Source organism: Nicotiana tomentosiformis, chromosome 1 (genome assembly GCF_000390325.3).
Source record: "Nicotiana tomentosiformis chromosome 1, ASM39032v3, whole genome shotgun sequence".
NCBI classification, from domain to species: domain Eukaryota; kingdom Viridiplantae; phylum Streptophyta; class Magnoliopsida; order Solanales; family Solanaceae; genus Nicotiana; species Nicotiana tomentosiformis.
In genome coordinates, this window is record NC_090812.1 from 81514358 (window position 1) to 81658536 (window position 144179).

At 36.8% G+C, this 144179-nt stretch overlaps 9 protein-coding genes, 2 long non-coding RNA genes and 1 pseudogene across 18 annotated transcripts; 7 read left to right on the forward strand and 5 right to left on the reverse strand.

Moving 5' to 3' along the window:
- Positions 1–13074: 13074 nt before the first annotated feature.
- On the forward strand, positions 13075–13473 carry LOC138907038 (uncharacterized). Its single transcript, XM_070197014.1, has one exon. It carries the CDS (start codon positions 13075–13077, stop codon positions 13471–13473), a length of 399 nt encoding a protein of 132 aa, XP_070053115.1.
- Positions 13474–19859: 6386 nt separating this feature from the next.
- LOC104121684 (uncharacterized) lies at positions 19860–21475 on the reverse strand. Its single transcript, XM_009588271.2, has 2 exons — positions 20580–21475; positions 19860–20217 (listed from the first exon to the last, which is right to left on the reverse strand). The coding sequence occupies exons 1-2, from the start codon at positions 21473–21475 to the stop codon at positions 19860–19862; spliced, it is 1254 nt and encodes a 417-aa protein (XP_009586566.2).
- Positions 21476–38098: 16623 nt separating this feature from the next.
- LOC104121446 (rac-like GTP-binding protein 5) lies at positions 38099–42601 on the forward strand. Of its 3 annotated transcripts, none has more exons than XM_009633482.4 (8): positions 38099–38313; positions 38481–38674; positions 39528–39615; positions 39709–39818; positions 40122–40185; positions 41808–41872; positions 41993–42058; positions 42139–42601. In XM_009633482.4, the coding sequence occupies exons 2-8, from the start codon at positions 38576–38578 to the stop codon at positions 42241–42243; spliced, it is 597 nt and encodes a 198-aa protein (XP_009631777.1). In that variant the 5' UTR covers positions 38099–38313; positions 38481–38575; the 3' UTR covers positions 42244–42601. The 3 variants fall into 3 exon arrangements, with proteins under 3 accessions (XP_009631777.1, XP_009631837.1, XP_070042239.1); XM_009633542.4 differs by having other exon boundaries at positions 38155–38313; positions 38455–38674; XM_070186138.1 differs by having other exon boundaries at positions 38158–38374.
- Positions 42602–45875: 3274 nt separating this feature from the next.
- Positions 45876–59037, forward strand: LOC104121635 (rac-like GTP-binding protein 5; annotated as a pseudogene).
- Positions 59038–66515: 7478 nt separating this feature from the next.
- On the forward strand, positions 66516–70836 carry LOC104117397 (protein kinase STUNTED-like). 3 transcript variants are annotated; one of them, XM_009628447.4, is made up of 11 exons: positions 66516–66882; positions 67070–67405; positions 67499–67572; positions 67712–67830; positions 67955–68070; positions 68165–68719; positions 68795–69043; positions 69129–69289; positions 69498–69725; positions 69819–69968; positions 70374–70836. In XM_009628447.4, exons 2-11 carry the CDS (start codon positions 67252–67254, stop codon positions 70635–70637), a joined length of 2070 nt encoding a protein of 689 aa, XP_009626742.1. In that variant the 5' UTR covers positions 66516–66882; positions 67070–67251; the 3' UTR covers positions 70638–70836. The 3 variants fall into 3 exon arrangements, with proteins under 3 accessions (XP_009626742.1, XP_009626743.1, XP_033517494.1); XM_009628448.4 differs by having other exon boundaries at positions 66518–66882; positions 69132–69289; XM_033661603.2 differs by lacking the exon at positions 66516–66882 and adding an exon at positions 66949–66970.
- A 600-nt stretch (positions 70837–71436) lies between these two features.
- Positions 71437–72507, forward strand: LOC104117401 (putative F-box protein At1g32420). Its single transcript, XM_009628453.2, has one exon. It carries the CDS (start codon positions 71437–71439, stop codon positions 72505–72507), a length of 1071 nt encoding a protein of 356 aa, XP_009626748.2.
- A 4399-nt stretch (positions 72508–76906) lies between these two features.
- On the reverse strand, positions 76907–77911 carry LOC117281755 (uncharacterized). Its single transcript, XR_004512389.2, has 2 exons — positions 77495–77911; positions 76907–77380 (listed from the first exon to the last, which is right to left on the reverse strand). It is a non-coding gene; the product is annotated as an uncharacterized lncRNA (long non-coding RNA).
- Positions 77912–79765: 1854 nt separating this feature from the next.
- LOC138899575 (uncharacterized) lies at positions 79766–83344 on the forward strand. The gene is made up of 3 exons (XR_011411288.1): positions 79766–79940; positions 80744–82880; positions 82968–83344. It is a non-coding gene; the product is annotated as an uncharacterized lncRNA (long non-coding RNA).
- A 5489-nt stretch (positions 83345–88833) lies between these two features.
- Positions 88834–89897, reverse strand: LOC138907041 (uncharacterized). Its single transcript, XM_070197031.1, has 2 exons — positions 89677–89897; positions 88834–89569 (listed from the first exon to the last, which is right to left on the reverse strand). The coding sequence occupies exons 1-2, from the start codon at positions 89895–89897 to the stop codon at positions 88834–88836; spliced, it is 957 nt and encodes a 318-aa protein (XP_070053132.1).
- Positions 89898–93845: 3948 nt separating this feature from the next.
- LOC104117398 (basic leucine zipper 23-like) lies at positions 93846–97787 on the forward strand. Of its 4 annotated transcripts, none has more exons than XM_070186155.1 (4): positions 93846–94093; positions 94787–94837; positions 95373–96206; positions 97363–97787. In XM_070186155.1, coding segments are annotated over exons 2-4 (864 nt in total). In that variant the 5' UTR covers positions 93846–94093; positions 94787–94836; the 3' UTR covers positions 97392–97787. The 4 variants fall into 4 exon arrangements, with proteins under 4 accessions (XP_070042256.1, XP_009626745.1, XP_070042252.1 ...); XM_009628450.4 differs by having other exon boundaries at positions 94787–94833; positions 95365–96206; XM_070186151.1 differs by lacking the exon at positions 94787–94837 and having other exon boundaries at positions 93846–94097.
- Positions 97788–99161: 1374 nt separating this feature from the next.
- LOC104117399 (WD-40 repeat-containing protein MSI2-like) lies at positions 99162–103039 on the reverse strand. The gene is made up of 6 exons (XM_009628451.4): positions 102658–103039; positions 101812–102135; positions 101536–101679; positions 100427–100551; positions 99719–99814; positions 99162–99574 (listed from the first exon to the last, which is right to left on the reverse strand). The coding sequence occupies exons 1-6, from the start codon at positions 102967–102969 to the stop codon at positions 99364–99366; spliced, it is 1212 nt and encodes a 403-aa protein (XP_009626746.1). The 5' UTR covers positions 102970–103039; the 3' UTR covers positions 99162–99363.
- A 35752-nt stretch (positions 103040–138791) lies between these two features.
- Positions 138792–141638, reverse strand: LOC104100388 (heavy metal-associated isoprenylated plant protein 26-like). Its single transcript, XM_009607599.4, has 2 exons — positions 141365–141638; positions 138792–139462 (listed from the first exon to the last, which is right to left on the reverse strand). The coding sequence occupies exons 1-2, from the start codon at positions 141446–141448 to the stop codon at positions 139079–139081; spliced, it is 468 nt and encodes a 155-aa protein (XP_009605894.1). The 5' UTR covers positions 141449–141638; the 3' UTR covers positions 138792–139078.
- Positions 141639–144179: the final 2541 nt, after the last annotated feature.

Consider the following 144179-nt stretch of genomic DNA (forward strand, 5'->3'; position numbering starts at 1 on the left):
GGTGGATCCGAAGAAGATAGAGGCGGTGCAGAGTTGGCCTAGACCATCCTCAGCCATGGAGATTAGGAGCTTTCTTGGTTTGGCGGGTTATTACCGTCTCTTTGTGGAGGGATTTTCATCTATTGCATCGCCCTTGACCAAATTGACCCAAAAGGGTGCTCCGTTCAGGTGGTCGGATGAATGTGAGGAGAGCTTTCAGAAGCTCAAGACTGCTTTGGCCACAGCTCCAGTGTTAGTTCTGCCATCAGCTTCAGGTTCTTACACTATGTATTGTGATGCCTCGAGGATAGGCATTGGTTGTGTTTTGATGCAGGAGGGTAGGGTGATTGCCTATGCCTCGCGCCAGTTGAAGACCCATGAGAAGAACTATCCTATCCATGATCTTGAGTTAGCAGCCATTGTTCACGCCTTGAAGATTTGGCGTCATTATTTGTATGAGGTTCATTATGAGATCTATACAGATCACCGGAGTCTGCAGTATCTGTTAAAGCAGAAGGATCTTAATTTGCGTCAGCGGAGATGGTTGGAACTTCTTAAGGACTATGATATTACTATTTTGTACCATCCGGGGAAGGCCAATGTTGTGGCCGATGTTTTGAGTCGCCGGGTAGAGAGTTTGGGGAGTTTAGCATATCTTCCAGCAGCAGAGAGACCTTTGGCATTAGATGTTCAGGCCTTAGCGGGCCAGCTTGTCAGATTAGATATTTCGGAGCCTAGCCGGGTATTGACTTGTGTGGTCTCCAGGTCTTCTCTTTATGACCGTATCAGGGAGCGTCAGTATGATGACCCTCACTTGCTCGTTCTTCAGGACAGGGTTCGGAGAGGTGATGCTAGGGATGTGACTATTGGTGATGACGGGGTGCTGTTAATGCAAGGCCGGATATGTGTGCCTAATGTAGATGGGCTTCGAGAGCTGATTTTTGAGGAGGCCCACAGCTCGCGGTATTCCATCCATCCGGGTATCGCGAAGATGTACCAAGATTTGAGGCAGCACTATTGGTGGAGGCGGATAAAGAAGGATATAGTTGGATTTGTGGCTCGCTGTCTAAACTGTCAGCAGGTTAAGTATGAGCATCAGAGACCTGGTGGCTTGCTTCAGAGGTTAGAGATCCCAGAGTGGATGTGGGAGCGGATCACTATAGACTTTGTAGTTGGGATCCCACGGACTTCGAGGAAGTTCGACGCTATTTGGGTTATTGTGGATCGGCTGACCAAGTCCGCGCACTTCATTCCAGTTGGTACTACTTACTCTTCAGAGCGGTTGGCTGAGATATACATTCGAGAAGTCGTTCGCCTGCATGGTGTCCCAGTTTCCATCATTTCAGATAGGGGTACTCAGTTCACATCGCAGTTTTGGAGGGCCTTGCAGCGAGAGTTGGGTACTCAGGTTGAGTTAAGCACGGCTTTTCACCCTCAGACAGACGGGCAGTCCAAGCGCACTATTCAGATATTGGAGGACATGTTGCGTGCTTGTATCATTGACTTTGGGGGTTCATGGGACCAGTTTCTACCACTCGCGGAGTTTGCATATAACAACAGTTATCAGTCGAGTATTCAGATGGCTCCGTACGAGGCTTTGTACGGGAGGAGGTGTAGATCTTCGGTTGGATGGTTTGAGCCGGGTGAGGCTAGGCTCTTAGGTACAGACTTGGTTTAGAACGCATTAGATAAGGTGAAATCAATTCAGGAGCGACTTCGCACGGCGTAGTCCAGGCAGAAGAGCTTCGCGGATAGGAAGGTCCGTGATGTGTCTTTTATGGTTGGGGAGAAGGTTTTGCTGAAGGTATCACCCGTGAAGGGTGTTATGAGGTTTGGGAAGAGGGGCAAGCTGAGCCCCCAGTTTATTGGGCCTTTTGAGGTGCTTCAGCGAATAGGGGAGGTGGCTTATAAGCTTGCCTTTCCACCCAACTTGTTGAGTGTGCATCCAGTGTTTCATGTTTCAATGCTCCGAAAGTATATTGGAGATCCGTACCATGTTTTGGATTTCATCACAGTTCAGTTGGAGGGTGATATGACTTATGATGTGGAGCCGGTGGCTATTTTGGATCGGCAGGTTCGAAGGTTAAGGTCAAAGGATATAGCTTCAGTGAAGGTGCAATGGAGAGGTCAGCCTATGGAGGATGCCACCTGGGAGACCGAGCGGGAGATGAGGAGCAGATATCCACGCCTATTCGAGACTCTAGGTATGTTTCTAGACCCGTTCGAGGACGAACGGATATTTAAGAGGGGGAGGATGTAACGACCCGGCCGGTCGTTTTGAGAGTTATAGCCTCATTTTTCCCATTTCTACTTCTTTTGTGTTATTCAGCTGTATTATGTTATATCGGGTTAGTTGGTTCGGGACCGGAGTGGTTTGACCTATGTGTTGGAAACTTAAGTTAGAAAAGTCAACCAGATGTTGACCTATGTGTAAACGATCTCGGATTTGAATTTTGATGGTTTCGTTAGCTCCGTTAGGTTATTTTGGACTTAGGAGTGCGTCCGGAATGTGATTTGGAGGTCCGTGGTAGAATTAGGCTTGAATTGGCGAAATTGGAAATTGATAATTTCAGTCGGCAGTGGAAAATTTGATATCGGGGTCTGAATGGAATTACGGAAGTTGGAGTAGGTTCGTAGTGTCATTTGTGACGTGTGTGCAAAATTTGAGGTCATTCGGACGTGGTTTGGTTGGTTTTGGCATCAGTTGCCGAATTTGAAAATTTAGAAGTTCTTAGGCTTGAATCCGATGGTAATTTGATGATTTGATGTTGTTTTAAGTGATTCGAAGGTTCGACTAAGTTGGTATGTTGATATATGACTTGTTGGTATTTTTGGTTAAGGTCCCGAGGGCCTCGGGGTGATTCCGGGTGGTTAACAGATTTGTTGAAGTTGGAAATTGCAGCTGGAGCCTCTGCTTCTGCTATTTCCGCACCTGCGGAAGAAAGGGTCGCATGTGCGAGGCCGCTGGTGTGTGTGGGGAGTGCGCAGGTGCGGGAGACACTGGGCCAAGGCTGGGAACGCAGGTGCGAAGAATTGGCCGCATCTGCGAGCCCGCAGGTGCGAGGCCTTGAGCGCAGATGCTGAGATGAGGCGTTTGGACTGGTTTCGCAGATGCGCACCTGGGACCGCAGATGCGCCCCCGCAGGTGCGAGGAAGGGGTCCGCAATTGCGGAATCTGTGCGATTAAGTGAGTTGCGCAGGTGCGCACCGGTGTCCGCAGATGCGGAAGCGCAGGTGCGAGAAAATGCCTGCAGGTGCGAAAAACCTGGGCAGAAACCATAAATAGAACCCTTCGCGAATTTTGGTCATTCTTCACAATTTCAACTCGGTTTTTGGAGCTTTTGGGAGAGGTTTGAAGAGGGAATAAAGGGGATTTCGTTGAGGTAAGTTACTTGAGCCCTAATACTTGTATATATGGTAATTTCCCGTTGTTTTAATCATGGTAATTTGTGGAAATGAGGGGTTAGGGCTTGGAATTTTTGGAGAGTAATTTAAGGATTTGAAGGACTAAACGATGTCAGATTTTGATGAATTTGGTATGGTTAGACTCGTGAGTGAATGAACTTTCTAGTTTTGTAAATTTTGTCAGATTTCGAGACATGGGCCCGGGGGCCGAGTTTGAGCCAATTTCGGGTTTTGGTCTAATTTTGAAGCTTTTCTTGTGGAATTCATTCCATTATCGTATATTGATGGTATTATACTGATTGTGAATAGATTTGGAGCATTTGGAGGCCGAGTCCAGAGGCAAGATCATTGCGGGATAGAGATTTGACCGGTTTGAGGTAAGTAACGATTGTAAATCTAGTCCTGAGGGTATGAAACCCCGAATTTCGTATCATTCTACTATTTTGAAGTGACACACATGCTAGGTGATGGGCGTGTGGGCGTGCACTGTTGGGGATTTGTGACTTGGTCTGTCTCGTAGCAACTGTAAAGTTGCATACTTTGTTGAAACCATTGATACTTATATGTTTTAGAAAGATTTTCTATAAATTGGGCTGAATGCCATGTTTGGGCCTTGTGCCAATGCTGTTTGGACCCTTAGGGGCTGTTTCTTACCATCCTCTCACTGTTTTTGATAGAAAATCTATACTCAGTTTATACTTGTTTACCGCATAACGCAGTTTTATGACTCTATTTTGATGCATATAAATGTTTTGGGTCGAATGCCCTATTTTACTGAAATGTCCGAGTGGCCTGGTTTGTGAGGATGAGTGTGGATCGGGGCTGCCCGCCTGCAGCATACTTTATGAGTGAGTGAGGCCGAGGGCCTGATTTGTAAGGATGAGTGTGGATCGGGGCTGCCCGCCTACAACATACTTTATTATTATTGCACATGAATTGGTCGTGCAGATTATAGCGCTTGGGCTGAAGCAGCCCCTCCGGAGTCTCTACACACCCCCAGTGAGGGCAGGTACCTACTGAGTGTGAGTGCCGAGCGCCGAGTACTGAGTGACTGGGAGGCATGAATGATTGTGAGGTATGCCCGAGTGGCAAGAGTGATTGTGAGGTATGCTCGAGTGGCAAGAGTGATAGTGAGGTATGCCCGAGTGGCACGACTGACTGTGAGGTTTGCCCGATGGGCTGTATATGAGTGATGTTTTGCCCGAGGGGCTATTTATGATTTCATCATTTTTTCTTACCTTTGCATTGAGCCTTTGTTGGAAAAACTGTTGGAAAAATATCTTTAAATGATTTTTACTGGAACTGGGTTTAAACGAGATGTTTGATTCAAATCCTGATTTTAAAAGCATGTGGTATTTTACTGAGATTTTCTGATGAATGTTATATGCTTTATTGCTCGTCACTACTGCTCAGTCTTTATTTATTATTGTTACTTACTGAGTTGGCGTACTCACGTTACTCCCTGCACCTTGTGTGCAGATTCAGGTATAGCTGGACACGGTAGCAGTTACTGAGTGTTCTGGTTGCAGATTTTCTTGGAGATATCAAGGTAGTTGTTTGGCGATCGCAGCCCCTGCTCTTCTCCCTCTTATCTTCCTCTAGTTGTATTTAGCTATTTTCTAGGCTGAGTTAGCCTTAATATTGTTAGACAGATTGTAGCAGATGCTCATGACTAGTGACACCCCGATGTCGGGCTTTTCTTTTTTGCACTTCTATTTTTCTTTGATTTGAACTCTTTTAATGGAGATTTTATGTCAAATAACCTTAAAATTATCGTTAAAAAAATGAAATATCGGTTGTTTTGGAAATGAGTCGGCTTGCCTAGTTCCACGATAGGCGCCATCACGACAGGGGTTAGTTTTGGGTCGTGACACCTCTCCAAGGTCCCCAATATGCCTGAATGTCCACCAATAGCACCATCATGATACAATTGAAGAAGATGTTGCCTGAGAGCCTGATTCTTTCCAACCATAATCTTTCCTTTTCTATACAACATTCCATCTCTGTATAGATAACCAGGTTTACTATTAGCATTTTGCTGGAGCTCTGCAATCAGCTTAGAGAGTTTTTGATCCTCCCTGTATGAATCCTGAAGTTGTTGTACTAGTTGACTAGTCACAAATGATATTGCTTGTAGACTACCAATCACGTTAGCTACCCTGGATAAAGCGTCTGCCACAAGATTCTCCTTCCCTTTCTTATACACAATGGTGAAATCATATCCCAATAACTTGGCTATCCACCTATGTTGACTAGGGGTAGAAATTTTCTACTCCATCAAGTATTTCAGACTTTGATGATCAGTTGATAATGAAATGCCTCCCAACCAGGTAGTGTCTCAATTTCTGAACTGCAACAACTATTGCCATCATTTCCTTCTCGTATACTGATAGTTTAATGTGCTTAGATCCCAAGGCCTTACTGAAAAATGCCAGAGAATGGGCTGCCTGCATCAATACTGCTCCAATACCATCTCCACAAGCATCAAATTCAATAGTGATTTCTTCAGAAAAATTGGGTAGGGCTAACACGGGAGGGGCAGACATGATATTTTTCAGTTCACAGAATGCCTGCTCGGCTACTTTAGTCCACTGAAAGGATCCTTTCTTCAATAAATCATTTAAAGGCCTAGATAACAATCCATAGCCCTTAATGAATCTTCTATAGTACCCTGTTAGTCCCAAAAATCCTCTCAGCTCTTTGACAGATTTAGGAGCTGGCCACTTCCTCATAACTTCTAACTTCTTTAGATCTGTAGCCACCCCAGTCCCACTGATGATATGACCCAAGTATTCCACCTCTCTCTCCCCAAAAGAACATTTGCTCATCTTCACATATAAGTTGTTGCTTTTCAGAATTTGAAAAGCTATCTCCAAATGGGCCAGGTGACTGGACTAACACGGACTATAGATAAGGATATCATCAAAGAAAACTAAGATGAATTTACTCAAATGTGACTGGAAAATATGGTTCATTAAACTTTGGAATGTGGAAGGGGCATTTGTGAGACCAAAAGGCATTACAACAAACTCATAATGACCATGGTGTGATCGGAATGCATTTTTCTCAATATCGGTGGGATACATTCTAATTTGATGGTATCCGGACCTAAGATCTAGTTTAGAAAAGAATTTTGCTTCACCTAGTTTATCCAACAACTCTTCAATTACTGGGATGGGAAATTTATCTTTCACTGTCCCTTTGTTTAATTCCCTATAATCAATGCACATCCTCCAAGACCCATCTTTCTTCTTAACCATCACAATAGGAGAGGAATAGGGACTCATACTAGGTCTAATAACCCCAGAATGCAGTAACGCTTTTATCATTTTCTCTATTTCATATTTTTGGGTGGCAGGGTATCTATAGGGCCTCACATTAATGGGAGAAACCCCATATTTCAATACAATTCTGTGGTCATATCTTCTATGAGGTGGCAATTCACCAGGAACATCAAAAATAGGAGAATACTTATCAAATAATTGTTATAAATTAGATGGTAAATTCTTACTATTTACATTCAACTGCATTTCTAATAAATTCAGATTCTGAACAATTGTGTGCTTCACAAAGGTCACTGTCATCATACTTAGTTGGGCACTTTTATTCAACAATTTTTGCATCTTTTTACCATTGATCACTTTAGACTCTCCAGGTGGACTTCCCCTCAATGAAATCTTCTTCCCGCCTATTTGAAATTCCATCTTAAGCTGTTTGAAATTCCATCTGATATCCCCTAAAGTGACAAGCCATTAGATTCCTAACACCACATCAACTCCTCCCAATGGTATAACTAACATGTCAGCTATAAAATCTACCCCATGCATTCTCCATTTAACTTTTTGCTCATAAAAGAACTGTTAACCTTACTCCCATTAGCAACAACCACATAAAAGGATGGGATTGTTTCTAGCTGAATTCTTAGCCTTTTCACAACATTTACATTCATAAAATTGTGTGTTGATCCAGAATCTATTAAAACATGAACTGTTTTACCTTTGACAGATCCCTTGACTCTTATAGTTCTGTAATCCATTGTGACGTCCATTGCATGAACTGACATTTGAGGGTTCAATGCGGGTTCTTCAAGGTTATCATTCTCCACCCAATTCTCTTCAAAATTCAACTCTTGAACCTCGTCATCCACTTCGAGAATGAATAACTTATTTCCCTTCTTGCAGTTATGGTTAGGGGTGTATTTTTTATCACACCAATAACACAACCCCTTGGCCCTTTTTTTATCCATCTCTGCCGCTGTCAATCTTCTTGATGTTTTCACAGACCCTCTACTACCCTCAGGAATTTGGCTATGAAGATAACTTCTCAAATTTGAATTCCACGATGAACTTGGCGCATGAAGTAAGGGTCGAGAATTCCTTATACTTGACTGATTATATCCTCTATGTAACTTTAAAGATTGCTCAACCAATTTGGCCAAACTGTAAGCTTTCATTAAGGTTCTTGGCGCCAACATACGAACTTGAACCTCGATCTCAGGTTTTAGTCCCTTCAGAAAACAACTGATGGAATATTCCTCTGTCAAATCAACCTGGTTCAACAGCTCATCAAATTCATCTAAGAATTCCTAAACACTCCCATTGTGTTTCAACCCCACTAGTTCAGACATCAGATCTGCATGCAGAGTATGCCCAAACCTAAGATTCAAAGCTTGAACATAATCGTTCCAGTTTGGGAGTTCCCTACCAAATCTTGACTTCAATAACGTTTGGTGCCATTGAAGAGCTCTGCCTTCCATGTGAATCGAGGCCAATTTCACCTTCATATCCTCTGGGGTTCCATCAACATCAAAAAACTGGTCGCATCGATACACCCAGCCTCGCAAATCCTTACCACCAAATCTGGGAAATTCCACTCTTGAATATCGAGTATTCATATGATTATGATTTCCAGCCCCATACATATGATGACCACCGCCATTCGCTGGAATTCACCCATCCTCTATCGGAGCCGCCGGTGCTGGAGCTGCAGGTACTGCCGGAGGAACTGCCTGGGCTTGATTGTTAACAACCATAGTTGTTATCAGTTGTCGGATTTCTCCAATCACATCGTCATGTCGTTCACCCAAGATACGAACTTGCTCTCTGATTTCATCTAATTCACGGCGCACCTCGCTATTTCTCGTCGTCTCCGGCATTGTGCTTTGCCAAAAATCGCTAACTCTGATACCAAATTGTTAGTACCAAAACCGAGTCGCATGAAATAGTCGCAAATCTCTAAGGAACCAAATGAAAAGAATAGCTCCTGAATAAGAATTGCTGAAGAAAACTGAAGAGAAGAAGAATAGAGAAGGATCAAGATGATATTATTTTCGATAATCCCAATGATACAGGATTCCCCTACTTTATTGTAACGACCCGACTTGCCATTTTAAGAAATAACGCCCCGTTCAATAACTTAAAGGTACCGAAAAACTTCATAATATGTATTATGACCCCGCAGGTGTGGTCGAGTTTGATTTTAGGAAGATTTAGAATTTAATTAAAAGAGAAATTATCATTTTCAAGCTTAAATGGAAAGAGTTGTCCAAAGAGTTGACTTTTGAGAAAACGACCTCAGAAAAGAATTTTGATGATTTCAATAGCTTCGTATGGTGATTTCGGACTTAGGCGTGTGTTCGGATTTGGATTTGGAAGTCCGTAGGACAATTCGACGCATTTTGGCGAAAGTTGGAAAATAGACGATTTTCGGAAAGTTCGATCAACGGTTGAATTTTTAATAACGAGGTCGGAATCTGATTCTTGAAATTTGAATAGGTCCATTATGTCACTTATGACTTGTGTACAAAATTTGAGGTCAATTGGACATGATTCGATAGGTTTCGACATCGAATGTTGAAGTTGGAAATTTCATAATAGACTAAAGTTTCAAGTGAGTTCGCACAAGACCTAACTTCAAACGAGCATACCTCTCATGATATGAAGATTTATATGGTGTGTTACCTATCAAAAGAAATTTCTATGTATCTAGTTTCCAACCTTTCAAACCGTTTGTCATTTGGACATTCCTACAAGAAGTAATGACCAAAATACCCAAGGCTGGAAAAATGATATTTTGCGACTAATTATGCGATCGCAAAACAGTTATGCGATCGCAAAATTGCTTCTGCGACCGCAAACTGGTCACAGAATGGACCAGAAGATCCCAGTTCTGGGCACCAATTTTGCGATCAATTTTGCGGCCCTCATACCCATTCCGCGGTCCATTATGCGACCGCAGACCTGCTTTCGGAGCGTTAATTTTTTTATTTTCATAACCCGACCCCATTTTGATAAATAGGCTTTGGGGCTTATTTTGGGGTATTTTTCTAAGGGTTTTAGATAGAGGTAAGAGCATTTTAGAGATAGAAGGAGGGAACCTAACATTCTAATTATCCAATCTTCAAGAATCAAGGAAGCTAATCACAAGATTTTCATCAAAGAAGTAAGATTCAACCCTTAGTCTTCAATTTCGAGTTTGGGGTAAAAGATTGGTGATTGGAAGTATGATTCTTGCGTGTAAGAATATTATGTATATATACTTGTACCAATAAGGTTTGTGGGAAGATTATTGAGATCAAATAAGTAAAGATTGGGTTGTGGAATAAAGAAAATCTTGCAGAAGAACCTTGTAACCAAATTTGCACACCTAGTATTTGATAAAATGCTCAAATGAGCTGAAACCATGAAAATCTTCCTAATTATGGTTCACTTTTGTTATGTTTATAAATAAATTGAAGTTGCTAGGATTTACGGAACCTCGTAGTAATGTAAGGAAGGCTCAAGAAATATTGGAGCCGTCCGGAGGTCAATTCACGTGAGAAAGCTATTTTGGAATATCGACCTAACTTCAAAAAGGTAAGTGTCTTGTTTAACCTCGAGTGGGGGAATTTTCCCTTAGGTATTGAGTCTTATGTGCAATTTGTGTAATTAAAAATCATGTACGCGAGGTGACGAGTACGTACTTGGTTTATATGTGCAAATTTTATTGAGTTAAAGTCTTGAGCATATTGTGTAGTAAATTGGATAATTATTGGCATATATTTAATCATCTATTTGTCGTGCCTAAATCCTTGTTGTGGACTTTGTTGTTATATGACAAGTTGATGTGATTGTTATTTGATTATTTATGAAGTTTCGTGAATTTGCTGGTTTGATAATTATTGGAATTTAATTTCATTTTGAATTTTTCCCTCTGCAAATAATTAATTAAATGAGCTTAAGAAGAGGTGTTTATATAATTATCGAAAATTTGGAGTTAATAAAGACTTTATTTTATGTTGAGTAATTTCTATCTCTGTTGATTGATTTTGGGTGTTTTACACATTGTGTGGAGCCTTCGACTATTTGTTGTGAAATTAATTGACTTGGTTGCATCTTTGGAATTTTGGTTGTAGCCATTGGGCAAATTGTGATATGAATTGATTTTGTTATGTTGCCGTGATAATTTTCCGTGTAAATTATTGTGTTGTGTTAATTATTATTTTGAAGATATAAGGGTGGCATTTCACCGTTGATATTATATGGGTATAAGTGTGGCATTTCATTGTGGTTGTGTCTGTTGGAATATTGTCTGGGCGGAGCGATAAGGGTGGCAATAAGAGCGATAAGGGTGGCTATTGATATTGTTTGGGCTGAGCGATAAGGGTGGCTATAGGAGTGATAAGGGTGGCAATAGGAGTGATAAGGGTGGCTATTGTGAGGGACGATATGTGATGATGTGGGGTTGTTGGGTTGATGATTTTCATGTGATGTTGTGATATTCTTGTATTTATTTTTATACCTTGAGCAATATTTCTTGTTGTTGGTAAATTGATGACAATCTGATTTTGTGTTGAAATTGAGAGCATGTGGCTATTGTCAGGCGGATTATAAAATAAAATATGGGTACGAGGTGCCGTGAGCAAATGATGAGGATATTGGCACGTGAATTGTCCGTACAGTTGTGATATGAATTGTGGGCACGGGGTGCTGTGATTATATGATAATGATATTTGGCACTTGAATTGTCCGTGCAGTTGTGATATAAAATAAGGGCACGAGGTGCCGGGGGAAATATGATGATTTAATTATGGGCACGAGGTGCCGTGAAAATATGAAAAATGGGTTGAGACCCGTATTTACGAGAAATATGAAAATGGACTGAGACCCGTATTTTTATGATTATGAAACGAGGTATCACATGGTGACTTTTTAATTGAAAGGATTATAATCAAAATATTTATTTGAAAGGATTTTTATGTAGAAGGTATTATATGAAAGAATTATATTTGAAAGGTAATTATTTGAGAAAATTATATTTGAAAGAGAATTATTTGAAAGAATTATATGTGAAAGACATTTATTTGAAGGATTTGATTTATTGTGTGTAATTGTAATTGTATTTGAAAGAATTATATGAGAATTATTTGTATTTGATTTATTATATGGAAATGGATTTGATTTGATTCAAGGTAGAGCTGCTTGGTCGTCGCAGTCCCTTGGAGTCTTTTCATTTCATTGTACTGTTAATTTTTAATCAAACATTATTGTATATTCGGTCCTCGTGATCATTCTATGTGTTCAGTTAGAGTTCGTGACTTAGTACTACCAGTCTTGGGAGGTTGTACATTCATATATATTCCGCTGTTAGTTTTGGTTACTTATTTATTAAAAAAAAATGGCTCCAAAAAAATATAATTGAAATCGGCTTACCTAGTCTTAGAGACCAGGTGCCATCACGACGCTTGTGGTGAGATTTTTGGGTCGTGACAAGTTGGTATCAGAGCTCTAGGTTCATAGGTTCTACGAGTCACGTACGAGTCTAGTAGAGTCTTGCGGATCGGTACAGAAACGTATGTACTTATCTTCGAAAGGCTACAGAACTGTTAGAAAATTTCCATTTCTTTCATTCTTGTCGTGCGGAATTGGTTGAATTTGGAATTTGAACCTTTGTATCTCTATTCTCTCACAGATGGTGAGGACATGTGCTACTGGGTTAGCTGAGCAGGCATCCGCACATACTGCTAGGGCTGCAAGAGGCCGGTCCCGAGGTAGAGGTCGAAGAAGGGCATGTGCTGCGACTAGAGCACCTGTCAGAACAACAGTTGAGGAGCCACTAGTAGCTCCAGTTGGGGGACAGGTACCAGAAGCACCTGTTGTTACCCCAGGACTTCAGGAGACTTTAGCACAGTTCCTGAGTATGTTTGGTACATTAACTCAGGCGGGATTGATCTTTGTTGCACCAAATATTCCGCAGATTGGGGGAGTAGCTCAGACTCCTACCACAACTCCAGAACAGCATGTTCACGTTGGACAGGTTCAGGGTGTAGTACCGGTAAAACCTGTTATTCCGATTCGGCCTGAGATCAGGCCCGAGGCATCAGAAAAAGAACAAAAGAGACTTGAAAGGTTTAAGAAATATGATCCACCAACTTTCAGTGGCACAGCTACAAAGGATGCCCAAGGATTTCTGGAAAATTGTCACTGTATTCTCCGCACCATGGGTATTGTAGAAGTTAGCGAAGTTTCCTTTACTACATTTCAACTGTCAGGCGCAACGTATCGGTGGTGGCAAATCTATGAAGAAGATAGACCAGCCGATGCCACACCACTAACTTGGGCTCAATTTTTGGAAATATTCTTGAAAGAGTTTGTTCCCCAGACTCTCAGAGATGCGTGGCGCATAGAGTTTGAACGGTTGCGTCAAGGCACTATGACAGTATCAGAATATGCTATCAGGTTTTGTGAGTTTGCCCGTCATGCACCTATCTTAGTTCCTACAATCAGAGAACGGGTCCGCAGATTCATTGAGGGGCTCGATTATGATATTAAAATATGCATGGATCGAGAGTTGCAAATTGATTCTCCATTTCAACAAGTTGCAAGGAAGATTGAGGGTGTTTTAGGCAAGGAAATGGAGTCTAAGGAGTCCAAAAGGTCTCGAAGGTCTGGAGGATTCTGTGAGTTTTACTCTTCAACTAGAACCAATTATAGCGGAGGCTCGAGCAATCGGTCAGCTCTGTCCGCACATCAGATTACTCGGAGTGCTCCAGTTTACAGTGCACCACCGACACGAGATTCTTACAGTGGTTATTCCAGTTATCCGGCATAGACTCAGTACGAGTAGCCGTGACCTCAGAGGGGTTGATATGAGTGTGGTGATACTAGGCATATCATGAGAGATTGTCCCAGACTTGGGAGGGGTGGATTTCATCTGAATACTCCAGCCACAAGCTTTATTCCAGTTGATACTTCACGTGCACAATCAACTAGAGGTGGAGGATAGGCGGGTAGTGGGCGATTAAGAGGTGGAGGTCCGACCCGTTGATTTAATCACTATGATTTGGCTGAGGACAAAACACCAGATGGTGTTGTTACAGGTACGGTCCTGATTTTATTATAAAAGGATATTTTCCTTAATTTGATTCGGTTTTGAATATCGAGGTGAGTCCTCCTATTATGCTCCACTTATGGGTGAACTTCGTAAATTTGTGACCCACTTATATGTTTATCCCTGTTGGGAGATTTAAAGATGTGAACCCGTGTCTATTATTTTATTTTTGGTATACCATTGAGGGCTATAAGCGCAAAAGTAATTTTTATTATTCATTACAGTGGGTTTAATATATTTCGTAATAATTGATTCTAATTTTTATGAATTATATGCCCTATCGGTAGCAGGGTTCATTATATGTTGTGAAAATTATTTATGAAATATATTGAAAAGAAGAAAGAAAGCAAAATTGAAAATTTCAGTTGGCACAATGTGCTACATACTTGTGATTTGGAGTTGAGGACGATATCCTCGCATTTTTATATGATGTGAAATATTTAAACCGGGCTGCAAGCCGCGATGGAAGTTATGTAAGGACGAGGTCCTTGTGGTGAAATATTTATGAGTTTAAAATTTTTCCTTTGCGAAATTTAATTGTACAATAGTATTAATAGGGAGTCATGCCTGTTAGGCTTATTTGATAATTCTTGTATATTTTTCTGTGCATATTCAGCCATTTTCGTGCTGTAAACATTGAGTTTTAACCTATGAGATGAGTGCCCAGGTGACGTTAAATGTGACTCATTAATCCGAGTAAGCAATCATGAGGTCTTCATGCCTCACATTCTGTTGTCAGTGTTGTGAAAATTCGAAATGGGGTGGTGGTTAATATGAGATTAATTAATAATGCTAGAATTAATTATGAATAACTTTTAAGACTAGAGATGTGGTGATGAGTATACATATGATGTGCTTCATATCCTGATATCATTATAATAATGCAGTGCTTGTAATGCTGAGATTGGTGTTATTGATATACACCTTGTGGTATTTTGTTGTGTTGTGGATGTATGTTATGAGTTATTTTGGTGTTACTCTGGCAGGTGGATAGACCCAATTACAGGAGAGACTCTGCCAAAAATTTTGAAAAATTTGGGAGTTTGTAAAATTTAGAGGATTGAGATTTGCAAAGGAAGAGATAAATATGTTATGTGTTTGAGGGCGAATGATTCTAAGCGGGGAAGAATGTAGCAACCCGGAAATTTTATTATTTTTTTTAAAGTATTTCAACACTATTAAAAAAGTTGATGTGTGCGTAGGCACGAGTTACTATAGCCAGTTGAGACTAATACCGTGTGTCGAAGTAAAAATCACGCCTTTTAAAGCTTATAAGAATGGAGAAAAGAAGTAATCTCAATTGAGATGGTGTCTTCGAACCCGTGTCAAATTTCGGGAACGTAGAATCACCCACAAGTATGTTTGTACGAATACACTCAGTAATTTAAAGTCCTCAGAAAGATTCTTGGCAGGTTCGAGGACGAACGTATGGTTAAGAGGTGGAGAATGTAACGACCCGACTTGTCGTTTTAAGAATTAATGCCTCGTTCAATGACTTAAGGTCCCGAACAACTTCATAATATGTATTATGACCCACGAGTGTGGTCGAGTTTGATTTTCGGAAGATTTATAATTTAATTGAAAGAGAAATTCTCATTTTGAAGCTTAAATGGAAAGAGTTGACTAAGGAGTTGACTTTTGAGCAAACGACCTCGGAATAGAATTTTGATGATGTCAATAGCTTTGTATGGTGATTTCGAACTTAGGCGCATGTTCGGATTTGGATTTGGAAGTCCATAGGATAATTCGACGCATTTTGGCGAAAGTTGGAAAATAGACGATTTTCGGAAAGTTCGATCGAAGGTTGAATTTTTGATAACGAGGTCGGAATCTGATTCTGGAAATTTGAAATGGGTCCGTTATGTCACTTATGACTTGTGTACAAAATTTGAGGTCAATCGGACATGATTCGATAGGTTTCGGCATCGAATGTTGAAGTTGGAAATTTCATAATAGACTAAAGTTTCAAGTGAGTTCGCACAAGACCTAACTTCAAACGAGCATAGCTCTCTTGATATAAAGAGTTATATGGTGTGTTACCTATAAAAAGAAAGTTCTATGTATCTAATTTTCAACTCTTCAAACCGTTTGTCATTTGGACATTCTTACAAAAAGTTATGACCAGATTACCAAAGGCTGGAAAAATGCAATTCTGCGACCAATTATGCGATCGCAAAACAGTTATGCGATCGCAAAATTGCTTCTGCGACCGCAAACTGGTCGCAGAATGGACCAGAAGAGCCCAGTTCTGGGCACCGATTTTGTGATCAATTTTGCGGCCCTCATACCCATTATGCGGTCCATTATGCGATCGCAGACCTACTTTTAGAGGGTTAAATTTTCTATTTTCATAACCCGACCCCATTTTGATAAATAGGCTTTGGGGCTTATTTTGGGGTATTTTTCTGAGGTTTTAGAAAGAGGTAAGAGCATTTTAGATAGATAAGGAGGGAACCTAACATTCTAATCATCCAATCTTCAAGAATCAAGGAAGCTAATCACAAGATTTTCATTAAAGAGGTAAGATTCAACCTCTAGTCTTCAATTTCGAGTTTGGGGTAAAAGATTGGTGATTGGGAGTATGATTCTTGGGTGTAAAAGTATTATGTGTATATGCTTGTACCAATAAGGTTTGTGGGAAGATTGTTGAGATCAAATAAGTAAAGATTGGGTTGTGGAATGAAGGAAATCTTGCAGAAGAACCTTATAACCAAATTTGCACACCTAGTGTTTGATAAAATGCTCAAATGAGCTGAAACCATGAAAATCTTCCTAATTATGGTTCACTTTTGTTATTTTTATAAATAGATTGAAGTTGCTATGATTTTCGGAACCTCGTAGTAATGTAAGGAAGGCTCAAGAAAGATTGGAGCCGTCCGGAGGTCAATTCACATGAGAAAGCTATTTTGAAATATCGACCTAACTTCAAAAAGGTAAGTATCTTACTTAACCTCGAGTGGGGGAATTTTTCCTTAGGCATTGAGTCTTATGTGCAATTTGTGTAATTGAAAACCATGTACGCGAGGTGACGAGTACGTACTTGGTTTACATGTGCAAAGTTTATTGAGTTAAAGTCTTGAGCATATTGTGTAGTAAATTGGATAATTGTTAGTATATATTTAATCATCTATATGTCGTACCTAAATCCTTGTTGTGGACTCTGTTGTTATATGACAAGTTGATGTGATTGTTATTTGATTATTTATGAAATCCCGTGAATTTGCTGGTTTGATAATTATTGAAATTTAATTTCATTTTGGATTTTTCCCTCTGCAAATAATTAATTAAATAAGCTTAAGAAGAGGTGTTTATAAATTATCAAAAATTTGGAGTTAATAAAGACTTTGCTTTATGTTGAGTAATTTCTATCTCTGTTGATTGATTTTGGGTGTTTTACATATTGTGTGGAGCCTTCGACTATTTGTTGTGAAATTAATTAACTTGGTTGTATATTTAAAATTTTGGTTGTACCATTGGGCAAATTGTAATATGAATTAATTTTGTTATATTGTCGTGATAATTTTTTGTGTAAATTATTGTGTTGTGTTAATTATTATTTTGAAGATATAAGGGTGGCATTTCACCGTTGATATTATATGGGTATAAAGGTGGCATTTCATTGTGGTTGTGTTTGTTGGAATATTGTCTGGGCTGAGCGATAAGGGTGGCATTAGGAGCGATAAGGGTGGCAATAGGAGCGATAAGGGTGGCTATTGATATTGTCTGGGTAGAGCGATAAGGGTGGCAATATGAGTGATAAGGGTGGCTATTGTGAGGGACGATATGTGATGATGTGGGGTTGTGGGGTTGATGATTTTCATGTGATGTTGTGATATTCTTGTGTTTATTTTTATACCTTGTGCAATATTTCTTGTTGTTGGTAAATTGATGACAATCTGATTTATGTTGAAATTGAGATCCTGTGGCTATTGCCAGGTGGATTATAAAATAAAATGTGGGCACGAGGTGCCGTGAGTAAATAATGAGGATATTGGCACGTGAATTATCCGTGCAATTGTGATATGAATTGTGGGCACGGGGTGCTGTGATTAAATGAAAATGATATTTGGCACGTGAATTGTCCGTGCAGTTGTGATATGAAATGAGGGTACGAGGTGTCGGAAAAAATATGATGATTTAATTATGGGCATGAGGTGCCGTGAAAATATAAAAAATGGGTTGAGACCTATGTTTACGAAAAATATGAAAATGGGATGAGACCCGTATTTATATGATTATGAAACGAGGTGTCACGTGGTGACTTTTTAATTTAAAGGATTATATTCAAAATATTTATTTGAAAGAATTTTTATGTAGAAGGTATTATATGAAAGAATTATATTTGAAAGGTAATTATTTGAGAAAATTATATTTGAAAGAAAGTTATTTGAAAGAATTATATGTGAAAGACATTATTTGAAGGATTTGATTTATTGTGTGTAATTATATTTATTAATTGTTAAGCGATATTAATGGTATTCTTGTTGTCTGCTGTGCATATTACTGGTTGTTTTATGTTGCCCTTATTGTTATCTGCTTCCTATTATTTTGTATATTATATTGCACAGGCTATTAGACTAGTGAGTGTCTTGACTGTACCCCGTCTCTACTCCACTGAGGTTAGTCTTGATACTTACTGGATACCGACCGTGGTGTACTCATACTATACTTCTGCACATTTTTGTGCAGAGCCAGGTATTGGAGTTATTGGGCTTGAGAAGAGTTAAAGCGGGATCGTAAGGATTTAAGGTAGAGCTGCTTGGTCGTCGTAGTCCCTTGGAGTCTTTTAATTTTATTGTACTGTAATTTTTAATCAAACAATATTGTATATTCGGTTCTCGTGATCATTCCATGTATTCGGTTAGAGTTCGTGACTTATTACTACCAGTCTTGGGAGGTTGTACATTCATATTTGTTCCGCTGTTAGTTTTGGTTACTTATTTAATTAAAAAATAAATGGCTCCAAAAAAATGTAATTGAAATCGGCTTACCTAGTCTTAGAGACCAGGTGCCATCACGACGCCTGTGGTGGGATTTTTGGATCGTGACATTTATCCGCAGCAATTGAATGAATTGAAATGCCCTAACTCTCCTAACTGAAAGTGTAACAGAAACTGGTACTCCCGTAGCCCTTAACCCCTTTTCAATTAATTACATTTCATAGTAAATGACAAATATGCCCGTGCACTAACAAACTAACTTTCTGACTCTATTAATTCTCTGAATTGGCATATAACATTTCCTAAAAAGGATGGATAAAAAGCAGAGAAAAAACGAAGGAAGAAAATTGGGAAAAGAATAGATAAAGAGAGAAAGAGAGAGAGGGAGCGAGAGAGGGAGCGAGACGGAGAGAGAGTAGAGATGGAGATTTCTTATTCAATTACTAATATAAAGGGATATTCATTAATACTAATTTGTAGTATATAATTGATAAATTGTATATGCTCATGTAATTAAATTAAAACTTGATTAAAGACAGTAATAAAGTTTCATATATAATATAGGAAGGTAAAAATACCTAGCATTTATAGTGTAGGCTGAACTCTGCAACAGATGATGAAATTACTCTTTGGTAAGGGAATGTTTTATGGCTTTTAAATTTGGAAAAAGGGCCAAATTTCCCGTTTTACTCTCCGAAAAAGTTCAATTTGCCCTCCGGTCTAAAAAAGTCCTAATACTATGTTAAGTGCGGAAAAAACTTTGATAATTTTTCGACATGGATGCCACGTGGAAAATTGTGATCTCTAAATCAATTATCTTTTTCCCTCATGCAAATTTACCCATCTATTATTCAATTTGGAGCAATTTTTTCCATCTATTATTCTATTTGGAGCAATTTTCGTGATGGCTTTACTTTTTTAACTTCTCACTTTAAATAATTTTCCTCTTTAATTTGTTAGACTTGAGTTTAAAATACAATTGCCAAAACAGCAAGTTGTAGCCAGAGGCAAAGCTAGGATTTAAAGTGTATGGGTTCTAAATTATAAGAAAAGATGATGATCTAAAACTAATATACAATAACAAGCTGACTAAAGAATGAGTATCGATATCTAATATATATTAAAGGTAACGAACCACACAAACACAATATATGAATATAAACATTATCATTTCAATTGAACTCGACGACTTGTTATGTTTTGAAAACGATCAATGATCGCATCATTAGGTACACTTTCAAATACTCCATCCTCTATATAACAAACTAAACAATCATTTAAAAAGTCATCACCAATTCTGTCTCGCAAGTCATTTTTAATAAACTTCATTGAGGAAAAAGCCCTTTCGACCGTTGCAATAGCCACGGGTAATATCAAACTTAGTTTCACAAGCAAATAAACAAGTCTCCATGTCTTGTGAATATTTGTTTTAACCAATGTCTTCGAGAGATCGCCAAGCCCTTTCAAGTTAGAGAATGCATTGTCCATTTCTCGAACATAGTCAATATAGTTGTCAAGCTCAAAACTAAGATATTCAAGCTTAGAAGCAGTGAACTCATTTTAATAATATGTAGCAAGTTTCATAATCTTATTTTTATCATAATTTGCAAAAAAATATCGGGACTCAAACTAGCCATACCAAGAAGCAGATCAGTATTCACTTCACTAAAACGATTGTTAAGCTCCGAAAGTTACAAATCAATAGTGGCACAAAAAACGTCTACATGCAAATGATGAGAATATGTAACAGTTGAGCTTTTACGCTTCAACTTTCCAAGACTATACTTCTTATCCATTTTTGGGATCACAATACCATTCTTATCACAAAACGAAGAGACATCTTCTAACAAAGAATTTCATTTAGATTCCCAGATTGTTTGCAATTACCTCTTTGTGAAATGAACAAGTTTCATAGTATTAACAATATCTTGATCTTTTATTTGCAGCGCCATATTCAAATCATATGTAATTGCCATTATTTTTAACATCAAATGTAATATATATACAAACTCATAAGATCTTATATCTTCCACTAGACATTTTGCCAGTGCTTTCTCCTGATAATTTGAACCCTCATTTGCAAGAACTCCAAGTACATGAACAATTGATGAGAATAAAGATATAAAGTTGCGCAATGTCTTAAAGTGAGACCCCCAACGGGTATCACCTGGTCTTTGAAACCCAAGTTCTTGATTTAATCCACTTCCTGTATGAACTTCACCAAGCACTAATAATTTATCTAATTTTTCAGCTTGATCATCTTTAAGTATCTCCCTACGCTTATAAGATTCTCCAACAACATTCAGAACATTAGCAAGAATGTCAAAAAAATTATTTATATCATGGTGTTTCTTTGCAACAGCTACAAGAGTCAATTGCAATTGATGAGCAAAGCAATGTACACAATATGCCGGAGGATTATCTTTCAGAATCAAAGCTTTAAGACCATTAATTTCTCCTTGCATGTTACTAGCTCCATCATACCCTTGTCCCCGTATTAAAGATAAACTCAATGAATGTTGTAAAAGCAAAGAATTTATTATTTTTTGTAATGCATATGCAGTTGTATCTTTAACATGAACAAGACCAAGGAATCGCTCAATAAGTTCACCCTCTTTATTGACATAGCGCAGAATAAGAGCCATTTGTTCCTTATGAAAGACATCTTTAGACTCATCAACAAATATCCCAAAAAAATTTCCATTCAAGTCTTCAATAATTGCTTTCGCCATTTCTTCTGAACAAGAATTCACAATATCTTTTTGAATATCAGGAGAAGTCATAGTGTTATTTTTTGGAGCTTTTTCTAATACCACATTTTTCACATCTTCCTTCTTATCCAAATACTATTTTAAAAGATCTAAAAAATGGCCTCTTCTTGTAGAAGTTACACTCTCATCATGGCCTCAAAAAGGAATTCCTTCTTTCAAAAGATACCTTATCACATCAATTGAAGCATTCAAGTGAACTCGATGTTCACTTTTAATTTTCTCGGATTGCTTGTCCAAAGATGTTAGAATAGATTGTGTTGAAACATCGATTATGAACACTATTCACATGACCCACATGTGATTTAAGTCTTTCTAAACCTTTATTCCAACCTCTAAAACCATTTATTGTGAAAGCATCACCTATTTTTCCCCCATATCCTCCAATCTCATTTCTAACCATTGAGAACATGAAGTTTTAAACCATTCAGGATTAAACTGACGCATTATTCCTCTAAAATCTCTTTTTGGAAAGACAAAATCACGAGGTTGACAAGGTCCATTTTGTATATAATTTCTCCTTACTCTGTCACGTAAATTAGGTGGATATGCTGAAATTAGTTTTCTTTGAGCGGGATCGGGCTCATAATCCAACACTTTATCCGATGCTTGGGAAGGATTAATATTGTTACTAATAACTGGATATAGAGAACTTGACAAAGGAGAGCTAGAAGAAGATGCAGAAGCTTGAGCTTTGTAAAAACTCGTGATCATATCGACTTTTGCTAGAAGACCCTAAAAATTACAAAACAAAATTACACTTCAAGACCCTAAAAATTACAAAATAAAATTACACCCAAAAGTTGGTCTCACTAAGAAACTAAAAATAAGAAAGTAGGACCACATACCTTGTGTGTCGATTTGTCGGAGAATCCAAGTTTGAACTTTTGGAAAGTACAAAAGCACAAATTGACAAAGAGAATGAAGTTCAAAATGTAGGACAACCCTAGAATCAAAGATTAAAAATCAGATTTTGTATAAATTGTCAAATATAAAATATAAGAGGAAAACATGAAGAGAAAAAAATCAGGAAAGAGGAATTGAAGAAGGAAGAAGAGTCTAACTTCTAAGAGAGTAAGAGCATACACAACGAGAGTTTGAGGGCATCCGGCTCCGGCAGAGGGTTGTAGCAGCGATCAAATCATCAAAAGACTGACAGAGGCAAAGAAATCTAGCTTTTTTGATTTGGGAATTAGAAAGGCAGAAGGTGTGTTGGCTGTTTTTGTTTAAAATGAATTGTTTATTAGAAAGAGAAAATGCTTTATATTTTATGTATTAAAAAGAATAAATTTTAGTCTAAAGTAAGCCAAAAAGTGTCCTTTGGAGTTGTTTGAGAATTACATTGTCGTTAGTTTGTGCTTTCTGAAATTCTTTTTGTAGTTGTTCGAGAATTACATTGTCCTTAGTTTGTGTTTTCTGATATATTTTTTGTAAAAAACAATTGTGATTTCTGATATATTTTTTTTTGTAAAAAACAACAAAATAGCACACTGCTTCGAGCGGGATTCGAACCCACGTGTTCTCTGCGCGAACTCAGAACTCTTACCATTAAACCCAAACCTCTTTTGTTACTGGGTTCGGCATGATATATTTATATAGAAACAGTAAATTTTTTAATACAAATACAGGGTCTCAAAAAAGTCACTGGGTTCGCTCGAACCCGCACCCTCTACTGTAGCTCCGCCCCTTGTTGTAGCACCTTAAAAGTGACATTATATTGTGGTAAAAGATGACATTTAATTTTGATTTTGTTAATTACTTATCTGAAGTCTTAGTTGGATCTTAGTTCTGAGAAGCTTAACTCACTAGTGATCTTCACTAAAGATAATACATGGAAAATCCATACACCATTTTTGAATTGTGAATTTCTCTTCTAAAATTTTTAAAATATTTTCTGCTACCTAACCAAATACCAAACAATAAGTAAGAAAATCACATATTTTCCTAGAAAATATTTTCAAAACACACCCTTAAAGTAGAGTACTTTTCTTTTTACATACTTTTTGTTTGAAGTATGCACCGTCAGTTGCAGTTTGATTCATTTTATTGAACCACACATGAAAATATCTTCTTTTTTTTTAACAAAGTGACGATGAAAGTAAAATTCAAACCTTTATCAACTCTAATAACTTATTAAATTATAAATCATCTTATGTAAAATTTTAAATTGTTAATAGCATAAACTCTGCTCTTTCTTTAATCTGCAACAAACGTTGTATACGGTCAAAACAGATTTCGGCTTTCTTACGTTCGATCGAGATCGAGTGGCAAGAAGCCAGAGTAGAATTTTGGGAGTAAGCTCCGAAGGCAGTACAAACGAGCCTTGAGTCCAAAGGAAGCTCGAGGAGTCGGCTCGATAATCCTATCGAGCCCGAGGCGTTGCTTCGAGTTCTGAAATGCACCACGCCCGCCCCGAAGGTCGAGCTCAAGCCAAGACCGAAGAGCCGACCCGGTAACGGGTTCGGGCCAGTATCGAGTTCGAGCCAGTGTCAAGCACAAGAGCCGTTGTAACCGCACCAAGGAGAGAATCTTGGCGGGAATCGAGGAAGAGACAAATCATCATGAGTTCTCCACTATATGCTTTATTTTATTATTTTATTACAAATAATGTAATGACCCTCTATTATAAAAGGGAGGGTCCTTGTAAGCTAAGGGCAGGACAGATAGCAACAAAAAGATCACTTCTCATACTAAAAGACATCCCCTTGTGTTTGATTGACTTTATCTTATTCATTCTTTTTGCTCACTATTTTCATTCTCATAGTCAAGAATACACTTATTTCTATTTCTCAACACGATTTATATCAAATTGTATCGCATATCCTTAGAACCAAACACAAATCTAACGTTATTCAATTTTTCGGGTAAATAGTTTGGCGCCCATTGTGGGGTTAAGGGTAACAGTAGTTGTTTGATACAAATCTGTAATACACACCGGTTTACAACTTCAAATCGACAATTGGCAAACCCTCGATTGATGGCTTTACCTATCGACCTTGAAGCCGGCCTTAAAGATGAAACCAGCAACTTGATACCCAGGACCGGAAGGCGAATTAACGAGGCCACCGAAGCTCGAGTCGAAGCACCGCTAGATGTCAATTCACAAGTGGCTCTTGAGGCGAACCAACATTCGAAACCGGAAAAAAATATTTAGGGCGGTACTCGATCCGTAACTCGAGACACCCATAACGTGGAAGAGATCGGAGTCAGCTTACGGATGATCTTCGAGATGTTACAAGCCCAACAAATAGCGATAGCTCTATTGCAGAGCCAAACTCAGGTACAAAGCAGGCCAGAGCCCAATCCGCTTCGAGAAATCACCCACAGAACGGAACCAGCCATAGTGAAGTCAAACGAGGAGGAATCGGGGACTACTCCCGAAATTACTAAATTGCTCGAGGAACTCACAAAACGAGTCGAAACCAATGATAAAAAAGTAGAAACATATAATTCCAGGGTCGATCAGATCCCGGGAGCTCCACCAATGATAAAAGGGCTAGATTCAAAAAAATTCATTCAAAAGCCTTTTCCCTCGAGTGCAGCCCCAAAACCAATCCCCAAGAAATTCCGTATGCCCGAAACTTCCAAATATAACGGTACGACTGATCCTAACGAGCATGTCATCTCTTACACATGTGCCATCAAAGGTAACGATTTGGAGGACGATGCGATCGAATCCGTGTTGTTGAAAAAGTTCGGGGAGACCCTCTCGAAGGGAGCAATGATCTGGTATCACAATTTACCACCAAATTCCATCGATTCTTTTGCTATATTAGCATATTCATTCATAAAGGCACATGCTGGTTCCATAAAAGTTGCAACAAGGAAATCAGACCTCTTCAAAGTAAAGCAAAGGGGTAATGAAATGCTGTGGGAATTTGTATCCCGATTTCAAATGGAACGCATGGAATTGCCACCGGTCACAGACGATTGGGCCGTATAAGCTTTCACCCAAGGGTTGAATGAACTAAGTTCGACAGCATCACGTCGGCTGAAATAAAATTTGATCGAGTATCCAGCAATAACTTGGGCAGATATACACAACCGATATCAATCGAAAATTAGGGTCGAGGATGATCAATCGGGAGCTCCGTATGGACCCGTGCATCATAGAAGGACAACTACTAAAAGCCAAAGGAGATCGGCAGAGAACAAAGGTCGAACAGAGACCAATACCAACCATACGTCACAAATCAGATGAACAACGGTTCAGCACGTAATACAGTTCGGAGCAATCGAAGGATTGATCGAGGGCAGAATTCTCGGAGACTTATGAGCAAGAGCGGCTTTGATAAATATGTCGATCCTATAGAAGCACCTCGATTATCAGAGTATAACTTCAGCGTTGGTGCTTCCGCCATCGTGTCGGCTATCGTACGCATCAAAGATACTAAATGGCCTCGACCCATGCAGACAGATCCTGCCCAAAGGAATCCCAATCAAATGTGCGAATATCATGGCACCCATGGCCACAGAACGGAAGACTACAGGCAACTAAGAGAGGAAGTAGCCCGCTTATTTAAAAAAGGGCACCTTCGGGAATTTTTGAGTGATAGGGTGAAGAACCATTTTAAAAACAGGGATTTCAACAAGCAAAACGAGCAAGAAGAACCGCAGCACGTCATTCACATGATCATCGATGGCGTCGATACCCCTCAGGGACCAGTGCTTAAACGCACTAAAACATCGATTGTGAGGGAAAAGAGATCTCGGACTTAAGATTACGCACCCATAGGGACTTTGTCCTTCGATGATGAAGATGTAGGAGGAATCATCCAACCTCATAACGATGCACCGGTAATATCCCTTTTTGGAAGGCCATGGATCCATAACATGAGAGCAGTACCTTCGACCCTACACCAGGCCCTCAAATTCCCAACATCGAGAGGTGTCAAAATGGTGTACGGAGAACAACCAGCCGCAAAGGAAATGTTCGCCGTCGAGAAAGCAAAATCAATGTCCTCGCCTTCGTCGATAAAGGGATCGGCCTCAGAAGGAGAACGAGATACCAAATAGCAATCACAGACATCGGCTTCGACCCAGCCAGATAACTAGAAGATCGAAGAAGATGATGATCAAAGGGTCCCTCAATCTTTCATGATTCTCGATGACTCCGACGCCACCAAATCAACAATCGAGGAACTAGAGCAAGTCACACTAATCGAGCACTGGCCCGGGCGAAAGGTATACTTGGGAACGGGGTTGAGCCCCGAACTCAGGAAGAAACTTGTTCAATTTCTTATCAATAACGTCAATTGTTTTGCATGGTCCCATTTAGATATAACAGGGATCCCACCGGACATAACGATGCATCGGCTAAGCTTGGACCCTAGGTTTAGACCGGTAAAGCAAAAGAGAAGACCCCAGTCCGAGGGAAAGCACGCATTCATAAAGGACGAGGTAACCAAACTTCTCAAGATAGGGTCCATTAGGGAGGTGAAATATCCCAATTGTTAGCCAATGTAGTTGTAGTGCCTAAAATGGGGGGGCAAACTTAGAATGTGTGTAGACTATAAGGATTTGAACAAAGCATGCCCCAAAGATTCCTTTTCGCTGCCCAATATCGATCGCATGATCGATGCCATGGCCGGCCACGAGATCCTCACTTTTCTCGATGCCTATTCTGGGTATAATCAAATCCAGATGAACCTGGAGGACTAGGAAAAGACTTCGTTTGTCACCAAATATGGAACATATTGTTATAATGTGATGCCCTTCGGACTAAAAACCGCAGGGGCTACTTACCAACGCCTAGTAAATAAAATGTTCGAAGAACAAATAGGTAAATCAACGGAAGTTTATATTGATGACATGCTAGTTAAGTCCCTGCGCGCAGACGACCATTTGACCCATTTGTAGGAAAAGTTCGAGATTTTGAGGAAATACAACATGAAGCTCAACCCCGAAAAATGTGCTTTCGGGGTCGGTTCGGGCAAGTTCTTTGGCTTCATGGTGTCGAATCGGAGAATCGAGATTAACCCCGACAAAATCAAGGCCATCGAAGACATCGCCATCGTGGACAGCGTGAAAGCTGTACAAAAGCTAACGGGATGGATTGCAGCTTTAGGCCGATTCATTTCGAGATCATCAGATCGAAGTCACAAATTTTTCTCTCTACTCAAAAAGAAGAACGATTTCGCTTGGACACCGGAATGCCAACAAGCACTAGAGGAACTAAAACGATATCTATCGAGCCCCCACTACTTCACACTCCAAAAATAGACGAAAAACTTTGCTTGTACTTGGAAGTATCGGAAGTCGCCGTAAGTAGTGTCCTAATTCGAGAAGAGCAAGGTACGCAATTCCCCATTTATTATATAAGTCGGACCCTAGGAGAAGCGGAAACTAGGTATCCGCACCTAGAAAAATTGGCACTTGCACTAATAAGCGCCTCTAGAAAGTTAAGGTCGTACTTTCAATGCCATCCCATATGGGTATTAACCACTTACCCGCTTCGTAATATTTTGCACAAGCCCAAGCTATCAGGCCGGTTGGCCAAATGGGTCGTCGAGCCCAGTGGGTACGATATCGAATATCAACCCCGTACGGCCATCAAGTCTCAAATTTTAGCAGACTCCGTGGCCGATTTCACACCAACCCTCGTACCCGAAGTCGAAAAAGAACTTCTGTCGGAATTGGGTACATCATCGGGGATATGGACCTTTTTTACGGACGGAGCTTCGAACATAAAAGGGTCCGGACTAGGCATAGTTTTGAAATCACCCACAAGTAACACTATTAGACAATCTATTAAAACTACCAGGTTGACTAACAATGAGGCCGAGTATGAAGCCATGATTGCAGGTCTCGAGCTAGCTAAAAACTTGGGAGCAGAAGTCATTGAAGCCAATTGTGACTCTTTGCTAGTGGTGAGTCAAGTAAACAAAACCTTCGAAGTCCGAGAAGGTAGAATGCAACGGTATTTAGACAAACTGCTTGTCACTTTACACCATTTCAAATAATGGACTATACGGCATGTTCCACGAGAGCAGAATAATGAAGCCGATGCACTTGCAAATTTGGGATCGTCTGTCGAGGTAGATGATTTGAGCTCGGGGACTATCGTTCAACTTTCGAGATCAGTAATCGAAGAAGGTCACGCCGAGATAAATTCTACAAGCTTAATCTGGGATTAGAAAAGTAAGTATATTGAATACTTAAAGAGCGGAAAGCTCCCATCGGACCCTAAAGATTCTAGGGCCCTACGGACTAAAGCTGCTCGATTCACATTGGCTTCGGATGGAATGCTATATCGAAGGGCATACGATGGACCGTTGGCAGTATGTTTGGGTCCGGCAGATACCGATTACATCCTATGGGAAGTGCACGAGGGCACTTGTGGGAATCACTCCGGTGCCAATGCATTAGTTCGAAAAATAATCAGAGCAGGGTATTATTGGATCGATATGGGCAAAGACGCGAAGGAGTTTGTTCGTAAATGTGACAAATGTCAAAGGTATGTGCCAATGATCCATCAACCCGGAGAGCAACTTCACTCAGTCCTATCCCCATGGCCGTTCATGAAATGGGGAATGGATATCGTCGGCCCTCTGCCATCAACCCCAGGTAAAGCCAAATTCATTTTATTTATGACTGACTATTTCTCTAAATGGGTTGAAGTGTTCGAGAAAATAAGAGAGAAAGAAGTTATAGTCTTTATTTGGGATCATATTGTATGTCGATTCGGGATACCCGCCGAAATAGTATGTGACAATGGAAAACAATTCGTTGGCAGCAAGGTAACAAAATTCTTCGAAGATCACAAAAAAAGAAGGATACTATCAACGCAAGCCGAATCTACGAACAAAACTATCATTCAAAACCTAGAGAAGAGGCTGAACGACGCTAAAGGAAAGTGGAGAGAAATCCTACCCGAAGTCCTTTGGGCATATCGAACGACGTCAAAATCCAGTACGGGGGCAACCCCGTTCTCCTTAGTATATGGGTCTGAAGCATTGATACCAGTTGAAGTCGGCGAACCCAGTACCAGATTTCGATACACAACAGAAGAATCAAATAACGAGGCTATGAACACTAGCCTCGAATTATCAGACAAAAAACGAGAAGCTGCTCTCGTCCAGTTGGCTGCCCAAAAGCAACGAATCGAAAGATATTATAATCGAAGAACCAAGCTCCGCCATTTCAAGCCCGGGGACTTAGTGTTAATAAAAGTCACCATCAATACCCGAAATCCGAACGAAGGAAAACTAGGACCAAATTGGGAAGGACCGTATCAGGTGCTCGAGAACGTCGGAAAGGGATCATACATGCTCGGCATTATAAACGGCAAACAGTTATCAAGCAGCTGGAATGTATCACATCTAAAACGGTACTACTGCTAAGGTACGACCTTTCCATATTCATTTGCATTTCGAAACTAACCCCTGCAGAAGTCCGTACAAGAGCTAAGATGGATCTTTCGCTCGAAAGCACGCGTTGCACTCTTTTTTCCTTAGACCGGTTTTATCCCAAATGGGTTTTTCGGCAAGGTTTTTAATGAGGCAACCATTGATCGTGTTGTACTTACAATAATATCCGAGGCCTCTTTACAATCGACCTCGAATACTGGGGGGGCATTAGGCCCTCAAACTCATCGAGTTCAGATGCAAGAAAGTTATTTCGCAACAACAGGGTTCCCATAGGAAAATTTGTAAGAGCCAAATGGTCGAAACGAACCATGCTCATGTCGATTGGCCCGAACCCAGGCGCAAAACATGAACACATGTATAATAAATTGCACAGAAAGTCCTCCTCTTTAGCGACATCCAAGAAAATTCCTCTATTTTTGAGATTTATCGCACAATTAGAATCAAGACAAATTCGACGACTAATAAGTCTATGGGCCACTTTTTATTTCGAGTTCGAGCAAGCACTCACTCGACAATTACGCCTACGGGCTACATTACTTTGAGTTCGAAACATTCACTCGACTAATGAGCCTACGGGCTACTTTGACTTCGAGTTCGAGCAAACACTCACTCGACCATTATGCCTACGGGGTACAATACTTCGAGTTCGAAACATTCACTCGACTAATAAGCCTACGGGCTACTTTGATTTCGAGTTCGAGCAAGCACTCACTCGACCATTATGCCTACGGGCTACATTACTTCGAGTTCAAAATATTCACTCGACTAATGAGCCTACGGGCTACTTTGATTTCGAGTTCGAGCAAACACTCACTCGACCATTACACCTATGAGGTACAATACTTCGAGTTAGAAACATTCACTCGACTAATAAGCCTACGGGCTACTTTGATTTCGAGTTCGAGCAAGCACTCACTTGACCATTACGCCTACGGGCTATATTACTTCGAGTTCGAAACATTCACTCGACTAATGAGCCTACAGGCTACTTTGACTTCGAGTTCGAGCAAACACTCACTCGACCATTACACCTACGGGGTACAATACTTCAAGTTCGAAACATTCACTCGACTAATAAGCCTACGTGCTACTTTGATTTCAAGTTTGAGCAAGCACTCACTCGACCATTATACCTATGGGCTACATTACTTCGAGTTCGAAACATTCACTCGACTAATGAGCCTACGGGCTACTTTATTTCAAGTTCGAGCAAGCACTCGCTCTAGAATTATGCCTACGGGCTACATTACTACAAACTAGAAATGTTCGCTCAAGCATCACGCTTACGGGTTATATTACATCCAGTTCGAACCATTCACTTGACGGCTAATAAGCCTATAAGTTGCTTTCATTTTAAGATTGGGCGAGGACTCACTCGGAATATCATGCCTAAGGGATATTTTTTCTTCAAGTTCGAATTATTGACACAACTAGCAAGCCTAAGGGCTACATCACTTCAAGTTCGAAAAAACAATCGATCGATCATAGAGACTACGAAGTCAAAATTTGATTAAAGTCTTCACAAAATGAGTCGACCAAGTTGTATATATACAAAATTGTCTACATGATTGATTGCGTGATACATACAGCACTAAAAAAATTAATTAAGAACTAAGCTTCCTGGTCATCCTCAGGGGCATTCGCTTCTCTGTCGGGCTCTTCCCCGTCCTCGGATCCACTCTTGCTACCGTCATCGTCATCATCATCAGAAGCCAAGGCTTCAGCTTCAGCTTCAGCTTCAAGCTCTTTAGCCTTTTTTATCTCTTCGGTAAGATCGAAACCTCGAGCGTGTATCTCCACTAGGGTCTCTCTTCGAGACCTACATTTAGCAAGTTCGGCAACCCAATGAGCTCGAGCATCGGCAGTATCCGCCACCTCCTGTGCCTCCATCTGAGCAGCCTCGACATCGACCCGATATACAGCAATGGACTTATCCGCCATGACTTTCGACGACTCAACCTCCGCCTAGGCCTCAGTAAGACGTGTTTCAAGCTCCTCGATCCTCTTAGCCTGAGCCGACCCCTTTTGCTTGATGCTTCGAAGCTGAACATCGGCCGATAGTAATTTGGTCAAAATGGTTTCCTTTTCCGCAGCGAGGCGATCGATAGTCTCTTTCCACCGATTACATTCGGCTTTGATTTGATTGACTTCTTCCCAAAGTGACCCGATCTTTTTAACCTTTTGCTACAGCTGAGACAACGAAGGGTTAACTTCCACAGTCGAGTCAAACCCATACTTTAACAGAACGCGACTTACCTGCTTGTCAAGTTCGGCCTCTTCTTCACGAGCCTTAGCCAAATCCGCTTGGAAGTCCTTTATAGTCTCGTCATTTTGGCTGCAAAGAAGTCGCTAGGCGTCTCTCTCCCCTGAGACCTTCTAAAGCTCGACCTCACACTGGCTGAAGTCAACTCGAAACCTACTAATGGCTTGCACAGTAGGGAAAGAACATGAGTCAAATTCAAAAAAAGAAAACGAAGAAACTAAGTATAGCGAAATCATTACCCGAGTAATGAAACGTTGGGCCTCTTCTAGTAGAAGAGAAGCATCTCCAATATCGGAAGCATCATCGACTCCAGTAAAGCAATCCCGAAAGGGATCCCCTGCACTAGAGCCTCCGCCCATATCGGGGGTCTTCAATTCTCGAGCTTCCTTTAACGCCTCCTCAGAAAAGGTAGGAAGAGAAGGCAAATAATCCACTATCATAGCCCCAAGCGAATCACTCGGTGCATTCCGATCAAGACTCGGGATCCCGGGGTCAACCCCGTCTGGTACGGCCGTCATCGGCTCAGGAACTTTGGTGACCTCTATAGCTCTCGCAGATCGGGTCACCAAAGCCGAGACACCTCCTTCTTCCTCTTCTTCTTCTTCTTCTTCTTCTTCTTCTTCTTCTTCTTCTTCTTCTTCTTCTTCTTCTTCTTCTTCTTCTTCGTTTTCCTCTTCTTCTTCTCTCAGTCGTTGGACCGAGTCAATCAAAAGGGCAATTGCCTTCCTCCTCACCCTTCGAGTTTTGGGTTTGGGGCCCTCTGACCGAGAGGTAGCTTTTTGCTTCTTGTCTTTCCCCGGTTTCAGGACCGGGGACTTGGTTCCTTCTTCACCGCTCGAAGGCCTCAAAGTGGCATCCTTGGTTACACCTGTGTAAATGGAAATCGGTAACGAATGGAGCACAAAGAACACTTCGAAGGAAACGAGAAGTAAAACCTTACCATGGTTTTTGGCTTCCCATCTGCCTTTTGCCAAATCACGCCAAGCGCGTTTGGCATAAGAGAAAGTCGAGGCTAACTTTCGAATATAATCCTCGAGGTCGGGCACCGCTTGTGGCATCCAAGGGGAAGCTGTATATCGGAAGAGACATCAGAAAAAATCAGGAAAGGGTACAAAAAGCAACGTCTTATGAGAACAACTTACAGTCGAAATTCCATTCCTCGGGGAACGACATCTTCTCTTCCGGAATAAGGTCACGGGTCCTCACCCGAATGTAAATCCCCATCCAACCCCGATCCTTATCTTCATCAATGCTCGACATCAAAGCCTTTGATGCCCGATGATGAAGTCTGATTAATCCTCAAAAGATTTTAGGCCGATACAACCGTATGCGGTGATTCAGGGAAAAATCCAACCCTCCGGCTTTGGTGGAGAAGAAGCGAAGTAGAATTACTATATGCCATAGAGAGGGATGAATTTGACCAAGGGTAACCTAATATCTCTTGCAAAAATCGATGATCACCGGGTCGACCGGACCCAATGTGAAGGGATAAGTGTAAACACTTAAAAAACCCTCCACATGGGTGATGACGCTCTCTTCGGGGGATGGAATCTGCAACACAACCTCGGAACCCCAGTTGCAGTCTTTTCTGACGGCCTCGAGATGACCCTCCGTTATAGAGCACATGTACATCGACACGTGCTCGCATCGACCCGGAACGGATGAAGGATTCTCAACCTTAAAATCGATCTTCAGAGTGCACGGGCCGGGAACATAGTCGAGAACGGACGGCTCCACCGGTGCCTTGTCGCCGGACGATCGTGAAGAAGAAGTTTTCTCCTTCTGAGGTACAGTTTTCGAAGTTTTAGCCATTGATATGAGAGGAAGAAAGGCAAAGGAAAGTGAAAAATTGACGGCACCTAAAACTCTAGTGTGGATGGCTCTAAAGCAACAAAGCAAAGGGAAAAGATAAGAGAATTTGGAAAAGTGAAGGCGTAAAAGTGGTAAAAGTTAGATGGAAGGGTTATTTATAGGCTCGCATCATGTCGATACGGTATCAGAAATGGCCGACCATCATCTGACAAGCATTAAATACCTTGAAAAACTAAATCGACGGGACAGCTATCACATACGTCATAATCGGTCCCTGATAAAACGTGAGCTTGTTGTCCGATCGAACCGCCAAAGGTCATGTCGATTCTCACCATATCCTTTATGAGAATCGAGGGGACTATTTGTATACGGTCAAAACAGATTTCGGCTTTCTTACGTTCGATCGAGATCGAGTGGCAAGAAGCTAGAGTAGGATTTTGGGAGTAAGCTCTGAAGGCAGTACAAATGAGCCTCGAGTCCAAAGGCAGCTCGAGGAGTCGGCTCGATAATCCTATCGAGCCCGAGGCGTTGCTTCAAGGTCGGAAATGCACCACGCCCTCCCCAAAGGTCGAGCTCAAGCCAAGACCGAAGAGCTGACCCAGTAACGGGTTTGGGCCAGTATCGAGTTCGGACCAGTATCGAGTTCGAGCCAGTGTCGAGCTCACAGACAAGAGCCGTTGCAACCGCACCAAGGAGAGAATCTTGGCGGGAATCGAGGAAGAGACAAATCATCATGGGTTTTCCACTATATGCTTTATTTTATTATTTTGTTATAAATAATGTAATGACCCTCTATTATAAAAGGGGGTCCTTGTAAGCTAAGGGCAGGACAGATAGCAACAAAAAGATCACTTCTCATACTAAAAGAGATCCCCTTGTATTTAATTGACTTTATCTTATTCGTTCTTTTTGCTCACTATTTTCATTCTCATAGTCAAGAATACACTTATTTTTATTTCTTAACACGATTTATATCAAATTGTATCGCATATCCTTAAAATCATACACAAATCTAACGTTATCCGATTTTTCGGGTAAACAAATGTGTAACTCATCATAGAGATACAAAACCTACTCTAACGTACTAGTAGAATTTTTAGTGGACCACGAGGATCTCATGATGCCCTACTATATTATCTTTGTAATGCACGGATGCTGGGCTCATTTAAATATTTAACACCAATATGATTTTGTAGTAAAGTGATAAGTACTCTCTTAACTTTAATTAGAGGTTTTGAGTACAAGTTCTGAATATAAAATCGCCTTTATTAGGGAGTGTTTTATTAGAATTTTAGTCGGACTCCAATACATGTACTGAATACCGAGTGAGAAACAAAAAAACTAATAATGTATTCAACTTTGGGGCTCTCATTTTCACCCAACACCAACTTCTCATCTACCATGATTATTACATGTACCTTAATGGACACTCATGTGTTGTTACCATGCATTTAGAACCAATAGTATAATATCATATTAAGATGAATTTCATTGCTTAACGGACACTCATATGTCATCACTCATGAGTCATGACCATGCCTTTTCTAAGTTTAGTACATATTGCTAATTATAGAAACGATCACTCGTAATTACTTGTCAATTAACCTGGCGTTTTTTATTCAAATTATTTGTTATGGCATAAAAATAAAACTTTTTTTTATTTGCACCAAAAGTTGTGCCCAACCGGTCTATGAATGGATGAGAATCATGAGAGACCTGAATTCTAATTCGAACATTGATTAAAAAAAAGTTAGGTAATATTTTTTCATGTGATTAACTTGACTCGCGGAATTACCCAATGCATCTAAGAAAGTTAAAACCTTTTCTTTTTAAGGAGAGTTAGTTTGGATTAAACGAATTTGATCGAAACCCCACCTCATTGGCTCCTTGCAACGTACAATGTCATCTCTCTTCAACTTTGCTTTGGAAAGAAGGCAAAGGTCAACATCTTTATTTTCTTTGTCTGAGTGATTATTTGATTTCCCCATTTATGATATAGTTTGCCCGTCTCCATGCAAAACCTTTTGTGGCTTCGTCCAAAAATAGTACTAACGAGACATAAAAGTAGTTAGAAAAACCCTATTTGAATCTATTGTTCAAGTATATATATCCAGTAACGAGTCCATAGCTTAGATGCTATATATATAGGTTCTGAGCACAAAGTGAGTTATGAAATGCATAATATTTTGATGCATAAACACACACATATAAGCTGAGTTGGATCATTGGATTATGTCAAATCCGCAAACTCATTGTTGGATCGGATACTGTATATGTATATCATGACCTTATGTCCTTTCCCTCCTTTTTTTATTTCTTCTAATTTGGTTGTTACGTGACTTGGGCCATTGCGTACGTTAATGTCTTCTTAAAAAGAATGTATGAATGAAATAATGGTAAGCTCTCATTGTTAATTAATTAGTCCTAACTCAGATCTTGATAAGAACGTTCTAAGGTGAGCATACATTGACTTTGAGACTTAAATATAGAAGCATTCTCCATTCAAATATTTTAGAAATCTTTTCTTTATGCGATCATTTCTCTTATTTATACAATTATACCTCTCTATAACCGTCATCCTCCATAACAACACTTTATTGAAACATCCAAATTTTCTTTGAAATTAATTTTTCATGTTATGTTATAATATATATTTTTTATAACAACACTTCATTATAGCATTAAAAAAATATTCGAACAAACGAGCATGTTATAGAGAGATTTGACTATGCATGGACTATATATATATTATTCATCTGTTGACTATTTTAAGTTTAAATTATTCATTTATTTAGGTTAATTCTTCTTTCTTTATAGTACCTACAAAATTTAAGGAACACCTGACAAATAAAAAATCTCCAAACTATTAATTCTCCAAGTTACCAATCTACCAATTGTACGAGTTGTAATGGGGGTACATATAGCTCCGCTAAAGTTATTATAACTTACTCTCTTCGGTTCATAACAAGTGATTTTTTTTCTTTTTATTTTAGTACAAAATAAGTGTACTTTCACATAATCAAGAAGGAATTAATTTTAATTTTTCAAAATTTTTCCTTATTTACATATCTCAATGTATCAAGGTAACAATTAATTAAGGATAATTTAGTGAATACATCTTTTTTTCCTTAGAAGTTCGTATTTTCTTAAGGAGTGTGTCAAAAACTAAAAAATCACTTATTAAATATAAGGACTCGAGGGAGTATAATATAGGTGCATGCTTAAATGTGATGACATTATTATTAAGAGAGTAAAATATTAAAAAGTATCTTATTATCGTATAGGATACTTGTTAAACACACAAGCTAGCCAACTTTTTCTTCTTCCCAATCGTACGTCTTAATGGAATTGTTATTTATGAGAAATAGCAGAGTAGGAAACTGTCGGAATGTACCTTTAAAGAGTGTTTAATTTCTTTTTGTTTGTAAAATTTATATTATGGTGGTTTGAATATTGGTTGATTAAAACTTTTCCATATTGACTAATTGCTCTTTAAGTTCATAAGAACACAAAATAACATCATTACGAGGTTTTTTATCCCAAGGACGTAAATATCGCCATGTCACAAAAGAGCACACGGGGATTATCAATTTATCATGAATTTATTATTGCTAAATTCATTACTCTATATATTTTGCACTTTAAGGATGAGACATATTATTTCTTCACATATGAAAAATTACACCTATAACCTTATATTAAGAGGCGACTTTTACCTTTGAAGCGTTACTATTAAGAAAAAAATGTACTCAATTTATTTGGCATCTTACTTGAAATAATGTATGCTGATATAGAAGTTGTAAAATTAAAAATTCATTTTCAAGTAATGAGCAAATAGGGTTACTTCCTTTATCTTTCTAAGTCAATCAAATTTTTGCAAAGGGTGTTAAAGTAAGTTCACATGCTTCTTAAAAATAAAGTTTTCTTACACACGAGAAAATGATAAGAAAAATATAGACTCTGAAAATTAGGCACACACCTATCATGTGAAAGATCTTCAATACTACATTTAAACCCATAAACTTTAATGGCTATAACTAATAACTAATTATAATTAAAATCATCACTTCTGTGGGGATTATTTCAAATAAAAATTGGTTCGGAAAATAGAAAATCTAAAAAAGAAAAAGAAAGGGATCGTTTATGTGGCGATAAAATATAGGATGATATAAGTGGCATCTCAATTCTCAAAGCGAAAAATAGCTGTCTCAAAGCTGTCTTTATTTACTACACAAAAAAAATCAAAATCCGAAGTCTTTTTCTGTAGCTGGTTTGAGGTTTTCTTCATTTCCATTTTCTGCTATATCTTTCTCTGTCTTCTCACTTTCCTCCTTTTAACTCTACTATCTGCTCATATCCATTCTTCTTTCCCTCATTCATATTAAAATCATCACTTCTGTGTCATAAAGGTGAGATTTTTATTTCTTTATTTGTGTGTCTCTACATCAATGAATGTGGCTGTTGAGTTAGGTATTGTGTTATTTTCCCCATTCTATCCTCATAGGGTTTATATTAACATTTTGGGATTTTACTTCTATTTTAACTAACAGCAAACAACTCCTTGGTTGAAGAGTAGGTGGAGAGGGATATACACTCATAGAATAAACGAAGAGATTTTGGGTAAAAGAAGAAGCTAAGAAATTGTAAGAAGGGAGATTTGGGTTTTGAAGAATGAGTGCGTCTAGGTTCATAAAGTGTGTCACCGTTGGCGACGGAGCTGTGGGTAAAACTTGTCTTCTCATTTCCTATACCAGCAACACATTTCCCACTGTAAGTACTTGTTTACCTCTCTATCTCTCTTTTTATGCATTTTGTCAAACATTTGTCAGGCATTTTCTTATAAGCCTAACCGTTGGCGATGGAGCTGTGGGTAAAAATTTTTTTTTTTTTTTTTTTAGACCAAATGATGCTCTTTCTGTTTATCGCCCAAAAGAACAAATTAAGCTAGTTATTTTCAGTAAAACGACATGTTTTCTTGAATCATGACTTGCTTACTCAATTTGGCACCCGGTCTAAGAGTGGGTTGTTTTACTTTTACTTTCAATTACCACAAAAAATGGATCTTTTGGCTATTTTAAGGGAAAAAGAACTAATTTTGTACATTGTAGACTAAAGTTATGGGGGGGGGGGGGGGTGAGAAAACCATGAGAGGTGTACTCTAGGGAAAGGGAGCCGAAACTACCTCTTGAATATTGTCGTGGTGAACTCAGCCGTGATGGGCTACTTATCAACTTGGTTGACCAACCAATAAAAGGATGTCTTCTGTTTTTTGTTGTGCATCAGTGATAACTTGCATAAAAGAATCCCCTTTTCGCTTAAAATGCAAAAGGATAAATATACTTATAATCTAAAGGTATCAGAAGGGAGTATGGACCGAAAAAAGAAGTATTAGAACTCTCATGGAAGATGGAATAAACTTCACAAAACCAATCTAAGATACTGGTTTGAATTTAATAGTTCAGTCTCTAACTTGATACTAGTTTTTTAATTGAAGTTATCACTTGTTAGAGTGAAAATGCTTTAAAAACTTCAATAAGAAAGCTGATTATAAGTTCTAGTTATATTTATGTGAGTGGTGTGTGCATTGCTCATGTTTGGTAATTGTCTGCTGCACCACAAACAGGATTACGTCCCAACTGTATTCGACAATTTTAGTGCAAATGTGGTTGTCGATGGGAGCACTGTCAATCTGGGGCTGTGGGATACTGCAGGTAAAATATTTCCCCACATGACAGTTTCATCCTTTTCTTTGTCCTTTGCTGTGTGGCGCACACGTCAACTGCCTCTACTTTTTTATTGAACAGGTCAGGAGGATTACAATAGATTAAGACCGTTGAGCTACCGGGGGGCAGATGTATTTATACTGGCATTTTCTCTCATTAGCAAAGCGAGCTATGAAAATGTCTCCAAAAAGGTGAGTTCCTCTCCTGTATCCTGTCTCTAACTTTCAGTTTTCTGTTGTACTTGACCGGGAGATGAACAATGATGTGGGAACATTAATGAATCCTGTCGGTCCCATGAATAACATTGGCTTGTTTGACTTTTACATTACTTATTCGTAGCACATCCAGTAAAATGTAAAAGTCAAACAAGCCAATCTCTTAGCAAAGAATGAGTATTAGTTGCCTATCAGAAAAGTAAAATGAGTAATATGTATGCTTGGTGATATTCAACAATCACTAATACATTATTTCATCTTCCTGCTATTGAATTTCAGTGGATTCCTGAATTGAGGCATTATGCTCCTGGAGTTCCAATTATTCTTGTTGGAACAAAGCTAGGTTAGTATATCCTAATTAATGATGTTTGATTGTTAATTCTACAGCTGATTGATTTCTTCTTATCTAATATCGCTAGTTGGTCAGAATGGTATCTTTTTATCTGTCCTTCCATTATTTTGGTCTACTTATCTTCATTTCCTAAGCTACGATTAATCCTCTTTTTGGAAATTTTGCCTTTTATATTTGGATAAGCCATGAAATTTAAGACTATCCTTGAAGAGAGTTTATTTTTGCGGTGGCTCATGAATCACTATGTCAATAAGTTTAGCTGTTTATTGGGAAAAAAGAGCTCTGTAGGAAGTTCGGGGTCACAAAAGTTCCTCTTTTGGCAAGTCGAAAGCAATTGTGATATTGCTGCTACTCTCTAGAATTGTGGTTGGGGTCATAGAGAATGGAATGAATGATGCCTTTCATTCTCAGTTGTATATATTTGTCTCTGTGGCATGAGTAGTTAGCATGTGCATGTACTCACTGCTCCTTGTCTTCTCCTTCTTGAGAGGTTGAGCCTATCGTAGATACTGCAGCTACTTTTGGTAACACAACGGTCAAATCAATAGCTGCAAATCATGATAATGTGATTTTTTATTGACCATTTAGCTCAGCAAGTTCTTATGAATGAAAACATTTCAGGTGTTATAGGCAGTTTATTCATGTACGAAACAGATAGCCGAAGTGATAAATGCTGCTGTTTACCGGCTGAACCATAAAACTAAATCGGTTCATTCAGTAGAGTGATGATTGAACATGAACTTGTAGGACGCAAATACGTTGGTTGAAATTAGATGCCTTTTAACTGGATTTAACCCTGAAGAACTATTTATGGTGTCAGCAGATGAAAAATGTGAATTATATATGGCTAGGCAGAGAGGATATTGTGATTCAAAGAAACTTCAACAAATTTTGGATCCCATATTTACTCACTTTTTCTATAACTTAGGTTGTTATGTTGTCAAATTGCTGGAGAAGTCTCTGAGGATAAGTGATCTGTTGCATACTGAGATTTGAAATAGACGAGAAAGAAGTATTGGTTCGAAGTTCCGTTTCTCATTTAAATAATTGCAGGGTGCCCAATTGTTTTATTGTTTTAAATTGCTTACTGTCCTAACTTTTGAATAGAGTCATTATAAGGGTTGTCATAGATCTCCTAGCTAATCTCATTATTTTATCTCTATATTGGACTTGGAATGTATCTGCCATGAAAATATAAGGACTAGAAACTTTTCTAAGTCCTTCTAGAAAACACATTGCTTGGGCTTTGGAATGGGAGTCCTGAATGAACTTAAACAATGCTGTTTACTGTATTCTATGTTGACATTCAAATGTACTAATGTTGAATTTAAAAGTTCACAAACTATTCGTAAGCCTAAATCGGTAAGTATGTATTTTCTGGACATTACATTCAAGTTCATAGAGAACTTCGTTGTATACTGTCTGTCCTTCTCATTTGCTATTTAGATATTAGAAAATACCTTCAGTTTTTTGACTCGCTCAATTTGAACTTTTCCTTTCTTGAAGTTCAGTTTAGATAACTCCAACTCCTACTTTCTCATTGTCTCCTCTATGCTTCTTCTCTTCTAATTCCATGTTCCTTGGTCTAATACTGTTGATGTGCTTCCACTTAGATCTCCGAGAGGATAAGCAATTCTTCCTGGACCATCCAGGTGCTGTTCCACTTACCACAGCTCAGGTACACTACTTTTTTACATGTCGTGGTTTTAGACCACAATGTGGCCTTTTTGTTGTGGATTAAATTTTTATGGGGGCCTTAGCTCCTCCAGCAGAACCTTACGACATGCTTCTTTTTAAGGGTGAAGAGCTGAGAAAGTCGATTGGTGCTTCCGCTTACATTGAATGTAGTGCAAAAACACAACAGGTGCTTTTCTAATTCAAAGATGACTACGTGGCCAAGTTATCAAGTTATCTAATTACGTATTTCTATTGCCTAAATTGCAGAATGTGAAGGCTGTTTTTGATGCTGCCATTAAGGTGGTTCTACAACCACCCAAACAAAAGAAGAAAAAGAAGAGAAAGGGTCAAAAAGCCTGCTCTATCTTGTGATTGCTGAAATAATAGACAAGTGATGGAGATGTAGATTGTTATCAATGTCTTCCAAGTTCAAAGAATGCAGTGTAAGGTTCAACGTTGGTAGTCCTGACTGACTATGATAGGAAAGCATGAATCTGCCTTGTCCGTAACATTGGAGGCCAAGATGTATATTTGTGATCCGCATATGGTTGGGGATACAGATGTGCAAAATTCTCTGTTTCGCGTTGATTCTGTGTAATATATTATGTAACACTTGTGTGATGATTCCTTGAATTTGCATCTACTATGTGTTGTTAAAATGTAACCGAACATACTGATTTAGATTGTCCAAGAAGTTGAATTTGCTATGTCATAAAGATAGTGGCGTGAATACTCCTTGCACATAGATTTTGCCCTATGGTGTTGTGAATTGTGCTTTGTGCTCTCTGATGTAGAATGTGTGTATTGCTGCTAACTTTTTTTTAAATGCAAAGTTAATAATAATTTTCTTATAATTAATTTCTCCCGATAAGTTTTTCTCAATTAATGATATAGCTAATCCATTTAACATTGAGTAAGATTTTATCTGTTTTAATTTTGAAAAATTTCTTTCTGCTGAAGCAACGGTAACATGAGTTATTAACATTATTCTATAAGCAATATAGACATTTGGAAAAGAATTAAAAAAAATTTATTTGATTGAGTATATCAATTAAACTGTTATCTTCTAATTATACTATTTTTCTTAACACTTTTAATTTAGAGAATAAATCTAAATCATCATTATTGATATGATTATTATGCTTTAAGGAACATTCAAAATTAAGACTATTTTTTTTTCAAATTTTCATCATCTAGTGATCTCAGTTTTTTATCGTTAAATAGAAAATCAAAAATATTTTCATATGCTTCGAATTGTTTAAATCTATTTTGAAGTGAAAAAATAGCATTGTCTATTATGTATAAAAAGTAATTAGATTCTTCAGGAGATTTTGAGATTTCATTATCAACATTCTCATCAAATTGTTTTTCCTATATGTCACACGTTTCTTACGAAATTAGGCTTAGATATTTATTTCAAATGCAATTTCTTTGGTAGAAATCATAATAGTTGCAAATCCTTATTCTCTATATATGTTAAAGAAAAAGAAAGAAATCAAACCTTATTACTTCACTTTAAACTTTTTTTTTAAAACTTATATATAGTCTATCATGTGTTACAAAATATGAGGCATCCACAAATATGGGGCCTAAAATTATTGCTTTACCTGCTTTAAGAAAAAGCCGCTGGTTCTGAGTTAGAGAGTGGGTTATTTTCATGCATACTATTTTCATGCATACACACACATATAAGCTGAGTTGGATCATTGAATTCTGCCAAATTCACGAACTCATTATTGGATCTGCCCCCCCCCCTCTCTCTCTCTCTCTCTCTCTCTATATATATATATATATATATATATATATATATATATATATATATATATATATATATCATGACCTTATGTCTCTTTAATTTCTCCTCTTTTTTTTTATTTCTTCTAGTTTGGTTTGTTACGAGACTTGCTCCATTGCGTTAATATCTTTATAAAAAGAATGCATGGACGATCTCATTGTTAATTAATTAGTCCTAACTGAGATCTTGATAAGAATGTTATAAGTTGAGCATACATTGACTTATTTATAAGCATTCTATATTCAAAAATATTGTTCAGGAATATATATCCGGTAACGAATCCATAAATGCTATACAGTTCTGTGTCAGAGAGTGAATTATAAAAACATAATATTTTCATGCGTACACACACATATAAGCTGAGTTGGATCATCGAAATCTGTTAAATCGACGAACTCATTGTTGGATCTGCCAATATATATGTACATCATGACCTTAGCTTATGTCTTTTTAATCCACCCTCCCCCATTTTTATTTCTTCTAGTTTGGTTTGTTACGTGACTTGCTCCATTACGTTAATGTCTTTATAAAAAGAATGCATGAACGAAATAATGGTAAGCTCTCTGCAGACATGTAATTTTGGAACCTCCTCAAAATTTTACACTTTTTAGTGTTAAGAAAATTATTTTAGGTCTAATATCGCTATTTTAACTAGTTTTGACTCTTTCGCTTTATTTTATCACAAAAATAAAAACTACAAAAATATTTTCTTTTATTTTAGCTCATTGATATTTTATCTAGTTACTTTTAGTTTATCTTACTTTTCATAAAATTAAAAATACAAAAAAATAGTATTGATATTTTATATTTACTTACTGTAGTTTAAAATTATAGGTTTTAGTATATATTGAGTAGTATTTAAATTTTATTAATATAGTAACTTTATGTCTCCTTTTGATATTTTTCGTTATCCTAGATAAATTAGTATTTTATGAATTTTTTATTTTACTTCATTTTATTATCCAACTTTAGAAGAAAAGAAGAAAAAATGAATGAAAAAAAGAAAGAAGCAAAGAACGTGAAAAGCAAAAGGAAAAATCAAAGAAGAAAGAAAAGAAGGTGGAAAGAGAATCAAATAATTGTAGTTGTAAATCTCCTACGTGGCCCCTATATTTTATCCTTTCCTTAATTCTCTTATTCTTCTAAATTGATTTTCCTCCATATATTCTCTCTCAAAATCACGTGCCCTCCTTCCATCATAACAGAATCGTTAAAGGGCCAAATATATCATATATTTTCGAAAATAATCTAAAAATACCTCTCGTTATACTATTGGGCTATATATACTCTTCCCGTCATACTTTAAAACAAATATACCCTTATTCTGGATGGAGTGCCAGTGTTAGCACGAGATGAAAACGACCCATTTCTTTTTTTACCCGATCCTTTTTAAAAAACCCACCACCCGACCCATTTTAAAATTCAATTTTTTAAAGCATATATTTTGTAAAAACTTGAATTTCTTTTTGTAAAAACTGAAAAAAAAAAAGAATTTGCAAAATATATATTTTTAAGTCTTTTCAATTTTTTAAAATATTATTTTTGTAAAAATTTAAAATACTTTAAAAACTGAAAAATATATATTCTGTAAAAATTAAAAAAAAAAAATTACAAAAGATATATTTTTAAGTCTTTTCAGTTTTTTTAAAGTATTTTTTTTGTAAAAATTGAAGAAAAAAATATTTTTTAAAAAAACTGAAAAAAAAGACTCTTCTAAAGCAGTGGACTACATATGCATTAGTTTTTAAAAAAATAAAAATATTTTGCAAAATCTTTTTTTTTTCTTCAGTTTTTATAAAACAAATACTTTAAAAAAATTGAAAAGACTTAAAAATATATATTTTATAAATTTCTTTTTTTTTCTTCAGTTTTTACAACAAAAAAAAAAAATTCAGTTTTTACAAAATATATGCTTTAAAAAAAGTGAATTTTAAAACGGGTCGGGTGGTGGGTTTTTTAAAACGGATCGGATAAAAAAAAGAAATGGGTCGTTTTCATCTGGTGCTGACACATAGCACTCCATCCAAAATAAGGGTATATTTGTTCCAAAGTATGACGGGAAGGGTATATATAGCTCAATAGTATAACGAGAAGGGTATATATAGCTCAATAGTATAACGAGTGGTATTCTTAGATATTTTCGAAAATACAAGGGTATATTTGGACCTTTTGCCGAATTTGATTCCTTTTTATCACAATTTTAATTTTGGCATTTTTCTTTTGAGGGGACAACACGTTTTTTCCCCTTGTGCGCACGTATTCCTTCCTCTCCAAGTTGAAATCCCTTTTCTTATATATAGATCCCAGCCTCAGAAGCCACCGTCCCTCATCTCTGTTCCGCCGGTCAACCACCAATTCGTCTCCTTCACCACCGAAAACACCATAACCATATTTTGTTCCTCTTCGTCTCTCCAAAAACAGAGCAACAAGGCTCGATAAGTTACGCCGCACAACTCCGAAAGATCTGAACGCAGAGTTTTGGTCTACTCTTTGTGCTTCGGTACTCTCTTGTTTGAGTAGGATTCGAGTTCGTCGGCAAGGTTGGGGTTCGGTCAATCTCCACCTGTTCGAGGTCTCCATTCGATTTTCCGGTCCAGGCCTCGTTCTTCAATTTTGGTGGAGATCTAGTTCGCGATTCTGTCCCATTGCGTTGCCAAACTATCAAACAATTAAATTTCAGGTTCATTTGAGGTCTATTTCTCCCTTATTCTGTTGTTTTGCTTAATATCGTACATGCTTTCCTTTGTTTCGCTGATTGTTGCTTCTCTATCTTGTTGATCGTTTGAGTTGATATTTTATTGTTCTGTTTGGGGTGTCTCAGTAATACTTGCGCACTCCGTTTCGTTCTATTGGTCATCGTTTTTGTTATCGTTTTGTTTAATCTGTTCGGGTGGGTTTTGATGCAGTAAAAATGAGTATCTAATTCTTTGTTTCACTGTTTCATTTAGAGATAAAATGTTTATAACCTCATAGTTACTACTTTGATGGCAAAATAAATAAATAATTAAATTAACATAATTAAGTAGATTGAATGGAATTCTAGTTGTTTCGGTTGTGGGAGTTAGCTTTTAAAACGTGGAGGAAACTGGGCTTAGATAATTTTGTCCCTCTTTTATTCTTACTCTCATGAATTTGATATTTCGTAGCATACTTAGGTCAACCACACTCCCGTAGGCAAACTTTAGGCATTTTCTTTTTTTTTATTCGAGGTGAGAGGTTATTACTTTAGTTTATATTTTGTAGACTTTGTAAATATTTTTTATCCAGGAATACCCCGAACCACATGTAATTAAAGACGGACGTTCCTTCGAGGAAGCATTAGTATATGCTAGTGAACCTCTTTGTGTTTGTTTTCTTTGTGTGTTTTGCCTCAATTAGAATATTCGTAAAAGCCAATTTGATCAAGTATGAATCGTACTAGTTACGAGACTCGCTGAATGCCTAACAGCTTCTACCCGAGTCAATGGACCCCATACTTAATAAGTATATTATGAAGTATAAATTAAAATAAATTTATTTGGATATATATATATATATATATATATATATATATATATATATATATATATATATATATATATATATATATATATATATATATATAAATTCAATATGATAAATATACACGATGTATTTTCGGGATATTAAATTTTATAATATAAAATATACCATATATTTATTGTATAAATATTATATATTTAAGGCACATTATAGTTGTGTAAAATATTACTATATAATATTACTATTATATATAAAGTATAGAAATGATTCATGAATGCTTCACTTTCGATAAAGCCTTTCATTTCATTAGGGGTTAATTTTATGGAAGGGAGAGAAAATAGTGAAAAGGAAGAGAAAATCATGGCTTAAAGTATTTTTAAATTTATTATGAAAAATTTATACTAAAAATATAACATAAATATTTAAACTTATTATAGAAAGATACCAAATGTTATATTCAAATATAACAGAATATAAATTTTAATTTAAAAAATATGTGATTATACATTGTATATGTGCATGTTTATCCACGTTATTTAAAAAATATTCCTAGTATATTTATAGAATGGGTAAAAAAATGTGTAAGATTATATACACGTTAAATATTTATGAAATAATTCTAGTATATTGTAAATTTAGTTAGAAAAATGTTTAATTATATAACATGTATAATAATTGTATAATATATATGCTTATATGTTCATCTTCGTATTTTATTTAGAAAATATTTCTGGTCTATTTAAAAATTAGAAAGGGTTGCTTTTTTATTTTTTAATTAGTTTTATGAAGAGAAAGAAAATAGGAGAAGCTGAGTTTTTTTTACGAGATTCTTAAATAAGATAGAAAAAGCGCTTTAGGATTTTGAATAGGAAAGAGAAATATGATTTATGGACGAGAGAGAAAGATAATTAAGATACTTAATAAGAATCTATACGTACCCCTAGTTATGGGAAAGAGTTAAGGAATTAACGGTTACAATATGCTACGTTTGTTATACAATATGCTATTGTTATAATAAACCAAAAATTATGATATTAATTTGAATACTATTTTATAAGAGACTAACAATGTAAAAAACTCGAAAACAAAACGTTTCCATAATGATTAATTACTCTTTAAGTTTCACATAAATGCAAATTCTCTTAAAACACAAAATAACATCAATTTATCATGCATTTAATATTGTTAAATTTATTACTCTATTTTGCATTTCGCACTTTTAGGATGAGACATTTATTTCTTCATACAAATCTTTTAAAATATGAAAAATTACACATGTAACCTTATATTAAGAGGCCACTTTTACCTTTTAACCGTTACTATTAAGAGAAAAAAGTACTCAATTTATTTGACATCTTGCTTGAAATAATGTATACTGATATACAAGTTGTAAAATTAAAAATTCATTTTCAAATAATGAACAGGTGAGGTTACTTCCCTTATCCTTCTTAGTCAACCCAGTTTGTGCAAAGGGTAAGTTCACATGCTTCTTAAAAATAAAGTTCTCTTACACACGAGAAAAGGATAAGAAAAATATAGACTGAAAATTAGGCACACATTGACTCGATAACCAATCTCAAATTGAGCTCCATGGTAGAATTCGGACCTAACCATTAAGTAAGAAGTGATGGGAACGACCGAACTTGTACAAAGAAAACCGATAAATCGCACCAAACTGATAATTCGAGTAAAACCGGAAAAAATTCGATGTGGTTTGGATTGATTTGGTTTGATATTGAAAAATAAACTCCGACCATAATTGATTTGGTTTTAACTAAAAAAAGTCAAATCGAAACCAAACAAACCCGATAGTATATTTATATAATTTTTAAAAATATTTTATACTATAAATATTTATTGTAATGTAATTTATAAATATTTCTTAAATTTTTTCACAGTTTTATCTTTTAACGTATTATTTCAAGTTTAGACTTAACATTTTTATATGGTAAATAAATCTTAAAGCCCATAAATTTAGTAACTCAAACAAAATTCAAATCAATACTAATGCTAACAAAAGAAATTCAATTCAATACTAGTAATGCCGATAGTGTTGGATAATAATTTTAGTTTTATATTGGTTTATAATGAAAATGCATAACTTAGTTTATTTTTTTCTTTAGTGCTTAGTTATGTAATTAATATTAGTACTTATTTGCTATACTTATTTTAGCATGACCTATATAGTATTTTTAGATTATGTTAATTTTTATTATGACTTATTAATTAATAATATTTATTTTATGTAATTTTATTATTTTATCTTTGTTATTGAATATTTTAGTATAATGCTATGACTTATCTCATATTACTGTGTTAGTTTCTTGAAAAATACATATATAGTTGTATTTTACTAGGATTTAAGAAATATTTGGAGCACAAGTTACATATTTTATGTTATGAAGACTTTACCGAAAAAAACCCGAAAACCCGACTTTGTTGGTTTGGTTTATAAATTTAAAAAGTCGACACCATTGATTTGATTTGATAATTGAAAAATCCGAATCAATCAGACCTATGTTCACCCCTACACACCTATCATGTGAAAGATCATCAATAGTACATTTAAACCCATAAACTTTAATGGTTATAACTAATTATAATAAAAATCACCACTTCTGTGGGGATTATTTCAAATAAAAATTGGTTCGAAAAATTAGAAAACCTAAAAAAAGAAAAAGAAAGGGATCGTTTATGTGGCGATAAAAGATAGGATGATATAAGTGGCATCTCAAAGCGGAAAATAGCTGTCTTTATTTACTACACAAAAAAATTAAAATCCAAAGTCTTTTTCTGTAGCTGGTTTGAGCTTTTCTTCATTTCCATTTTCTGCTATGTCTTTTTCTATCTTCTGGCTTTCTTCCTTTAACTCTCTCTGTTCATATCCATTCTTCTTTCCCTCTTTCATATTAAAATCATCACTTCTGTGTCATAAAGGTGAAATTTTTATTTCTTTATTTATGTCTCTCTACATCCATGAATGTGGCTGTTGAGTTGGGTATTGTGTTATTTTCCCCATTCGATCCTCGTAGGGTTTATATTAACATTTTGGGATTTTACTTCTACTTTAACTAACAACAAACAGCTCCTTGGTTGAAGAGTAGGTGGAGAGGGATATACGCACACAGAAAAAACGAAGAGATTTTGGGTAAAAGAAGAAGCTAAGAAATTGTAAGAAGGTTTTGAAGAATGAGTGCGTCTAGGTTCATAAAGTGTGTCACCGTTGGCGACGACACTTTTCCCACTGTAGGTACTTGTTTACCTCTCTATCTCTCTTTTATGCATTTTGTCAAACATTTGTCAGGCATTTTCTTTTGATCCTATCTGTTGTGATACTTGGCTCTAATTTTCTTTTCAGTTGGATTTTTTTTTTGTTGAATAAGACCAAATTATGCTCTTTCTATTTATCGCCCAAAAGAACAAATTAAGCTAGTTATTCTCAGTAAAACGACCTTTTTTCTTGAATCATGACTTGCTTAATCAATTTGGCACCCGGTCTCAGAGTGGGTTGTTTTACGTTTACTTCCAATTACCACAAAACATGGATCTTTTGGCTATTTTTAAGGGAAAGAAAACTGATTTTCTACCATTATAGACTAGAGTTTTATGTTTTTTTTTTTTTGTGTGTGTGTGGGGGGGGGGGGGGGGGGGGGTTGAAAACCATGAGAGGTGTAGTCTAGGGAAAAGGAGCCGAAACTACATCTTGAATATTGTCTTGGTGAACGCAGGCTTAACGAGCTTCTTGTCAAGTTGGTTGACAAACCAACAAAAGGTTGTCTTCTGTTTTTGCTGTGCATCAGTGATAACTTGCATAAAAGATACCCCTTTTCTCTTAAATGCAAAAAGATAAATACTCTTATAAACTAAAGGCATCAGATGGATGGAGTATGAATAGAAAAAAGTAAGTAATGGATGGAGTATGAATAGAAAAAAGTAAGTATTAGAACTCTCATGGAAGATGGAATAAACATCACAAAAACCAAACTAAGATACTCGTTATAAAATAATAGCTCAGTTTCTAACTTGATACTGGGTTTTTAATCGAAGATGTCACTTGTTAGAGTGAAAGTGCTTTAAAAACTTTAATAAAAAAGTTGATTATAAGTTCTAGTTATATTTATGTGAGTGGTGCGTGCATTGCTCATGTTTGGTAATTGTCTGCTGCATTGCAAACAGGATTGCGTCCCAACTGTATTCGACAATTTTAGTGCAAATGTGGTTGTCGATGGGAGCACTGTCTATCTGGGGCTGTGGGATACTGCAGGTAAAATATTTCCCCACATGACATTTTCAGCCTTTTCTTTTGTCCCTTGCCACGTGGCGCACATGTCAACTGCCTCTACTTTTTTATTGAACTGGTCAGGAGGATAGATTAAGACCGTTGAGCTATCCTGAGGCAGATGTATTTATACTGGCGTTTTCTCTCATTAGCAAAGCGAGCTATGAAAATGTCTCCAAAAAGGTGAGTTCCTCTCCTGCATCCTGCCTCTAACTTTCAATTTTTTTTTTGCTGTACTTGGCCGGGAGATGAACTTGTGGGAACATTAATGAAACCTGTCGGTCCCATTAAGTTGAAGTAAGTCCATGAATAACATTGGCTTGTGTTAGTTTATAGATATGTATAGTGTAGTCTTGTCCCACATTGGAAGAGGAGTAATATCTCCTTGTAGTGTATAGCTATAAATAGGGATCTCTTGTATTGTATTTATCATCCAATATCAATAACATATTTTCTCCCGTGCCTTCTCACATGGTATCAGAGCATTAGTGAGAAAAGATCGCTGTGCGTCATTCCAGCGTTAACCGGGAAGAAAGAACTTAGTCATCGTGTAATTTTTCCGGTGACCTAAGGCTTGTCTAAGTGAAAGTCACTTTCTGTCGGTGTTGTGCTAAAACCAACACCACCATCAGGTAGATCACCCTCCGACTACCAACCCCTTGAAATTTTATCCGGCAGAAAAGCCGCCACGCTCCTCCACGCGCCGGAAACAACTTTTCCGGCGAGAGTTCCGGCCACTTTCCGGCCATTTTTTCGCGAAGCTTCTTCAGGACAGTGTGTTCTCCTCAAAATTCCGAGCCTACCCATCTAATTCAAATCAAATTCCGGCCATTTTTATATTTTTCCGGCGTGAACAGTGACTTTTCTGGCCATTTTTTAAAAATATTTCTTCAGGACAGCTTGCTCACAAAGGAATTCCGAGTCTATCCATCCTGTTTACAACAAATTCCGACAACTTTGGAATTTTCCGGCGAGCTACAGTGTTTCTGGCGTGAACAGTGTTCCGGCGCAGAACAGTGTTCTGTTTTCCTGCTGTAAACAGTATTTTTCAAGCTATTTCTTCAGCTACTACTACAAATTGTAGCGACATGGGGACCACTGCTTTGAATAGTCGGATGGTTTCTTTAGCAGAGTATATTGAGTTCCTTCAGTATAAAGCATGTAAGCAGACATCATCTGAGATAGCTTCTGTTGTTCAAACAGGTAATAGCGTGACTTGTTTCTCCCAATCTTCATCCTCTGAGTTTTGGGTCATTGATTCAGGTGCATCAGATCATATTTCTGGTAACAAATCTCTTTTCACTACTATTTCGTATTCTCAATCTCTTCCAAAAGTCACAATGGCCAATGGGTCTCAAACCATGGCAACTGCAATAGGTCAAGCAAGCCCACTTCCTTCCTTACCTTTAGATTCAGTCCTTTATGTTCCCAATAGTCCTTTTAATCTCATAGCTGTTAGTCGCTTAGCCAAATCACTTAAATGCGCTGTTTTATTTCTTGATGACCATGTTTTTATACAGGAACGCAGTACGGGGCGGATCATTGGTACCGGGCGTGAATCAAACGGACTTTATTACCTTATCCTTGCTAAATCACATGGACTCACATCTTGTCTTCCTTCTACAACTTGTCCTGTTACTGATTCACCAGATTTATTACATAAACGGTTGGGACATCCCAGTTTGTCAAAAATTCAGAAAATGGTATCTGGTTTATCTCACTTGTCAGCTCTAGAGTGTGAGTCATGTCAGCTTGGTAAGCATACCCGCTCCCATTTCCTCGACGTCTTGATAATCGAGCAGAGTCACCTTTTACTTTAGTCCATTCAGATATTTGGGGTCCTAGTCGGGTCAGTTCCACCTTAGGATTCCGCTACTTTGTTAGTTTCATTGATGATTATTCTAGGTGCACTTGGATATTTTTGATAAAAAATCGATCTGAGCTGTTTTCTATTTTCCAGACCTTCCACGCTGAAATTCAAAATCAATTTGGGGTTTCTATTCGCACATTTCGTAGTGATAATGCCCGAGAGTATTTGTCTTCCCCATTTCAGCAGTTTATGAAATCTCATGGGATTATTCATCAAACATCTTGTCCGTACACATCTCAACAAAATGGGGTAGCTGAAAGAAAAAATAGACATCTTATTGAAACTGCTCGTACCCTACTCATACAATCTCATGCTCCGTTGCGTTTTTGGGGGATGCCGTTCTTACATCTTGCTATCTTATTAATCGTATGCCATCTTCAGCTATCCAGAACCAAGTTCCATTCTCTGTCTTGTTTCCCCACTTACCTTTGTTCTCTCTTCCACCCCGTATCTTTGGAAGCACTTGTTTTGTCCATAACCTTACTCCAGGAACAGATAAGTTAGCTCCTCGTGCTCAGTGCGTATTTCTGGGTTTCTCGAGAACACAAAAGGGGTATCGATGCTACTCTCCTGACCTCCAGCGGTACCTTATGTCCGCTGATGTTACCTTCTTTGAAACCCAATCATACTTCACAGGTTCAGGTCATCACTTAGATATTTCTGAGGTACTACCAGTTTCATCTTTTGGAGATTCAGTCACTCCAGCTCCACCACCTACAACTCAAGTTGTAGCTCCACCACCTATAGCTCCAGTTCAACCACCTACAATTCCGGTTGTAGCTCCACCACCTATAGCTCCAGTTCCTCCACATAATCCAGTTCAACCTTCTGCAGCTCCACCATTCTTGACTTATCATCGTCGTCCACATCCAGCATCAGGCCCAGGTGATTCACGCCCCGCATCAGATTCTGCACCTACTGCGGACTTGTCTCCTCTTAGTCAACCAATTGCACTCCGCAAAGGTGTACGATCCACACTTAATCCTAATCCCCACTATGTCGGTTTAAGTTATCATCGTCTGTCGTCACCACATTATGCTTTTATATCTTCTTTGTCCACTGTTTCTATCCCTAAGTCTACAGGTGAGGCACTATCTCATCCAGGATGGCGACATGCTATGATTGACGAGATGTCTGCTTTACATGCGAGTGACACTTGGGAGCTTGTTCCTCTTCCTGCAGGTAAGTCTACTGTTGGTTGTCGTTGGGTTTATGCAGTCAAAGTCGGCCTGGATGGCCAGATTGATCGGCTTAAGGCTCGTCTTGTTGCAAAAGGATATACTCAGATTTTTGGGCTTGATTATAGTGATACTTTCTCTCCCGTGGCTAAAGTAGCATCTATTCGTCTCTTTTTGTCCATGGCTGCTGTACGTCATTGGCCTCTTTATCAGTTAGACATTAAGAATGCTTTTCTCCACGGTGATCTTGAGGAAGAAGTTTATATGGAGCAACCACCTGGTTTTGTTGCTCAGGGGGAGTTTAATGGTTGTGTGTGTAGATTGCGCAAGTCACTATATGGTTTGAAACAGTCCCCTCGAGCTTGGTTTGGTAAGTTCAGCACAATTATTCAGGAGTTCGGCATGACTCGTAGTGAGGCTGATCACTCTGTGTTTTATCGGCATTCTGCTCCTAATCTGTGTATTTATCTAGTGGTTTATGTTGATGATATTGTTATTACTGGTAATGATCAGGATGGTATTACTAATCTGAAGGAACATCTCTTTCAGCACTTCCAGACTAAGGATCTGGGCAGATTGAAGTATTTTCTAGGTATTGAGGTCGCTCAGTCTAGCTCAGGTATTGTTATTTCACAGCGGAAGTATGCCTTAGACATTCTTGAGGAGACTGGAATGATGGGTTGCAGACCTATTGACTCTCCTATGGATCCGAATGCTAAGCTTCTGCCTGGACATGGGGAGCCTCTTAGAGACCCTACGAGATATAGGAGGTTGGTTGGCAAATTGAATTACCTCACAGTGACTAGACCTGACATTTCTTTTCCGGTGAGTGTTGTAAGTCAGTTTATGGATTCTCCATGTGATAGTCACTGGGATGCAGTTGTTCGCATTCTTCGGTATATAAAGTCAGCTCCAGGCAAAGGATTACTATTCGAGGATCGAGGCCACGAGCAGATTGTTGGGTACACAGATGCTGATTGGGCAGGATCACCTTTTGATACACGTTCTACGTCTGGATATTATGTTCTAGTAGGAGGTAATTTGGTCTCGTGAAAGAGCAAGAAACAGAATGTAGTTGCTCGATCTAGCGCCGAAGCCGAATATCGGGCCATGGCTATGGCGACGTGTGAGTTAGTTTGGGTCAAGCAGTTGCTCAAGGAGTTAAAATTCGGAGAAATCAGCAAGATGGAACTAGTGTGTGATAACCAAGCTGCTCTTCATATTGCGTCAAATCCGGTGTTCCATGAGAGGACTAAACACATTGAGATCGACTGTCACTTTGTCAGAGAAAAAATACTTTCAGGAGATATTGTTACAAAGTTTGTAAAGTCGAATGATCAACTAGCAGATATTTTCACTAAGTCTCTTACTGGTTCTCGTATTAGTTACATGTGTAACAAGCTCGGTACATATGATGTGTATGCACCGGCTTGAGGGGGAGTGTTAGTTTATAGATATGTATAGTGTAGTCTTGTCCCACATTGGAAGAGGAGTAATATCTCCTTGTAGTGTATAGCTATAAATAGGGACCTCTTGTATCGTATTTATCATCCAATATCAATAACATATTTTCTCCCGTGCCTTCTCACAGCTTGTTTGTCTTTTACATTAGTTATTCATACCATATGGATAGTGAAATACCTACCAACCTAGTACTTCCAGTGTTGAATATTTAGGATTTCTTAGCGAAGAATGAGTAATAGTTGCCTATCAGAAAAGTAAAATAAGTAAAATGTATGGTTGGTGATATTCAACAATTACTAATACATTATTTCATCTTCCTGCTATTGAATTTCAGTGGATTCCTGAGTTGAGGCATTATGCTCCTGGAGTTCCAAACTTCCAATCATTCTTGTTGGAACAAAGCTAGGTTAGTATCCTAATTAATCATGTTTGATTGTTAATTCAACAACTGATTGATTTCTTCTTATCTAATATCACTAGTTGGTCAGAATGATGGTGTCTTTTTATCTGTCTTTACATTATTTTTGGTCTACTTATCTTCATTTCCTGAGCTATGATTAATCCTCTCTTTGGAAATTTTGCCTTTTATATTTGGCCGAGCCATGAAATTTCAGTCTATCCTTGAAGAGAGTTTATTTTTGTGCTGGGTCATGAATCACTATGTCAAAAGTTTTGCAGAGCTGTTTTTTGGGGGAAAAAAGAGCTCTGTAGGAAGTTCCAGGTCACATAAGTTCCTTATTTGGCAAGTCAAAAGCAATTGTGATATTGCTGCTATTCCCTAGAATTGTGGTTGGGGTCATAAAAGATGGAACGAATGACGCCTTTCATCGTCGGTTGTATATATTTGTCTTTATGGCATGAGTAGTTAGCATGTGCATGCTCTTACTGCACCTTGTTTTCTCCTTCTTGAGAGGTTGAGCCTATTAAGCGTCGATACTGCAGCTACTTTTGGTAACACACCGGTCTGGAAAGCATGACAATGTGATTATTTATCGACCATTTAGCTCGAGCAGTTCTTATGAATGAAAACATTTCAGGAGTTATAGGCAGTTTATTCATGTACCAAAACAGATAGCCGATGTGATAAATGCTGCTGTTTACTGGCTGAACCACCACCAACATAGCCAGTATATTCCCACAAGTGGGGTTTTGGGAGGATAGTGTGTACGCAGACCTTACCCCTACCTTGTGCAGGTAGAGAGGTTGCTTCTGATAGTACCAAAACAGATAGCCGATGTGATAAATGCTGCTGTTTACTGGCTGAACCACCACCAACATAGCCAGTATATTCCCACAAGTGGGGTTTTGGGAGGGTAGTGTGTACGCAGACCTTACCCCTACCTTGTGCAGGTAGAGTGGTTGCTTCTGATAGTCCCTCGACACAGGTAAGCACAGTATCAGCAGTAAATATCTGCTGAACCATGATACTAAATCATTTCATTCAGTAGAGTGCTGAATGAACATGAACATGTAGGACGCAAGTACATTGGTTGAAATTCAGATGCCTTTTAACTGGATTAACCCTGAAGAACTATTTATGGTGTCAGCAGATGAAAAAATGTGAATCATATATGGCTAGGCAGAGAGGATATTGTGATTCATGGAAAAACTTCTACAACTTTTGGATCCCAGATAATCACTTTTTCAGTAACTTAGGTTGTTATGTTGTCAAATTGCTGGAGAAGTGACCTGTTGCATACTGAGATTTGAGATAGACGAGAAAGAAGTATTTGTTCAAAGTTTCGTTTCTCATTTAAAGAAATGCAGGGTGCCCAATTGTTTTATAGTTTTGAATTGCTTACTATCCTAACTTTTGAATGGAGTTATTATAAGGGGAGTCATAGATCTCCTAGCTAATCACATGTATTGGAATTGTAATATATCTTCCATGAAAATATTAGTGCCAGACACTTTTCTAAGTCCTAGCCTGAACTTTGAAATGGAAGTCCTGAATGAACTTACAGTGTTGTTTACTGTATGTGTTGAAATTCAAATGTACTGCTGTTGAATTTAAAAGTTCACAAACTATTCTAAGCCTAAATCGTGAAGTATATATTTTCTGGACATTACATCCAAGTACATTAAGAACTTCTTTGTCTACTGTCTACCTTTCCCGTATGCTGTTTAGACAATACCTTCAGTTTTCTGGCCTGCTCAGTTTAAACCTTTCCTTCCGCGAAGTTCAGCTTAGATGACTCCAATTCCTAGTTTCTAATTGCCTCCTCTATGCTTTTTCTCTTCTAATCCATGTTCCTTAGTCTAATACTGTTGACGTGCTTCCATTAGATCTCCGAGAGGATAAGCAATTCTTCCTGGACCATCTAGGTGCTGTTCCACTTACCACAGCTGAGGTACACTACTTTTTTACATATGTGGTTTTAGACCACAATGTGGCCTTTTTGTTGTGGATTAAATTTTTAAGGGGGGCTTAGCTCCTCCAGCAGAACCTTACGACATACTTCTTTTTAAGGGTGAGGAGCTGAGAAAGTCGATTGGTGCTTCCGCTTACATTGAATATAGTGCAAAAACACAACAGGTGCTTTTCTAATTCAAAGATGACTACGTGGTTAAGTTATCAAGCTATCTAATTATGCATTTCTATTGCCAAAACTGCAGAATCTGAAGGCTGTTTTTGATGCCGTCATTAAGGTGGTTCTACAACCACCCAAACAAAAGAAGAAAAAGGAGAGAAAGGGTCAGAAAGCCTGCTCTATCTTGTGATTGCTGAAATAATAGACAAGTGATGGAGATGTAGATTGTTGTCAATGTCTTCCAAGTTCAAAGAATGCAGTGTAAGGTTCAACGTTGGTAGTCCTGACTGACTATGATAGAAAAGCATGAATCTGCCTTGTCCGTAACATTGTAGGCCAAGATGTATATTTGTGATCCGCATATGGTTGGGGATACAGATGTGCAAAATTCTCTGTTTCGCGTTGATTCTGTGTAATATATTATGTAACACTTGTGTGATGATTCCTTGAATTTGCATCTACTGTGTGTTGTTAAAATGTAACCGAACATACTGATTTAGATTGTCCAAGAAGTTGAATTTGCTATGTCATAAAGATAGTGGCGTGAATACTCCTTGCACAGAGATTTTGCCCTATGGTTTTGTGAATTGTGCTTTGTGTATATTATTGCAGTTCGAAACTACTAATTCTGTCTAAATTCATGCTTTCATTCCATTGAATTGAATAAAACTGATTTATCTATATATCTTGGGCTGATCAAGGTGACGATGCGTCCTTGGGCTTGACTTAGAGTTGTCTAACTCAAAGAGTCAGGGTTGGTAATATGAATCATCCATATTCATTCTGCTCCATTTCTTCTTCAAAAGTGTCATTGAAGACAGTTAGGATTTTCTCAAAAGCCAAACTTTTAAAAATTTCACCTCTTAAATAGAGATACAAGTTTCTAACTATTCTAAAAGCATGGCGGTCCAACGAATTTTGTGGCCTAAAGTCAAACTTAATGAGGGGTTTTTAAATTATTTTGTTTATTTAAAGTTTATTTTTCTAGCTCTTTTAGATGCAAAGTAATTAATAATTTTCTTATAATTAATTTCTCTTGATAAGTCTTTCTCAATTGACAATATAACTAATCTATTTAACCTTGGGTAACATTTTATCAGTTTTAATCTTGAAAAACTTCGTTCCGTTGAAGCAATGGTAACATGAATTATTAACATTATTCTATAAGGAATATAGACATTTGGAAAATAATTAAATCTTTTTTATTTGATTGAGTAATGTTATCTTCTAATTGTACTATTTTTCTTAACACTTTTAATTCAGAGAATAAATCTATATGGGCTTTTTTAACTTTTACCTCGCGCCAGAAACTATTTATATTTGGTAGCTGAAAAAGTGTACAATTTTTGCATATACAAAATGTATATATATACAAAAAGTATACAAAACATATACATTTTATCTGCTATTGTTTTGAGAGCGGCTATATAGTGTCATTTTTCCAATCTAAATCATCAGTATCGAATTGATTATTATGTTTTAAGGAACATTCAAGATTAAGACTATTTTTTTCAAATTTTCATCATCTAGCGATCTCAATTTTTTATTGCTAAATAGAAAACCAAAAATATTTTCATATGCTTCGAATTGTTTAAATCTATTTTGAAGTGAAAAAATAGCATTGTCTATTATTTATAAAAAGTAATCAACTCTAAAAGACTCTTCAAGAGATTTTGAGATTTTATTACCAATATTCTCATCAAATTATTTTTCCTATATGTCACATGTTTTTTACGGAATTAGGTTTCGATATTCATTTCAAATGCAATTTCCTTGGCAGAAATCATATCAGTTGCAAATCCTTATTCTTTGTATATGTTAAAGAAATCGAACCTTATTACTTTACTTTAACTTTTTTTTAAACTTATATATATAGTGTATCACGTGTTTGGGACATAAAACAGTTGATTTACCTTTACCTGCTCTAGGGAAGGCCACCCTTGACTAAAAGAAGCAATAGACGTAATGTAAGTTACAACCACGATAAGCTTTAATCCCAGCAAGGTTGATTATATGTTCAAAATCTCTTGTGTCGATCTATTTTAACTTAAATGACATCACAAAAATAATCACAAGTATTATTAATCATCTAATGAATGATCAAAGGTGGCTTTTCTTTTTCTTAGACGTCAGTTTTTTTTTGCATGATATTTAGCTTCATGTTCTTGACTTTTGTTAACTGAGTTACCCAAATGACAGAGAAAACTGAACCTTTGAGAAAATAAAGCAAAAGACAGATGTCAAATCATGAATAAAATTAGATTCTTAAAATAAAAAGTATTCCCGCCAAGAGATAAAAAATGAATGGTAAGGTGGGAACTAACAGGTATTCGATGAAATAATCGTGTTGTGTAAAAGCTGATTATCACCGTTATTAAAAAATGAATGATTGATACTACTATAAGGTAAACTGTTAGGAAATATGTCAAATCCGTGTAAAGTATAATTAGTTAATTAAAGCTGCACGTTAAACATTTAATACGATAATAATCCAAATTAAAGAGATTAGTTAAGATCTCTAATAGCTGAACAAACAGATAGGCTCCTCAGTCCTCAAATCATAAAAATCTGTCAATAATTAATACATGTCCCCCATAAGAAAATCTCATGTGAAAGTGATTGCTATCTTTAAATTTGTGGGCAATAGCCTAATGAATGGGCCACAGTTTGTGGGCCTCCACCCAAATCTCTCCATTCATGTTACTGTATCCAAATCTGAGATGGATTTGAAAAAATGACACTGCATAGCCGCTGTAAAAATAATAATCAAAAAATATATAAAATATAAAAAAAATTATATTTTTTTGTATATATATACATTCTGTATGTTATATACAAAAAATATATAAATTTTATATACTTTTTCGGCTAGCAAATGTAAATAATTTCTGGCGCAGGCTAAAAGTGATAATACTCGATGGAGTTCGAGTACAAAGTTTTCCGGAAGTTACAAATTTGGCCGCTCAACCCAAAATATTTACAGCCCTATATATATGGTAAAAATAAAAAATAGTTAGATTTACGCCTAATAATTGAAAAATAGTCACAGTTTCAAAGGTAATCAAAATTTAGCCACTTTTTTTTTTATGTAAAGATAAAAAACACCCTTAAAAATCTGGAAATATTCCAGCATAATATGATGGAATTCGAATTTTTTACATATGAGATTCCAATATAATGTGCTGGAGTTCTAATATAACATGCTAGAAGTTTAAATGTAGGAGCTCCATAATCCAGTATATTATGCTAGAATTTTCTGTGCGGTGGAGTTCTAACATAATATGCTTCAAGTTTATACGTAGGAGCTCCATAATCCCGTATATTATGCTGAAACTTTTTGTGTTTCAGCAAAACAATGGTTATTTTTCAATGACATTGCAAACGCTCGATTGCTAGCCCGAAAAATGGCTAGCTTGTGCTATTTTCACCTATATATAATACACTAATTATGTACCTATAGGATAGGAGTATAAGTTTATCGTTGTACAGATGAGTAACCAATTAATGGTTCGTTGTTATTAAAAAACAGGAAATAGCAACATTTCATTGCATCTAGAAAAAGCTGAATCTAATATTTTTTTCCCCAATAAATTCTAAATAAAGTTCAGAGGAACGTAAGGGGATATTCCTGAATATCTTTTTGCCCTTAATTTCAAAAATAAAGTTAGGAGGAACCTAAGGCGATATTCTTGAATAATTTATTCCCTTTCATTTATTTTATGTTGAAGGTTGAAAATGAAAATAGTTTTCTTTTTAAGATGACCAAACAAAAAGTTGGCATGGTATTAATAATTATAGATGACTAAGTTGCCAAACAAAAAGTTTGTATTAATAATTATAGATGACCAAGTTGCCTAACAAAAAATTGGTACTCTAATAATAGGTCTCAAATATTTGTAAGTTTGAGATTAATCAACTAGATATGGGACAAATACCTACAATTTGATGACTTGGAGCCTGAAAACTTTCAATATCTCAATCATTAAATTCTAGATTAAGACCATAGTTGAAGTATAATCTTCCACTTTTGCTGCAATATATTGCGTGGCGGACGCACGTGGTGGCAAGCGGGTTCAACTGAATCCGCTTCATCAAAAAAATAATACTGTGTATATGTATAAATTAAGATTAAAGCTGCGTAAATTTTGTATAAATATTTTATTTGAATCCACTTGACAACTACTATTTTATGACTAAAGTTATGTACTTCTAAGATTGAACCCGTTTGCACAAAATTCTGGGTCCATCATTGAATATATTATTTGGTACTGCGATGAAAACTTGTTCGTAATTCTAGGATAATGATTTTGCCAATTCATATAATCAACTCCTACTAATATTTGTTGATTAGTGTATTGACAAAATTCATGTGTCACCGTTAGTTTACATGAACGATAAATATTTTTCGTTTTTCCTTCAATGACAGAACAAATTCAATCAATGTGCTCAAGGTTTGCTTTGTGTTAATTCATTATTCTGAAATCTGAATGACTATCTATCATTTCTGAGTTATCGATCAATATGTCGAAAATTATTCTTTGGATCTTTTTATTGTTATCTTTTCATTTGTTCATTTGCCAATGGTTTTAGCACAAAATGAATATAGTTTTGAGATATTATTCCATTGCCTTTTAATTTTACGACGAACATGATATTAACGAGAAAATCATCCGGGATTACAGCGTGATAGATATGATTCATCTATTTTTAATAATAGGTTTTGGATTTTAAGCCATGAGAATAAAAATATTCTAATAAAGAACACTTTCGCTTTATTGAATATCATGCGACACGAATCCAAATTAATTAGGATTACTGTACAAATATCAAATATTAAGTGGAAAAAAAAAGATATTGACGTGAAAAGTTACAAACATGTGGTACTAGTGCTAATAGAGTAGGATCGTCGGTGACTCTATTATTGTGCGTGATACGATTTGGGACAGAGTAAGACATCACACCAAAAACATTTTAGAGTGAAGTGATTGCTGACTACTATATACCCCACTTCCCTCTCCAAAATATATTGACCTTAATTTCTTTTATCTTACATTAAATAGTTTTTTACCCGATGCACATCTTATCTATTTAATAGGATATACTTATTTACTTTTACCCGTATAAAACTACAAATATTGAATAACTTAACCTACTGAATCTTATGCATATGAGAAAAAAATTACCTATTATTTTTTTATCTCCATTGAGATTTGAATGAAACCTCATAATTCTTCTGGGCTCCATCGACCACTAGGTCCATATCTTTGGATGTCATTGAATAACTATTATTAACCATTTAGAAATAAAATCATATATTTACATTACTTGAAATAATGAATCATCAGTTTTAGAACTAACCATGATTAAAAGAAGATTAATCCATAATAATGGAAGAAGGACCGAAGGAGGTATGCCAAGTGTAAATTAGATTACGTGAAGGAAGTTCTAATTGTACTATGCAATCTTAGGTTATTAGTGGAAAGATTTATTTTAGGAAAGGTTAGGAAGGGATGACATATGTTTTCGTTTTCTCCTTTTTGTTGGAGATAGATGATTTAAACTTTTTAATTGATAAACCCAAACTTTTCTCGCCACGTTCTGACTACGAGTATTTTGCTTTTTTCTTTTTCTTTGTGATGGGGTGGCTAAAGCTAAAATAAAGTCTGATAATTGAAGCTTGCACATGTAAAGATATTTAGTAGCAGTAGCAAAGATTTGGGGTTCGAGTTCTGTGAAATAAAAAATTTTCTAATAGGAAGTTATTTCCCTTTTAAGAATGCTATGCAAAATTAATTTGGATTAGTCAGTTAATTTCGAATATCATATGATGTTACCAAAAAAATGAAGATAGGCCTATTAAGTTTTTTCTTCTGGTAGATCAATTGATAAGTAACAAAGGATAATAATGAGACAAAAAATAACAAAGCAAAATATACAGAGGTGACGAGTATTTTTTTCTTTTCTTATAATTTTGAGTTTCTTGATTCAAAATTCTTGTTTCTTTTTCTGGGATGATGTACTGTTCTTTCCCCACATTATTTTGTATTGGTATTGTTCATTTTTCGAAAGTTTGGATCTCATAAAAAGATAAGTAAAATACTATTGTTAATTCTTGGAGGTGGAGTAAGGAAAAAGGTAAAGAGAAACTTTTCCATTTCATTTCTAAATTCTTCTTCGTCCATCTCGAGCAGTGAGCAAGATTCAAAAGGATAAAGGAATGAAAATGAAATAAAGTAGTCAATTGGTAATTGTGACTTGGTTACTGTAATGGTACCGACTAGTCTGATAGTGTTTTGTCTAGGACTACTAGCAGTTTATGTTGTGTTTCATACTTTTGCATGTATTTGTGTTATTGCTTTTCCATTTATTTGTTGTCTCTCATGTTGCTGATATTATTTTTCTGGTTTATATTGTTGTCACGGATCTATTATCTCTTAGTCAAGAATCTCCCAGAAACGTCTCTATCTCCTCTAGGGTAGGAGCAAGGTCTGCGTACATTCTACTCCCAGACCCCACTAGTGAAATTTTACTGGGTTATTGTTGTTGTTGACTTAGTTACTATATTAATGAAAAGGTATGGGTTTACCACCAAAATTGCGATGGAATGATAGTTATCTCATCACCGTTAATTAAAGATTTCAAATTTAAATTTTTCTAGAAATGAAATTATTTTTGATGAGAAGCGCTTTATCATAAAAGTAAAATTTCTAGCGTGACATTTGAATAAAAAAAAGATATCGACTTTTAGTGGTCTAAGATAGTCACACTTGTCCATCCTACGCCGAGTTTCCTTTTGGTTTTAAAATTAACTAAGCCTTTCAAAAGTATATTTATTGTTTGACATTTCTTATATTATAGTTGGACAACAAAATAGAAACAACAATGATATCAGGGATTAATAATGCGCCATTTTCTATTCTATTAGTCCAATAATTATGTAAGTATTAATTGTCTTTCTTAAAACCATTATAATCGTGGTTATCCTTTAAGTATCTTTTTTTTCTTCAAAAGACTGCGAAAAAGATAATGGGATTAAATTTCTTGCGGGAGGTCAAATTTGATTTGGTCATATTTATTTAAAGTAAAAAATGAGAACCTCCCAAAGTTGACCGAAGTACAACTGTTGTTAGCATAGAAGCATGCCAATAAGGACGGTGATCCATTAGTTATTTCTCTCCTTTTTATTTATTTATTTATTTATTTTTCGTAAGGCATTTTCCTTCGTAATTCTAAAAATCCATATTCCAAAGAGCCAATCATTTTCTGGTTTCTTTTTCTTCTCTTCATTTTCTAAATCTTCAGACGATTATGATGCTGAAATTCAAAATGAAAAGGTATTTTAAGTCAAAACTGATGTTATAAATAAATAACTGAGAGTACAATTTTTGATAAAAGTGTTGAAATTAATAATAATAATAATAATAATAATAATAATAATAGTAATAATAATAAATTGTTGGGAAATATTTTTTGTTAAATTAATTGATACATCCTTAAAGGTGTTTATGAATAGAATTGAGAGGAACTAAGGAGTTTTAGCTTGTGAAGGATATTACAAGGATTATAAAACATATTACGGATAAAAAGTTAATCAAAACAAAAGTGCTTATTAGTAGAAAAACAATTAGTTGGAGATAACCTTGATTTCAGCTTATATGCATTTGGTACTTATGGAATGCATAGATAAACTAAAAATATCCTAATAAATTAATTTGACTAGTTAAAAAATTTACCTAATACTTTCAATTTAGACTAGTTTGACCGACTTAAATTTTTTTAACAAACACGCTCAAAATTAATTTTTCTCTTTTTATTAGCTAATTATGTGAAAATTAAAATACAAATTACGAGTTCAATATTAAGCTGTTAACTATGTTTTGAAAATATCAGCATTGTCGCAACGTTGCGGCAACTATTAACTCGCAACAATAGCCGCGAGCGAGTTCTCAGGCCTATTTTGTCGGTGGTTATTATTAACTGAACAAATATTATTTATTTCTCGGTATTCCCCACGAATTACCTGCCTGTTTTCCTGAACAGAACGAAATAAAAAATATCACACAATTTTAACCTCTGTTTTTATCCCCTTTTTTCGCGGGAACTCTTTATTCCTTACCCTTCCCCACTTTCTTTCTTTAGTAGTAGGATTTTAGGTATCAAATTCAAAAATTATCTTCTTTTTAGTTTTTTTAGTTTTTAATGTTTAAAAATATTTAAAACGAAGAATGCCCATAAGCTGAAGTAAGCTTTATTGTCAGCAAAGCACCTACCATTGGCATGTATTTATTTGTTTTTTAGTTGGTACTATTAATTTTGTGTATATGATCTTGGCGGCATTTCTTTCTTTTTCAAAGTTTTAATGGCTTGTTGCGACATATGGGCTCAATCTTTAGGTAAATTCCTGTTGTCGGACTCGGATCCTTATTTAAAGATTTTTTAGCAGATTCATTACGTAAGATATACTGTTATCGGTCATTGAAGGTGTTTACTTTTTTTTTTTCTTTATTCATTCAAAGTTTGGATTTTCTTATTGTACTTGTTAATGGTGTTAATTTTTTTATTTTGCTTTTGACTATTCAGATCAAAGCTTATATTCTGGACCAGTGTCTTGCCATACACTTCCTTTGTCTTGTCAGCTGGAGCATTCCCTTTTTGCAGAAACAATAAATTTTCTGGGTTGCTGCAATTGATATAAATTTATCAATAATTTCTCTGGTATGGTTAGCCAATAAAAAAGAATTACATTATTGGCCGTCAACAAGATGATTTTTGAGAAGGAAAAAGAATCAGAAAAGAGAAATGTGCTAGTTGGAATTCGATTTGACGGCCATATTAGAGAGTTGTTGAATTGGGCTATTGTAAAATTTGCAAATCCTGGAGATAGGGTTGTTGCTCTACATGTTTGTCGAAATTCAGGTACAGTAAATTTTTACTTGTCCTAATTGAATTTGCTTTGTTTCTTAACTAAATGTTGTTGTCTTGACATTGTATTGTAACTTATCATTTCAGATTCAATTGCAAAAGATAAATCCTTGTTGGACACTTATCTGGATGATTATGATGGCTTATGTAATAAAAAGCAGGTTGCTTTTTCCTTTTTTCTTTTCTTCCTAGTGACAAATACAATTGAACTTTCTCTAAATTGTTTGTTGTCTTTTTGGAAAATAAAAAAAAACCACCGATTGTGATTGATGTAGGTTTGTTTTTGGTTGGGAATTTCAGGTGGATATTATTTCTCTGGTGTTAAAAGGAAGTTCAATTAGAAGAGTTTTGGTAAGAGAAGCAAAGAACCATTCTGCAGTTGCTGTAGTTGTAGGAACTAGCAAACATAGTACTCTTGGGTAAGTAGAGCTATATACCCTCTTCTTTTTTTTCCAGTACTGTCCCGACTAATCCGGATTTTGATTATTCTATTTTGCGGTTCATGTATGTTGTGCTTAATAAATTTGAAAAGGACTTGTGTAGGAGCTGGACCTCAATTTCTAAATATTGCGCAAAGCGGCTTCCTATCACTACTGAGATTATGGCCATTGACAATGGGAAGGTTTTCTTTAGAAGAAGCTCTAATTCCCAACTCAAAGGTTTGATATTGCTTTCAGATTGCACATTTATGAGCTTATTTTCTCATTTTGTATTAAAGAAAAACTGAATTTGTTCTGTTTTCGGTGAGGATAGGTTCTTTTAGTGATCCAAAACCGAGTCTTCAATCAGAAAGAAGTTCTACTCTAAGGGATTGCCTATCTGAATTTGTTGAATCTGAGATATCCGAAATGGGAAGATTCAGTTATGAAGTGAGTAATACTGAGAATCCAAAAGAGGAAACTGTGAGTTCTTTGGCGAAACACAAGAAAAATTCTCTTTCACTAGGTTCAATTTCTCTTCCTACCGAAGATTTTGCTGCTGATAGACCTGGTTGGCCGCTTTTACAAACCGCGAGTTCATTGAATCAACCAGCTAAAGTAGTAAGAAAAATGTCGGTGGTGCAATGGGTGATGACCTTGCCAAATCGATCTATGTTAGATAGTCCTAAATCCGATTTTTCTCCAAAGGATTCGCCAAATGCCTTTGGGATGGAACAAAAATACTTCATGGATTGTAATGAAAAGGAAAGTGCATCAGTTTGTAACCAGCTGATAAAAGATTTGCAGCTTATACTTGAGGCAAATTCATCCGGCATCAAATGGTTTAGCTATGATGTTTTAAAATCATCGACTTCCAACTTCTCCTCAGGTTGGTTTTTCTAGCTTTTATCTACACTTCATTCTCTAAATTCATTTGCTTTTTAAACATGGGAAATTTGTGCAGAGAAATTGATTGGAAAAGGAGGGCGCAACAGTGTATATAAAGCTCAGCTTTCTGATGGAAAATCAGTGGCAGTAAAGATTTCCAGTTCATCAGAGGAAGCGCGAAAAGATTTCAGGCAGGAAATGGACATTATGACAAGAGTTAAACACATGAATATTGCTAATCTACTTGGAATTTGCATAGAGGATTCCCATCTGATATCTGTTTACAATTTTCTTTCACAAGGAAATTTAGAAGAAAATATACATGGTAAGCTGCAAACCAAGAATTTATTTTTGTAAAAAATAAAAAAACATCCAAGGTATTCTATTAATGTTTAGTGAATTTTCAAAAGCAGGAAGAAGCAAATCAGTTTTGCAATGGGAAAGAAGATTCAAAATCGCCGTTGGAATAGCAGAAGCCTTAAATTACCTACACAATGAATGTCCAAGGCCTGTTATTCACAGAGATGTCAAGTCATCAAACATCCTTCTCAGTGATGATTTTGAACCACAGGTGTGCTTGTCAAACTAACAGATAGGGCAGTTATTTCATTATTGTACATTAAACAAGATCATTAATTCGTTTAGGATTTAAGTGATGATTTTGAACCACAGGTGTGCTAACTTACCTGTAATTATCTTATAATTGACCTTATTGTGTAAATATTTTGTACATTGTTAATTCATAGAACTTAAACTCGCTGGTCAATTCTCCTTTGCAGTTATCAGATTTTGGGTTAGCAATATGGGGACCCACAAAAGCATCCTACTTGACTCATAGTGATGTGGTAGGAACCTTTGGATATCTAGCACCAGAGTATTTTATGTATGGGAAAGTAAGTGATAAGATTGATATCTACTCCTTTGGTGTGGTTCTGTTGGAACTATTATCAGGGAGAAAAGCTATTGGCTTTGAGACTCCCAGTGGTCAAGAAAGTTTAGTCATGTGGGTAAGCATCTCTACTTTGACAATGAAACTTTTAGTCCAAATTACAACTTTCATTGGTCAATTAAACCAATTTTTTTCTAAAATTGTTTTCCAGGCGAAACCCAAGTTAGAAAGTGAGGATATTAAAGCAATTTTGGATGAGAATTTGGATGTGAATGTTGAAGATGATAAAGTCCAAAGAATGATTCTTGCAGCAAAACTCTGTCTTACACAAGCAGCAAGGCTACGTCCTAACATAAACCAGGTAACTACAATTCATTGCAGCTATTCCCTTTAGGGGTCGTTTTGTTTAAATTATAAGAAACTTTACTCTCCATATAAAATTTCGTAAGTATTACTTATGCAACGTCCAGTTTTCAGTTTAAAATCTTGTAATAACTAATATAATCTTTAGTATAACTAATGCATAAGTTATGCGGTGTTTATGAAAGTCAAACGTTGTAATACTAATTCTGGTGTAAATTATATTGGAATTTATGCATTTTCTTATATGGGATAAGAATACATGTGTTAGCAATACATTGATAAGAGTATCTAAAGACAAAAAGATTCCATGTATTATTCTTCACCATGCATTATAATTTCTATATAACTGAACCGCAAACAAAACTACACCTTAGATTGTAACCCCATGTTGTTATTTGAGTAGATTCTGAAGATGTTGAAGGGGGAGAAAGATGGAAATGAAGAAGCTAATGGTGGAAGTGGTGAGGATCATAACAATATAGAAGAATATAATGATGATGAAGTATATCCAGATTCAAGTGCAGAGTCCCATTTAAGTCTTGCATTACTTGATGTGAATGATAATTCCACATCTTTCAGCAGTAGTCAGGACCAAAGCAGCCCTCTTTCTTCTGTAGATGAATACTTGAGAAAAACGTGGAGCAGATCCTCAAGCTCAGAATATTAGTAGCTAGCTTTTACTACAAACTTTTTGCAAATCTGTCATTGTACAGTTGGAAGAAGAAAAAATGCACCCATTGTTGAGGTGATTAGATGTAGAAGGAACAAAAACTTTATGATTATAGCAAGAAAGTTGTCAACCCCACAGATATTTTGCAATTCTGTGGATCGAACTGCTGTAATAAAGTTCATTATCTTTTTGTTTTGCTGCTTTTGAAAGTTTAATTTTGGCAGAGGTTAAGAAATCAATCAATATTGCTCTATTTTAATCTCAATAATTAATTATGCGTGGGTCTAAATCGTTTAAAAGTGAATCCAAAAACAGCCCCTAAAAGAAAGAATCTATCATTCTCCTTTTTCTTTATGTGTAAACTATTCTTGCAATTCTCATTAATATATTCTTCCTTTTGCATCAAGGATTAGAATATATATTCTTCCTTTGGCTAGTTAGTAGCAAGGAGACTTGATATCTACTTCTCAAACAATCTTAGCTTAATAAGGATCCCTTGATGGTAAAAGTATAGTTCGGTACACAAAATTTAGGAAAAGAAATCAAGTTACAATACAATTTCTTTCCTACTAGAAAACTTTTCTTATATTTAACCTCGTATAAGGTATACATATCCACAATTTAATATTTCATAAGAAGATCATAATTTTAAAACCGTTTGAATTTTTCCTTAGTTAATGTCAATAACACAACAGCCCAAAGAGTAACAAAAGTACGAAACTTGAAAACTTGCCCTAGAGCCCTAGTGAGTACAACCCTAATATTGAAAACTTGCTCTCTTTCTCCATAATCAATTATGGAGAAGCCTTGTGTTGACGACATAGTATTCCAGATCCTAACATGGCTCCCTGCCAAGTCTCTCATGCGATTCAAGTGTGTTTCTAAAACTTGGAACATACAACATGATCCCGACTTTGTCAAATTGCACAATGCTCGTTCTCTAGCCCGTCCCTCCACCACCCGCGTCCTTTTGTTTGAAGTAGAAGTATGTCCTGGTGGGGAAGACTATCTTTCAATAAAAAAGAGAAGACCAGAATTAGAAGGATTTTCTTTAAAACTACTCGCACCTCGCCATTATTTCAACTATTATCAAATGAGTGTTTGCTCCAATTATTGCCATGGCCTTGTTTGTTTGTATAGCTTTAAAGATACTCAGACTTATTTGTATAATGTCACCACAGGAGAGATAAAAGCTTTGCCATTCTCTATGAATCAAGAAATTCATGCGCAATACCCATTGGATCCTCAGCTTTTTCTGGGATTTGATTCGATAACGGGAAAATACAAGTTGGTTCATATTTTTGTGGGAAAAAACAATGGTAATCGAGTAATTAAGACTAGAATTCTAACTCTAGGAACCGATTCTTCCTGGAGAAAAATCCATATGCCGTCTAATTGTTTTCTTAAGCCTAAGAGATGTATTTTCCTCAACGGAGTTATTTATTCAACTGATAATTCATTGAATATAAGTATTTACTACTTCAACTTCAGAGCAGAGAAGTTTGGAAGACTTTCACCCCCAAAAAATAGTTATTTCAAAGGCTTGAATGAAATGCAAACTGCATTACGGGGAAAACTGGTTATACATTGCCGCTTCAACCATAACAGGAGACGTGAAAATGGCACTTTGCTATACGATGACCTTAACAAGGTTTTTATGCAATTGAAAGACTCTTATCCCAATTCGGAGGAGAAGGTTGCATTGGTTGAAGCAGAAAGGATCGACAAGATGACGCTATCAGATGTTTTATTAGCAACAGCAAGCATTATTAGTGCACCAGCTTCTCTGGTGTTTCCCAATCCTTTTCTGTTAAGAAATGTTAGCAGGTTTGTTGAGAACATTATCCCATTATCGTCTTTAGTTTGAAAAAGATTTGTTTAGTTTCTATTAATCGTATTTTATTTTATTTTATTCAGGGAGCTGTAAACTATGTTCTTTGTTCTTATTCAGTTTCAGTCTCAGCCAGTTATTCTTGTACATTGATAGATATATGCATTAGATTAAATGTCTAAGCTTATTAGTGTAGCAAGATACATGGCTTAAAACCAGACAAGAAATTTATAGGCATGATCACATAGGAGCGTGTGATTCAATATACTCTATGAATTATTAGCCTTAGAAGACACACAACATCTGAAAATTTATTTCTAAGAACAGAAAGGAAAATTAAAAAGAAAAAGAAAACAAAAGAAGGAGAAAAATGCATTGATATGGATACCATTAGAATGTGAGATGTAAACCTGGAGCGAGGTGATGCAAAAACATACTTAGTTGATTTGACTTGGTATTGCGTGCTATATTTATATTTGTATCTTCACTCTCTTTTGAGCTTGGTTTGAATCTTCGTCATTCTTTGCGTCCTGAATTATTCCCGTAATTAAACTTTACTTGTTCCAATTGAATTTCCTTCGTTCCTTATAAATCAAAGATGTTGTCTTGACATTGTGCATTTATCATTTCAGAATCAATTGCATTTCTTCCTAGTGAAAAGAACACATTATTGAGGTGATTAGATGTAGAAGGAAAAAGAAAAGTTGTCAACCCCATAGATATTTTGCAGTTATATGGATCAAAATGTTGTAATAGAGTTCAATACTGCTATATTTCCATCTCAATTATTAATAATATGTGGGGTTAAATAGTTTACCTTTTTAAGAGAATCACAACAGTATTTGAGAAGTAAACAATTAGAAGTGAATCCATTATAAATGTTTAGTCTCAAACCCCTAAATAGTACTCCGAAAGAATCTATTATTCTCTTTTTCTTTAAAAATTACTATAGTAAGCAATCAAACATTTTCATAACACAATCAAAAGAGCAATTGTAACTTGCCTACAACTCTAGTAGGTAATCCAACCCAAATATTGAGAACACATTTTATGGAAAGGCATTGTTTTAATGACATAGTATTCGCGATCCTAACATGCCAAGTCTCTCCTGCAATTCAAGTGTCTTTCTAAAGTTTGGAACACTTTAATACAGCAATCCAACTTTGTCAAACTGCACAATACTCGTTCTCAAGTCCGCCCTTCCGCCATTCGCCTTTTGTTTGAACTAGAAGTATGCCCTGGTGGGAAAGAAAACCTTGGAATAAAGGAAAAAAGACCACGTTTAGAAGAATTTTCTTTAGAATTACTGGTGCCTCGTCATTATTTCTGCAATTATGCTATAACGAGATGAGTATGTGCTCAAAGTTTTGCCATTCTCTATGAATCACGGGAAATACCCATTGGATCATCCTCAATTGTTTCTCGGATTTGATCCGATAACTGGAAAATACAAATTGCTTCTTATTTTTGCGGAAATCAACAACAACAACGATTATCGAGTAATTAAGACTAGAATTCTAACTCTAGGAACAGATTCTTCCTGGAGAAAAATCCATATGCCGTCTAAGTGGTTGCTTATGTTACGAATTCGTAACCTTAATTAGGATATTGGGTCGGGTTCCAGTCTCGGTTGGGCTGGACGAGTAGAAGTGTTAATTATCAAGTTGTTCTGGGCCTTATTTGTTAGGTCCAGTTACCTTTTAATTCCAATCAAGTCCAAACGACTATACATCTTATTTAGGACACATGTCTTAGTATTAGTGAGTTTGTTAGAGAATTGTCCTTGTGGGACAGTTGGTCACGTAGTATATAGAGAATGAACATTGTATCCGGAAAATCATCTGAAATGAATATTCTATTTTTTATCAATTAATTTTCTTTTTCCTTAATTTTCTGTTATTCAACGTAGCCATTGCTACATTTTGGTATCAGAGCGTGATCCTTGGCAACAATGGTGGATCCTCCTCGTGAGGTCAGCAGCAGCGAAAACCCTGTAGACCTAGAGCAACAGCTGCAATCTTTTATCGTCACCTCCAGCAAGCGTATGGAGAAGATAGAAGAGATGCAGAAAAGGAATGTTGAATCGAACCAAAGGATAGAGAACTGGGTAATAGATATTCAGAAGAAGGACAAAACTCGAATGTCAATGGCGGGAGGTAGTAATTATACGGAAACAGGACAGTCATCGGTGGGCGGAGGATTCCGGCCAACTTCATCGCCGGTAACTCCTATGTTTCCTACCCCCATAGCTGGAAATCAAAGAAATCTCCATGTAAGCAGAAATTTGAACTTACCTACCCCAAACACCAGTTTTTCTCACACTAGTTTTGCACCAACACTGAGTGAAAACCTAGCTTTACCCTCAATGAATCCCCACTTCTCTCACACTTACAGCTCTGCTATTAATTCCACTATACTTGCGTTTATTAGTTCATCCAAGCCTTTTTCTTCACTATCTGCCTTTAGCAGGCCTTTCACCCCAGCCCATGTTTCCTCTTCCACTAGCCCACTAACGTTTGGAACGAACATTCCTATCTCAGCAACGGAAACCCAACCTTCAAATGTGGCCCAAATGCAAGTTTTTTCCAATACAACCCAGACACCATATTATAGACCCCAAGATCCTGCATCCCAAATACCCCTCTACACATCTAATCAACCTCATCTTGTTACATCACAAATTCATGTAGCCATTAACCAATTACCAACCTACTCGGATATGGCTTTACCCATTTTGTTCATTCTTCCAGAAAATTCCCCACATAATCTCCGTCACTTAAAAGCCACAATTTTGTTCCCTGAATTTGATGAGACCAATGTTAGGGGGTGTATATGTAGGTGCAAATATTATTTTGACTACTATCGTGTTACTGAAGAAGATAAAATGATTTGTGTGGCTATCACAGTCAAGGACAACTTGGACAGTTGGTTTGATTCTCATGTAATAGACCATGGGGGAGGATTAATTGGAGATAATTTGTAACGATTTATGTGAAAGATATGATGGAACAGGACCTCTTGATGTGGTTACTATATTTAATCATCTACAACAATGGGCTGATGTGCCGAGCTATCAAAAAAGATTTGCAGACTTGCGTTGCAGAGTCGAAGTAGTGAGGCCTCAGTTCGATGAATTATACTTTGTGCAATGTTTTATTTAAGGAAATAGGCCCAATGGTGAAGGTTGCAAATCCAAGATCACATTCATCATTTAAGAGAGGTGTTTGAACTACTAAAGGCAAACATGTTTTTTGCCAAAAGGTCGAAGTGCAGCTTTGCACAATCACAAGTGGAGTATTTGGGTCAGGTTGTGTCGGGATATGGAGTTAGCACTGACATTGCTAAATTGGAAGCTATGTTATCATGGCCTCGACTAGTGAATATTAAATGGTTAAGGGGATTTCTTGGTTTAACAGCGGTTACTACAGACCTTTTATTAAAAACTATGCAGTAATTAGTAGGCACTTAACACTACTGCTAAAAAAAGGGTATTTTCAGTGGAATGAAGTAGCCTCAAAAGCTTTTGAGGAATTGAAGGAGGCAATGGTAAAGGGCCCTGTGTTAGGATTGCCCGATTTCTCCAAAACGTTTACTGTGGAAGTGGATGCTAGTGGAGTAGGCATGGGAGCAGTCCTAACGCAAAATGGAAGACCCTTGGCATACTTGAGTCAGGCCTTAAGCCCCAAAAATCTGGGCTTGTCAACATATGAGAAGGAATTAGCGGTCTTGCTGATTGTAGTTGAAAAATGGAGGCATTATTTGCAACCTAACAAGTTTCTAATATGCACAAATCATTTTAGTTTGAAGTTTCTTCGAGATCAAAGGGTCACTACTTCACTGCAGCACAAGGGAGTAACTAAACTCATGGGGCTTGATTATGAGATACAATACAGACAAGGGATAGAAAATGTGGTAGCAGACGCTTTGTCCCGCAAAAAAGAGGTATCTGGAGAGTTCCATGGACTCTCAACTGTCCAACCTAAATGGGCTCAAGAGATCATGGACAACTATATTGATGATACAGAGGCACAACAATTAATAATGCAACTAAGCATTGACCCAACATCAAGTGATAATGTCACTTTTTAGCATTGTATCTTACGCAAAGGAGGTCAAGTTTGGGTAGGAAATCATAGGCAGCTAAGAGGAAAGTTGATTCAAGAAATGCATGCAACACCTTGGGGAGGGCATTCATGTATAATTCCAACTCAACAAAGGTTAAGATCCTTGTTTTACTGGCCAGGTTTATTGAGTGATGTGAAAGAAGTTGTGAGGTCTTGTGAAATATACCAAAGGAACAAGGGGGAAGTGTCCCATTGGTCTCCTACAACCACTGGCAATCCCTACAAAAGTATGGGAGCATGTGACTATGGATTTTATCGATGGGCTTCCAAAATCACAGTGAAAGGACACCATTTTAGTGGTAGTAGACAAGTACACTAAGTATGCTCATTTCATCACACTATCACATCCCTACAATGCAATTCAAGTAGCTCAGCTATTGCTAGACAATGTGTTTAAACTACATGGAGCCCCTTGTTATGTGGTATCGGATAGAGATCCCATTTTTGTCAGCATTTTTTGGAAGGAGCTACTAAAAGGATTACAAGTGTAGCAAAATCTAAGTACAGCTTACCATCCTAAAATGGATGGGCATTGCGAAAGACTAAGTAGATGTTTGGAGACGTATTTACGATGCATGACGGGCCATAAACCAAAAGAATAGAACAAGTGGATTCCATTGGCCGAATTCTGGTATAACAAGACTCATCATTCCGACATTGGCATGTATCCCTTCAAGTCACTCTATGGATATGACCCTCCTCAACCCATATTTGAGCTCGTGGGTCAGACCAAATTGGAAGCTGTAGATTAGTTGCTCAAGAAGAGGCAGCTGATGAGCAAAATCCTACAAGACAATTTGCAGAAAGCTCAAAACAGGATGAAACAGTTCACAGATAAGAAAAGAAGTGACAGAGTGTTTGAAGTAGTGGATTTCATATTTCTCAAACTACAACCTTACCGTCAGATCTCAGTGGCGGTTAGGAAGAACTTAAAGCTTGCAGCAAAGTATTATGGACCATACAAAGTAAGTAGAAGAATTGGGGGTGTGGCATATGAACTCGAGCTACATGTTAGATCCAAAATTCATCCAGTCTTCCATGTTTCATAACTGAAGAAAAATGTGGGATCAGGCGTGTTTCCATACCAAGATCCACCTTATTGCAACGATGAAGGGCAAATCCTTACAGAATCAATCGCAATTCTAGAGCGCATATTAGTGAAGAAAGGTAACAAGGCAGTTGTTGAAGTTTTAGTCCAGTGAGCTAATCTTTCCAAAGATGAAGCAACTTGGGAGGATTTCTCTTTCCTCAAATCTCAGTTTCCTAATTTTGCAGGGAAAGATTGAAGCTTTTCTTGAAGGGGAGTGGAATGTTACGAATTTCCCAAATTTGTAACCTTAATTAGGATATTGGGTCAGGTTCCAGTCTCAGTTGGGCCGAACGAGTAGAAGTCCTAATTATTAAGTTGTTTTGGGCTCTTTTTGTTAGGTCCAATTGCCTTTTAATTTCAATCAAGCCCAAACGGCTATACAACTCATTTAGGACACGTGTCTTAATATTAGTGAGTTTGTTAGAGAATTGTCCTTGTGGGACAGCTAGTCACATAGTATATAGAGAATAAACAGTGTATCCGGAAAATTAACTGAAATGAATATTCCATTTTTTTATCAATTAATTTTTTTCCCCCTTAATTTTCTGTTATTCAACGTAGCCATTGCTACAACTTATGCCTAATAGATGTATTTTCCTCAATGAGGTTCTCTATTCGACTCATTCACTCAATTATATTTCATACTTCAACTTCAGAGATGAGAAATTTGGGAGATTTTTACTCCCCGAAAATAGTCGTTTAGCTGTTGTTAATAGGTATACAATCGATTCTCCTATTACCAAATTAATCTTATAGATATTACATTAGATTGTCTATATTTATTAGTGTAGTTAGTTCATCACCTTTGTCTTTTGCTGCTTTTGAAAGTTTTAATTTTGGCGGAGTATTAGATATCACTAAATATTCCTCGGTTTCAATCTTGATTTAATTATGCTTGGGTTTTATTTTGATCCAATATTTCTTGTGCTCCCACTAAAATAAAACATCACATCTCATTCCATCAATTTCTAGATGTAACAAAAAGGAAAGAAAATCACAACAAAACTAAATATTATGCTTTCCCTTTTTAATGTGTAAATTGAAAAATGAAAATGGTTTTGCACAGCAATAATAACAAATTCAATAGAATCTCACAAGTAGGATTTGGGGAGGGTAATGTATACACAGACTTTACCTTTACCTTATGAAGGTGAAAATGTTGCTTTCGATAGATCATCGGCTCAAGAACAGTGAAAGGAAGTAATAACCAATTAATAACAACAACAAGGTAAAAAGAAGTGGAAGCAAATAGCAAAACATGTAATAACCAAGATCAAGGAATACTTGAATACAACATTAGTGCCAACTACCGGTAATAGTGATGCACTGTGTAATAACAAGGAACTAAGAATATGAAAATACAAGACTAGTGCTAATACCACTGGTAGGACAAGGAAAAACTCTCGACTATCTATCAACCTACAACCTTAATTCTCGACCTCAACATTTTCTTATCGAGGGAAATACCTTCGATAAGATAAAATAGTGTCATATCCTACCTAATACCAATGTTAGTACTTCTCAGCCCTCCATCTACCCCTCCTCTGATACACCACTGTCAACCTCTCACACCTCCTGACCGAGGAATCGATGTCTTTCCTCTTCACATGACCAAACTATCTCAGCCTCGATTTCCGCAACTTGTCTTCCACATGAGTCATGCTCACCTTGTCCCTAATAACTTCATTCATGATCTTGTCTTTCGTGATATGCTAACACATTCATCTTAATATTCTCATTTTCGCTACTCTCATCTTCTGGATATGAGATTTCTTGACTGGCCAACACTCGGTTCCATACAACATAGTCAGTCTAAATACCACTCTATAAAACTCACCCTTAAGTCTTTGTGGCACATTACTATCGCACAAGACACCAGATGCGAACCTCTATTTTATCCATCATTTTAATACGATGTGTAACATACTCGTCAATATTCTCATTACTTTGTATTATGGACCCAAAGCATTTGAAACTATGCTTCTTGGGGATGACTCGTATTCCATTTGGGATATTCATGCCAGTTTAATAGATGGATCGGGTAAAATAGAAGTGACCCGCGTGTTTTATCCTTTTTTCCAATCCCTCTTTGAATCCATTTGACATTTTCAACCGAACATTTCACATTTCAAGCCCCTGCCCTCGTCGGCTCTTCCAAAGGACAAGCCAAAAAGTCAGAAACCTCAAACCCTTCCCTTCAGTTCTTCTAATCTTCCAGGCAAAATTCGATCTCCGACAAATCAATAAGTTTCAAGGTGACGCTCTCTTACTTTCAACTTCACTTTCTGTTGTAACAACTTTTATTTCTCTCTTGATTTTTAGCTTTTTTGCTATGTTTCTTGATTTCCCAAAAAAATGCCGACTTTACTGTTTTTTCTTGTTTTACAGTAAAATAATTTATCGATATCATAAATTGGTTATGTCTTGAAAGCATATTGAGCGGTTGGATGTTCCTATTGCGGCATCTCTTGCCACCTACGAGGTGTTTGATTTTTTGTTCAGTAGAGTGATATTTTGAAATGAGGGACAAATTTTTCATTTTATTGGATGCCCCCGAAGGAAAATGAGGGACCAACTCAAATGTTCAAAGTTTGTACAGAATATTAGAATGTTCAAATGTTTTGCTGAAAAAACCCAAAAAATGCTACTTTTGCAATAGTTAATCTATGGCGCTCAGAGTATGAATGCTGATTTTGCAATAGTTAATACAGTCGCCTAAGTTTCTTTCATGATTTCTGCTTAACTTCATTTATGCTTGTTCATTTGTTGTATTGCTTGCTTTCTACTGTCAACTCTCACTTTGCATAAGACTCGTTTAGTTATACTGTGTGTATTAGTTCATATATAGCCAGAGAGTTCAGTAATAGTGGATGATACATTTTGTTCAAAAGCTAATAGACATATCTGGACATAATTATAGAGATTCTGAGTAGTCTTCAATGTTTATTGTTAGGATCTTGAAGCTTTGTCTGATTATATTTTTATAGCCACAAACTGCAGCTTTCTTGAAGCTTTGTCTTTTAGGCTACTGATAGTTTGAAGCATTTCAAATGTGTAGGTTTCTATGTTCATATTCCAGTCAGATTCTATCTAACTATGTGAATATCATGGCATCTCAAAATGAAGAGAATCTACCAGCTTCATCTTCTAATGTTATTTTCTTAGACGATGAGATTCAAAGGCTTTTACAGCCTGAAGAAGTTGAACTGAGAAAAAGGAGATATTCCCAAGCATGGAAGCATTTCAAGCTGGTGAAATTTAATGGTGTTCCATATGGTGTTTGTAAGTATTGCGATCGCCGATATAAAAATGCTAGGAATTGTGGGACAAAATCTATGTTAGATCACATACCTAACAAAATATATGTTAGATCACATACCTAAGTGCCCTAATAGGCCAAGAGATGTACAAAATGAGGGTGATACCATGGGTGGTTATTTTGATCAAGATGTTTCACTTAAACAACTTGCACATGTCATTATTTTACACGAGTATCCACTCTCTGTAGTTGATCATGTAGGATTTAGGAACTTTGTTGCGAGTCTCCAACCTATGCTTAAGATGGTTTCCAGAAATACAATCAAGAATGACATAATGAAAATTTTTGACAATTTGAAATCGCAAACTTCTAAGTTGTTGGAGAAAGTCACGAGTAGAATTGCAATAGTAACAAAAAAGGGTTCATGGCTATTACTGGTCATTTTATTGATGATTCATGGAGGCTTCAAAGTCATATTCTAAGATTTGCTTATGTCCCTGCTCCACATGATAAAGATACTTTGTGTGGTGCTTTGGTTAATTGTTTGTTTGATTGGAATCTTGAACGAAAAATATCAAACTTTATTGGATGAGAAACTTAATAAAAAAGATTTATTGTTGACTGGTCTAGTATTTCATGTGCGTTGTGCTGCACATATTTTAAATTTGATTGTGCAAGAAGAGTTAAAGGTGATAGGAGATAGTATTAGCAAAGTGCGTGATAGTGTCTTGTATTGGATTGGATCAGCTGGCAGAATTGAGAGGTTTGAAGAAGCTGCACGTTTGGTTCACTGTTCTTGTAATAAGAAGTTGGAGTATGATTGTCCTACTCGGTGGAACTCAACATATTTAATGTTGAGAACATCTATAGAATATACGTAGATGTTTAACAAGTTGAGTCTAACTGACACAAATTATCAGTCTTATCCAACTGAAGAGCAATGGAGTAATGCAAAAGATGTTTCTGATAAGCTCAAACTTTTTTATTATATCACTGAACAAATTTCAGGAACTCAATATCCAACGTCCCGTCAATACTTTACAAAAGTTTGTGAAATTAAGCTAGAATTGGAAGCTTGGGTACAACAACAACCACCCAGTATAATCCCACTAGTGGGGTCTGGGGAGGGTAGTGTGTACGCAGACCTTACCTCTACCTTGGGGTAGAGAGGCTGTTTCCAAATGACCCTCGGCATCCTTCCTTCCAAGAACTCCCCACCTTGCTCTTGGGGTGACTCAAACTCACAACCTCTTGGTTGGAAGTGGAGGGTGCTTACCATCGGAGCAACCCACCTTGTCAATTGGAAGCTTGGGTGAATGAGCTTAATCCTTTGATTAGCGATATGGCATCTGCGATGTTGTTGAAATTAAAAAATATTAGGATGATGTGCATATTTTGATGGGAGTAGCTGCAATCTTTAATCCACGTTACAAGATGAGGTTGGTAGAGTTCTTTCTTCCACTAATTTATGGTGAAGAAGCTTCAACTAAAATTCAAGAAGTTCGATCCAATTGCTATGATCTCTTTCAAGATTATAAGAGTAACTTATCTTCTCCACCTGACTCATTAGCATCTAGTTCTAGTGAAGTCACTAGTTTTACTCAGGGTGATTAGCTTTCGAGCTTTGATAGATTTGTAGCTTCAACTGGAGCTACCGTGGAGAAAAGATCAGAGTTGGATATGTACTTAGAAGAAGACCTACTACCTCGAACTCCTTCATTTGACAATTTGAGTTGGTGAAAGACAAATGGATTGAAATTTTCTACATTGCAAAAAATGGCTCGTGATCTCTTAGCCATTCCCGTGTCTACTGTTGCTTCGGAATCGGCATTTAGCACTAATGGGAGGTTGATTAGCCCGCATCAGAGTAGACTCCACCCCACTACTTTGGAAGTTTTAATGTATGCTCGCACGTGGTTATGGAATGACTTAAATGGTAAGTAATTTTTTCATTATTGTCTTAATAGGTATTCAATTATTTAATACTATATTGATACATTGAACTATGCATTTTTCCTTTTAGGTTTGACTTCAATGATGGATCAAGTTTCATGTCCAACATTGCTTGATGAAGAGGACGAGCCGGATTCAAGTGGTTTATCGCAATTATGAGAACCTTGACATGCTTACAACCCTTTTGTTCCTCTCAGATTTGGATTGCCTGCTGTAGTTTTGTTTAATATTTACTGTTTTGTGGTGTAATTAGTGGTGTCGAGCTTGTATTGTGGTTGAAATTTTATGACTGATACAGTGGTTAATGCATCGGAAAAAATGAAGATGGGTGCTATGTTTAGTAATATCCTTTCTTAAACAGAAGTAAATGGATCTGTAAGGTTACAAATAGATATGTTGTTGTTTCCTTTGATTCCTTGCAAAGTTATCCAACTGCTTGTCAATTAACATTTCTCTAAGTCTAATCTAAATTCATGTGTCATTACAGAAGATTCTTCTTATTTGCATATCCTTCAGTTTTTCTTTGCAACTTCTATAAATGAATTATGGGTTAAAAGTGAAGGAACCAATGTGAGATACATTTAATTCCTCAGACTGATCGATTTACCGTGACAAGTATTATAATATTATTTCAGTTTGTTATTAGCAACCAAAAAATCCATTGCTCGACTTTTTATTATCTCTTGAAAATAAGATTTTGTGATCTGTCATTATTTTGTACCTAGCTATATATTTAATTCGTAAAATGCTTCTCCATGCATATTACATGATAGTTGATAAGTTTAAACAACTTAATTTACTTCATATAAATTGACATATGAAGATAATTTGGTATATATTTTGGTATCACCAGCAAAAGCCATGGCTGCAAGTAGCTGCTTACAAGAGTCCCCTGCATGGCCTAATAAAAAAAGTTTTTAAAAAAAGCAGACATAAAATTACAAACTAGAAAATAAAGAAAAAAATATAAGAGAGACTAAACGAGGCGGGGTGGGGCAGGGCAAATTTGAAAAAAGGCTAAATAGGGTAGGGCAGGGCGGGTCAAAATATTAGCAGGTCAAGGCTTACCCGCCCCGCCCTAACCTGCCCTACCCCATTTTACACCCTTGTTCAGCAAAGATACAACCAACAGATCTGCACCTTGTTTAAAAAATAATGGGATTGCTATTGTCTCTACAAGTAAGGCAAAAAAGTATAATCAGTTAACTTTAATTGGAGAAATTGTTTAACCAAAAAATAGGATCTTTGGTCAAAACCTATATTTAGATAAAATCGGGCTACCGATAACCGAATAATACCTTACTTCCTCAACAATCCGCTTGAAAAGAAATAAAAATAGCAATGTAAATTAGTTTTAAAAAAATAAGGAATGGAATGATAAGTTAGCTCTCAAATTACGTAGAAGGCTTTTTGAAGCAAGAAAATGTAAGTATATTTCAATAGTGCTCGGGATTTATCCTTACAAGTGAGATTCTATATCCTTATATAGGAGTATCCAATTATAACGTTTTCCCTATTTATGACGAATTCATTATGAGTATTAATGGTATTAATTGCTCTTTATGGTTGATAATCATAACTGACACATTCGTAACTGTAAAGGCCTTATAACAACTCTGATTCCCTTTCCTTATTTACTGTTGGTTCGTGAATCTTCTTTCTTTTTTGTCTTGATTCATTCCGCTCGTGCCTCTTCAACAGCTGTTTAGGCTCGGTCATTTATTCTTTACTGTCTCGTGGATGTTTACTCCGCATCTTTCTTGTTCCATTAATTTCATTAATGGAATACGCCAATTGTCACTTCACCATTGCTCCACGCATCATTCTTTGTCAGCTCAGTAAGGTTCCACGTGTGACACCTTTTTTCCATTAATACAGATAGTACCCTCACTTTCTGAGTATTCTTCAATTGAATATTCGAGAAGTGGTAAGTATTTATGGCGGGAATTCTTTGCTGCCGCTTTTCGAGTATCACTGCGTTTTCTTCGTATGCCACGTCTATTCAATGCATATGCCACGTGGCTCTTGACGATTGGTTCTGCAAGTTTTCATCGCTTTTTAGAGTTTTACCGCGGCTGCGTCCCTCACGAAGTGACGGTTTCATTATGACGCTTCATAATGACCTTCTTTTAATGATGATTGTGCCTTCTTATAAATACTTCATTCTTCTTTGATTTCTCGAATGAAATTTTAAATACTTCCCAATTTGGACTCAATTTTCCTGCATTAGTTGCTTTTGTTGATTGAAACACCTTTTTGAGGACGAAGTCCTCAATCTTGAAGTATCTCAAATTAGCTTTCCTGTTGTAGTATCGCTCAATCATTTGTTTCTGAGCCGCCATTCTTATTAGTGTCGCTTCTCTCCTTTATTCCAGTAAATCCAAATTCATTCGCATCTCTTCCTCATTTGATTCCTCGGTTGTTTGTGTATACCTTGTACTTGGTTCACCTATCTCAACTGGAATTAAGGCTTCAGCACCATAGACAAGTGAAAACGGAGTCTCTCATGTGCCTGTTTTTGTTGTCGTTCGATAAGCCCATAAAACTCCTGGTAGCACTTCGCGCCATTTGCCTTTTGACTCTTCTAATCTTTTCTTTAAATTATTAATAATAACTTTGTTTGTTTACTCAGCTTGCCCATTGGCCACAGGGTGGTAAGGTGAGGACGTTATCCGTTTAATCTGCCAACTCTGAAAAAATTCTGTGATTTTTGTGCCTATGAATTGTGGGTCTCCGAACCGGCAGATAATGTTTCTCCAAATAAAGTCCATAACTTTTTTTTCTCGCATCTGTTTAAAAGCTCCTGCCTCTACCCATTTTGAAAAATAATCTGTCAATACTAATAAAAAAACGTACCTTTCCTTTAGCTTAAGGTAAAAGACCCATGATATTCATCCCCCACTTCATGAAAGGTCATGGAGAAATAACCGGATATAACAGCTCCGCTGGGCGATGCATATTGTTACCATATCGTTGGCATTTATCACATTTGGCCACAAAATTTTTCGCATCTTCTTTCATTTTTGGCCAATAGTATCCTGCTCTTATTAGAGTTTTCACCAATGATCTTCCTCCAGCGTGATTGCCACAATGTCCCTCATGTACTTCTCTCATCACATATTCCATTTGAGAATGTCCGAGACATCTTGCTAAAGGTCCTCCAAACATCTTTCGGTATAATTTCCACGACTCAGACAGTACCGGGCAGCTTTTCGGCGAAGTAACTGAGACTTTTTTTTGTCTTCAGGTAAAATTACGTACTGCAAAAAGTTAACAAATTCGTTTCTCCAATCCCAAGTCAAATTATTAAAATTTACCTCATTTTTATCTTGGTCGAGTGTCGAATGAAACAAATGTATTACTATAGCATTTTCTGCATTTGTTATTTCCGCAACAGACGCGAGGTTGGCTAATGCATCTGCTTCTGCATTTTTCTCCCTGGGTATTTGCACGATTTTTCATGACTAGAACTGTCTGATTAATTCTCGTGCCTTTTCCAAGTATTGTTGCATTCGTGCCTCTATTGCTATGTAAGTCCCCTGCATTTGGTTAACTACTAGTTGCGAATCACTTTTGATTATAATTTGCTCTATACCGAGTTCTCATGCTAGTCCCAAACCTGCAATCACAGCATCGTACTCCGCTGCATTGTTAGTAATGGGATAGCATTTTATTGCTTGTCTTATGATTTTTCCCGAAGGTGGGATTAAAACAATACCTAAACCCGCTCCTTTAACATTCGAGGAGCCATCGGTAAATAAGATCCAAGTCCCCGGATCAGATCCGGTAAATACCTGTAGTTCTTTTTCTGCTTCACGAACTATACTTGTGCTGAAATCTGCCACAAAATCTGCTAAAACTTAAGATTTTATTGCAGTTTTAGGCTGGTATATGATATCATATTCACTGAGTTCTATCGCCCATTTAGCTAACCTACCGGATAGTTCTTGTTTATGCAATATATTTCTTAGAGAAAAATAATTACTACAGAGATAGGATGACATTGAAAATAAGGTCTCAACTTTCTAGATGCTATAATTAATGCTAAAGCAAATTTTTTCAAGTGAGGATATCGTGTTTCAGCATCCAATAAAGATTTGCTAATATAATAAATTGGAGATTGTTTACCTCTATCTTCTCGCACCAATACCGCACTTACCGCCATTTCTGATAAGGCAAAATAAACGAGTAGCCTTTCTCCATCCTTCGGTTTAGCCAATGGGGGTGGATTTGACAAATATGATTTTAGATTTTTGAGAGCTTGTTGGTATTCGTCAGTCCACTCAAATTGGTTTTGCTTTTTCAATACTGAAAAGAATTTAAAACTTTTCTCTGAAGATTTGGAAATAAATCTTCCCAAAGCTGTTATCCTCCATGTTAACCTCTACACCTCTTTTTTACTCGTGAGTATGTCAGGTATCTCCTCAATAGCTTTGATCTGTGCAGGATTCACTTCAATGCCCCTGTTAGAAACAAGAAAGCCTAAAAACTTACCTGAAGCCACACCAAAAGCGCATTTTTCTGGATTTAGCTTCATATTGTATTTGCGGAGAATTTCGAAAGTGCTTGAAAGGTGTTGAAAATGATCCCCTGCTTGTGTTGACTTGACTAACATATCATCAATGTAGACTTTCATTTCTCCTGTTAGGAAAAAAAAAAAAAAGCCTAAAAACTTACCTGAAGCCATGCCAAAAGCGCATTTTTCTGGATTTAGCTTCATATTGTATTTGCAGAGAATTTTGAAAGTGCTTGAAAGGTGTTGAAAATGATCCCCTACTTGTGTTGACTTGACTAACATATCATAAATGTAGACTTCCATGGTCTTTTCCAGGTGTTCTCGAAACATTTTAGTCACCAATCTTTGATACGTGGCCCCAACGTTCTTTAAATCAAAGGGCATGACTTTGTAACAATAAGTCCCCCTGTCTGTAATAATTGAAGTTTTTTCTTCATCTAGGGGATCCATCTTTATTTGATTATAACCTGAATATGCACCAAAAAACTTAATAGCTCATGACCTGCGGTAAAATCAATTAATTGATCTATATGCGGTAAAGGAAACGAATCTTTTGGACAAGTTTTATTTAGATCAATATAATCTATGCAAACCCGCCATTTTCCATTCTTTTTTGGAACTACCACAGTATTAGCTAACCAGTTTGAGTACTTTACCTCTCGTATTAATCCGATTTTTAAAAGTTTTTGTACCTCATCCTCAATCACTTGATTTTTGAAGGACCCTTAATTCCTTTTCTTTTGCTTGACTGGGGGATACAATGGATCTTCATTCAGTTTGTGGGTCATCACCTTCGGTGGTATACCTATCATATCTGAATGCGACCAAGCAAAGCAGTCTGTGTTAGCTTCTAAAAATTTGACTAATTTACCTTTCATTTCCGGGTTCAGTTTCGCTCCGATTAAACTTTTCTGTCTGGCAGTGCTTGAATAGTATGATAGCCTCGAGTTCTTCAATCGTTGTTTTGATATTTTCATTCTCTTCTGGTTCTTGAATAACATCGGGTCTTGAATCTACATTCGTCTGTCCTGAAACGCTTTCAGCTGAGGTTTGTATTATTATATCCTCCACTGAATTCTGTAGTTGTTATTTCTCATTTGTAACATTATTTGTTGTGCTTGAATCCGCCACTGAATTGATACTTTTAGAATCCTGCTGATCTCCACGGATTTGTAGAATCCCCCATTGCGAAGGAAACTTAATAACTTGATGTAACGTAGATGGTACAATGTCTACATCATGAATCCATGGCCTTCCAAGAATCATATTATAACCCATGTCAGTGTCTTATCACCTGGAATTTTGTATCCTTGATAACTTCTTCTGCAAATATGGTAAGCATTATTTCCCCTTTCGTGATAACACTTGAATTATCAAATCCAGATAAAGATCGTGCTTTTGGTACCACCTTATCGCCAGCTTACATTTCATTCACCACCCTTAGAAGAATAATATTTATGGAGCTACTTGGATCAATCAAAACTTGTTTTACATTAGTATCATGTACAAGCAAAGATATTACCAGCGCATCATTATGAGGAATTAACAAGCCATCCGCATCTGCATCATCAAATGTTATAATGTCTTCATCCAAAACATGGCGAACTCGCTTTCCATGAGTAATCGTGACTTTCGACGTCTTTTTTGCAGCTGTATATATCACACCATTGACCTCTTCTCCCCCGCTTATCACATTGACTGTTCTCTTTGGAGACGGAGGTTTTGGAGGCTCTTGTCTATTCTTCATATAGGATTGCTTGCCTTTCTCACTGAACAGGTCAGTTAAATAACCCTGCTTTAATAAATGCTCAACTTCACCTTGTAATAATCTACAATCTGTTGTTTTATGGCCATGATCGTTGTGAAACTCATACCAGAAATCTGAATTTCTTTTGCTCGGGTTTGATCTCATTTCTTTAGGCCACCGTACCTTATCTCCCATACTTCTTAAAACAGCTACCAATTCGAAAGTGCTGACATTGAAACTGTAATCTCCAATCCTTGTGTCTGTGTCAGAATCACTGCCTCGCGCATCTCGTCCATTTCTGAACCTAGATGATGAACCCGCATCTTTGTGCCTTGATCTAGGGTTAGACCATATGTTTTCCTGTTTAGACCGTGAATCCCGTCCCGCAGGTCCCATGTAAGGTTCGTACCTATTTTTTCGGACCTTTTTTTAGATTCTGAATGTCTCAAACTTGTTCTTTCATCGACCCTTGACTGTGTAATCGTATCTTCTTCTATCCGCAACTTTGTGTTATACCTGTTGTACACATCATTCCATTTTGTAGCTAGAAATTCTCGCAAACTTTCCTTAAGTCTTCTCGTAGCTTCTGAACTTTTTTCATTTAAATTGCTTGCGAATGCCATAACTGTCCAATTATCAGTTACTTGTGGTAGCATCATCCTTTCACGTTGAAATCTATCCACAAATTCCCTGAGTAACTCTGTATCTCCTTGTTTTACCTTAAAGATGTCTTCCATCCTTTTGTCAACCTTATGAGCTCCCGAATGTACTTTTATGAATGAATCTGCAAGCTCAACAAAAGAATTAATGGAGTTTTCACGAAAAAGAGAATACCATATTAATGCCTCTTTCGTGAGTGTTTCTCCAATTTTTTTGACCAAAACAGATTCAATTTCCTGCTTGGTTAAATCATTACCCTTTACGCTAGTTGTAAACGCAGTTACAAATCTCGTGGGTCGGTTGTCCCATCATATTTTGGAATATCAGGCATTTTGAACTTTTTAGGAATTGGCAGAGGAGCCGCACTCGGCTTCCAAGGTTGCTGCGAATACTTATCAATATTCAGACCTTTTATTACGGGAGGTACGCCTGGTATTTGCTCTATGCGATCGTTCTGCTCTTTCAACTGTTTCTGCAAAGTTAGTACCAAACTTTGTAAATCTGAGTTATTAGGTATACTTGACCTCCCGTCACGGGATTCATTAGGAACTCCTCCACTTCCAGAATTATCGAGCCCCGAGCGTGGATTTCTAAAGTCGTTGTATTGGCTGGTGGAGGGGTTTGCGGCGTGTTAGGCAACCCCCAAACAAAGGTCTGAAGAGCATTATTCACGTGTTCCGCAATCAACTGCTTTAGAATATTTTGTTCTACGGTTTGTTCATCACCTTGTTGATCATTAGCGTGTGACGTGGATCTCTCAAGTGATCCTCCTCGGGACTGGCGAGGGGATTCTGTTGGAGAGTGATGTGGTGGTGTTCTCTCTTGAAGGTTTAGTTGGTTATTGTCGTTACCAGTTGATATAATTTAGTTGTGAGAAAGAAGGATTTGAAAAGTAAAAAGATTATTAGATTCCTGGTAACAGAACCAATTTGTTTAACCAAAAAATAGGATCTTTGGTCAAAGCCTATATTTAGAAGAAATCAGGCTACTAATAACCGAATAATACCTTACTTCCTCAACAATCCGCTTGAAAAGAAATAAAAATAGCAATGTGAATTAGTAAAAAAGAAATAAGGAATGGAATGATAATCTATCCCTCAAATTAAGTAGAAGACTTTTTGAAGCAAGAAAATGTAAGTATATTTCAATAGTGCTCGGAACTTGTCCTTACAAGTGAGATTCTATATCCTTATATAGGAGTATCCAATTATAACGTTTCCCCCTATTTATGACGAATTCATTATGAGCATTAATGGTATCAATTGCTCGTTATGGTTGATAATCATAACTGACGCATTCGTAACTGTAAAGGCCTTGTAACGACTCTGATTCCCTTTCCTTATTTACTACTAGTCAATGAATTTTTCTTTTTTTTGGTCTTGATTTATTCTGCTCGTGCCTCTTTAACAGTTGTTTAGGCTCGATCATTTGTTCTTTACTGTTTCGTGGGTGTTTACTCCGCATCTTTCTTGCTCCATTAATTTCATTAATGGAATACGCCAACTGTCACTTCACCATTGCTCCACGTATCATACTTTATCAGCTCAATAATGTTCTATGTGTGATACCTTTTTTCCACCAATACATAAATATTCATAACTGAGCCTTACGAAGGACATATGATCGAGCAAAATGAAGGAAACCGAAAATAGCAATAGAGGAGTGATAATAGTTTACTTTGTATACTGCAAAAAAGTAAGAATAATTAACTAGTATAATAGTTTATCTAACCGCTTAAAAAAAAATAGCTGGCGAAGATATAATATATGTGTAATTCATATATAATATGTGTATATGATGATCGAAAAAAAATAAACAATAAATCTGATAGATTATTATGGAGAGATCAGCATGTCTAGTCATATTTACCCTAGCCCGATAAACAAGTACTTAGGAATGGACAATCTACTTAATTGTCTATGTCTTATCACAATAATTTGATTATTTCGAATCAACGAAAACATAAAGAATTCAACGGAGCTTATTTGAATCTATACGAACTCTGCACAGAATCTCAATGATGAGCACCTAGAAAATATATTAAGTTGGTGAAGAGCAGGAGAAGATGCACATTTACAGGCAATATAATATTGACCAATTATTCTTTGACAAAATGTCAATAAATGAATTATAATAATTAAAACATAAACTATAATGCGCCTTATTTTAATCTGGTGCGCGTTTCAACCAGAAATTCATGAGACCAACAACATGAGAAAGATGGAGCAATTTTGTCATATATTCTGTTTAAAACCCGAGGAAACAGATAAACATCTCAAGTGTCAAAACGGGCTAATTTAAAAAAGAAAACCCCACTTCAATCTAAAATACTTCCTCCGTCTCATATTATGTGATATGTGTCGTGTTTCTCACACCCCTTAAGAAATATTAATTAGAAAAAAAATTGAACTATTGTACCCTTATTTATGTCATAAGATATAATCTCTCTTCATTGAATATTTATTCTATTTACGTGTTATCTCCATCTTCAAGAACAATTTTTACTAAGGATAAAAAAGGGAAAAAAAATTAATTTTGTTTTGAACTTTTAAAATGACAAATAATTTGAGATAACTATTTTTAGTAACCACGACTGTTAATATGAGACGGAGGGAGTACTAGATTACAAATTTTGATGGACAATTTTCCATTTTTGGATGACCTAAATATTGGTTAAAAAAATGACCTAAAATCATGAACAAAGTCCACGGTACATGGGACGTATGCTATTTCAACTCTCGCTCTGAGTTTTTCTTATTTACATTCCAGTGGAATAATAATTTGAAAATTGATCAAAATAGCTATAAATTATTATGGCAAGCAACCATCACACGCAAAAGAATAAAAAATAAGCAAGATAATTTATAACTAATACAAGTCAGGAAAAGAAAAAAGTAAAAGGAAAGTACATAAAAGAAAAAGGGTTGGTGTAAACTAGGGGTGCTTATCGGACAGATCGGATGAATATTTATGTTTAACGGTTCGACTTATCGGTTATTGATTTATAAATATAATAATACGCTAGTTAACCAATAGGACATCGAGCGAATTGGTATTGGATTAGGAATTATCGAACGATTTATCGGCTAAATCAAATAGATAATAAAAAGGAAGTATATAACTAGAGATAACAAAAAAATTAGGTCTAGATGTATTCATATACTAGTATTTTCTAATCCATGAGACATGCAATATTCAGTACAACGGAGAGAAAATAAGTATGCGGTATGGAAAAAAATTGACAACTCAATTAAAAGAATAAATATTTTTTAGGGGGAAAACAAGCTAGTTAACTAATGCACAAACAAAATCTCCTTCTTATCTCATAGAAAAATCTATAACAAATCTCCTACTTATCTCGTAGAAAAATCCATGTGACATGCAATTCATGTCTGACCAAATACATGTTTGAACATTGAAGAGCTAACTGTTGATGGATACGACTACTGCCGGTGTTGAATTGAATTGAGAAATTATGAATTTAGGGTTTCAAGTAGTACTTTATATACATAGGGGTAAAAGTATAAATATAATAATTCTTAACGGGTTAACGATTTATCTGACAAAGAAATTGAGTAATCCGCCCCAAAACTGTTAAGTCGTTAATTATAAAATTTTAATCCGTTTACCAATCATTGCTCCAATAACCTGATACCAATAAGTCAATAAATTAATTTTATGTTTCGATTAACGGTTACTGTTCGATTTTGAACCGCGGTAGTGTAAACCATTATTCAGCCAAGCTTTTAATAGAATTATGGATTTATTAAGCCAAGATTTCAATAGAACTATTCAGTCAAAATTTCAATAGTATTACTCTAATAAATTTTATGTGGCGAAAATTCAAATTAATTGTGTGAAGAGTCACTTCTTTGGAGTGAAAAGAAAAGAGAAAAAAAGTGAAACACATGAGACAGCCAAGTGGCTAAGTAAAAGACAAAGTTGCTCATTGTGCACCGCTAATTCATTCCGTAAAAACATAATTTACAATCGGCCCCTCAAATAGGTATAAATAACAATTGAGTCATGAGATTTACCAGAGAGGTACAGACGGAGCTGAATTTTGCAGTAGCAGCAAGTGTTGAGCATGTGTGTGTGGAATATTGATTAGTGGCCCCTTCTGTTTCCTCCATTCTTTTTCTTCCGCCATTAAACGATTTGACAATACATCTCAACTCCCCCTTTTTAGCCCTTTCTAGGGTTCCTCTTTTTTCATTACCTGTGACCCCATTTTCTCTCTTTTTCTCTCCTCTTCATCAGACTCTGCTTCACTGTAAGTGCTTTCTTTTGTCTTTTTCAGTTATTTTTTATCATTTAAACTCTTAAATTCAATTTAATTTTACTGCTCTATTAATGATTTGGCAACATCTGGATACATGGTTTCTGTGCTTCTTGTGTTTTCTGAAGAGAGATACGTTTTGATTTTTTTGTCAGAATTTCAATTTCAAGATTTGGGTTTTCCTCGAAAATTATAATTATGCTACTTTTTGTGCTAAAGGTTTCAGCTTTACTACTTGTTTGATTGCATTTGCTTTCTGGGGTTTTGCCCTATTATTGACTGGACTTGTGGTTGGGATTTTTTAGTCTGCAAAGAGGGTCTCTTAATTGCTAGAAGGATTGCGATAGGCTGGCAGCCAGTGTATGAATCTTCACATTACATGATTTTTAATGAAGTAAAGTGGTCAGTTAGGATTCATTTAGCAGACACCAACTTTTTCAATTCAATTCAATTTTACTGCTTCATTAATGATTTGGTAAAACTTGTTTGCTTCTTGTTTTGTGAAGAGTCATAGGTTTTGATGTTTAATTTTTGTAAGAGTTTTGATTTCAAGATTTGAGTTTTTCCCTTAAAGTATAATTAAGCTACTTTTTGTGGTAAAGTTTTGAACTTTGTGCCTTGTTTTGTTGGATTTTCTTTCTGGGGTTTTGCCCTATTATTGAGTGGACTAGTTGTTGGCGTTTTTAGGTTGAATGAGGTATGTAATCTTTTAGGGCATCAGACTCGGCTTCAGTGTAAGTGCTTTTTGTCTTTTCAGTTATTTTTGATGATTTAAACTCATTAAATTCAGTTCAATTTTACTGCTTTGTTAATGATTTGGAAGCATATGAATACATGGCTTGTGTGTTTCTTGTTTTTGTGAAGAGTGATAGGTTTTGATGTTAAATTATTGTCAGAATTTCGAATTCAAGATTTGGGTTTTCCTCAAAAATTATAACTACGCTACTGTTGTACTGTTGTTGCTAAAGATTTCAACTTTATGCCTTGTTTTGTTGCATTTCATTTCTGGGTTTTTTTTCCTTTTATTGACCCAGACTAGTAGTCGGGATTTCATAGTTTGAAGGCAAAGGTGGATCCAGGATTTGAATTTTATAGGTTCGAGTATGGGGTTCTATCACAACCTTGATATTATTTGTACTTGTTTTGTAAAAATTTTAACACGTATACATGGTTCGAGCCAATAACCTGAACTCTACATCCGCCCCTGTTTGAATGAGGTATTAAATTTGTGTAGAGGGTCTCTTAATTGCTAGTGTTTTGTGCAGATTGTGAGTGACCCTTCTGGCTACCACTTTTGGGATTGCTATGATGGCTGATGGAGAGCTGGAATTTTCTAACCAAGAAATGTTATCAAGTTCGAATTTTGGTGAATTTAGTAGTTCCATGGACAGCTTTTTCAATGAGATTCTCAAGGATACGCATGCCTGCACTCACGCCCACACTTGCAACCCGCCTGGCCCTGATAATTCTCACACACACACTTGTTACCATGTTCACACCAAAATTGTGCCTCCCTCGGAGGAGGACGAGGATAAGAACCCCAGTGATGATACTGCAGAGTCTTCAGAGAAGAAAGGAAAGAAACGACCTGTGGGTAATAAGGAAGCCGTTCGAAAGTATCGTGAGAAAAAGAAGGCTCGGGCTGCTTCGTTAGAGGATGAGGTTATCAGATTGAGGGCTATAAATCAGCAACTATTCAAGAGGCTGCAGGGTCAGGCTGTATTGGAAGCTGAGGTTGCTAGGCTCAAGTGCTTGCTTGTCGACATCCGAGGAAGGATTGAAGGGGAAATTGGATCATTTCCATACCAGAAGCCGATGAAGAGTGGCAATGTATATCAGAACGTAGTTAATCCTAACATTCCTGGATCATATGTGGTGAACTCTTGCAACCTACAATGTGATGATCAGGTTTATTGCCTCCATCCAGGTGCAGAAGTTAAAATCTCAGACGGCACTGTATTAAATGGACAAGGCTTCAATAACTGTGAATTTGAGACTCTCCAATGCTTGGGTAATCAAACCTCTGGAATGGAGGAGGTTCCTTGTCCTGTGGATAATGGCACACCTACTCCTACTGCCAACACTTCTGGTCGAAGCAAGAGAAAAGGTGAGTTGATGTCATTTCCTCTTAAAGTTGATATTAACTGAAAATTGGACTATCTTAAGTATTTTGTACCACCTTAACTGAGCATTGTCCGTCAGCTCACATGAGCACGGTTACCATTTGGAACTAGGACTAATGTAACCTTATCTCACGAAAGGATGTCTTTATTGTGTACAATAACATCGTCTAGTTGAGCCATTACATCGTCTAGTCGAGCCATTACTTTTTTTCCACTATAACTAATATAATCCATTAATCAAATGAATATCTTCAGTCTCGTGTTCATATAAAATGGATGGAGGATGTGTATATATATAAATTGTTTGTATATCTAAATTGTTAGTATATTTTATCTGTGTATGTCTATAGGGATTTTATTTGTAATAATATGATTTGCAAGTAAATGAAATGGGTGACATTGTTTTAATATGATTTGCATACACTTACATGCTTAACAGTACTCGCCAAGCTTTGAGAATAACAATTTTGACATTACCCAAAACTGAATACTGGGCTTAAAATAATAAAAAGGATGATTTTGTCCCTCCGTTTCAAAAAAAAAAAAAAAAAAGAATAAAAAGTAAAATTGTTGTAATTATGCAAATTCTATCTTAAGATTCTGATAAATGTTTCCCCTCAAGTCCCGAGGAATTGTTTGTAATTAGATATATGTGTACAAAAGAAAAAATGAGCTCCGCTAATACCTGCTAGTGTGGAGTGACGACAAGGAAAGAGTTCGAGAAAGTTTGGATCACAACACCATGGTGCAGAATATGGTGCATTCTGAAAGAAAGGAATCAAAGATGCTTTGAAGATAAAGGGAGTCTGATATTTGCTGGAAGTAGAGCATCTACTGGATGCCATGTAAAGGAAAATTTTGGCTAACCGTATCACAAAAAGAAAGAAAAACTTGCTCTGCTTGATTACCAGACATATTTATCTTGGACTGAAATCCTAAATAATGATGACATGAAGGGTTTAAAAAGCAAAAGTTTGCAACCTATTGTGCCTTCTATGTAAGCTTGTAAACTTTGTTAGTTCCTTAAATGCAAATAAGCTGAACAAGAAACAGGTTAATGTACTAGTGTAGAATGACAAGTCGTTTTTTTTCAAGCTGCCTGACTCCTCCTTTATGTTGATCTTTCCTTTGCTTTTTCAGGAGGCGCACGTACAACAACAGCAAGTTGATGAACTGCACAGGAGAAGCATCTTTGTTCTTGGGAATAAGTACGTTTTGTTATGTGCTCTCTCTTGGGATTTCTTCCCAGCTTATCTACTTTGTTGAGTTCAATTATAATCTCCTTCGGGCTGTTGAGTTGGTGGCCTAGTACTTATTTATCAAGAGTCATGTAAAGCAGAACAAATTGAAGGAATATAGCTAGCAGAACTCATGAAGAGGATACCAAGAGTTTTGGTTTTCTGTGAAGATCTGGAAGCTTTTTATTCCTCAGTGTTGTATTTGTTCATTCTTTTTGATGAATATCTTCACCTATTGCTTATGGATCTTTGAATTGATAAGTTGTCTGTTCCTATATTATGTGAATTTGAAAGCACTAAATTTGGAATAGATGGTGGCTTTGTTTATTGCTCGTGGTTCTACTTTTAAGTGAGTCAAAGTTCAAACACTCTTGACAAATTATTGAAGTGCATTTGGTTGGTTCCTCAGTTCCCGTTCTCTACTTCTCTTTGTTTTACTTCCGGGACCACATGGTGTGTTCAGTAGTTTCAAAAGATCTCGTGAAGTAGAAACCATGAGTGATGAAATATGTAGTATTACAAATTATGTGTGTTTGGGTTATTAGGTGTCAAAAATCAAAGTCGGTTCGTGGAGTGGTTGGTAGGTTAAGAACAAAATTTGAAATTGATGTTTCAACTTCACATTATACGCTATAAGAATTGAGGTTTTCAAGTGTGGTGCGGTGCTATAGCTAACCATTGGTTGTGTGTTTAATTATTTTTTGCTCCGTTAGATCCATCATGTAGACTTAGCTTGGGATTGAGCCATTGTTGTCTAGGCGTAGTAATAGTAATAGTTTCGTTAGACCATATTTGGAGCAGCCAGCAGGCAAATGGGTAGCTTTCGCTGATGACCTGACATTGGCTCATTTCTATTGAAGTACATTAATATTGTGGCGTTTGGAGTTAGTAATACAATTACTGTGTACGGTGAAGCTTAATATTTTAATTTCCCCTGGAAAGCTGGGCGAAGTATTGAGATTTAAGTTTGGTGACTTTAACTTTACCTTGTTCAAGTGTTGTATCAAAATTCAAATGGTGGACATGGCATCTGAATATTACATTTTGCAAAATAGAAGTTGGTGGGAGTGTTGTTACTTCTCATTCCCAATAGAGGAAAAGAGAGTGTTCAATACAAAGGGAATATATATGGATTTCTCATGGAACAGGAATGAGAGGGGATCGAATTTTGAGCATTTCCTGTATATAGAACTAGTACTAGTATTATTATCGACGAGACTCTGCATAAGTTAAATATTGTTTGAAACCCATCTCTTATTACGTTGTTTAGTAGACTTATTTGTTTTCTTCTATATTAATAGAGTTTGTCGTCTATGTTTTGGTCTTGGTGAGTTACAATTGACAACTTTAGTGGCCACAAAAAGCTTCATAGATTTTATGGGACATTGAAATTCGAAGATAAGGAGATAAGAAGAGGACATTCATGATATTAGGTTTTGTTTATGTTCATTTGATCTTTGGTATAACAAAGGAACTTCAGTAAAACACTTTCTTCCCAAACGACAGATATTTTTCTTGCGCGAGTCCACAACTGATCTACATTTTGCCACCTTTTTTCCTTTTCTCTGTATTCTTCCGTTCTCCTTAATTTTTCCATCTTTGGCGGAGATATCAGATTACCTTCTAGGTTGATGTCACTCAACATTCCTAAAAAATAAAAAGAACCACAAAGACGCAGTGTAAACTCTGAATCAAGACCAGTGTCTGGAATCGGGGCCAGGCATTTTCTTTCCCTAATTAACATGCAATGCCACATACTGTTCATAAATCTGCAACTAATTAACTTAATAGGCAATGCCAAGCACAAGTAAATATCGGTGGCGCTCTTCTAGTTCATAACAATGGCCACATACTAACGGAGGAGAAAATGCCACAAAAGTTAAACATCCAGAGTCTGGAGAACTCAGCAGTCGCCATTGTCATCGTCATCATGGTAGATGCTCTCAGCCATCTGCCACACTTGGATAGTATTGTCTTCTGCAACACTTGTAATGACCCATGGCTCGTTCTTGTTCCATGAAAAGTCAGAAATCTTTGCTTTGTGACCACCATGAGAGAAGAGAAGTTCAGAGGGCCCATCTTCAGCTTCCCCTTCCAATTGCTCGTCACCAATCCTGAAGACATAAAACCAAATCAAATCAATCATTATTCGAGTAGAAAGATAGGTGAGTAAACAAAGACAGTTTATAATAAGGTGCAGTTGAGTATTCTTGGGTTATTCTCGTTGTGTTGTGGGATTCATTTCATGCATGAGGTACCTGTTAAGATCCCAGACCATCAACCTTCTATCACCAGCTGAAGATGCCAGTACGGTCTCATGATTAGGATCCCATTCTACCTGAAATACCTCATCCCTGCAAAAAATCATTATGGTTTAGTGAGAAAAGCTTTAGCATTTGCAGAAACAAAAGGTAGTGCAGTCATTCAATTTAGAATGCATGAGAATTAAGAGAAGAGTCCGAATAACTGCTGGGTAAGTCCAACGCCTGACAATCAAGAGTCTCCAGCTATTGTTGACAAAACAGTTACACAGTCTGGAAAATTATTATAATGAACTAACATAGAGGTATCCTATTACAATGTCATCAAATAAACTTTTCTCAATGCTGTAGCATGTAAGAAAGGAGGAATTAGCTGAGGAAGAGCATCAGCAGGGGTCAAAAGCAACAAAAGATTTGACCATTTTCCATGTACAAGGGAAAAATTACTCAGCAAGGGCATAAAGTCAGCACCATTTCAATTTTCAAGTAACTTTAATGAATACGTCGTAGCTTTCATTGCTTTTGTTTCAAAAGGAGCTTATTTTGCTTGTTAGTCGATCCAAACATCAATAAGTCAATCAGCAGCAGAGACAAGCATCATAGAACTGTGCTTTGCATAGTTTCTATGCCATAAAGACAAGGGAGTGACTTCACAGTTTGACTGCGCTATATTTGAAAACTCATATGTAAAGCTGAAGAACATACGTGTGACTACCAAACACGTGCAATGGAGTGCTCAGCTTTCGCATGTCGAACAGACCGACAGTACTATCTGATGATGCTGTAGCAAGAACCCACTCATTATACGAGTTGAAGGATAAATAATTCACCTGAAAAGTGGAAGAAAAAACAAGATCAGCAAGACTACATAACCGGGAAAAATGTTGAGAAAAGATTGTTCAGACAGTGAACATGTTATTCACTTTCTGATCTCGCAATTAATTAATGGATGTGAATCAGGTGACCAGTTTAACAACTCTTGAACAGATACAATAGAATCACTAACATGTCTTAAGAATTACCATAGTTAAAGGTGCCATAAGTTCCATTTACCCAAAACATCTGAATTGCCCTGTTCAATTGTTCCAAATGAAGCTTTCTTAATTTAACAGATACTGTTCACATGCCCTAGAAGACTCCTTGACTAGTTTCGTAACATCGTACACGAATCTAGTTCAGAGTGTGTCTTCTGTACGGCAATGAGAGATGTTTCAGAGAACATGAGTCATGGACCACATCCACTTTTTGTTCCTATTATGGTTTCTTCTGTTTCTTCATAACATCATGTTGGAAGCCTTGCTATAATGAGTACTTGAGGTACATTTAAGCATGACAGATAACCAAACATGAGATATGTTGATATTTCAACCTGTCTTGGTCTGCACTTAAAAGCCCAATATAAAAGGAGGCCAGCAATTTGTATTGTGCAGCCTTGAATGATGAATATTGAATCAGAATATGAGTACTTTCGGAAGTAGGGGTTGATTTTAGATTAGCCAAATTCAGAGTTAAGCTTTCATAGATTAAAGAGATAAGTATTCCACAGCCAATTATATATTTGATACTAATAATGTCCTCTAAACAATGTCACTCCAGAAAAGTCACAGTCAACCCTCATTCACATGGTTGAAGACTCGTTAAAGGAGAACCTTCCCTGTTATATATTTGGTGGGAAAGTATAGTTGCAAGAATAATAATAGGGAAACAAGCAATTAGAATAACATAGTCAAGATCAATGTCAATAATACAGATCAAACAGTGTTAAGTACAACATTTAGCAGATAGAAACTAAAAAGTAAAGAGAAGACACTTGCCTCTTTCTCGTGCACTACAACAGAGTGTTGAGATTTGTTTGTCCTCAAGTCCCAAATGATCAGACGACAATCATCTCCAACAGAACCAAATAGGTTCTCATTCTTTGGATGCCACGACACATCATCAACTACATCTGCATGTTCCTATACACAAAATAACAGAATTAAAATCTCATCTGCCACAGCAAGTACTTCACCTCCATAATTAACAAAAGTAACACAGTTGAATCAGCACATAAGCAAAAGTAATGGGGTGAAAAACATAGATCAATCTACCTCATATGTATGATGGGCCAGAAGCACTTTATGATGAGGCATTGCAGAAACATCCCACAAACAAATCTTTCGATCATCCGAACCACTCAAAAGATAACCCTCTTTAAATGGGCTCCACGATAAGCCATAACCTTCTTTATCATGCCCTCTAAGTCTAACATCAGGATCGCAAGATCCCCTTTCATGATCGAGTGGCTGTTTACCACTGTCAAAGACATAAACTTCAGCGCTACTGGTCTTTGCCGCAACTACAGCTGGCTTTTGTGGCATACATCTACCCCTATTCACTTCTCCATCAACATGTATCTTTTGTACTATCTCTACCTGTAAGCATTAAGAAAAAGATTTAACCACTTGTTTACATGTGTTAAGATTACAAAGATATTGCAACTAAAACTTCCTGTAATAAAACACTAATAGGCTCCTACAGTGGGGCGGATGCAGTTAAGGGACTTATGGGTAACTCGGACTCTATATATGTGCTAGAGATCCCTAAATAAGTACAAATAATAGATTTAGAATCCAGTAAGTCAAATGGGTAGTGATAGAACCCTAAACTCGAACCCATAATATTCAAATCTAGTATCCGCCTCTCCTCCTACGCATAAGCTCGTTCAGTCAAACAAAGCTCATTCATTTAGACATTTCACCAAACAGTTCTTATCAGTATATATAAGCATTACAAAGACGCATTTACACGCATCTTAAGGATATATTTTTAGCTAATACACAGGCTCGGAATATTTAATCTTAGGTGGAATTTTGTAGGAGATATCAATATTTAAACTAGAATAACTTAATGTAAGTATTTTTTACACTATCAATGTAATTTAATCACTAACATACCTTAGGGATTTGAGGGTTACTGAGATTGTGTTCGAGTCCTGAAGCAGGATTACGGGGAAGATGGACGTTAGCGACCATGAGATAATTGGGGAAATCATCGGAAGTGTGGGTCCCTAGAATGAGCTTGTGCGTTAAAAAGGAACCGCTGTCGACGGCAGCTGACGGAAGCCATTGAACGGTGAGAGAAGGCCATTCAAGGGCATGACAGATGACAAGGTCGTAAAGTAACGGCGTGTTCTTCTTCCAAACGGAGAATTCCTCTTCCACTTCTTCTTCCGTTCCTCCCGCCGCCTCCATTTCTGCTTCTGTCATTGATGAGAAATGAGGGTTTTGATTCCCGCCAAAAATGAAAAAGGAGTCTTCGAGAGGCGGTTGGAGAATTATTACCGCTATAAATACTGGTCTGTTACTTCATTGGATCACAGTGGGCTTGAGCCTATGGCCGTAGTCCAAGGTCCATTGGTATATCATCACTTGGGGTTAAGTTGTCAAATAATATATATATATAATATATTTTTTCGGCTATTATTTTAAGAGAAGTTATACAGTATCATTTTTCCAATTTTTAACCTTTGAGGCAAGTCACCTAAACAATGGGCAAAAATACTAAGTTTAATAAGAAAATTTTTAATTTTTGACCTTGAAGGTTTGCCCATTGATCACGTGACCTACCCCAAAAATGAAAAATTAAAGACCACTCCTTTTGATATCCTAATATTAAATAGTACAAGTGAAACCCCAGATTTTGAAACTCCAGAACAATTGCTATTTTTCAAACAAAAAAAAAGGCTGGAAGTGGCTAGTGGACGCTATTTTTTCCGGTGGAAATGACTTTCATGTGCTTATTATTTCTACTAGGATTAGAGTACACGCGTTGCGCGTGTACCTTATATCAATGAGTATATATTTTAATAAAATTACTAAATTATTATTAAAAAAAATTGAGTTATAAAACAAAGATTAAAGGCAAATTTGTCAGCTAATTGAAATGAAAATTAACATGCAAAAGACATGAACGTAAGGAAGCAACAGTAATTTGGTTGGTAAGTTTAAGACGTAAAAGAGAGAAAGCAAAATTAAGGGCCCAAATGAAAAATGGTCTATCCATTTACTTTGAAGCTTCCAAGTTTAGAACCTTGAAATAAAAAGAGAAAGGTTAAAAAATGCATATAAAGAGTTTGAAAAGTATACACAACGCATCTAATTGAGTAAGATATGTGAACTCTAATTTAATACTTAGATAAGAAGACTGTAACTATAAAACACCCAAAAAAAATATTTAAGAATATATGAGATAATTACTCTTAAATATTTAAAACTTAAGATAAAATAATATTTAAAAAATATATATATTGTAGCTAATATGGAACGAAAGTTTTTTTTTTTTGGAAGATTAAATAAATCTACAAGGGAGGGTGGTGTAGAGGGACCGTATGTAGAAGCAGCGAAAAAACATCCGGTATCTAAGCTTTGGTCCGAAGATGGACCATTACAAAAGGCATTGATAGTGCCTAAACTGTTAATATAAAAATAATGTATTGCTCTTTATATACCGATTAAAAGATTATACGTATAAATCGCTCTTCCTCTACTCACTTAGCCGATACATATTATCTCATCTACGTTAATAACTTTTAGATCTCTTTTATCATGAAGTCATTTTCTTTATTTATCCATAACGTGGTTTTTTGCATTGTGATGGATTGATTGGCAGATTTTTATTATATCTTTGCGTGCAATGATAAGGTACACCATCTTTTCCTATTGCTATATTAAGAATATTTTTGTTGTTAGTTTCTGCCTTAATTTAGTCCTTAAAACTAATGAAGGCTAATAATATACTAACTCAAGAAAGGAAGAAATTACGTTATCAAAGTCCTTAAAATCATCAGTTGATTATAAAAATACGTCTCATACATGATTGTGCTGTGTGTCACACCTCATTTTTTTCGGTGATAAGAGAGTTTTTTCAATTAAAGTGACATTGTTCGAAATGAGATTATTTATTTAATTCAGAGTCGTCACTTGGAATATTTATTATGGTGTCCCAAGTCACCGGTTTATTTTAAAATCCTAAATCGAGGAAATTGACTCTATTTTTACGGTCCGCGAACAGAGAACACCGGGTAAGAAATTCTGTTAACCCAGGAGAAGGTGCGAGGCACTCCCGAATTCCGTGGTTTTAGCACGGCCGCTTTACAATTACACTTGGCTTAATTTCCTGATTATTACATGTTTAAAACCTTTTATGCGTTACCGCTTCTATACCGCTTTTATTTATTTTTAACCCTTTTAGTATTTATGTAATTTATTTGGACAAGTCGCGATGTCGCGCACTCGTTGTTTTGGTACATATTGCAAATCACGCCACGTGAAACGCACCCGTGATTCATAACATGTTTATTTTAATTATTTGAAGTTGTGGTCAAGTCGCGAGAAACGCGCACTTGAGTTGGAATTTACGTATCATGACTATGCCACGGGAACCGTACTCATAGTCACGATGATTTATTAATCGCGCCTAAAGCAACTAGCACGTGTTCATGATTTGTTTTTCCTTACGAGTTTGAGATCTTTGTAAGGTCAAGAGCTATGGATATTGTTGTGGAGGAAATGAAGTAAATTAATTATGAAAAAGTTGGCTAGCTTGTGAATGTTTATTTGTTTTTGGTCCCGGGCAACAATTAGCCCATAAATACGTTGGAAAAATCCAATTAAAGTCTTACACAAATCATGACCCAACCTAATCTCTTATAATTTTACTGCTAACTAATATTTGAAACTAGACTAAATTTATGGTAGTAATAGATAGATATGGGCAGAACCAATTTAGTCACTAAGATAGGAGTTCAAAATGAAATTAAAACATGCTAAAATGGAAAGCCATCACTTGATTGAATAAACAAGAAAAGTAGCAAATTAATACATATTCATCAATAAGATTAACCATATGAACTACCAAAAAGGATAATAAATTAATCTTAACAAATACTCAACATGATAACAAATTAATCTTAGCACACTCAGATGCAAACTCGACCATATCATACTCAAAGATAAATTAAAACAGAGTGACCCAGAACATTAATGAGAAAACAAAATAGAAAGAGAAGTGAACCTTTGTATTGATGATTGTGGATTTAAATTACAACCACTCAATGATCGGATAGCTCTCAACTGGACCCTTCGGACCGCGAAAAACTCGAGCGGAAAATCTCAACTTACAACCTCAATCGACCTTGCAAAATCGACGATTTAGTGGCTATTTTTGGAGCTTTTTTTTGGGAGGGGGGGATTAATGATGGCTCAAAAGTGGTCAAGGGCTGGTAGCTTTGGGGTGGGGAAGCTGCTGGTTTTTTCGAAAGAATGACACGAATAGAATTTTTCTAAGCGTAGAAGAAGCAAAAATATTTGTCTCCAAATCCCTCCCCTCTCTTTTTCCTTTGTCTCTCTCTTTTTTTCCCTCACATTTCTCTTCTATTTATAGAAAAAAATTCGGATTTTTTCGGATTTTTTTAATTAAAAAATTAATTTTTTTTAATTAAAAAGAATTCCCACTTCCCATTTTAAAAAAAAAATAATTCCCCAACTTTCTTTACTTTTATTTTTTAATTTTCTATTTTTTTACTTTTATTATATTTAAATTCCCATTTTTTTACTTTTCTTTTTTTATTTTCCACTTTTTTTACTTTTCTTTTTTTAATTTCCACTTACTTTTACTTTTTTTTAAAAAAAATTCAGCTACCTTTACTTTTATTTTTTAATTCCATCTTTCTTTTACTTTTTATTTTTTAAATTTGCACATTCTTTTACTCTTATTGTTTTTAATTTTCCACTTTCTTTTACTTTTTTATTAAATAATTTTCACCTACTTTTACTTTTACTTTTTAAATTCTATATTTCTACTTTTTCTATTTTTTTATTCCCATATGAAATATTATTTATTTATTTTTAAATATTTTTCGATTTTTTAATTTATTTTATTTTTAAATAAAGATAAAAATAAAAATAATACTAATACTAATAGTAATAATTGATATTTTAAATTATTATTAATTTTTACCCTATATATAAAAAAAGTGTAACAAAGCTACAAAATATATATTAAATTTCTGAAAATATTTACATAGTAGAAGGTGATAAAAATCCATGTGACTAATTTTTGACCAAACCATTATTCAAAAGGAAAAGAAATAAAAGATAGGGTGCAACCAAGTCTTGGTTTTGGACAGCCTACATATCACGGGTTATAGGGGAATCATGTCGTGTATAGTTCAAGAAGAATGGTAAAATGATGAGTTGAGTAGTCGGGTGAGTTTCCATCAAGGCTCCGGTCCGTTATCCTGCTATTATATCAAAATAAAAAAGAAACTAAATAAGTTTATCGGTTATGAGTTACAAGATTCCTATCTATGAGTCTTCTGAAACTTGATCTTGAGTCTTGACTGGTTCTTCATTCAGACTCTTATCTAAACCTTGATACTCGCTAGTTGTAGTTCTAGTTTATTGTTCTATAGGTTCTTCTAATCAAAACGGGACTCCAATGCTCGTGACTTCAATCATGTCTTGAGTATTCCACATTTTTTCAACTGCTTTTGCATTTTGGATTCACTTATTTTTTTTTTTCTTTTATTCTGAATTGAGACTTCTTCTTTTGGTCATCTCGAACCCTGTGCCTCGAGTTAAAACCTACTCAGACACCAAAAGAAACAAACAAACGAAATATTTTTGCCCAGTTTGCACTAGGAAAATTTCGTGAGTTATTGTAACAAAATTCTAAACTACTTCTTTATTGAAAGCAATAAAAGTCGGGAATGGTGCACCCCAAGAAAACAGAGAATAGGGATTAGAACCCCTAAGTTGGAAAAGCAACTAGGGAGTGGAGACCATATGTCTAAAACAAAAAGCAACTAGGGAGTGAAGACCCATATGTTAGAAAAACGACTAGGGAGTGGAGACCCTATGTTGGAAAAGAGACTAGGGAGTGGAGACCCCATATCTAAAATAAACATCAACTAGGAAGTGGAGACCTTATGTTGGAAAAGTGATTAGGGAGTGGAGATCATATTTGGAAAAGTAGACTAGGGAGTGGAGACCCTATGTCTAAAAATCATCAACTAGGGAGTGGAGACCCTATCTTGGAAAATCATCAACTAGGGAGTGGAGACCCTATGTCTAAAATAACATCAACTAGGGAGTGGAGACCCTATGTCTAAAAATATCAACTAGGGAGTGGAGACCCTATGTTGGAAAAATGACTAGGGAGTGGAGACCCTATCATCAACTAGGGAGTGGAGACCCTATGTTGGAAAAACGACTAGAGAGTGGAGACCCTATGTCTAAAACATCAACTAGGGAGTGAAGATCATATGTTGGAAAAGTGACTAGGGAGTGGAGGCCCTATGTCTAAAAATTATCAACTAGGGAGTGTAGACCCTATGTTGAAAAAGCGACTAAGGAGTGGAGACCCTATGTCTAAAAATTATCAACTAGGGAATGGAGACCCTATGTTGGAAAAGCGACTAGGGAGTGGAGACCCTATGTCTAAAAACATCAACTAGGGAGTGGAGACCCTATGTTTAAAAATTATCAACTAGGGAGTGGAGACCCTATGTCTAAAAACATCAACTAGAGAGTGGAAACTCTATGTTGGAAAAGCGACTAGGGAGTGGAGACCCTATGTCTAAAAATATCAACTAGAGAGTGGAAACTCTATGTTGGAAAAGCGACTAGGGAGTGGAGACCCTATGTCTAAAAATCATCAACTAGGGAGTGGAGACCCTATGTTGGAAAAACGACTAGAGAGTGGAGACCCTGTGTCTAAAAATTATCAACTAGGGAGTGGAGACCCTATGTTGGAAAAGTGACTAGGGAATGGAGACCCTATGTCTAAAAACATCAACTAGCGAGTGGAGACCCTATGTTGGAAAAGCGACTAGGGAGTGGAGACCCTATGTCTAAAAATCATCAACTAAGGAGTGGAGGCCTTGTGTTGGAAAAGCGACTAGGTAGTGGAGACCCTATGTCTAAAAACATCAACTAGGGAGTGAAGACCCTATGTTGGAAAAGCGACTAGTGAGTGGAGACCCTATGTCTAAAATAAAATCAACTAGGGTGTAGGGACCCTATGTTGGGAAAAAGTCTATGGAGTGGAGACCCTTTGTCTAAAAATATCAACTAGGGAGTGGAGACCCTATGTTGGAAAATTATCAACTAGGGAGTGGAGACCCAATATTGGAAAAGAGACTAGGGAGTTGTCACAACCCAATTTCTCCCTCCGTGAACCGTCATGACGGCACCTAGTCTCTACGACTAGGTAAACCTAACACTTTTGCGGAAATGAAACTAAATCATGAACATTAACTACTAACAGTAACAAATATCAAATAAGCAACTGAATGTCACTCGGCATATACAATTATCACCTCTGAAATCATACAAAACAATTCCCAAAACCCGGAATTCCGTAAGTCACAAGCAACTAAGAAATCTTAATCGTTCTATACATCATTTCTACAGAAAGAAGGCAAAATGAACATAGGGGGATAGAGGGGGACTCCGAGGATCTGTGGGCGCGAGCAGATGTACCTTGAAGTCTCCAATAAGCAGCAATGACTGCAACTAGTGATGAGGATGGTAAGATGAACGTGGATTTGCACACGAAAAACATGTGCAGGAAAGGGCGTGAGTACACCACAATGGTACCCAGTAAGTGCTAAGACTAATCTCGGTCGAGTAGTGACGAGATCAGGTCAAAGCCCTACTAGTATAAATATAATAAAATAAGACAGAATGAAATACCGCAGTAAAAAAATAAATACGGAAATCTAACAAGAATAAAATCAATGAAAGACAACAGCTCAGAACACAGTGATAACAACAGGGGATCTCCCAGGATACCGTCCCGTAGTCCCAAACGTAAATGTGCATGAGGGGATCTACCGGAATACCGTTATGTAGTCCCAAAGTAAATATGTAGAACAAGGGGGATCTACCGGAATACTGTTCCATAGTTCCAAAGTAAATATGCAGAACAGGGGGATCTACCGGAATACCGTTCCGTAGACCCAAGGTAAATATGCAGCGCAAACAATAGAAATACAACTACATCACGAAATCTTACGATTTAGACTAAGTACCAGTCAAGGAGAAAGCAGGAAATTCACTAAGCATGTTGCACAAAGTTTCACATAAACAATTAAGACACGTAGACATGCTGTTCTAGACTAAACAGGATAAATTCATATGCTAGTGTAGCTCAATTAAAGGAAGACAAGTATTTTACTTAATGAAAATGGAGTTTTGCAACAATAGCCCGTATACGTACTCGTCACCTCACGTACACGGCGCTCATATATCAAACAGTACCAAATCATAAGAGGAGTTCCCCCACACAAGGTTAGGCAAGCCACTTACCTCGAACCAAGCTCAAATCAAATCTGAAATCATGCTCTTTCCACGAGTATCCAACTCCGAGTGGTCCAAATCTAATCAAATCAATTACATAAGCCTCCCCGGGCCCACGTCTCAGAGTCAGGTAAAATTCACAAATTATGAACACCCATTCACTCACAAGTCAAACCATACCAAATTCACTCAAATTCGATACCAAAATCTCAATCAAAATCCCAAAATTATGCCTAAGAACTTTTCTCAAATTTCCCCCCTATTTCCACCCCAAATCCAAAATTAAAAGATGAAATCAAGCATAGATTAGTGGGATTTAATCATAAAGGAGTTAGGAATCCTTACCCAATAACTTCCTCCGAAAATCTCTCCAAATTTCGCCTTCTACCGAGCTCTCAATCAAATTTTGTGATATGAACTCAAAACCCTCATTTTTGAACTTTAAATTCAGCCTAGTGGTTCCTTAATCGCGATCACGAAAAAGTCCTCGCGATCGCGATGAGCAACTTCGCTCCCTCAGAAATGTACTCTACGCGAACGCGTAACACCTCACGCCAACGCGGTGCACTAGCTGCTCACACCTACTCGGCCGCAATTGTCCTCACATGACCGCGAAGAGTAACACTCAAACTCCACTGCTGTCTCACTTCTTCCTCGCGAACGCGGCCTAGCCCACGCGTTCGCGGTGCAGTGCCTGATAACCATACGCGAACGCATCTTCATCTTCGCGAACGCGAAGAGTAATTTTAGCTGACCTCTCAGATGACCTACACAATCGCGAGATCTCCCTCGCTAACGCGATGAAGAAAAATGTCTGCAATAAGACCAGAAAATCTGCCAACTCCCTAAGTCCAAAAATGACCCATTGAGCATCTGAAACACGCTCGAGGCCCCCGGGACCTCAACCAAACATACCAACCAATCCTAAAACACCATGCAAACTTATTCAAGCCTTCAAATCATGTCGAACAACATCAAAAACACAGATTATGCACGGATTCAAGCCTAATGAACTTTAAAATTTCTAGATTCTACAAACGATGTCTAAATATATCAAATCTCATCCGAATGACCTCAAATTTTGCACACAAGTCATATTCAATACTACGGACCTACTCTAACTTCCGGAATCGGAATCCGACCCCGACATCAAAATTTTCACTACGAGTCCAAATCTCTAAAAATTAGACTTTCGCCATTTCAAGCCTAAATAAGCTACGAACCTCCAAAACATAATCCGGACACGCTTCTAAGTCCAAAATCACCCAACGGAGCTAACGGAACTGACAAAACTCTATTCAGGAGTCGTCTTCATACAGTTCCGACTACAGTCAAAATTATAAGACTTAAACTTTTATTTAGGGACTAAGTGTCCCAAATCACTCCAAAAACCAAAACGAAACCTCCCGGCAAGTCACAATAGCAAAAGAAGATGCAGGGGAAATAGTAAATAGGGGATCAGGGCTATTACTTTTAAAACGACCGGCTGGGTCATTACAGGAGTGGAGCCCATATGTCTAAAATATCATCAACTAGGGAGTGGAGACCCTATGTTGGAAAAGAGACTCGGGAGTGGAGATTCTATCTTTGAAATATCATCAACTAGGGAGTGAAGTCCTTATGTTGAAAAAGCGACTAGGGAGTGAAGACCCTATGTCTAAAAACATCAACTAGGGAGTGGAGACCCTATGTCTAAAATAAAACCAACTTGGGAGTGGAGACCCTGTGTTGGAAAAGAGACTAAGGAGTGGAGACCCTATGTATAAAAATCACTAACTAGGGAGTGGAGACCCTATGTTGGAAAAGAAACTAGGGAGTGGAGACCCTATGTCGAAAAATCATCAATTAGGGAGTGGAGATCCTATGTTGGAAAATCATCAATTAGGGAGTGGAGGCCCTATGTCTAAAATATCATCAACTAGGGAGTGGAGACCCTATGTTGGAAAAGAGACTAGGGAGTGGAGACCCTATGCGTAAAATATCATCAACTAGGGAGTGGAAACCCTATGTTGAAAAATGCAGCTAGGGATTGGAGACCCTGTACTACCATGATTTTGAACTTTACTTTTTCTTCCCTTTTTATTTTTTTATATCATTTTCATCATCATTTTTTTTTCTTTACTCTTTTTTCTTTTTTCATTTTAGAGAATGAATAAATGCGGGAAAGAATTTTGGAGGAAACTTCCCTTTCTGGAGTTGTTGCTGCAAAGTTGTTTCTTGCCCTTGCGCAGTTTCTTTTTGGTTGTACCTGCTTCTTGCAAGGTTGCTTTTGGATTGCACCTGTTTTCTTTTTCTTTTTTTTTTTTTTTCGAACAAAGAACAATTTGTTAGTTTGAAATGGTGATTGGATTTGTGGCCTTGAATGTTTCGGTCACTTGATATCGGCCCTTTCAACTGCAACTGGTTATTTCCTGAATACCGATTGCATTTCTGACTCTGGAGAACCTATGGCTTTTCCAGACTTTGCCATGACGGTTAGTCACGTGGGACTTAACCTTTCAACTTTATTTTGTCTTTGTGGGCATTTGACTTTGATTTCCTTTCTTTTCAGGAGTTTTGATTTCGAAACATCGACCATCATGGCCAGTCAGAGTCGACTTGATGCCCTTGCCGAGGGTGGTGCCTTTTGAATATTGGCTCGTATCAGACAAAAAAACCATGTAAATCACTCTTGCCATCCTTTCTTTGTCTTAGTTTCAGAACAAAATTAGACCGAAAGGGATTCAAAGAAAAGCACACAATAGAATGGACAAATGAACTTAGACGAGAGGTATCCCTTTCGGGGAAAAGAAAGAAGGACTTATCTGGAGTGCATGCGGACTTCAATGAACATGACATGCCTCTTGGACTGGATGCCTGATCTGGGTAGACCGTCCAACTCTCATAAATTCATCATAACTTTGCCTTGAAACCGAGAAACCTTGCCTAGGACTGTGTCGATGTCAGTGACTGTGAGGATCCTCTTTTCTATAAGTGGTGCCCTTTGCAGGTTTTCACCATCTGACCTCTCTCATTTCTCTTCTCATTGTTGCCTTATAGTGCTCTTTATGAGTTTTCACTAGTAAGACTCTCTCATTTTCAATTTCTATGCTTACCATCGCCTTATGGTGCCCGTGAGGGTTTTCACCTATAAGACTCTCTCATTTTATTTCTCTCATTTTGTTGTATCAAATCCAAGTAACTATACCCTCCCATTTCGAACCTCTTTGCCGATTGATCAGAAGGACTTGAACAAGGTTTTTGTGGTAAAATGCATTTGGATCGAATTACAACGTTGGAACCTTTCAGGCAAACCCATCACCGAATCATTATAACTTCTGCCCCAGTTTTAACTTTTGGGGGACTTTGGATTTTTGTTTTGGTGTGACTGAACCCTAGAGAGAGGCTCCCTACGTATCCTTTCAGAATTAAGTCGAACATAGTTCAATGACGAGAACTTTGTTTTTGATTGTCTTTTGTTTTGGTTTTCTTTTCTGTTTTGGTTTCTTCTCTTTCTTTTTCTTTTCCTTTTTTCTCATTTTTCATTTTTCATTTCATTATATTTTTCTCTTTTCTTTTTTTTTCAATAACGCTTTGAGGTTCCAAAGAGGGTAATCAAAGAAAAGGTAACCGGCTCAAAGGGTTGCAATGGATTTGTGGTGTTTGGGTATCAAGAATGAAAGCCTTCGTCATCCCAATGAGAGAGCATTAAAGTTGCGTAAAAAGGTCAAACATAATACCTTTTGACCGCGTCTGCATTGACAGTTGTCTCGGGGTCATTTCCTTCGATTCTTCCTAGGTACAATGCTCCCTTTTGCAGTACTCTCGTTACAATGTATGTACCTTTCCAATTTGGAGCCAATTTTCCTTTAGCTTCTTCATGAGGTGGGAGGATACGTCTCAGAATGAGTTATCCTTATTCAAATTTCTTGGGCCACACTTTCTTGCTGTAGACACGAGCCATTCTTTGTTGGTACAACTGCTTGTGACAAACTACGACCAATCATTTTTCATCAATCAGTGTCAATTGTTTAAATCGGTTCTTGATCCAATCTTTATCCCCAATCTCGGCTTCAACAATGATCCGAAGAGAGGGAATCTCAGCTTCGTTCCAATTTTCTATTTATTTTCTTAGAAGTCTTGTCTTCAAAATATTCTGCTTCTTGATTCATTATTTTGAGGTGTGACAACGTTTTAAGATATGTGCATGAAATCCGCAAACATGTCATGTTATTAAAATCTGCATTAACAGAACTGAAAAGAGAATTTGAAAAAGTGACAAAATTAAGAAAAAAAATATTCTTGGACAATGAAATATTAATTTCATGTGATTTTTTTTAAATTTTAAATAGAAGGGTTTACATCAGAAAGTAAGACAATAAAGTAAAACATACGGATCACACCCTGAGATAATCCGGACGCAGAAAGGATAACAAGACCGGCTACCGAAACTCCCGTCTGATGGGGAACTTTCAGGCTTGGCGACAGTTTTTTCGGCTTTTCTTCTGTCTCGGCAATGGCTGCAATGACCTTAAGTGCCGGATCAAATTCCTCATCTCTCCAATTTCTGTTCATCAAACCCTCTGAACCACTCTGAACGGCCTGTGATGTGGCCTTAAAGGCAGCATGACTCAAGATTCGGTCCGTTTTTAAACCATTTTCGACCATCTTTCCAATTTTGATAGTCTCGACGAACGGTCTACCCATAGGAGACATCATGTTCTGGAACTAGTCCGCCTCTTGGGTCTGTAGGAAAATCGTAACCATTTCTGCTTCGTCCATTAGAGGCTTTACCCCCGTCGGCTTGCTCGCGACATTTGACAACATATTCACGGAAACTTTTCGCGATTTTTGTTTTCAAATTGGATAAAGCGTTATCTTTTTGGATTTTTTTTCACTCTTGCTTTTTTTTGGGGTTGGGGGTGGGGTTGTTTTTTGCTCTTTGTTTTACTTTGTTATTTTTATCACTCCTTTATTTCTTTTTCTTTGTTCTCCTTTTGTTTTCACTCGATTTATTTAATGGCTATGATCGAATCCGATGAGGATTGCCTACGTATCATGACGCCGCATGAATCAGATCTTGTGTAGTTCGAGAAAGATCAGGAATAAAGTAAACAAACTAACCCTTTTTCATTTATTTTATTTTTACTTATACACAAAATAGACCACGAAAACTTCTAACAAGAAACATATTTTTGAGTTTTGATATTATTTTTTTCTGGAGGGCAATTTTTGAAAGGAAAACTTTTTTAAAAGTAAAGAAAATATTTTTGGATTTTGATTTTTTTTTGTTATAATTTTTTTAATATATTTCTTTTTATGTATTGTTTTTTTAGAATTTTTGAAAAGAAAGACTTATAAAGAAGAAAGAAATTTTTTTTTTGAATTTCGATTTTTATTTTATTTTTTCTGATGAAAGACTTCTAAAGAAGGAAAAAAATTTAATTTGGGATTTCGATTTGATTTTCTTTTTCGAATGAAAGACTTCTAAAAAGAAAGAAAATATTTTTGGTTTAATTTTTTTTTATTTAGGATTTTCTAAGGAAAGACTTCTAAAGAAGAAATTAAATGAAAATATTTTTGAATTTTTGAAAATTGGGACCGGAATCGATGAGGTTTGCCTATGTATCTCACATCCGGTGAGAATCAGACTCGCGTAGTTTGGTCAGTTTTGACGCAACAGGAAAATATGACATTTTTTAAATGACTTTTTCTTTTTCTACTTTTTCTCTTCAAAAATTCGGCAGAGTTTCGGGATATTTTGAATACTAGTATTTTCAGAACTGGGTGTTTTCTCTCCTATCTCACTCTTGGTTTTTCTTGATTTTATTTCCCTATTCTAAAAGCCAGTCAACATGCAAGTCAAAATAAATAAATGCTAAAGTAGCATGTAAAATTCATTAGGATGATCTTTTAATTTGGGTACACTTGTCCTAGACGGACCCAACCCCTATGTTGAGTCCCCAAAGTCAAATGCACGTGATGCAAATAAACACACCTACTAGGGATCCGGCATGAGGTTATATCATTCTAGGTTTGAACTTTGGGTGTATTGTTCTAGACCCGGCTTACCTAAGCGGACAACTCGAGCCGGGGGGAGAGGGAAGGGGCAACGTACCGATAACGAAAAGGCCATCCGACTTTGTAACTGATCCGATCCTCGTTCTAAAATTAGGGTATGACTCTAACAGAAAAGAAGTCACGCCAGCGTGCACTTCCCAGAAGATTTAGAAGACTCAGAGAGAAGAAGGGTTTCGTAACAGTTTATATATAGTTCAAGCAATATCAAAGCGGTAAAAAGCGGCATTTAGCACATTAGGCTCAAACAAGTAATATCAGACAATCACAAGTAGCCAAGTATAATAGTCAACTAAGCTCGAATTTTGAGCCCTGAATCGGAGATTCTGGGTTCTTGATCCCCAGCAGAGTCGCCAGAGCTGTCACACCTCCTTTTTTCCAGGGGATACGGGAGTTGTTCCAATTAGTCCTTAAAACTAATTGTAATGACCCAGTCGGTCGTTTCGAGAGTTATAGCCCAGTTTTTCCCATTTCGGCTTCCTTTTGTGCTTTTCAGCTATATTATGGTATACCGGGTTAGTTGGTTCGGGTCTGGGGTGATTTCGGAGTGGATTGAGACACTTAGTCTCTAAAGTAGAAGCTTAAGTTGGAAAAATCAGACGGATGTTGACTTATGTGTAAACGATCTCGTATTTGAATTTTGATGGTTCCGCTAGCTCCGTTAGGTGACTTTGGACTTAGGAGCGCGTCCGGAATGTGATTTGGAGGTCCATAGTGGAATTAGGCTTGAATTGGTGGAAGTTGAAAATTTGACGATTTCGGTCGGCAGTGGAAAATTTGATATCGGGGTCGGAATGGATTTCCGAATGTTAGAGTAGGTTCGTAGTATCATTTGTGACGTGTGTGCAAAATTTGAGGTCATTCGGATGTGGTTTGGTAGGTTTCGGCGTCGTTTGCGGAATTTGGAAGTTTAGAAGTTCTTAGGCTTGAATCCGAGGGTAATTTGGTGTTTTCATGTTCTTTTGAGTGTTTCGAAGGTTCGACTAAGTTTTTATGTTGTTATATGACTTGTTGGTATATTTGGTTGAGGTCCCGAGGGGATCGGGGTGAGTCTGGGTGGTTAACGGATTGTTTGAATTTGGAAAAATGTAGTTGAAGCTGCTGCTACTGGTATTTTCGCACATGTAGAGGGGGAGCTGCAGGTGCGAGGTTGCGTGGGAGTTCACAGGTGTGGAGAGTGTTGAGGTAGGCTGGGTCCGCATGTGCATAAGAGAGGTCGCATCTGCGAGTCTGCAGATGTAGATAGGTGCCCGCAGAAGGGGAAGTGAGGAGGTGAGGCAGTGGCCGCAAGTGCGAGGTCTTTTTCGCACCTGCGTGGTCGTAGATGTAGATATGAAGCGCAAGTGCGAAGTTGGGGTTTTAATGATTTTCTGCAGGTGCGGAGGTTCTTTCACAGATGCGGCACCGCAGGTGCGCATATTTAGCCACATGTGCAAAAGACCTGGGCAGAAACTATAAATAGAATACTTCGCAAATTTTGGTTCATTTCCACCATTTTCAAGTCGGTTTTTGGAGCTTTTGGAGTGATTTTGAAGGGAGATTCAAGGGTTTTCAGTGAGGTAAGTTGCTTGGGCTCTAATACTCCTATCTATGGTGTTTTCCCATTGTTTTATCATCTAATTAGTGGAATTTAGGGGTGAAAATATGGGGTTAGGGCTTGGAATTTTGGAGAGTTTAATTTAAGGATTTGAGGGACCAAATGATGTCGGATTTTGATAAATTTTATATGTATGGACTCGTGAGTGAATGGGCTTTAGGATTTTTTGGCTTTTGTCGGATTTCAAGACGTGGGCGTGGGGGTCAGGTTTGAGTGAATTTCGGGATTTGGCCTATGAATTGGTATTTTCCTTGTGGGATTCATTCCTTTAGTTCATATTGATCGTATTTTATTGCTCGTTGCTAGATTCGGGTCATTCTGAGGTCGGCTCGAGAGAAAAGGGCATTTTGGAGTAGGAGTTCTACGCGGTTGAGGTAAGTAACAGTTTTAAATCCGATCTTGAGGGTTTGAAACTCGGAGTTTGGTATAATGTGACTGTTTGGAGGTGGCACCCATGCTAGGTGATGGGTGTGTGGGTGTACGCCATGAGGGATTGAGACTTGGTCCGTCCCGGGAGACTGTGAAGTCTAATAGCCTTTATTTATGTTTATATGCATTCCTGTTTACTAGAACTTGACTGCCTTTTATGTTAGAGATCATGCTTAGGCTATATTCCTGCTCATGGTAATTATATTCAGTCATAGTGATTCTTGTACATGTTTACCTCAGTCTATGTTATTTTTCCCTGATGATATACTGTAACACTTTGATTTGAGCTGATTTCCCTTTCTTTATTGACAGCTATGAAACTAGAGAGGTTCATGACTGAGTAAGGTCGAGGGCCTGGTCGTGAGGTATTGTTATATGGCACGTGAGTTATCCATGCAGATCATTATGTTTATACTATGGCACGTGAGTTGTCCGTGTAAGACATGAGTTGTCCGAGCGGATCCAGATATGATATTATAACACGTGAGTTGTCTATGCGGATTATAGTGCTTGGGCTGTAGGAGCCCCTCATGAATCTGTAAAAGTGAGCGCAAGTACCTATTGAGCATGTGCATTGAGGGCTGAGAGTTGAGTGCCGAGTTGTTGAGGGTTTGAGTGATTGTCGCCCTGGGAGGCTGTATTTGCTTTTCATTTGTTGATACACTTAGTTTCTATCTGTCTTTTTTGTGAAATTTCTGAAAGTTTCTATATCCAGAGTACCTACATTTTTAACTGTATAAAACTGATTTGACTCAAACTGTCGGATTTGAAAGTATGTCTAATCCTTACTGGAATTATTGAAAATGAACTGTACTATATAGCTCGTCGCTGCTCCTCAGTTCCTTATTTATTTCTGTTACTTGCTGAGTTAGTTTTACTTATGCTTCACCCTTCACTTTATGTGCAGATCCAGGTGTGTTTGATCACGGAGGTCGTTGAGTTTGGGCGTGATCGAGTACCGGAGACCACGAGGTAGCTGCCGGCATCCGCGGGACCTTGTCTCTCCTTTTATATTTCTTTCTGTCTTGTATTGATACTTAGACACTGGTTGTATTAGTTTGTTTGTCTAGATGCTCATGACTTAGTGACACCCCGATGTTGGGTTATTTTTCTACACTTATGTTTTATTTGGGTTTTACCCCATATTTATGAGAAACTCCGATTATTTTAAATGTCTTAATTCACTTCTGTTAAATTTTGAAAGTGTTTTGGAAAGGTCTGCTTGCCTAGTACCTCGATAGGCGCCATCACGACGAGTTAAGTTTTGGGTCATGACAAGTTGGTATCAGAGCCCTAGGTTACATAGGTCTCATGACTCATGAGCAAGTTTAGTAGAGTCTTGCGGATTGGTACAGAGTCGTCTGTACTTATCTTCGAGAGGTTGCAGAACCCTTAGGAAAATTTCATATTCTTGTCGTGCGAATCTATTTATTCTAGTAATTAAACACATGTTGTTTCATTCTCTCACAGATGGTGAGAACTCGTGCTACCGGTCAGGAGGGCCAGCCACCAGTACCACTAGCCAGGGACGCGAGAGGATGAGGTCGCGGAAGAGGCCGCGGTAGGGGCAGAGGTACCGCCCGCACAGCAGCTGGGGCAGTACCTGCAGATCCACCAGTTATCCCGGATCAGGACCAGGTTCCAGTTGTTGATGCACCAGCTCAGGCACCACCTGTGCCTATTGTGATTCCATGCCTCCAGGAGGCCTTAGGTTAGATTCTAACAGCGTGTACCAGCCTTGCTCAGGCGGTCTCTATCTCGACTGTCGCAGCCACTTCTCAGGCCGGGGGAGGCAATCAGACTCCCGCCGCTCGCACACCTGAGTAGGTTGTTCAGGGACTCCAGACACCGGAGGCACCACCAGCCCAGCCGGTTGCAGCTACTTACGACTATGTTGTTCCAGCTATGCTTGAGGATGTTCTGCGTAGGTTGTAGAGGTTTGGGAGACTCCAGCCTCCACCTTTCAGTGGCACAGAGAGAGAGGATGCCCAGGACTTCTTAGAGAGGTGTCAAAGGATACTCCGTACAACTGGTATTCTGGAGACTTGTGGTGACTCATTCACTACTTTTCAGTTTTTTGGGGCTGCACTCATATGGTGGGAGACTTACGAGAGGTGTAGGCCTGTTGGCGCAGCACCTCTTACTTGGCAGCAGTTCTCCGTGGTCTTTTTGGAGAAGTTTGTGCCTCAGTCCTGCAGAGAGGAGCTGCGTAGATAGTTTGAGCAGCTTCGCCAGGGTGATATGTCTATGACGCATTATGAGATGCGATTCTCAGAGTTGGCCCGTCATGCTATCTGGTTAGTTCCCACAGACAGGGAGAGGATCATGAGGTTTATAGATGGTCTCACTTTTCAGCTACAGTTGCTTATGACCAGAGAGAGGGTGTCTGGTGCTACCTTTGATGAGGTTATCGACATTGCTCGACAGATTGAGATGGTTCGTGGTCAGGAGAGGGTTGAGAGGGAGGCCAAGAGGCCTCGTGGTCAGGGCTGATTCAGCGGTGCTCCTTCTGGGGGGTCAATTCCAGCACGGTAGAGGTCGTCATTTCAGACAGGCTCAGTCAGCTCGGCCATTTCACCGTGGCGCATCATCTGGCCATGGTTCTCACAGTCATCAGCTGGGCTAGTCATCATTCAGTGCATAGTTCTCATCACTCTTTGCCCGCTCAAGTATCCTTGGTTAGTTCTTTTGGGCATCAGGAGCAGCAGTTTTGTCAGAGAAGGGGTTGTTTTGAGTGCGGAGATTGTGGTCACCTTATGAGAGATTGCCCTAGACTATTGGGTGGGACTTCACATCGGAGTACTCGGCTGATGGCACCAGCACCAGTTCCTCCACCACCAGCTCAGCCAGCTAGGGGTCGCCCGAGAGAGGGAGGCAGATCAAGGGGTGGTCAGGCCCGTTTCTATGCCTTCCCTACCATACCAGATGCTATTGCTTCAGTTGTTGTGATTACAGGTATTGTCTCAGTTTGTCACAAAAATGCCTCTGTATTATTTGATCATGGTTCCACTTATTCATATGTTTTCTTGTATTTCGCCCATTTTCTGGATATGCCCTGTGAGTCTTTAGTTTCATTTGTTCATGTATCTACTCATGTGGGCGATTCGATTATTGTGGACCGCGTATATCGGTCATGTGTGATGACTATTGGGGGTCTGGAGACCCAAGTGGACCTTTTGCTGCTCAGTATGGTTGACTTTGTTATGATATTGGGTATGGATTGGTTATCTCTGTGTCATGCTATTCTAGATTGTCACGATAAGACCATGACATTGGCGATGCCGGGATTTCCAAGGGTTGAGTGGAGCGGTTCTTTAGACTATGTACCTAGTAGGATGATTTCATACTTGAAGACTCGGTGTATGGTTGAGAAGGGTTGTCTATCCTATTTGGCTTTTGTGAGGGATGTTAGTGCAGAGATTCCTGCCATTATTTCTGTTCCGGTGGTGCGTGATTTCCCGGATGTGTTTCCTGCAGACCTGCCAGGCATGCCGCCTGACAGGGATATTGACTTCGGTATTGATTTGGTACCGGGCACTCAGCCCATTTCTATTCCACCGTATCGCATGGCACTGGCGGAGTTGAAAGAGTTGAAGGAACAGCTTCAGGAACTCCTGGATAAGGGGTTTATTCAGCCTAGTGTGTCACCTTGGGGTGCACCGGTTCTATTTGTAAAGAATAAGGATGGTTCCATGAGGATGTGCATTGATTACAGGCAGTTGAACAAGGTCACCGTCAAGAACAAGTATCCTTTGCCTCGTATTGATGATTTATTTGACCAGATTCAGGGAGCGAGGATGTTATCCAAGATTGATTTGAGGTCCGGTTATCACCAGCTGACGATTCGGGATTCAGATATTCTTAAGACAACTTTCTGGACCCGTTATGGCCATTATGAGTTCTTGGTGATGTCCTTTGGGCTGACCAATGCCCCAACAACGTTCATGCATTTGATGAACAGTGTATTTCAGCACTGTTTGGACTTATTCGTTATTGTATTCATTGATTACATCCTGGTGTACTCTCGTAGCCAGGAGGAGCATGCCCGGCACTTGAGGATTGTATTACAAAGATTGGGAGAGGAGAAGCTTTATGCAAAGTTCTCTAAGTGTGAGTTCTGGCTCGGTTCTATAGCATTCTTGGGGCACGTGGTTTCCAGTGAGGGTATTCAGGTGGATCAGAAGAAGATAAAGGCGGTTCAGAGTTGGCCCAGACCGTCCTTAGCTACAGAGATTCGGAGCTTTCTTGGTTTGGGAGGTTATTACCGTCGCTTTGTGGAGTGATTTCCATCTATTGTATCGCCCTTGACCAAATTAACCCAAAAAGGTGCTCCATTCATGTGGTCGGATGAGTGTGAGGAGAGCTTTCAGAAGCTCAAGACTGCTTTGACCACAACTCCAGTGTTAGTTCTTCCATCAGCTTAAGGTTCTTACACCATGTATTGTGATTCCTCGAGAGTAGGTATTGGATGTGTTATGATGCAGGAGGGTAGGATGATTGCCTATGCCTCATGCCAGTTGAAGACCCATGAGAAGAACTATCCTGTCCATGATCTTGAGTTAGCAGCCATTGTTCACGCCTTGAAGATTTGGCATCATTATTTGTATGGGGTTCATTGTGAGATCTATAATGATCACCAAAGTTTGCAGTATCTGTTGAAGCAGAAGGATCTTAACTTGCATCAGCGGAGATGGTTAGAGCTTCTTAAGGACTACGATATCACTATTTTGTACCATCCGGGGAAGGCCAATGTGGTGGCCGATGCTTTTAGTCGCCGGGCAGAGAGTTTGGGGAGTTTAGCATATCTCCCATCAGTAGAGAGACCTTTGGCATTGGATGTTTAGGCCTTAGCGGTCCAGTTTGTGAGATTGGATATTTTGGAGCCGAGTCGAGTTTTGGCTTGCGTGGTCTCCAGGTCTTCTCTTTATGACCGTATTAGGGAGCGTCAGTATGATGACCCCCACTTGCTCATTCTACAGGACAGGGTTCAGCGAGGTGATGCTAGGGATGTGACCATTGGTGATGACGGCGTGTTGAAGATGCATGGTCGGATATGTGTGCCTAATGTAGATGGGCTTCGGGAGTTGATTCTTGAGGATGCCCACAACTCGCAGTATTCCATCCATCAGGGTGCCGCAAAGATTTACCAGGATTTGAGACATCACTATTGGTGGAGGAAGATGAAGAAGGATATAGTTGGGTTGGTAGCTTGCTGTCTCAACTGTCAGCAGGTTAAGTATGAACATCAGAGACCGGGTGCCTTGCTTAAGAGATTAGAGATCCCGAAGTGGAAGTGGGAGCAGATCACCATGGACTTTGTAGTTGGGCTCCCACAGACTCCGAGGAAGTTCAATATTGTTTGGGTTATTGTGGATCGGCTGACCAAGTCCACACACTTCATTCCTGTTGGTACTACATACACTTCACAACGGTTGGCTGAGATTTATATCCGAGAGGTTGTTCGCCTGCATGGTGTTCCAATTTCCATCATTTCAGATAAAGGTACTCAGTTTACATCACAGTTTTGGAGGGTCGTGCAACTAGAGTTGGGTACTCAGGTTGAGTTGAGCACGACTTTTCATCCTCAGACGGACGGGCAGTCCGAGCGCACTATCCAGATATTGGAGGACATGTTGCGCGCTTGTGTCATTGACTTTGGGGGTTCATGGGATCAGTTTCTGCCACTCGCGGAGTTTGCATATAACAACAGTTACCATTCAAGTATTCAGATGGCTCCGTCCGAGGATTTATAGGGGAGGAGGTGTAGATCTCCAGTAGGATGGTTTGAGCCGGGTGAGGCTAGGCTCTTGGGTACGGTGTCACGACCCAAAATCCCGCCACAGGTGTCGTGATAGCACCTAGTCTCTAATATTAGGTAAGCCAATTTCAATTACATATTTTAAGCCTCTCTTTTTTTTGAATTAAATAAGTAATCAAAACTAACAGCGGAACACATAAGAATATACAATCTCCCAAGACTGGTAGTACTGAGTCACGAACTCTAACTGAATACATGGAATGATCACGAGGACCGAATATACAATACTGTTTGATTAAAAATTAATATTACAATGAAATGAAAAGACTCCAAGGGACTGTGACGACCAAGCAACTCTACCTTGAATCTTTACGGTCCCGCTTTAACTCTGCTCAATTCCGATATCTCCAATACCTGGCTCTGCACAAAAATATGCAGAAGTGTAGTATGAGCACACCACGGTCGGTACCTAGTAAGTATCAAAACTAACCTCAGTGGAGTAGAGACGAGGTACAATCAAGACACTCACTAGTCTAATAGCCCGTGCAATATAATATACAAGATAGTAGGCAGCAGATAACAATAAGAACATCATAAAACAACCAGTGATATGCACATCAAGACAACAAAACACCATTTAATATCGCTCAACAAATAATAAATACAAGTACACTCAATTAAATCAAATTCTTCAAATAAATGTCCTTCACATATAATTCTACCAAATAACTTTTCTTCAAATATAATTTTCCTCAGATAAAATATATTTCAAATATAATTCTTTCGTATAATACTTTCTAAATACAAATCCTTCCAAATAAATATTTTGAATATAATTCTTCAATTAAAAAGTCACCATGTGACACCTCATTTCAAAATCATAAAAATACGGGTCTCAACCGATTTTCATATCTCCACGGCACTTCGTGCCCATAATTAAATCATCATATTTTTCCAGCACCTCGTGCCCTCATTTCATATCACAACTGCACGGATAATTCATATGCCAATATCCTCAATGTATATAAGATCCACATGATTAATTTATTTCCACTAAAGTGGGTTTAGAATTTTTAAATCAAGTAAGAAATCATCAAAGAAATGGGTTTATTTTTAACTCGTTTGGGTGAAGAAAATGACATTTCAATTAAAATGAAGCATCCGACGACTACTAATTTGGATTTAAAATTTAATAAATTAAAACATAATAGTAATTTTTTTTATTCGAAACAACTCAATTCTCAAAAACCAGTAAAAACCATAAACACGAATCTGCAGAGTCTTGTACAAAGAGTCAAAGCCAACACAATACAACAAGGAATACTAAAACACATAATAAAATTAAATAATACATCACGGAAGAACACAAGAATTTACATATTACAGAAAAACAAAATAACCAACGCCAAGTGCATCCATAGAAAAATATGCAAGACATGGGGATCTCCCTAGGTACAGCCTCGTAGTCCCAAAAGTAAATATACAAGACAAGGGAATCTCCCGGAATACCGTTCCATAGTCCCAAAGTAAATATGCAGGGCAGGGGGATCTCCCGAAATACCGTTCCATAGTCCCAAAGTAAATATACAGGGCAAGGGGATCTCCCGGAATACCGTTCCGTAGTCCCAAAGTAAATATGCAGGGTGAGGGGATCTCCTGAAATACCGTTCCGTAGTCCCAAAGTAAATATGCAGGGCATGGGGATCTCCCAGAATACCGTTCCGTAGTCCCAAAATAAATATGATTTCAACAACTGCACATCAAGTGCTCACATATCACAAATGGCTCATCAAGTGCTCAAATATTTCAACTTGCCACAGAAATCAACAATACATCATTTTTCACAATAAGGAGCTCATGGCTCGACCATAATGTACACAAAATCTTAACAAAATATCCGGGAGTGAACAACTCAACAAAATAATATTTCACATAAATTCAAGGTGGCAATCACACCAAATCATCATTTAAAAATAATTTCAATAAACTAGGATCTAGGCATGACAAATAGAGGATTTAATAAGTGCCAGTAATTTCCAACTTAATACATAAGGGTGTCTAAAGATTTTAATCAATGAAATTTGTGCATATAAACCAAGTACATACTCGTCACCTCGCGTACATGGTTTTCAATTACACAATTTGCACATACTACTCAATGCCTAAGGAGTATTTCCCCCACTCGAGGTTAAGCAAGACACTTACCTTTTTGAAGTTATGTTGATATTCCAAAATCACCTTCTTGCTTGAATTGGCCTGTGGATTGCTCAAATCTATCCAAATTAATTGTATAACTTCATTAAAATTCATCGGAAACAATTCCAGATAATAATACGCCGACTTAAAAATTTATTCCAAAAAGTTAATAAAAGTCAATGCGGGGCCCGCCCCTTGGAACTCGGTATAATTTTCATGAAATCCGAACACCCATTCCGATACGAGTTCAACCATACCAATTTTATCAAAATCCAATAAAAACTCGACCTCCAAATCTTAAATTTTCGTTTTTGGAGGATTTTTACAAAAATCTTGATTTTTTCCATTACAATCCGAATTAAACGATGAATATAATTATAGATTCATGAAATATAAACACTTTAGGATATAGAACACTTACCCAAATCCATATGGTGAAAATCGCCTCAAAATCGCTTCAATCCGAGCTCCATAGCTCCAAATATATTAGTAATGGCTGATATCTCGAAATATAGCTACTGCGTAGGTATTTACTCTTTGTGATCGAGGAAAATGCTTCGCGATCGCGAAGCACAAAATTTTTCAGCCCCAAAATTGCTCTTCACGATTGCAGAAAACCAATCGCGATCGCGAAGAACAAACTCCCCAACTCTTCCAGACAACCTCTAGTATAATGGTCATAACGTTTTGTACAAAATTTCAAATGATGAATGGTTTAACTTTATGAAAACTAGACTTCAAGGACTATAACTTTTATTTGTTTCTCATCTGCCAATTCCTTATAGATTTTTAGATATAAGCTTCCAAAGTCAACAATATGCAACAGAGATTTCCAAACTCTTCCCCGATAGTCTGTAGTATATCCACCATAACTTTTTGTATACACCTCCAAATGACAAATGATTTACATTTCTGAAAATTAGACATAAAGAACTACAACTTTTATTTTTGGATCATCTCCAAATTCCTTATATAGTTTATGAGATATGAGCTTTCAAAGTCGGGTGAGTGCGGCAGGAATTTCTTCTACGCGATCGCGAAAAGGCTTCCGCGATTGCGATTCACAATCTCCAAACAGCAAAATTGCTCTTCGCGATCGTGAACATTTGTCCGCGATCGTGACCTTTTGTCCGCGATCGCGATGCATACCTCTGTGGCCAAAAACCAGCAACTAAAAATGGCCTAAAAATGGTCCGAAACCACCCCCAAAACTCACCCGAGCCACTCGGTACCCCGTCCGAGCATACCAACAAGTCTCAAAACTTATTACGGACTTAGTCGAAACCTCAAATCACATCAAACAATGCTAAAACCATGAATCATACCCCAATTCAAGCTTAATGAAACTAAGAAATTTTAACTTCTACATTCGACGCCGAAACATATCAAATCAAGTCCGATTGACCTCAAATTTATCATACAAGTCATAAATGACATAACGGACCTATGAAAATTTTCAGAACTGGATTCCGACCCCGATATCAAAAAGTCAACCCCCCTGATCAAACTTCCCAAAAATTCATCTTTCGCCATTTCAAGCCTAATTCCACTACAGACCTCCAAATAATTTTCCGGACACGCTCCTAAGTCCATAATCACCATACGGAGCTATTAACATCATCAAAATTCCATTCCGGAGTCGTTTGCTCAAAAGTTAACTCTCCGATTAACTCTTTCCATTTAAGCTTCTAAATAAGGATTCTTCTTTTAATTAAATTCCAAATCTTCAGTAATTCAAACTCTACCACACCCGCGGGTCATAATACATATTGCGAAGGTACTTGAGAGCTTAAGTCAGTAAACGGGGCATAAATTCTTAAAATGACAAGTCGGGTCATTACATACGGACTTGGTCCATGATGCATTATATAAGGTGAAATTGATTTAGGAGCGGCTTCGCACGGTGCAGTCTAGGCAGAAGAGCTACGCGGACAGGAAGGTCCGTGATGTGTCTTTTATGGTTGGGGAAAAGGTTTTGCTGAAGGTATCACCCATGAAGGGTGTTATGAGATTTGGGAAGAGGGGCAAGTTTAGCCCCGGGTACATTGGGCCTTTTGAGGTGCTTCAGAGGATAAGGGAGGTGACTTATAAGCTTGCGTTGCCACCCAGCTTGTCGAGTGTGCATCCAGCGTTTCATGTTTCCATTCTCCGAACGTATGTTGGCGGTCTGTCCCATGTTTTAGACTTCAGCTCGGTTTGGTTGGAGGGCGATATGACTTATAATGTGGAGCCGGTGGCCATTTTAGATCGGCAGGTGCGGAAGTTGAGGTCAAAGGACATAGCTTCGGTAAAGGTGCAGTGGAGAGGTCAACATGTGGAGAAGTCCACCTGGGAGACTGTGCGGGAGATGCGGAGTAGATATCCATGCCTATTCGAGACTCCAGGTATGGTCACCCGTTCGAGGACGAACGGTTGTTAAAGAGGGGGAGGATGTAACGACCCGGCCGGTCATTTCGAGAGTTATAGCCCTGTTTTCTCCATTTCTGCTTCCTTTTATGCTTTTCTGCTATATTATGGTATACCGAGTTAGTTGGTTCGGGTCCGGAGTGGTTTCGGAGTGGATTGAGATAGTTAGTCTCTAAAGTAGAAGCTTAAGTTGGAAAAGTCAACCGAATGTTGACTAATATGTAAACGATCTCGGATTTCAATTTTGATGGTTCCTCTAACTCTGTTAGGTGATTTTGGACTTAGGAGCGCGTCCGGAATATGATTTGGAGGTATGTAGTGGAATTAGGCTTGAATTGACAGAAGTTGGAAATTTGGCGATTTCGGTCGGCAGTGGAAAATTTGATATCGGGGTCAGAATAGATTTCCAAAAATTGGAGTAGGTTCGTAGTGTCATTTTTGACGTGTGTACAAAATTTAAGGTCATTCAGATGTGGTTTGGTAGGTTTCGGCGTCATTTGCGAAATTTGGAAGTTTAGACGTTCTTAGGCTTGAATCCGAGGGTAATTTGGTGTTTTGATGTTGTTTTAAGTATTTTGAAGGTTCGACTAAGTTTGTATGTTGTTATATGACTTGTTGGTATGTTTGGTTGAGGTCCCGAGGGGCTCGCGGTGAGTCTGGGTGGTTAACGGATTGTTTGAAGTTGGAAAAATACAGCTGAAGCTGCTGCTACTGGTATTTCCGCACATGCGGAGGGGGAGCCACATGTGCGAGGTCGCGTGGGAGTTCACAGGTGCGGACAGTGTTGAGGTGGTCTGGGTCAGCAGGTGCATAGGAGAGGTCACATCTGCGAGTCCGCCGATGCGGATAGGTGCCCGCAGAAGCGGAAGTGAGGAGGTTAGGTAGTGGCCGCAAGTGCGAGGTCTTTTCTGCACCTGCGTGGTGGCAGATGCGGATATGGAGTGCAGGTACGAAGTTGGGGTTTTTAAGGATTTTTCGCAGGTGCGGAGGTTCTTGCGCAGATGTGGCACCGCAGGTGTGCATATTTAGCTGCATGTGCGAAAGACCTGGGAAGAAACTATAAATAGAACACTTCGCGAATTTTGGTTCATTTTCACCATTTTCAAGTCGATTTTTGGAGCTTTTCGAGTGGTTTTTAAGGGAGATTCAAGGGTTTTCAGTGAGGTAAGTTGCTTGGGCTCTAATACTCCTATCTATGGTGTTTTCCCATTGTATTATCATCTAATTAGTGGAATTTAAGGGTGAAAACAGGGGGTTAGGGCTTGTGATTTTAGAGAGTTTAATTTAAGGATTTGAGGGATCAAATGATGTCGGATTTTGATAAATTTTGTATGTATGAACTCGTGAGTGAATGGGCTTTCGGGTTTTGTGGTTTTTCTCAGATTTTGAGATGTAGTCCCGGGGGGCGGGTTTGAGTGAATTTCGAGATTTGGCCTATAAATTGGTATTTTCCTTGTGGGATTCATTCCTTTAGCTCATATTGATTGTATTTTACTACTCGTTGCTAGATTTGGGTCATTTGGAGGCCGGGTCGAGAGGAAAGGGCATTTCGGAATAGGAGTTCTACACGGTTGAGGTAAGTAACAGTTTTAAATCTGGTCTTGAGAGTATGAAACCCGGAGTTTGGTATAATGTGACTGTTTGGAGGTGGCACCCATGCTAGGTGACGGGCGTGTGGGTGTACGCCATGAGGGATTGAGACTTGGTCCGTTCCGGAAGACTGTGAAGTCTAATAGCCTTTATTTATGTTTACATGCATTCTTGTTTACTAGAACTTGACTGCCTTTCATGTTAGAGATCATGCTTAGGCTATATTCCTGCTCACGATAGTTATATTCAGTCATAGTGATTCTTGTACATGTTTACCTCAGTCTCTATTATTTTTTTTCTGGTGATATATTGTAACACTTTGATTTGGGCTGCTTTCCCTTTCTTTATTGAGAGCTATGAGACTAGAGAGGTTCATGACTGAGTAAGGTCGAGGGCTTGGTTGTGAGGTATTGTTATATGGCATGTGAGTTGTTCGTGCGGATCGTTATGTTTATATTATGACACGTGAGTTGTCTGTGCAATACGTGAGTTGTCCGTGCGGATTCAGATATGATATTATAACACGTGAGTTATCCGTACAGTACGTGAGTTATCCGTGCGGATTATTACGCTTGGGCTGTAGGAGCCCCTCATGAGTCTGAACACCCCTAGTGAGCGCAAGTACCTATTGAGCGTGTGCATTGAGGGCTGAGAGTTGAGTGACGAGTTGTTGAGGGTTTGAGTGACTGTCGCCCTAAGAGGCTGTACTTGCTTTTCATTTGTTGATGCACTTAGTTTCTATATGTCTTTGCTGTGAAATTTCTGAAAGTTTCTATATCCGGAGTACCTGCATTTTTAACTGTATAAAACTGATTTGACTTAAACTGCAGGATTTGAAAGTATGTCTAATCATTGCTGAAATTATTGAAAATGAACTGTACTGTATAGTTCGTCACTGCTCTTCAGTTCCTTATTTATCTCTGTTACTTGCTGAGTTGGTTGTACTCATGCTACACCCTGCACTTCATGTGCAAATTCAGGTATGTTTGATCACGAAGTTCATTAATTTCGGGCGCGATCGAGTACCGGAGACTACGAGGTAGCTACCGACGTTCGCGGGACCTTGTCTCTCCTTCTATATTTCTTTCTGTCTTGTATTGATACTTAGACACTGGTTGTATTAGTTTATTTGTCTAGATGCTCATGACTTAGTGACACCCCGATGTTGGGCTATTTTTACGCACTTATATTTTATTTGGGTTTTACCCCGCATTTATGAGAAACTCCGGTTATTTTAAATATCTTAATTCACTTCTGTTGAATTTTGAAAGTATTTTGGAAAGGTCGATTTTCTAGTACCACGATAAGCGTCATCATGACGGGTTAGGTTTTGGGTCGTGACACTAATGAAGGATAATAATATACTAACTCAAGAAAGGAAGAAATTACGTTAGCAAAGTCCTAAAATCATCAATTGATTATAAAAATACGTCTCACGCCTGATTGTGTGGTGTGTCACACCTCCTTTTTCCCGGGAATAGGGGAGTTTTTTTAAATATAGTGATATTATTCGAAATTGGATTATTTATTTAATTCAGAGTCGCCACTTAGAATATTTATTATGGTGTCCCAAGTCACCGGTTTATTTTAAAGTCCTAAATCGAGAAAATTGACTCTACTTTTACGGTTCGCGAACACAGAGGCCTGGGTAAGGAATTTTGTTAACCCGGAAGAAGGTGCGAGGCACTCCTGAGTTCCGTGGTTTTAGCACGGCCGCTTTACAATTACACTTGGCTTAATTTCCTGATTATTACATGTTTAAAACCTTTTATGCGTTACCGCTTCTATACCGCTTTTATTTATTTTTAACTTTTTTAGTATTTATGTAATTTATTTGGACAAGTCGCGATGTCGTGCATTCGTTGTTTTGGTACATTTTGCAAATCACGCCACGTGAAACGCACCCGTGATTCATAACATGTTTATTTTAATTATTTAAAGTTGTGGTCAAGTCGCTTGAAACGCGCACTTGAGTTGGGATTTACATACCATGACTATGCCACGGGAACCGTACCCATAGTCACGATGATTTATTAATCGCGCCTAAAGCAACTAGCACGTGTTCATAATTTATTTTTCCTTATGAGTTTGGGATCTTTGTAAGGTCAAGAGCTATGGATATTGTTTTGGAGGAAATGAAGTAAATTAATAATGAAAAAGTTGGCTAGCTTGTGAATGTTTATTTATTTTTGGTCCCGAGTAACAATTAGCCCATAAATACGTTGGGGAAGTCCAATTAAAGTCTTACACCAATCATGGCCCAACCTAATCTCTTATAATTTTACTGCTAACCAATATTTGAAACTAGACTAAATTTATGGTAGGAATAGATAGATACGAGCAGAACCAATTTAGTCACTAAGATAGGAGTTCAAAATGAAATTAAAACATGCTAAAATGGAAAGCCATCACTTGATTGAATAAACAAGAAAAGTAGCAAATTAATACATATTCATCAATAAGATTAACCATATGAACTACCAAAAAGGATAATAAATTAATCTTAACAAATACTCAACATGATAACAAATTAATCTTAGCACACTCAGATGCAAACTCGACCATATCATACTCAAAGTTAAATTAAAACAGAGTGACCCAGAACAATAATGAGAAAATAAAATAGAAAGAGAAGTGAACCTTTGTATTGATTATTGTGGATTTAAATTACAACCACTCAATGATCGGATAGTTCTGAACTGGACCCTTCGGACCGCGGAAAACTCTAGCGGAAAATCTCAACTTGCAACCTCAATCAATCTTGCAAAAATCGACGATTTAGTGACTATTTTTGGAGTTTTTTTTTGAGGGAGGGGGGAGGGGGGTTAATGATGGCTCAAAAGTGCTCAAGGGCTGGTGGCTTTGGGGTGGGGAAGCTGCTGATTTTTTCGAAAGAATGACACGAATAGAATTTTCTTTAGCGTAGAAGAAGTAAAAACATTTCTCTCCAAATCGCTCCCCTCTCCTTTTTGCTTTCTCTCTCTCTTTCTCTTTTTTTCCCTTACATTTCTCTTCTATTTATAGAAAACTTTTCGGAATTTTTCAGATCTTTTTAAAAAAAATTTAATTAAAAAGAATTACCACTTCCCATTTTTTATTTTTTTTTAAAAATAATTCCTCACTTTCCTTTATTTTTATGTTTTAATTTTCTATTCTTTTTAATTTTATTATATTTAAATTCCCACTTTTTTTACTTTTCTTTTTTTAATTTCCACTTACTTTTACTTTTTTTTTAAAACAATTCAGCTACCTTTACTTTTATTTTTTAATTTCAATTTATTTTACTTTTTATTTTTTAAATTTCTACATTCTTTTACTTTTATTTTTTTTTTAATTTTCAACTTTCTTTTACTTTTTTTATTAAACAATTTCCGCCTACTTTTACTTTTACTTTTTTTAATTTTATATTTCTACTTTTCCTATTTTTCTATTCCCATCTGAAATATTTTTTTTTAAAAAAATATTTAATTGTTTTTCGGTTTTTTAATTTATTTTATTTTAAAATAAAAATAAATATAAAAATAAAAATAATACTAATAATAATAATAATTGATCTTTTAAATTATTATTAATTTTTACCCTATATATAAAAAAAGTGTAATAAAGTTTAAAAATATTTACATAGTAGAAGGTGATAAAAATTCAAATATAGTAAAAAATTAGGTGCTCACACGTGGTGGATAGTTAGAATTGTTTGCATTGTGACTCATTAACCACATACATGTGCAATTAATTGTGTAGCTATATCTATAGAATTCATGTTGAATTCATATCTCTTCCAAATGTCAACAGTAGATAGGACACTAATGAATTGGTATTAGAGTTCCATATAAATTTATGTTAGAAGGAGGTTTTAATGTTAGCACAATTTTATCCAACAATTATTTTTTTGAAGAACAATCATTAATTGACGCCAAATAATATTAATAGAAAAGAGTCTTGGCGTGCATAAAAAGCAAATTTTTAAATAAAATCTCGACTTTAGTTTTTTCTTTTTTTTTTCTTTTTGTTTATTTAAATATTCAAAATTCTATAATTGGGATGTTAAAGGGCCATATGCATAATTGATTTCGAATAACTAAATATTTTTCATAAATTTAAGCACTAATAATGAGTATAGTTTTATACATTAAAGCAATGGCTAAAAGAAGTGGGAATCGAAGACAAATTTTCGAATTTGTTAACTGTTGTAACCTTCTAAAAAATCTTCAACGACCGAAGAGTGTGTAGCTTTTAGAATTATGTAGTTATGTAAATGTGTGTATTTTGTATATTTATATTTAGAGTGAAATGCTGAAAATTAGAGTTTTTCTATCGCAATTCGGTGTTAGAGCCCCGAGCCGGCTCAGACTCTTTGCCCAAACATCGTGGAACAAACTAAGTTATTGTAATTAGCAAACAAAAGAGAGCACTATGTGATTGAACTGTTCGTAAAGAACACCCGAGCATACTGGAAGACTGAGTTAATTAAGAATATATATGTTCATTAGATGAAATTGAATACCTCAATTTATCTATAATACTTTTTCAGATTAAATTAACCCTTATCGGATTTCACATTCATGGCACAAAGGAGTACTTAGAAACCCTCCAACCAAGAACCTGTGAGTTATAATTGATAATTTCCATCAAACACAGAACTGGAAAGACTTAATAAAAAAAATACTTGAATACAATGTAACCAACAAAAAATCAATCAAAAACAATACTCAATTATGTAATTCAAAGGTAATATATTTGGATTTTCATCAATGATATTATAATTACATAGGATTATGAGACTAAATTACTAACAAAACAAATAAAGAAAGCAAGCAAAAAGAAAGATTACAAAGAATAAGGCTTGAATTACAACCAAAACAAAAGGCATAACAAAGTAGAAAAGAAACCACAACTAACCTAACCTATCATACTTGAGTGAAAAGAGTGTTTTGATCATTAAAATGTATTACTTAAATACAAGTTTAATGGTGATCAAATTACAAAATAGTTTTCCTTTCCAACGTGATTTTTATGATTTTATGGTTAGTATAAAAGGTAAAATCTTAATTAATTGATTTTAAAACTTTAAATATTAGCACTTTTTACATAGTTCAAATAAGGAAAAACATATTAAATAAAATTTTAGTTGATTTAAAGTGATAAATATTAGGAATATAATTAAATGACAACTTTGTCCAATATAAACTCTATTTTAAAAGGGTAAAAAAGACGAACGATATTTCGCTAAGATCTTCGTGCTTTTAATATAACTAGTCTTCTAGTACGCGCGTTACACGTGTACCCTAACTCGAAGAGTAATTATTTTAAAATTATATTTTAAAATTTTCATAAATATTTTATTAAAAATTATGGTTGACTCATAAAAAATAAAAATTTAAGCTTCTGAAATTGATTTATATTGGTACTATATTATGAAACTTTGCCATATAGAAGTTCCCAATCATCATTCCAAATATTCAACTTAAATAAGTTTCAATTCTATAATTGCATTTTCTCAACTTCATAAGTTATCATGCTTCCCTTTTAATTTCATCGAGAACTTCATATTTTTTGGAATATCTTATGAAAATAATTTTTGTTTAAGTAAACTAATTCAGAATTCAAAATATTTTGTTTGAACTTGTTTTTAGAAAAACTAAATTTAGTTAAACATTTTGTGTGACATACTTTTATCGCAACTATGCAAAGATTTGTCAAATAATAGGAATAAAGAAATCAACAATTTTTGTCTTTTAGAGATTTGGAAGTGCATGTTGGTTTTACAACTCCTAGAAAAATAAAAGCCTAAAATTATTAATTTTGAACCAATATTATACCATTAATAATATGATATTAGACACGTCTAATTAAAATAACCAATAAAATAATTGATGATAAATTATAATTTATCTAAGTAATGATACAAATATTATTTGACTTTACAATAAAAAAAATAGTCACATTAAAATAAATTACAAATAACACTATTAGTTGATCTCAGAAGTCGTACAATGCAAAGAATTTAACATCTAATATACCTTTTAACATGCTTAATATTACGTGTTTTAAAAAATTAACTTACTTTTAACCTAGTTTACTTTGCACAATTATTGCTAAAGAAATAATTTATATAAGTAAAATTTACTCAATAATTTTAAATTTCTAAATATTAGGAGTTCCTATATTATTCAATTAAGGAAAGATTTAATAGCTATAATTTTAGTTGGTTTTGGACTACTCAATTTTTGAAAAATAATTAAATGACTATTTTGTCTAGTGTGAACTCTACTTTAAAAGGGTAAAAAAGGTGAACAACATTTCGCTAAGGGCTTTCGTACTTTTAATATAGTATAGATATAGATTTTAATGTTTTTACATATCCTTCAAAAACAAGATATTTAGTAATTTTCTTCAAAAACATTTGTTTATATATTGTGATTAATCTCTCTTATATATCTTAATCAATGCTCGACTAATTAGAACAACCACGCCGCTACTCAGGTACTTCGTGGCATTATGATTAGTGCTATTGCTTTTTCTCAAATGGTAATGAGTAGGGGTGTTAATAAAAAATCCGAAAAGATGAATCAAACCGATAAAAAAAAAATAGATACTTTTTAGGTTTGGTTTGATTTTGGTTTTAAATTTTAAAACCAAACAAATTTAGTTTGGTTTTGGTTTAAATAAAAAAATAATCGAAAAACCCCGAATCAAACTGACTATAGAAATAACTATTTAAATTTATTATTACACCTATATATATATTTATATTTTTATATAAAATTTATAATATTTTATGGTACATACTAGTCGTTTGTATTTTTAGTCTAGATCTTTGTTATTTTAATAGTCTAATTCTATGCATTTACATTCTAGTTTGATGGGTAGTTTTCTTTTGCTAAATACAAGAATTTATTTCATGTCTAAAATAATCAATTTTTAATTGAGTACTTAAATTATTCATCACTATTTGATTCAATTATCATCAAATATCTTGATCAATATATATATTGGTAAATGATAGATTTCTCAAATAGCAATTGATTTAATAGTGTTACGTTGAAAATGTAGTCGTCGGAATATGTGTTTGGTAGTGTGTGCCTCATATTTAAGAAGAAAAAAAACGAAAAAACCGACAAAAATCGAATCGATAAAAAACCAACTTAATTGGTTTGGTTTAGTTCCAATATTTGAAGAACCGACTTACTTGATTTGGTTTCTTTTTAGGGAAAAAACGATCCAAACCGAATCATGAATACCCAGTAACCAGGTAATGCATGTAGTTGTACCCAATGTTTTAAAAGGCGGGGGCTTGAGGCGAGGTATTTTACTTGATATGGGGCGAGGCATAAGCTTGGGTAAGCCTGGATGAGGGGGGGTGTAAGTCCCATGGATCTTTAAAAATTTTAATTTATAAATTAATAAAATAACATAATAACACAAAAAAATATAATATAAATTAAAAGTTAAAAATTAAAAGAAAATTAAAGGATTTCATAGAAAAAAATATCTAGCATGATTCTTAAGTATAACTAATGCAAACAAATCACGTATAACATCTTTAACTTTCAAATAATTAAAAACTTACAATTTCTTTAAAAAAAAGATCAAACTCCACATTTTACCTTCCTAAAAGTAAATAATTAATAAAATCTTATTAGTACGATAATTAAAATATTACTCCTTCATGAATAAATACAAATTAATTTAAGATATCAAATTAATAAAAGTGTATAACAAGGAGGGACAAATGAACTAAGATACGATCAATAACAAGTGAAGATATAAAAAGCAATACTATGTCTCATTATTAGAGTTATGCTCAATCTTCATATTTCTATCGATGAACAGAATTTTTATCATTAATTTGTTAAAGAATTTTGAAGGTCAACGATATTAATTAGGAAATTCGACATGTGATTTACGTTAGAACTGTTAGGCGAGCCCCGAGCGTTGGGTGTTAGGCGTGTTTAGGTTTCACGGTCGGACGCTTGGGGCGTAAGCCTCACAAAACTAAGCTCATACATGAGCCCCATGGCGTTTTGTAAGTGCCCCGCCTAGGGGTGACCCGCACGAATCTCAAAAATGCCTTTTAAAACATAGGTTGTACCAGCTTACCATATAACATCTCCAATATGCCGAATAAATGAAGACTACTTTTTATTCCACCAAGATATTCACTATGTTGCTTAGAATACTATGTATTATGAAATAACCTTAGTATCAAACTGAAAACATCCTCTTAGTTCTCTTTTTAACATAAACAGTTGATAGTTATCCATCACTAAAAGGTCGGGTGATGTTCTAAGGCGTGTATCAATTAAACTTATCCAATAAGATAAGAGAACCAACACAATAAAAGAGGAAAAAACTTTTGAAAAAATGGAGGACATAGAAAATTCATTCCCAAAAAAGTAAATTGTCACACCATGTAGCCCACCACTTTTCGCTTTCCAACCCATATTTCCACTTGATATGTACAAAGTGACCATTTCAAAGTTACTGCTACTTTACAAAAGCAACAATCTCAAAGCAAACAGTTACATGCAATTCAACTTTGGATACCTAAATGTCGACCACAACAGTGTCACCAATTACTTATATGTCAATGAAACCAACAATTGTTAAAGGAACAAATTAATGACACAAAAACCACAATTCAAACTATATCTCTACAAGTTTGAATCTATGGTAAACTAATAAAAATGAAAATTTGGAAACAGTAAATCCAGCATATTCAGATTCTCCATTCCTTCTTTCCAGTTTCCACAACAGGATATTAATTGATTTAACAACACAAACAACACAACACACTAACGGCAGAACTTCTGCTTCAACAAAGTTATCCATACCTGTCCACCTCCACCCCCCTAAAAAAAAGCACTATGATTTTCAAAACTTGAAAGTATGAACTTCACAAAAGCAATACAAATTTAACAATAACGAGTACTATGGTACAAGGTTCAGAATTTAGTAACATAATAGCATCAATATCAAATTCACATGACCACACATGCTGCAGGATTTTCATCACTAAAGGCAGTGGTATAACGAACTTCAGTGGAACTGGCACGTTGGAGCTGGTTACTTTGATAATCATCAACTCTCCTCACGTACCCAGCTGGTGCCTTCTTATCGTACACGCCCTGCGCGTAGGGATGAGCTACGACGTCGTATGGAACATAGGGCCAAATCTCTGCCTTCTTACCTGTGCGATGAGCCACACGGGCCACGACTTTCTCTGGATCCACATAGCCCACTACAGTTAGCTTGTGTTGTTTGGGCTCAACTGTGACTGATGAAACTCCTTTCATTCCCTCTACGGACCTTCTCACTTTCCTCTCGCAACCTTCGCAATCCATCTTCACTTTTACCTCCACTGTCTGAAAATCCACACGTTTCATATGTTAAAGTCTTGGACTCACTAAATAGCAACTTATACTCTACACTACTTAATTTGGCACATATCCTGAGCTTAACAGAAAGTATACAGATGTTTGCTTTAATTATGATTAATGGAAAGAGAGTTTAATCTCTCACACTATCAGGTCACCTAAAGATAATCAGAAATGCCTATTCATATCATAACAAGTAGAATTAATTACATGAAAAAATAAGGCAAATATCATGCTACTACATGTTAAATTATACTAATATTGTAAAGAATAATTACAATCTCAGGTATTGATCGAAAGATAATAAATAAAAGGCAAGGTGGTATTCAAGCAAACTATTATACATAGTCAATATTAAATGAAAAAACATACTAACATTTACCCCGTAAATGTGTATTGATCCTAGTTCAAGTAGGGATTATTTGCACCCTTATGGCCTTTTTTAGGCCCCACACGTGGGATTGAACTGGGTTGGTTTGTTGCTGGAGGCCTTTTTTAAGGCACCATTTACATTTTGTTTCCATAACCCCGATAGACTAAATTTTGCTTAATAAGTAGTTGGAATTTGTTTTTTGCAGACAAATTTAACCCCACTAAACTCTTTAGGACAAAATTTAAAAGTGGTCTAAAATAAAAGGGCATTTGTGCAAATGTCGCATTCAAAATTTGTAAGAACAGAATTAATAAGGTAGGTCCATATAGCAAGTAAGATATGGCCAAGCCAAGATTTAAACGTCCCCTCATCACAATTCAATTGGTGGTCCAAAGGAGATACTGAATATGAACTACCCTTTCTGCAAAGCCTTGAAACACACCACCCTTAAAGGAAACATTCTACTTTTGCTTTTGAAAAGTTGAGAAATACTTTTGTTATCGAAAAAAGTTAAGAGATACTTTTAAAAAGAAAACAAAAGGACAATAATAAAGGCACTAGACGATCAGATATTTCGAAGAAAAATGGTAGCGTTAGTTAAAGGACAAATTACTAGAAACAAGACGAGAGCGTGCACATGGGAAAACCATTCGAGAATCTATTATTAGCAAATAGTAATAACCTTTTTAAATTTGTCGTTCTACTAGCTGTTGGACCTTTCGTAAATGAAAGCAGAGTAAAAGTTATATTGGGGACGGCATTATCTCAGGAATTAACTTATATAAAATATTTTACAAGGTTTTTGTAATTTTACACGGTACCTTATTACAACTTTGTACCAGAATATCCTATTAGACAACAAGAAATTACTAGACAAGGTGAAAATGTTTGCAAAGGGTTTAAAGAAGGCTGATATAGTCCCTCAGTATTTTGAGGGCATGCTATAAATTTATGTGTAAAAATATTTATTAAAATTACAACAAATTAATAAATATAAACTCATAAATTCAAAGCTAACAATCTTAATAATTGAACCATAAAACTAAAAATATGGATCCACCAGCTCACAAAACTGAGACAGCTAGATTAAGATGTCAGAAGGAAAAAAAAACTTTTGATTTATAATATTCCTTAACCTCCGTCATAAACCATATTATGAAAATATGACCTGGAACAGTGGAAAGTCATTTCTGTTTACATTATTTAGAAAATCTATTATGCAGTCTAATATTGGACTCTTTAATAGCTACAGCCTACAGCATTGTAGTGAACACAATTTTATACTAATGAATAAGTTAATTTGAAGAGTTAATCAAGCAAAATACATCCATTCAAAATTGGTAAGTTTTATTTGGATTCAGCACTTCAGATTTCACACAGATCTGATACAGATTTCAAGAACTAGAGGCAACAGGGATATATAGCAGCAAAGCCCCCCAAAACTCATACACGAAATAACAAAGAAGTGAAGAAAAGAGAGAAAAAGTAAGTAAGAATATTTGAATAGAAATAAATACCTGCAACTGTTTGCGTCTCTTGTGCTTGGAGTGAGAGCCAGTGGAACAATCAAACATATCAGAGATATGGTCAATAACACCCATTTTCCTCTTTCTGGCTTTTACTTCAACAAATCAGAGAAATATAGTAATACTGCTTATTGTGCGTGTGTATTGAGAGGAGTAGAGAAAAAAGATAGGAGTAGAAGAAGAGTAATGATTAATTGCAAGAAATATCCCACTTAACCTATCTTATACTCCTTTGACGTCTGGCAAATGACAACGACTGGTTACTGGCTTTGTTTGTCGCCTCGCGCTCTTTTAAATACTGCTAATGCCAAGCAGCTGTACAAGTCATTTTCTTTTGGATTTGTGCTACTTCTCCCTTTCAATTTATTTGAACTTGTTTGACTGAACTCGAAATTTAAAAAAAAAAAAAAAATTTAAAATTTGTGAACTTAAACAAGTAAAAAATGATCAAGATTATTTCTGTGGTTATAAAGTTTCTTATTAAGGTTATAATTAAAATTTTAAGATAAATTATTTTTAAATTTAGAAATTGATCATTCTTTTTATAACGGAACAAAAAAAAAAATAGGTTCGAATAAACTGAAACAGATTGAGTATATTGTTACTGATTACATTTTTCTTTGCATTTGCCTATAATTTTCCGTTGATCTTATAATTGGGGGAGTAAAATATTATCTTATTAGAGAAGTTTTAAATGTTATTATTATTATATTTATATATATGTAATTCATTTCATTTAACTTTGAAAATCCCGTGTGGGTTTCATTTATTGGAGTGGAGACATCCAAAATTTTACATGGATAACGCTGCACCGACCTCGATGACTCTTCGTAACTTTGGGAGACCATAAATCAAAGCCACGGCTCACGGCCCAAGCAAATTGGGAATTTAAAATTTTTGCAATCGAGAAACAAAAAAAAAGAGGGGAAAACCATAAATATGCAATATTTAAAAAAAAAATAAAAAATAGCAAGAGTATATATTTTATGTACATGACAACTAAATAAATATATTACCTAACAGGAAATTATCCAGTTCCACTAAAATAAAGATGCTAGTTAATAATCCCTAAAAATAGCAAAACTAAAGGGAAAGAATATTAAATTGATTGCTACTCTTCTTGAATTGAAATATACCTTCACTCAATATGTTCTTTTTATTAATATTTTCATCGATTTTTAAGTTAGTAGTTGTTTAAGGTATATAGTGTGTTAATGTATTCCGTCTATATTACTATTATATACAGCATATAAAATTATATATACATATTATAAATTATTGGAACAAGTAATTATGAAATATATAATAATATTATTTTACTATATAATATTTTTTTTTTTGGTTTCTCATCCGGTGTCCGGTACCCACATTGGGGCCCGGCTAAATTCGGATTCGCGCCAGAAAGTCCCACATTTGGGGGCAAATCGCTCCCTAACAAAGGCGACTCCATACCCAGGGACTCGAACCCGAGACCTCTGGTTAAGGATGAAGGGGTATTTACCACTCCACCACAACCCTTGTTGGTAGTATATCATACTTAGTACTACTACTTATTTGGGAGTCCAAAACCAAAGTATGGTTTATTTGGACTCAAGAGACAAAAATATGTTAAAAAAATTAGGCACCATTTTATATATAGTGCGGTTATTGACTGCGCTATACCTTAACGGTAGTTTTCTCCGTTAAGGTATAGCGCGGTTATTCACCGCGCTATATATAAAATGTAGTCCCACCAATAAGTCATCTACACTTAACTGACGCACCAATAATTTATATGTGTATAACGCATATTATGGATGCGCTATACATTAAATAATTGTACCCCCAGGCTTGGTTTTTCCTTATTTAATGAGTTTCAGAACTTGATAAAAATCCATTCAGCATCCTTCAAGTCGTTTGATATATTTGTTCGTTAAGTTATTTTGCATTTTGTCATAATGTCCGAAGAGCGAAAAATTAGGGTTTCATTATATTAGGGGGTGAGGTTATGGCGGAGAATAACTCAGTACAGTATAGTTGTTCTTCACATTGTCATGTTAAGTTGCCACATACAATGGCGTACGATAGATTGGTATCGTTGTTATGTAAGAAAAAATGAGTGTGAGCAAACGTTCGGTGAATATTAAAGTAACTGGGAGATATCTGTATTTTGTTACTCCCCAAGGGGTTGCTTTGTTATGCTGAGTTTAACATTGAAGACGGTGAAACTCTGACAGATTTTTTGAGGACTCCGGATGAACACCAGGAATTTCTTGTGATAAAAATATTAGATATATACGTCAAGGCTGAAGACGTTCGCAATAATGAGGTTCCACAAAGTAAGGATATCCCTCAATCATCGAGTGGTTATTTTGGAGCCGTTTTAGCCGAACTGGTTCCGGGTAAAAGAGTTTGGCCTGATCTAAATTTATCTCCACGGGCGAATGAGGAAAGATTATATAATTTCTCCCCAAGTCTACATAACCACAAGCGGAGTAGTAAACATCAATTTTTCTTTCTATTATGATGTTTATTTTTATGTATTGAATTTGTATTAACACTCATATATTCCATAAGGGGTACCGGCTAGATATGAATTTTATAAATTATGAACCAACTGATAGTTGGAATATGCCTAGTTTTGGTGTGTTGGATCATGGTAGTCCATCCGGCAGTCATCACCAATAAGATAATGTGCATCATGGGATATCAACACATTATGATTTGTAAGTGAAGTGATAAAGTTTATATGTAAATTTTGGATGAATTTGAGAAACTCATTATTTTATTGGTTGTGCAGTGAAAACGAGCAACTTGAAGGTCTTGT

Coding starts and splice junctions, on each gene's coding strand:
- LOC138907038 (XM_070197014.1), top strand. CDS start 13,075: ATGACAGTATCAGAATATGCTATCAGGTTTTGTGAGTTTGCCCGTCAT.
- LOC104121684 (XM_009588271.2), bottom strand. CDS start 21,475: ATGACTTCTCCTGATATTCAAAAAGATATTGTGAATTCTTGTTCAGAA. Junction 20,218..20,579: donor CTTGTTCATTTCACAAAGAG/GTAATTGCAAAC, acceptor TGAATATCTTAG/TTTTGAGCTTGACAACTATA.
- LOC104121446 (XM_009633482.4), top strand. CDS start 38,576: ATGAGTGCGTCTAGGTTCATAAAGTGTGTCACCGTTGGCGACGGAGCT. Junction 39,819..40,121: donor ATGAAAATGTCTCCAAAAAG/GTGAGTTCCTCT, acceptor ATTGAATTTCAG/TGGATTCCTGAATTGAGGCA. Junction 40,186..41,807: donor TCTTGTTGGAACAAAGCTAG/GTTAGTATATCC, acceptor GCTTCCACTTAG/ATCTCCGAGAGGATAAGCAA.
- LOC104117397 (XM_009628447.4), top strand. CDS start 67,252: ATGATTTTTGAGAAGGAAAAAGAATCAGAAAAGAGAAATGTGCTAGTT. Junction 67,573..67,711: donor GCTTATGTAATAAAAAGCAG/GTTGCTTTTTCC, acceptor TGGGAATTTCAG/GTGGATATTATTTCTCTGGT. Junction 69,726..69,818: donor AAGAAAGTTTAGTCATGTGG/GTAAGCATCTCT, acceptor ATTGTTTTCCAG/GCGAAACCCAAGTTAGAAAG.
- LOC104117401 (XM_009628453.2), top strand. CDS start 71,437: ATGGAGAAGCCTTGTGTTGACGACATAGTATTCCAGATCCTAACATGG.
- LOC138907041 (XM_070197031.1), bottom strand. CDS start 89,897: ATGGAAGACATCTTTAAGGTAAAACAAGGAGATACAGAGTTACTCAGG. Junction 89,570..89,676: donor TGGAATGATGTGTACAACAG/GTATAACACAAA, acceptor CCGAAAAAATAG/GTACGAACCTTACATGGGAC.
- LOC104117398 (XM_070186151.1), top strand. Junction 96,207..97,362: donor TGGTCGAAGCAAGAGAAAAG/GTGAGTTGATGT, acceptor TTGCTTTTTCAG/GAGGCGCACGTACAACAACA.
- LOC104117399 (XM_009628451.4), bottom strand. CDS start 102,969: ATGACAGAAGCAGAAATGGAGGCGGCGGGAGGAACGGAAGAAGAAGTG. Junction 100,552..101,535: donor TTGTAGTGCACGAGAAAGAG/GCAAGTGTCTTC, acceptor TCCACTTTTCAG/GTGAATTATTTATCCTTCAA. Junction 99,575..99,718: donor ATGGTCTGGGATCTTAACAG/GTACCTCATGCA, acceptor TTATGTCTTCAG/GATTGGTGACGAGCAATTGG.
- LOC104100388 (XM_009607599.4), bottom strand. CDS start 141,448: ATGGGTGTTATTGACCATATCTCTGATATGTTTGATTGTTCCACTGGC. Junction 139,463..141,364: donor AGAGACGCAAACAGTTGCAG/GTATTTATTTCT, acceptor GTGGATTTTCAG/ACAGTGGAGGTAAAAGTGAA.